The sequence below is a fragment of the Aplidium turbinatum genome, chromosome 13, assembly GCF_918807975.1.
Source record: "Aplidium turbinatum chromosome 13, kaAplTurb1.1, whole genome shotgun sequence".
Lineage (NCBI taxonomy): Eukaryota > Metazoa > Chordata > Ascidiacea > Aplousobranchia > Polyclinidae > Aplidium > Aplidium turbinatum.
The window spans coordinates 24,667,512-24,811,690 of NC_137484.1; the positions used below are offsets into that span (position 1 = coordinate 24,667,512).

General features: G+C 39.6%; 8 protein-coding genes and 1 pseudogene across 9 annotated transcripts in view; 3 read left to right on the top strand and 6 right to left on the bottom strand.

Annotated features, from left to right (window-relative positions):
- Window positions 1–526: 526 nt before the first annotated feature.
- On the bottom strand, window positions 527–6,949 carry LOC145781911 (origin recognition complex subunit 5-like). Its single transcript, XM_082593607.1, has 10 exons — window positions 4,702–6,949; window positions 3,475–3,633; window positions 3,221–3,295; window positions 2,934–3,045; window positions 2,730–2,860; window positions 2,521–2,660; window positions 2,315–2,447; window positions 2,081–2,242; window positions 1,209–1,321; window positions 527–1,142 (listed from the first exon to the last, which is right to left on the bottom strand). Exons 1-10 carry the CDS (start codon window positions 4,966–4,968, stop codon window positions 1,097–1,099), a joined length of 1,338 nt encoding a protein of 445 aa, XP_082449733.1. The 5' UTR covers window positions 4,969–6,949; the 3' UTR covers window positions 527–1,096.
- LOC145781912 (SNARE-associated protein Snapin-like) lies at window positions 4,892–10,682 on the bottom strand. The gene is made up of 3 exons (XM_082593608.1): window positions 9,135–10,682; window positions 8,454–8,560; window positions 4,892–7,263 (listed from the first exon to the last, which is right to left on the bottom strand). Exons 2-3 carry the CDS (start codon window positions 8,556–8,558, stop codon window positions 6,988–6,990), a joined length of 381 nt encoding a protein of 126 aa, XP_082449734.1. The 5' UTR covers window positions 8,559–8,560; window positions 9,135–10,682; the 3' UTR covers window positions 4,892–6,987.
- A 32,626-nt stretch (window positions 10,683–43,308) lies between these two features.
- Window positions 43,309–45,306, top strand: LOC145781861 (14-3-3 protein zeta pseudogene; annotated as a pseudogene).
- Window positions 45,307–57,311: 12,005 nt separating this feature from the next.
- On the bottom strand, window positions 57,312–64,378 carry LOC145781776 (uncharacterized). Its single transcript, XM_082593447.1, has 9 exons — window positions 64,128–64,378; window positions 63,377–63,491; window positions 62,709–62,804; window positions 62,576–62,633; window positions 59,993–61,360; window positions 59,550–59,720; window positions 58,873–59,043; window positions 58,565–58,717; window positions 57,312–58,406 (listed from the first exon to the last, which is right to left on the bottom strand). Exons 1-9 carry the CDS (start codon window positions 64,376–64,378, stop codon window positions 58,030–58,032), a joined length of 2,760 nt encoding a protein of 919 aa, XP_082449573.1. The 3' UTR covers window positions 57,312–58,029.
- Window positions 64,379–68,377: 3,999 nt separating this feature from the next.
- On the top strand, window positions 68,378–79,449 carry LOC145781853 (peptidyl-prolyl cis-trans isomerase-like 1). The gene is made up of 4 exons (XM_082593533.1): window positions 68,378–69,034; window positions 76,622–76,776; window positions 78,264–78,422; window positions 78,486–79,449. Exons 1-4 carry the CDS (start codon window positions 68,979–68,981, stop codon window positions 78,641–78,643), a joined length of 528 nt encoding a protein of 175 aa, XP_082449659.1. The 5' UTR covers window positions 68,378–68,978; the 3' UTR covers window positions 78,644–79,449.
- Window positions 79,450–83,034: 3,585 nt separating this feature from the next.
- Window positions 83,035–87,326, bottom strand: LOC145781991 (serine/threonine-protein phosphatase 4 regulatory subunit 3-like). Its single transcript, XM_082593712.1, has 3 exons — window positions 87,030–87,326; window positions 85,005–85,625; window positions 83,035–84,772 (listed from the first exon to the last, which is right to left on the bottom strand). Exons 1-3 carry the CDS (start codon window positions 87,324–87,326, stop codon window positions 83,318–83,320), a joined length of 2,373 nt encoding a protein of 790 aa, XP_082449838.1. The 3' UTR covers window positions 83,035–83,317.
- Window positions 87,313–93,516, bottom strand: LOC145781992 (ribonuclease P protein subunit p38-like). The gene is made up of 4 exons (XM_082593714.1): window positions 93,397–93,516; window positions 90,397–90,447; window positions 88,970–89,077; window positions 87,313–87,760 (listed from the first exon to the last, which is right to left on the bottom strand). Exons 1-4 carry the CDS (start codon window positions 93,483–93,485, stop codon window positions 87,313–87,315), a joined length of 696 nt encoding a protein of 231 aa, XP_082449840.1. The 5' UTR covers window positions 93,486–93,516.
- Window positions 93,517–112,480: 18,964 nt separating this feature from the next.
- LOC145782101 (uncharacterized) lies at window positions 112,481–120,196 on the top strand. Its single transcript, XM_082593847.1, has 6 exons — window positions 112,481–112,604; window positions 112,804–113,571; window positions 114,138–114,206; window positions 114,726–114,814; window positions 116,882–117,005; window positions 117,492–120,196. Exons 2-6 carry the CDS (start codon window positions 113,545–113,547, stop codon window positions 117,624–117,626), a joined length of 444 nt encoding a protein of 147 aa, XP_082449973.1. The 5' UTR covers window positions 112,481–112,604; window positions 112,804–113,544; the 3' UTR covers window positions 117,627–120,196.
- A 21,270-nt stretch (window positions 120,197–141,466) lies between these two features.
- LOC145782292 (uncharacterized) overlaps window positions 141,467–144,179 on the bottom strand; it is a 10,303-nt gene continuing 7,590 nt past the window's right edge. Inside the window, exons 3-5 of one of the 2 annotated variants that reach the window (XM_082594078.1) lie at window positions 143,844–143,930; window positions 142,232–142,293; window positions 141,467–142,155 (exon numbers count right to left, since the gene is read on the bottom strand). In XM_082594078.1, coding sequence (XP_082450204.1) covers window positions 141,711–142,155; window positions 142,232–142,293; window positions 143,844–143,930 — 594 coding nt within the window. In that variant the 3' untranslated portion in view covers window positions 141,467–141,710. The remainder of the gene's footprint in view (window positions 142,156–142,231; window positions 142,294–143,843; window positions 143,931–144,179) is intronic. The other variant, XM_082594079.1, reaches the window with a different exon arrangement.

Below are 144,179 nucleotides of genomic sequence, written 5' to 3' on the forward strand. Positions count from 1 at the left end.
GACCGCTTCGATGGCACCAAAAGGGGTCCGCCAAGACAAAAAGGTTGAGAACCACTGCACTAAACCTTGTCTTAAAGATATTTTTATTACAAATAATGGATTTCATTTGTTGGAAGCTTTTGCTTAGGCTGTTCTTATGTTGAGTTCTGTTTCGTCCCTTGCATCCTAATTCACCACAGTACCGAGTTATTTGAATTTTTGGAGCTGCTTAAAAATTGTTCCATTAACTGATAAATTACAAATAGGAGTTTCGAGTTTATTTGTCTTTGTTATGGCCCTTGTTTCTATTAGTTTCATGTTTCTGTAGTTCCAGAGGCGGCCTTTCAAACCAGGGCTCTCACTGCTCGACTATGCAGCAGACATTGGTCATAATGCTTTTGTGGCCAGAAAAAATCTCATTTCACAACGTATTTATTTTTATCTATTTGGCCATCTTCGCCAGTTTTTGAAATAAGCTATAGATCCCGATCTCGCATCGCAAACGATGAATGTGCAAGAAGCAAAATCAAGACGAAATTATGTGCGACTGTGTTCTGCAATCGAATGGTTGCAAAACTCTTCAAAGTTAAAGCACCGTAGCACAGTCAACAATGGTTGGTTGGACTAATTGTTCGATCATTCATACGCGGTTCCGTGATCTCTGTTTTATTGTCAATAACGTTTTGCGCCGTTAAGACGTAACAGGTCATGTGTTGCGCGGTGGGACGTCACTAACAACGCGATTGTACGTCATCATTGTTTTGAACTTTGGAAAAAATCGGAATATTTCACACGACTGTAGTTCAACCTTTAACAACCCGTGTCCTTCACCTTTGGAATGAAATCGAGAGACTGGAAGAAAGTTCACTCTTCACGGACCGTGCTGGGTTCCCATGGCAACGTGGATGATGGGCTGCTGCTTCAAGATCGACACTTTGTTGTGACGTCACAGTAATTTTGGACCGGCTTCGAATCTTCATTTCGCGTGTTCAGTGCAAACTCATCCAATCGTCTGCTCGGTGATTGACGCGTCATCGCACTAGATGAAGTCATACAGATATCGAATGACGTCATCACACTAGATGAAGTCGTACATATATCGAATGACGTCATCACACTAGATGAAGTCGTACAGATATCGGATGACGTCAAAATCAACAGTTCTGCGTGGAAAAGAAGCAGTCAACGCGATGAAGATTCGTCATAATGTTGAAGACAACGAAGCATACCTGGCAACGTCAGAGACGCGATCGAGCGATGCGAGACACTTGTACCTCGGTCCGTCTATCTCCTCCTCGTGGCTGACCTTGGCAAGGAGATGGAGGGCGACCAGTGACGTCACCTGCATCGAGGGAGTTTGATGACGTATAGAAACAGCATTGTACTCAGGGCTGTGGAGTCGGGGGAAAAATATTTGACTCCAGTTTATAACTGGTAACTACTCCGACTTCAGTGTTGCCAGATTTTTTTTTAAATGTTTGTGTTTTTTTATTTTTTATTTAATTCACCTAAGTTGTGATCGATATTGAAACGGCGACTTTCACAAACACTTCTATTATTTAGCAATGTTTTAGAGCGAAATACGAAGAACAAAATAAACAAACAATAGTTTTAAAAAAAAGACGGAGTCGCTTTTTTCTTTGTTGGCCCTTAACGCTCCGACTCAACAGCCCTGATTGTACTGAATTCGAAGTGGAGCGCACGACCCGATCACATATGTGCAAAGGAGTGTTGCCATGCGTACAACCAACAGGGGTTTACTTTCTCTTCCATATGTCCGAGATATTAGCTGGGCACAGTTTGAAATAATTCCATTTTGCAACAAACTACTATTAATGTTATTGTTGCAATACATGATGTAAATCTGCCACGTGCTTCATGAAACAAAATTTTAATTTTTTACAAACCAAAAACCGCATTTGTTGATGCCCAACGTACCACGAAATACACGAGTTACCTCATTCAAACACATAAAATTACAAAAGGAAATGATATACGAGTTTCAAAATCTCATTACAATCAACTAACAAAGAATATGAACGAAGCATTGTTCGGTCACAAACACAAGATGACAACCGAACATGAGGCAAACGATAATGACCTGTGCAAATAAACTGGCGCTAGGTGGCACTCGACCATCCACGATGGAGTAAAATATCGCCATCAAGCGATCAATTGGAAATGCGCGGGGACCACGCAGATGGAGATTCTTCCTTTCGTCTCGTTTCATCGACCGCACGCTCCTCTTCATTCGTCCAGCATTCTGACGTCATAATAACATTAAATTTATTCTAAAAAGGCGCGATGTCATAGCTGACGTTGGAAATGGGCTAACCTTGAGGAAGAACCTGCGGTCTGAGCTGGCTGGATTGAAGGAAGCGATGTAGGAGGAAATAAGAAGAAATTTGGAATAAAACGGGAGCTCGACAGTTGGTGGTTTAGGAGAAGCCCCAGATTGCGAGTCCTTGCTGAAAATTAATACACATCAGATTGCTGTCGTAAGGCAGTGTTGCCATCTCGATACAAAGCATCTTCAGAAACCTGTGCGTCTCACGAAGGTATAGTTGCTGGAGCGAGCGTTGAAGATGAGGCTCAATTTTCCTCCACAGCTTCCTTCTGTCATCCTTGGAAGCGGAGCCATCATCGATGGGAGCACAGTAGATGGGGAAGTTCACTTCGGCCTACAAAAATGTTTCAGACATTGAAGCGTCCACTTCATTGTTATAGAAGTTGATGACGAGAGCACTCACGAGATGACGCAGTTCCCGCAGGTCCTTACAGGCCGAAGCAAAGACATGGATAATGGAGGCCACGTACTCGCTGTAGAAGCGTTCATCGGTGTCCGGGGGACGGAGACGACACAGAATCTCGGAAAGCTGATCTGAAAGCGACGATAACAAGCAAGTTGACACGATATCGCTCGATTGTGACGTAAGCCGTGACGTGTGACTCACCTCTGGAGTAATCGGGGAAGTAGACGGTGTAGGGGGGTCGAAGGCCGATCCCATTGTTGAACTTCTCCCAGGGAAGGGTGCTGACGAGTACCAGGCAAAGATTGAGGGAGGCCTGTCATCGATTGATATCAACTTTTTTACGTGATTGATAAAAGATAAAGATTGTCGTACAAAGCTAAAGGGATGAACCATACATGAACGCACATTAATTGTCTCCCTAGTAGAAGGGAGCACCATAACTGTACTACATTTAAAGTTGTTAAAACATAGTTCAAAAAACAACTCACCAGTTCCTGTAGGTTAACTAACGCGGGAAGCAGTAAACCTTCCCTGTCCCTCAAAGCTTCGGCTTTGTCCAAGACCTGAACAAATATGAAGCGGCCATGGAACTGGAAGTGGATGCGCTACTTGTTATGTGACACAAACACTAAGTTGGTTAGCTGCAAGATCTACGCGGGCTCAGTAGCGGCTGGCCCTGTATTGGCAACACTGGCCTTTTTTTAACTGTTACCTTAAACAAGTTTTATCTTAACTTACTCACAATGTAGGCGGCTTTCTCCATCTTTAACTTTTGAATCCTTTTCACAAAGTCGTTCATACTTTCACACTTGGTGTCGCGCTCACCAAGCTTCTGCAAGATGACGTCAAAAAGCAGTGACGCTGAGTGACATTCAATGCAGTTTACGATCACGTGGTGGTGCTGCAACAATGGAAACGTTGTGTGGGTCATTCCATCATTAAGTTATTGTTGAGAACTCTGCTGAACTAACGTAATAACATCAAAGTTAGGGGTCCACGTCTTTTAGGCGTAGACAGTTAGGCGCCGGTCAAATAAGCGCGCACACTGTGGCGTCAGGATATTTAGGTGCGGAGCACGGTGGCGCCAGTTTATTTAGGTGCTATTCCTAGTAAAGTCTTCAGATTGTATCAGCTCAGCTTTGGCAAAACCTAGTTGGGGTTTTGACGGAAAACTAAGTTACTCTTCACTCAAGCCTACCACCCACTTGAATATAGGCTACAGTATATTTTTTTACTGATGTTTAGTGTAGTTATTATTTGACTTATATAACTAAAACTGAACTCAGTCATGTTCAGAAACTTGAAAAATTTATTGATAAAGCTTTCGCCGACGCAAACCTGGTTTAACAACAAATAAATGCCGGACACGCCCATTAAAAAAACAATATATTTTTCTGTTCAATATAACAATTTGTATGAAAAGCATTGCCGGTTTAAGCAGCTTCACTCACGGAAGCCATGACATATTGTTCTGTTCAATACAACATTTTGTGTGAAAAGCATTGCCGGATAAAGCAGCTTCACTCAGTAAAGCCATGACTAACAACAAATAAATGCACGCGCATTAACAAAACAACGTATTTTTCTGTTCAATATAACATTTTGTGTGAAAAGCATTGCCCTACCTGCCAAGCTGATACAATCTGCAGACTTTACTATGAATAGCAGCTAACCGACCGGGCGCCACAGTGCTCCACACCTAAATATCCTTACACCACAGTGTGCGCGCCTATTTGACCGGCGTCTAACTGTCTGCACCTAAAAGACTTGCTCCCAAAGTTAGCTCTTATCATGTCGAAGTGAAAGCACGATTTTTGTGGGAGATACACTGTAATTTGTTTGCTGCCAACCTCCACACTGTGTTGTCTGACCAAAGAAAGTATGCGAGGCCTTATCAGTGCAGCTTCGGCACGGGTAAATTGAAGGTGCAACTGTTGCATATCTCTTCCACAACAGATCGAAGATTCACCTTTTTACTTTCAAGCACGTGTGACAGGATAGTACTTTTCCCACATGATGAGTGACCGTAAATGAAGAGGCATGGTATCGGCCAATCTTCCGGGCGGCCCAGCAGGGAATCCAAAAGATCCACCTGGACATCGCGCGCCGACAAAACAAGTTCTTTCATTGCGTGCAAACTATAATCTACCAAAATGTACCTAAACAGCAAATTAGAACAGAAATAATAAGAATTGTAAATGCAACAAAACATAAAGTGGACACAGACATCATACATAACAACATAAATTCAATAATTCCAGGACAAAAACTTGAATTCACAAAAGGGCGCTAATGATGCAATTCATTAGAGATGTACCGATATATCGGTATCGGCATCGGTGATATCGGCCATTTTTTGAGTATCGGTATCGGCAAAATTTGGCCGATACTAAACATGTAAAAAAAGGCGTTTGCTGCGGATTTTCTGCGGAAACAAAAATATAGATTTTTTAAAGTAGTAACTAACGTCACATTGAAGTAGAAAAATAACAACCTGTTCAAATTTTTGATACCTCACAGTCCCATGACATCATGCGCGCACCTTTTGGCATTGTTTGCTTACAGTGATTCTTTCACTCAAACTAAACGTTTTGTTTCGGCAGTTTTGCGTTGTTCGATTCTTAAGTTGTGAAGGAGACTCAATTTCTCCAATATTTATCATTTGTATTTTTTTTTTACTCTCAGCAGAGGATAAAACCAGACCAAGACTACCTAGGTGGCGGGAATGTGTAGTTTTGCATCGTTTTTGCGTTGCTGGACGTTTGAGGGACCCGTGTGGCTTGGTTGTTTTTTGGTGGGCTGGTTCTGTCAGTTTGTGATTTGGTTTCCGCCTTTCGTTGTGATGGACTCACCAGGCTTGAACAATGTTGTGGCGGAGTGGGTGGGCTCGGGGTGGGGCGGTGGGACTGCAAATCCTTACTGAACTAATCAATAAGTAGTCTTGTTGCGCCTGGGATGGCGGCTTCATTGTGGGGGGGGAGTTTCCTTCCCTGCTGTCGGCACGGGGCTGGGCACTCACTGGTGCGGCGGGCTGTTGCGATTCACTGGCCATAACGGTGTAGCTTCCACGCTAGCCATTTAGACCATCCAATCAACTATATGTTTCTCGGCAGCCGTTTTGTAGCAAGAATTGACATCGACAAGAATTGAAATGGCTAGTGTGGAAGCTCCACCGTTGTGGTTGGGGGGTCGCGGCAGCTCGCTGTGCTGGTGAGTGCTCAGCCTTGTGCCAGGGGGGACGCTCCTTTCTTCGCAACAAGGTTGTCATCTTGGGCGCAACAAGACCATTTTGATTGGTTTGGTGAGGATTTGTGGTCCCATTGCTTTCTTTTTGGGCCTACTTATTCTGCCGTGACATTGTTTGGGCTTGGTGAGTTTGTTGCGGCTAAGGGTGGAAGTTGAATCGCCGACTGGTGGAGCCGGCTTGCTGGGGGCAGCCGAGTTACACGGGTTTTTTGAGCATTTGGCCGGGTGGGAGCGATGCAGAATTGTGCATTTTTGCTACCTGGGTAGTCTTGGCCTGGCAAAAGCTTTTCAACCAAACAACAAGCGCCCTTAGGTTGCACATTACTTGTCGAATAGTTTTTTGTACGACTACACAAATCACTTGGTTTACATTTTACATCTTATTATCAATTATGATAGCCTATTTGGAGAGTTTGCGCAAACACTTTATTAATTTTTCAGAAACCCCAATTATGATGTAATGTTTCTTCCCTTATACCCCAATCATCAATTACGGTAGCTTTTCATTACTAAAACCTACTATTATGACACAACAATGCGGTTGAGATTGGATTCTTGAATCTTTAATAAATTATGCCAATTTAAAGCTTTTTTTAATAGTTTTATGCAAATAAGGTAAAACTTAGCATTTGATATAATTCCTTGCAAATACCAAAATTGGTTCTTTTTTGTAACACCAAAGTATCGGCCAAAATATCGGTATCAGTATCGGTATTGGCCTAAAAAAGTGATATCGGTATCGGGATCGGCCAAAATATTGGTATCGGTACATCTCTACAATTCATAATATGATAAATGCCAACAATAAAGTTTACCGGCAAGAGTTTTTCATTCGTTTCTATCTCATAATTAAAAAGTGAAAAAATAAAGCGTTGAACGAGAAAGTGTGAAATAAATTGCAAAGTTTTGTCTAAAAAATTAACCAGCAGAACAAGTAAACGAATGCTAGTTGATGGACTGATTCGAGACAACCACTGCATGTAGATTGTTACACAGATGTTTACAATCCTCAAGAACCAGATGAGCTTGTTGGCTTAGCGATGTCAATTAGGGCACCCTGAGCCTGGACAAGTGCTTGCTTCCGTATTGTCTCCACCTCCACAGATCTGTGGAGGCGACTGAGCCGCTCCTGGACATTCTGGATGATGTTGCTGATTAGAACCACACGTCGTTTAGTGTTGATCAAGCGGCGAACATGTGAATCAAGATCGACATCAACTGGTTGAGCTTCACTAATCCTCTGCAGTTCATTAGCGACAGCATCAATCGTCTCCCGCAACGCCACCTTGCAACATGATTGACAATTATAAAAAGGTTGTTCGCATTGAACTAGATGCTTCTGGAAGCACTTTATGAATGTTTCCTTTGAATGAGAAAATCTATGAAGTTATTTTCAAATGAATGCTCTAAATCAGCCAAAGTGCCGCAATGCACACAAAAAATTCAAATAGGCTTAAATAAAATAACACAGTAAGAATGCATTAAAAGAGGTACCGGTAGCAAGAACACACCAAGAACGTGAGATCACAATAAAAGAAATAGTACTAAGAACAAAGAGAAGGCTCCACTTCCACAAAACAACTTGCAAAATAAAAATTTTGCAACCATTTTATAAAAAAGCGCAAGAAAAAAACTAAATCCTTGAATAACTGACTGTGCACCAACAGAGGTGAATATTGCGATACCTTCACAAGAAGTGAATAGGCAACGTGATGTACCGTACACTGTGAGTTTTTTGCACGTAATAAAATGCGGAATGGCTCGTTTCGGTGAGTCCGATTTGGTGAGATCCCTATTCGGTGATTTTTTTTTATTTTGGGTACCATAGCCTAATTATAATTGCCGTTATAGGGTTAGGGGTTGGGGTTAAGGGTTGGGGGGTTAGGGTTGGGAGGGTCTTATTTCAACGTTTAGCGACGTTAAAACGATGTAAAAGCGGCAATGATAATTAGGCTATGGTACCCGATAATTTTAACCCGATAAGATAACAGCTAATGTAAATTCACCTCACTGTAATAGCCTACAGTTTAAACAAAAACAAATCCTAAATGATTTCTCTAAATTAAACCAGCACCAAAACAGGATTTTTGATTAATGTCCACAACAAAACAGTCATATCTAAGATGGTAACACAAAAATCAGCCACACAAAAGCAGAAACATTCCCCACTGAAGGTGCAATAAAAAAAGGTGTGACAATTGCTGGATGGAATAAATCGACCACTTCTACTAGTGGGGTCCATCTAGAACATTGCAGAGCAATAATAAATGACTAATCATCTTTTAAATCTTTGTGACCTTTTCACATTTCATAATAACACACACATACCAATATAAAGACCCAAAACAAATAAAATAGTTAGGCTAATTCATAAGTCAGCCTTCATTTAACAATGCATGAAAATTGAAAACATTAATTTTTTTTACAGAAGTATCAAATTACCTTTTTATCTAAAACTAAGGAAAGTTACCGTACCTGAGAAACTCTAACTGATTTTACTTCTTCATTAATCTTAGTGGTAGCTGATTGCAGAATTTTGAACAAATCGTTTTCAATACTTTCAGTGTTAGATTGTTCCATATCTGCAAACAGAATCAACAAATCTTTCTGGGAAGGCTAATGGAGCAAGAATTGATAGCAATAGACATGTTTTTTTCGCCCATGATGCTGGCCTCATCGGTATTGCAACAACTAAAATTAGTACCGTACCTAAGGTCTTTGTCACAGAATTCTCAACTGTTGCCATACCACTGAAGAGCCCAGCCTAATGGGCAAAACACAAGCCTCTGTCCAGAAACATTTGTTGAGTGGGAAAGTCTTGAGGGCGAGCATGACTTGCTTTGAAGCAATGTCGTAACAACTTCCTTTGGGCATCACCACACCATAGATGTAATTATCAAAAATGACACCAATGCACGCTGAATAGGCTAGGCTATTCCTTGAAAACTATTCATAAGCTTCATCAGTGCTTTCACCTGAGCCACAACAAGCATTGCACATACAAAAGGTCTGAGTAAAACTTTGCAACAATTTGCCTGTCACATTAGAATCCGATAACACTAGTTGCTCAACAGTGTTTTTACTCTAATGTGACAGGCTACAGGACATGTTAGACCACTGCAAATGCAAAAACTCAAATTGAAATAACCCAAATACCGTAGTTATCTTCATAGATGGTAATGGTATCTATTTGAATAAGTTTCAGGGAATGCTGGAGTAGCAGAGTGTTGTATAGGTTCCTGTACCTTTCACTAATAATATCGTATTAAATAACCCAAAAATAATATCAAACTGCAACATGAATTCTGAGGACAGCAAGGCAAAGATGGATCAGATACTGACAGGCATGGAAGAGATTTTGAAAAGACAAGAAAGGTATGAACAAAAATACAATAATGACCTAACCACTGCTGCACCCCCTGCTGTTGCTGTGTCTTCATCTTTTGCAGATGGGCTGCAGCAGGCTCAACAAGTGGAGTTGTCGGAGCTATCCAAACAGGTCTATGCTCTCCAAGAGCAAGTTTGGCACCTCCAACAGTCTGCATACAGGACGGATCGCAAGCTGGATGACTTGGAGCAGTATGGGCGAAGCAATTGCCTCATACTGCATGGATGCAATGATACACCAAGCAAGGGAAGTAACATTGATTATTCTGAATATGTAGTAAAAAAGTTAAATAAAATTATTAAACCAACAAACTGTCTTACAGTGAGAGACATAGATGCATGCCACCCCTTGCCATCAAAAAATAAAAATAAACCAATAATTATTAAATTTGTTAGAAGGATGACAAGGGATGAAATTTTTTATTGCAAAAGTAAATTGAAAACTGATGATGGTCCTAAACTGTCAATCACAGAGTCCTTGACCAAGCGACGTCTTGCACTACTTCGTCAAGCAAGAGATGTTTTTGGCTTCAAGGATGTCTGGACATCTAAAGGAACTGTGTGGTGCTTCTGGGATAATAAAAGGCAAGTCATAGATGATTTTTCAGACATTCCTAAAATCTTTAACCATAAGTCATCTTAAACTATTTTGTTAATAACATAATGCTGTTTACAGTTATGCAGTTACATATTACCTGTTACCTGTTTACATATTACATGTTACCTGTTACCTTACATATTACATGTTAGCCTACCTGTTTACAGTTATATATTTAACTATATAGTTTACATTATGCTGTGAACAGTCTCTCTCTGTTTCTATTATGCTGTTTTTCAACTATTTTGAAGCTAAACAAACCATATGACATATTATTATAAATGACTGTAAAACCAAACTCAGGAACCTTTTACTTGGTGCATTCCCTAGAACAGGGGTGGGCAAACTTTTTGTACTGAGGGCCACATTTGAAAAAATGTTGCAGCCGGAGGGCCGCACACGCTCATTACAAAGTAGGAAAATTTACCCAGTGTGTAAATAAACGCATATTCATATTAAACACAATTTTTGTATTTCACACTCAGTTACGTTTAAAGCTATGCAATCATCATCACAAAAGTTAATGAGACTTGTGCAACTGTTCACAGTTTTTCACAATCTTCTGGTTTGGTTGTGTCCAGTGGCTTGGCCAGAAAAAAATTTTGGAGGGGGCCAAATATTTGATGAATTGAAGAGCACGACAAAATGTTTGATTTAAGACATCGCCACCTGATGTGCAGTGGCGCATCCTGGTGGGTTAAGCAAGGGAAGCAATAAAGCTGGTGGGGGTTAGAGCGTGCCGAAGGCACGCGTATTCTAGGGGGTCCGGGGCTCTCATGCTCCCCCGGAAAATTTTTGCAAAATTACACTTAAATAATGGATTATAACGCTTTCTGGAAACACTTTTAGGGTAATATTTGTATGAAACTTATTAGCAGATAAACAGCTATTAACTTATTAAAGGTAGCTCTTATCTACACACAAACGGGCAAACACTGCGGCTAAAATTAGAGAACACAAAAAACTCAGCTACACAAAAACCCTACAGAGTAAGCGATTCTGAAATTGCTTCCACAGATTAGTTAAAAGAAGCGTAAATCGCGTAAACTTTGCGCGATTTACGATTTGCAAAACTTATTGGTGTCTTTCTGTGTGTCTAAAACAAGTCCTGGGGGGTTTTAATACCCAGATGTCTTGGAAAACAATATAAATTTATACAAATTATATTATATTTTTAACAAAGGGTTCAACTTCGGAATCCAAACTTTGAAAATTTGGGGGGGCCATGGCCCCGTTCGCCCCCCCCCCCTGGCTACGCCTATGGTTGTGTCTTATTAAATTGTACTCCTTGAAAACAGCCACGGACTCACGGCACAACAAGCAAACTGCTTTATTCCCAATTTCGATAAAATGGTATTTAACAGTTCATTCCTTATTGAAAACACGACTTTCGTCTTCAATCTTTCGCTTCTTAACAGCACTCATTATTTTAACAAAGTAAAAATATAAATCTTTTATTTTTTAATAAAAATCATGTCGAAGTAGAAAACATTAAACTGTGCGTCTCAAATAACAATGAAAAGCTATTTGGAGGAAAGTAGAAGTACTGGCAAACAATCAACAATCTATTAGGTAAATCCCAGTCTAAGACTAACCATGGCATCAAAATAAATGATAGTATAGTCATTGACAGATTAACTATTGCAAATCACTTCAATGATCACTTTTCCTGTGCTGCCCATTCCCTTACAAAAAAAATTCCCAAATCAAATACAATATTTTCAACATATCTTGATTCTCCATGCTCTGAGACAATTTATATTTATCAAACTACTTTGAATGAAATTAACAATATTATTCATGCTATGCCAGCAAAAACTAGCAGTGGCATCGATGAAATACCATCCATAGTTGTAAAGTCAACCCCATGCTTTAACTCATATATTTAACTTATCTTTAATGAGTGGAAAATTTATAAATTCATTTAAATTAGGGAAGGTGATACCTATCTTTAAAAAGGGTAGCTGCAAAGATTCAAACAACTACAGGCCAGTCAGCCTACTACCTGTTTTTTCAAAGATATTAGAAAGAATCATGTACAACAGATTATACTCGTTTTTAATTAGACATAAATTTTTCTATAACAATCAATTTGGTTTCAGAAAAAATCATTCCACAAGCCATGCTGCTTCAATGCTAATAGAAAGTATTACCAGTATACTCAATGACAACCATCTTGCATTAGGAATCTTTCTTGATTTATCTAAAGCATTTGACACCATTGACCATAAAATATTGCTAGCTAAATTATATCATTTCGGAATAAGAGGCGTGGCCTATGACTGGTTCATGAGTTACCTGAGTAATAGAAAACAAAGAGTGATTTTCAATGGCACACTATCTTCTAATGTTAACAACATATCTTTGGGTGTCCCACAAGGGTCTATCTTAGGCCCTCTTCTATTCCTGATTTATGTAAATGACTTTCCTAACTGCCTTCAACACGGAACTGCAATTATGTTTGCAGATGACACCACCATTATATATAAAAATAAAACCGTTTCTACTGTATATGATATGGCAAATCAAGAGCTTGTATGCATAGATCAATGGCTATCAACAAATCGATTGTCTCTAAATGTCACCAAAACCAAACATATATTATTTTCAAGTCAAGGAAGCAAGACACTATCATGCAACCCACCCTTAAATATTCGAAAAAACAACATAGAACAAGTTGCCTCAATAAAGTTTCTGGGAATAATTGTAAACGAGCATTTGTCATGGAAATCTCATATGGAAATCTTACTTCAAAAAATAAGATCAACACTCTGCGTGACAAAAAAAATTAAGCCTTTCCTAAACAAACAAGCACTTCTCTCCATTTACCATTCTCTAGTTGAGAGTCAGATATTATGTTGTATCTCAACATGGTGTCATGAAAACAAAACTACATTGCAAAAGCTGCAACGTACATGCAATAACTTTCTTCGTATTGTATTTGACATTGACCGCAGAGAAAGCATAAAAGGAGTAATGGAACTCAATAATTTAAAATCAATTAACCACATGAAAAATACAGAGATTGCAACTTTCATGTTTAAATATTCAAAAAAGCTACTTCCCACAACATTCAATGATATAATTATGTGTAAACAATCAAGTAGCCTAACAACAAGAAGTAATTCTCTTTATATTCCGATATATTGCAGAATAAACACTTGCAAACAATCAATACGGTACATGGGGCCAACAGTTTGGAACAAGCTTTCCCCTACTATAAGAAATGAATGCAAAACTGTAAAAGGCTTTAAATCAAAAATGAACAAGCTAAATCTTCCTTGAAAAGTATTACATGCACCAAACTTACTAATATATATATATATATATTTTTTTGCCCAGAAATGATAGGCCAATGTGTGTAGATTTATTAGCAAAATAGTAAGGTTGTAAGTACTCCTACTGGCCTTCTGGTTCTTGTGTTTTTTTTGTCCACAGAAGTTCGACAGAGTCTGCAGCAGTTTTTCCATCCTCTTCGACCAATCGCCATCTTTCGGTGAAGTGGTGGCCATGTGCTCCAACCAGTTGTTTTATATCAATATCTTGGACTGGATCGCCATGCTATTGTCTGATTGTTTATCTATTTTTCTAACATGCCGAATTGGATTTTTTTTTCACTTTTGTTATGGTTTAACGTGTAAAACATACGGTAACCCAAATTTATCATATTACTGTGTCATGCCACTACTACATCCCAGCTGGCGATGCCTGTTGTTTTTGCATTGATTCAACGTTTGCTAACGTTGGATCAGTGTGGAGGTGACGAGTTTAGCTGACTGAGGTCTAAAATTATCGCTTTATCAACGCAACTTTTATCAAAGCACGCTTGATATCTTCAAGACATAACTTCCCTGGGTATAATTAAATTTCCGCAAGATGATGATGTTGTTTTTGCTAGTTTGTTTTACTTGTTTTTGTCATTGTTTTCATGTCGTCAAGTTATAGCCTATCTATTTTGTGAGTCGTGCAAGGCCTATGGTGCGTTGCGCTTGAAATGGCTTTGCCCGTGGTAGGATTTCTTTGTGGGGTTTTCTTTGCCTGCCTTGCTCTTCTTTGCTATGAGCTAAACGCATCAAGACGTGTTCCCCTTATGACCATCAGCACTCTTGATAACGCACCATGGCCGATCTTCATAGCAACTGTCCATACAAATCTTAAATATATCAGCTAAAGCTATGTGGGCTAATAAAGCTATAGCCTAAATATATGTTGTTTTCGTAACATTTTCTTCTTTTTTTTTTATTTTCCCTTTATATCTTAAATTTTTCTGAAGCTGTTGCGACCGTGCCAAATTTCTTTCAACTCAATAACTTACTTCGGTCTCAAGCACGTTTTAACGTTCGCGTTTTGTCGCTTCTACCTTTTTCTCGACCTTTGCTATGCTGACGTGTATTGTTTTGATATGATGGTCAGAAATAAAAACAACTGAACTGAACTGAATACCCCACTGTCAGGCTTTGTTGGACATTGTCAGTGTTGCCAAATGTTTTCAACTAAAAATAGTAGGCTATGTACCGGTATGTAGGTTTTTTGATATTTAGCTATAGTTTTACTTTTAGTGTAGATTTTTGCTTATGGAGAGACTCGAATATGATGAGCTAAATTCCGTGAGAGTGGCGTTTGTTAAAAGGAAGCGTGACCTAAATTCCCTGAGAGCAGAATTTAGGTTTTGAATTTGTACAATTATTATTCATTTGCGTCAGACAAAGCTGTCCATATCCAAAACAAAAAAACGAAATAATACACAAACTGCAAATGCACAAAGGTCACAGTTGTAACACATTGGCAAATCGCAATTCTCATAGGTTTCGGTTAAATGTTCTTATAAGGTGTTGCGACCGTGCCATATTTTAAACTAATTGTCCTGCTTTGGTATCAACTATCATGCACGCTATAACGTCCGCTTTATGTCGCTTCTACCTTTTTCTGGACCTCTGCTATGTTTGTCATATATTGTTTTTTTTCGTTGTGATGGTCAGAAATAAAAACAAACTGAACAGAACTGAACTGAATTTAAATTTGTTAATTAGAAACATGGTAGCCTACATGTTACCAGTACTTCTCAAACTGTGCGTCGCGACGCCCTGGTGCGTCGTTTCACTTTTCCAAGGGCATCACAGAATAGTTCAGTTTTGTGGCTGAACCCGGTTTATCTTATAAAAATTAAGTTAACCCTTTGAGGACTGCTGGAACACATGTGTCCCATGCACTTAGCCGATTACACCGCAATTAACTAAAAAAATGCCACTGCTGATACCCTAAGGTAGTATTGGATGTCTATCGTGGTCTATCCTTTAAAATAAATAATAAAAAAAACTGGAAACTCTGAATCATTTTTTTTTTTCGGTGTTATTTCAGTTTGAAAACGGTAGGCACTTTAACATTACCCACTCGTCGAAGAGGTACGCAATCATGCGTGACATGTTCACTCGCGATTCAGCTGATTTCAGTCATGTGACTCGACACGTGATATTCTGATCGAAAAATTTTGATACAAAGAAATCTAACTGAATGCTTTGCCACAACCACCGTTGCCTAATGGTTAGGGCAGAGGAGTAGTAATTTCGATTTCAGTTCAGTTCAGTTCAGTTGTTTTTATTTCTGACCATCATATCAAAAACAATACACGTCAACATAGCAAAGGTCGAGAAAAAGGTAGATTCGTGGGTTCGATTCCCACCTTCTGCTAATGCTATTTTTTCTTCTGCAACTGAACTGAGTGCAAGAAGGATCTTAATGACTGCAATCAATGGAGTTTATAAGGAAAATTGTGACTAAACAAATACAAAGCAATTTCACATTGAAAAGCAGGCGCTCTTCGACGAGTGGGTGATGTAAAAGTGCCCACCTTTGAAAACAGTGAAGAGTTGAAGTTGCAAGTACATTTTTTCCCTTCAAATTTGCAAAGCATATTTGGGCAACATTTGTCCAAGCTCCAATCAAAATTTGCAAAATACTTCACGGAAAATTTTTCAAACTACGAATGGATTCGTGATCTTTTCGTAGTAAGAAATCCGCAAATTTTTGGATTCAATGAATGACGATTATCCAGGTTTGGTGAAAGAAAGCACTGCGAATTATTATCCCATTCGCCACGTCGTATTTATGTGAAACAAGAGTTTCTGCCTTGGCGGTGATAAAAAGCAAATATCAATCACGAATAAACAGTGAAAGAGAAATGCGGGTGGCAATTTCAAAAATTCTCCCAAAATTCAATGAACTTTGTGAAAATAAAAAAGCCCACACGTCACATTATAAATAATATGCATTGATTTTTGTTGTTGTATCAATAAACAAAACTTTAATCATAAGTTTCTTTATTTACTTTTATTTGCTGGTGCGTCGCAAGTCCAAAAAATTTTTGCAGAGGCGTCGCAACAAAAAAAAGTTTGAGAACCACTGTGTTACACAATAAATATTATTAATAGCACAAAAAAGTGCTCAATGCCAAGCAAAAGGCCAAGCAGGGTGAATTAAATCAAACATAGTTATTATAGTCTCTAAACCCTTAACAGCATGTTTCACCTAAAAGGAGGATCATCAGAAGGCCCTTTCAAATAGAAATTTGTTCTATATGGAAGATCATCAGAAGGCCCTTTCAAATAGAAATTTATTCTATTTGAATAAAGACCTTCTGATGATCCTCCTTTTAGGTGAAACAGGCTGTTAATGGTTTAGAGGCTAATAACTATATTTGGTAGCCTACATGTTACATGTATTCTATTTTATTTATTTATTTGCATCAGACACAAAGTTCATAGACTTCAAATTTTTAACAGTCATCACACAAAATATCAGACTAAAACAGCACAATGCAGGCCAGAGTTGGAGGCTCTGGTTGGACAACTAGATAACTCTAGTTGTCTAATTCGATAAATTAGAGCAAAATGTCGGTAATTCTAATTCTAATCTTATTCGTTAAAAACTTGTTTGCTCTAATTGTTCTTCTTATCCAATCTCAAGTTTTGCTAAAAATTTTAGTTTGTCCAACAGTATTTTTTGGCAAATGGAAGGATACTGCGCTCTTATCAACGTTATAAGCTACAAAGAAAGTGCAATAAAACGATCAAGATCAAAGTGCCATTCCATCCCTTGAGCAGCAAAGTCATGAAAAACTCGATTAATTCATCAATTCACTGACGTTACAATGCAGTGGCGTAGCCAAGGGGGAGGTTTTGGGGGTTACAACCCCTCCTTTGGCACGCGTGTGACGTCACGATATTGAGAATGATGCTTTCGGTTTAAAAAAAAATTGCCTAATTTTATACAAAACTGCATTAAAAGAGCGAGTTTTGCCAATACTAAACATTCAAACATCTCAGCCAGGAATTAGCAACAAGAAAACATAGAGACTTAGCTTTATTCCCGAAAAATGCCGAAGAAAACATGATCTTATCCTTTTGCTATGCCACCGGACAGCACCATTTTACAGGAATATTCATACCCACATTTTTGTTGAAACTGCTCTCAGAATGCACCAAATTCAAACTAATTTTTAAAAAATTTCTGGGGGAGGCCCCCCAGACCTCCCGCTGCTGGGTCGTCAAAAACCCCCCTTTCAAAATTCCTGGCTACGCTACTGTTACAATGTATATTAGGTATGACGTAGGCTAAGTGGTTTTGGCGCTGTGATGGTGGAATCAGATAGTGGCTCTGGTGGAATAACACTTTGATCTCGAATTGCCACATTGGCGTTTTTATCCAACTAAAAAAACATATGTGCCAACTACGTCCAACTAATTCTAATCTAGTTTAAATTCTACTCTAATTTGTGAAAAGTTGGGTAGCTCTAATTGTAAACCTAGTCTAATTTGTAGCCTAAAAGCTTAAATTACTCTAATTATAATTCTAATCTAATTTCGAAAGACTACAAAAATTCTAGTTGTCCAAGTCTGATGCAGGCTACATCAAACAACATAGCCTACAAAATAAAGTTGTAACTTAGTGATTATAAAATATAGAATTGAAATAGTTTGTTTGTCGTATCCAGGCTTACACTTGTTGGTTGAAGATTTAGATTAATAAAGCTTTGGTAGAGACTAGAGAGTAGAGAGTTTGCTTTGTTGAACTATAGATAAACAAAATGGCAGCAATGGCCGCAATGGCCGAGTGGTTAGCGCGTTGGGCTCGCAGTCGAGAGCCTGCATGTTCGAATCCAGCCACCCGCACTTGCTGTTGTTTCTCTGGGCAAGAAACTTTACGATAATTGCTTCTACCCAGTGATCGATTTCGAGTAATGGGTAGTACCAAATTTAAGTCATAAATAGAGTAGACAACCGGAAACAGACATTGCCGTCGGCTGCAGCGTGGGTCAGGTGTACGTCGGAAGCCGTACACCGATGCATAGCGCTCAAGTCCGCTTTCTCGCAATGCAGGATAAAGATAAACAAACAAACAAACAAACAAAACAAAGTAAATTTAGCAGCTTTAACATGTTTTATTACAAAGAAATATAACATAATAAAAAAAATCAACTCAAACGTTTTCGACACGAAGGTGTGTCCTCATCAAGAATTAAATCTGTAACAGGCTCAGTGACGTTCGGTGGCTTAAACCGTTGGGAAAGCAACTTGCAAATATTCTGCAGCAAGGTAGTAGGCACGAAGGGCGTAACCGTCGGGCGAAGCACGAAGGCGTGTTGGCGAAGGCAACACTTCCAGCGGGGGGTCTGGGGAGCCTCCCCCAGAAATTTTTGAAAAACACTTCCAATTTGGTGCGCTCTGAGAGCATTTCCAAAACAAATCAAAAATAAAAATTTGTCAAATTGTGCTTCGCGTATGTCGTGATGTTTAGAAGTAATGAACAATCTTAATTTTAACGTTGCAGGACCAAAATCCAGTGTTAGACATGGAATAATAGTTGTCTAAATATTTAAATTGTCATGAATGTTTATTCTCAGATATTCATTACAAAAACTAACACTTAGACCTAAACATTACAACCGCAAGCAATTTGTACAAAAAGCTGGATAAGTTTGCCTCCTGCGTATAGAAGCTTAACGAACTAAATATTGCATCCGCACCTAAACGTTCATTGGCAAAGTAACGTTATATCAACGCTGTAAAAAGGGCAAAGGCATGACTATGAAAGCTATAGTAGGCTAAAGTACATGGCGAGAAGACATCAAAAAACAGCAACAATCTTTTCGCCATTATGATGCTGTGCTGTGTACCGTGACGAGAGATCATTCTGTGCGTATGACCAGTTAGTCTAGCGATTGAACACATTGACATCACAGGGAAAGCAACTCTAACCATAACACATCTGATTGGCTAAGCAGCTGGTGACGTTTTGCAAAACGAGTGAGGATTGGATAAAACGAAGGAGTTTTTTGACGTTTTTGGACGTGGGGAAAGCAACTTTGCAAGCTGATTTCCCTGAAGCCTCAGTGGTTGTTTCTGACAGGAGCGTTTGCATTAATTGGCATTTATAGGCAAGACATGCGGTTTGGTGAGGACTTAGACTACTCACAAGCGTTACGAGTAATTCTAGTCACGAACACAGTAATTTTCAACTTAAAATAGACGTGATAAAAATAATAAGAAGTTAAACCTAGAATTCAGTCATTATATTTTGCATAGTTTTCGCTCAGGTATGCACTGCTTTCTTTGCTTTCCCTCACCGATCGTCACTGAATTACAGGCTATATATAAAATGAAAATTGTAAGATAAATCTGACTATTGTTTGTCACATGCCTGTACTTTACACTTCATGCAATCTGTTTCCCGCCCTATAATTTACTCGTAATCATTCTTGTATCGTTTATTCAGTTTGTGCTTTTCAGTCCGGAGTGTCGTTACAGTTAGTGCATAGCTAAATTTATCTTACAATTTTCATTTTATGTATATTGGAAAACAAAAATATTATTGTTAGTATTATCAGAAACAATTTATTTTTTTTTTAAATAATACAAATTATTATCAACGCACCACGGCAGAAAGGTGCTTCGTCAACATTACGTCAAAACATTGCAATGTAGGCTACTCAACCGGAACGATAGAAATACCGAAAGCTTATAAATCGTTATTGTCTTGACACGCAGGCTTCATACTTAACGTTTTTACGTACTTAACGTGGAAAGTAACCGTTCACACATCTTTGACCAACATTTAAAATATCGTGATTTTCATTTTTTATTGCCTTCAAGTTCAACCGCACTGCAGTATATAACTTTGTAAATTTTATTTTGTATGTTATTCGCTCTGAGGATGCGCATTGCGCATTGTCATGCTTATAGTAACTTTCACTTTCATCAGACGAACTTTGCAACTAGTGCTAGAAATTTAATTTGTGCATTGTAAAGCCGCATGCATGGAGAAATCAAAATAAAGAAAAATTTTTTTGCGAGTCATCGAGAATCATGGTATCCTGTGACATCTAAATAGGTAGAGGTTGCTAAAGCTAATACTTTTAAAAATATCCACGGTGTCCCGTCCTGCCCCACGTCCCATCTTGCCCCACCTTCCTTACTACATCACAACGAACTTTTGATTGATTGATTGAATCTTTATCCTCGGACTGGGAAAGCTTCTCGCAGAGCTTAATCCTGGCAGTTTCACATACTTGTAGACAAAGATGGGCGTGATCTTGATCTTGATCTTCAAGATCACTTTTTTTTGGTGACCTTGATCTTGATCTAAGATCACTTTTTTTTTTGTGTGATCTTGATCTTGAAGAACAATAAGATCAAGATCACTCTAAAATTGAAGTTTACTTACTAAACAGAGAAATTTTTTTAGAACTTGTACTGTACAAAGTAGTTAGTGGCAACTATTAACATTACACCACTGTTAATATGATATGTGTCCAACAAAAGACGATTTAAAGTCTCCATCTAATCTGGTCAGTGTTGCCATTTCAAAATTGAAAAAGTTTTCTGTGTTGGTCATAATAAATAAATCAATTTCCGTGTACTTTATGTTGACGTATAGTAAAAAATTATTTAACTTTGTTCACAATTTCTATGTGTGAATTTTAAAGAAATGTTTGCTTTCTTTGACTCAATTTTAGATGTTTCAAAAGTCTGGGATGGCTGTGTTAAAAAATCTAGACTCTAGCAGACTTTGGTCATGCAAAGTGGTTTATTGCAGCAAATCAACGAGACCAAGACTTGTTTAAGGTCTGAGTATGGAGCGGTTTGTCTGACCGCAAACCTCTGAACTTTTTTGATAGCAGACAACAGTATCAAGGTTGCCAGATGGGTAAATGGTGCAATAAACATTGACATAATGCAGTGAAAGTTAAAACAACTTAGTAACACAAGTAAAAACTCCCACATAAACCAGACAAAAATTTGGTAAAAAATGATGCAGTTCAAAGTTTATTTTTATTTATTTATTATAAATAAAATGTATAAAACTAATTGCAAATTTTGCGACTTTTTCAGTACTATTGTAATTAACTTTGGCCTTGGGTGTGACGTTGCGGTTCTACGCAAACTACGTCAACAATTGATAGACCTAATAGCAACAGTCACTAACTTATTACAATTCTTAGGCCAGTGATCGAGTAGTTAAAAGTAAAAGTTAGCAATGCTAACTATATACCTTTACCCAGGTTGCTTATAGTACGGTAATTATTTTTTGCAACATCATTGATCAAAAACTTCATTTTTTTTTCAAGTACACAAAAAGTGATCTTGAAAGTGATCTTGATCTTCAAGATCACATAGTTTGGTGATCTTGATCTTGATCTTCAAGATCACATAGTTTGGTGATCTTGATCTTGATCTTCAAGATCACCTATTCTTGGTGATCTTGATCTTCAAGATCACCAATACTGGTGATCTGGTTCATCTCTGCTTGTAGAGGCTTTGAATCACTGACGCAGACCCGGTCACCAAGATTGACAGCTAGTGGAATTTCTGATTGTTGAAGTCTTGTTGCCGGGGAACTATTCCATCCATTAGATGCTGCTGAATGGAGAGCAGTCCTTAACGTGCGTTGCTCAAGCGCACACTCTGAGAGTCGAACCAGCGCCGCTTGATCTTGAAGCTTCTTCGTTCCAAAAGTGACGCGCTAACCAATTGAACTATCGGCGGCGGTTGATCGGGGCGGACAACTTGGTGAGTGCTGAGTGCTATTGGAGTATTGGTGAGTGTAGCCTATTGGTGAGTATGCTCACACTTTCATATCTAAGTAAACCAAACACACGTCTATATGCCTTGTTGTAGGCAACTTTAAACTTCCTTTTCCATTTAGCAGAGACATTGGTCCACAGGTGTGAATTATAATGAGGTACAGGGGTTCTAGGTTTTTTTATTGAATGTTTATAATCCCTCTGATGACAGCAGAACCGCTGTTGGCGTAACTACTTTCCGATGACACAGATCGAGGTAACCAAATGAGTCTCAAAGAATTTCTTTATTTGTGAGTTCGAATTGCAGAATTTAGAACACCAATTTTTGAATTGGCGTTTTTTAGAATGAATAATAGATTTTTAATTTAGAAATAATATAATGTGTGTACAAAACTTGTTTGTGTGGATAGGTAGGCTACCGGTATATAAAGCAGTTTTAGATTAAAAGAAAAAGGCAAGTAATTACGTAATTTAAAATTGGAAAATTTCAACAATATATTTACGATTGTAGAACAACGAGGGTGAACTCATGGTAAGATTTTGTCACAGAGGTGAACTGCGGAGATACTGAATAGTTGTTGCTGTAATGCTGAGAAAATCACCAATTTGACGTCATAATGTAACATTTTGCTAAAACGGAGAAAATTGAAAGCGATTAATCGCAATATTGAACAAAATCACTGGGGAAAGCTGCGGTTAAGTTATTGAGTGGAAAACGATTTATCAATTATTTTTGTTCACAACAAGTGAGTTTTTTAAAGAACGCAGATAGAATCACTGGTGAAGGCTGGGGGAGAACGATCAATCCACCACTCCTGCTCACAACAAGTGAGTTCCCCAAAGAATGCAAATATTATTGGAGAAAAACATTTTGCACAAGATGGAAAACAATGGATTGTTCATCATGGGTCCCTACAGAGACATACAATAAGCACGAAATACAGCTCGTTGTATATCCACATGGTCACAGCGGTAAACCATAATCTCTTCGTGGGAAAATTGTAACATAAAGTTCCCGGATCCGTTCGTCTGTATGTAATAACCGAAAAAGAAACACTCCTTCGAAACGTCTATTCAAATTTGTATTTCTGTAAAATTAGCCACCTGGCTGTCGAAATTGGATGTAACGCCGTACACCACTAAAACTTGTCACTACAGAACAGATTACTTAGATAAAAAACGGAAAATTTGTCCAGCTAGCAAGCACCAAGCAAACAGTTAAACTTGCGACTGACTTCCAACAAACAATTTTACGAATGACCAGAATAGATAGCAATATCTCAAATGCACGTACGCAGTACTGTGACGCAATAGTGAAAGATATTGTCACGCAATTCAAACCGGTGTTCAAAGGTAGTGATGCAATATTTCATCAGGTCTTACGACCGATGGTGCAATATTTGGACATTTTCTAGCAATTTCCATGACGTAAGATGCCAGCTAGGTTAAGTAGACCATAACGGTTTTTATATGACGTTTGATTTGGTGAACAAAATTGTCGGGAACATAGCGGCCCCTAGTTATGACAGTCTAGCATGGCATAACTGAAAAAGAATTGACGACAATTGTGAGCCAATGAATAAAAACACACGATACACAAATTGTTTGAATCACTCACTTTTAAGTTAATACGTAAATACAAAGGGCATGCAAAGAATGAACAACAATACGGGATGATGATGATGATGGCGTATGAGCGATCTTTCCAGGCTAGATTGGAGGGCAGGAAATCTTCAGCCACTCAGCAGTCTTGTCGTCCAGGACCCTCAGACCATGCGCACCGTGTGGAGGCCGGTGGATTAGGCAGTGATGGATGACATGGTCTGCAGTCTGTTCAGTGGCACCACACTCGCATTCTGATGAAGGAGCCAGGCCCCACTTGTGCATTTCCGAACGAAAGCGGCCAACGCCAGTTCGCAGGCGGTTAAGCCTGACCCACGCAAGCCTTGCGAGGGACATCCCTGGTGGACGGGGATCGGCGTCGGGTATGAAGTCACGGAGCGTGGAGGTGTGATTTTGCCACTCCGTGTTCCACATATGGTTCGTCCAGTGTGCCGCACTTAAACCAAGTTCTTCTGCGTTCTTAAGTAGTTGTTGTGCGGCAGGCACAAAGGGGCGTCTTGATTTCAGCCGCTGCTTTATAGGTGGTGGTCTCTTGAGTGCTGCATGGAGGAGATGGTCGGGGTCCAAAGCGCGGCGGGCGAGAGAAATCGTGGCTCCTTTACGGCGTAGCTCAGCGGGTTGGATGCCTGCTAGGATGGGTAGGCAGTCCGTTGGAGTGGGACGCAGGCATCCAGTCACAGTACGCAGTGCGTCGTTGATGGCGGTATCAATCTGGTGGGTGTGAGAACTACGACACCAGACCGGCGCGCAGTACTCAGCGGTGGAATGAACAAGGGCTAGGGTAGCTGTACGAAGAGTTTTAGCACCAGCTCCCCAGCCGGAACCCGCCAATCGCCTCAAAAGTGCGACGCGTGTAGATAGTTTTTTGCGCAGTGACTTCAAGTGCCGGCGGTACGTGAGTGACCTGTCCAGGGTTATGCCGAGGTATGTAGGTTCGGCACAGTAGGGCAGGCGTTCCCCATCAATGTTGATGTTTATCTCACGCTGTGCCTCCCGATTGTTAAGGTGGAAGGCCGCCGACACTGTCTTTGACTTGCTGAGCTGTAGCTTCCATTTCTGGAGGTATGCTGATAGTGTTTGCATGTCTTGGCTGAGGTTCCTCTCCACTGACTGCCAGTTTCCTGCTGAGTGCAGGAGTGCCAGGTCGTCTGCGTAAGCATACTTCCTGGAGATGGTGGGGGGCAAGTCGTAGGTGTATATGTTGAACAGGAGAGGAGCCAAGACTGAGCCCTGTGGGACGCCGTTTTTAAGTCGACGTAGTCTGCTTTGACGACCGCTACCGGTTGTGAGGGTAAAACTGCGGTTTTGCACAAGTTCCATCATCATATGGACCATGTGTCTGTCAGGGAGCAGACGGAGTAACTTGCAGGTAAGGCCGCTATGCCATACGGTATCATAGGCAGCCGTGAGATCAACAAACACGGCGCCAGCCTTCTTCTTAGCCGAGAAGCTGTCCTCAATGTCTTGGGTCATAAGTGTGACCTGATCTACGGTTGATCGTCCGTGTCGGAAACCAGCTTGTTCACGGGGGAGCTGCGGATCTATTATTGGTTCGACACGGGCGTAGATGAGTCTCTCGAGGATCTTGAAGGGGATGCAGAGCAGTGAGATTGGACGGTAGCTCTTCGGGTCCCCTGGGGGCTTCTTCGGCTTAGGAACTGCAACCACAAGGGCTCTTCTCCAGATTCTGGGAATTCTCAGGTGGCGCAAACAGCAGGAAAGGAAGTCTTTTAACCAGGACTTTAAGGAGGCAGCAGCATGGAGTATCAGCTCCGGGCAAAGGTGGTCAGGGCCCGGGGCTTTACCTGGCTTTATGTGCTGGAGGGCGGCGGAAAATTCTTCCGGGGTGAACTCACCCGAGATGTTGTCCCCGTCTGGGGTTGTTACCCTCCAGAGGTCCGTCATTTCTTGCAACACGGATCTATCTGATTCACGGTCTCTCGATTTGTATTTCCCGTTCTCCACAAGTTGTGAGGCGATGGAATTTGCTGAAACGGGACATTGTTGACGAGAGGCACGTGATCTGCCAGTTAGGTTGTTCAGTGTACTCCATGCTATGCGGCTGGAGTGCGTGAAGTCGATTGATTCAATGGCTTCTGTCCAGCGCTCCTTCCTCTTTGAGTCCAGCCTTGCCAGCAGAGCTGTGGCTGAGCTGTTGGTGTCATTGCCCTGAGGGGCGTGGATGAAGTCGGAGTAAAGGCTTTCACACTCCTTATCCCAGCACGGTATGTAGGTCTTTCGTCGGCCGCGGGGGATGGATTGTTTTGCCGCTGATGTTATTGCATCACAAAAGTCCTGGTAGGCTTTTTCCACGTTGTTGGTTTGAGGGGATGGGAGATACTGTGTGGCTTCATTTGTGAGGATGCTATAGTACTCCCAGTTAGCCATTCTGAAGTTCCATCGCTTAACAGGCTTGCTCGGGACAGGCATTATGAGCGTTGGAGCCGTGATAATCGAGGGTCGATGTTGGGACCTGGGGAACTTCTCTAGCACACGTCTGTCCGGTTGGCAATTATCGGGGTCATCACTTGCGAAAGCCAGATCGGGGTTTGTACCAGTGTTCCAGCGTCCGGAGAAGAAGCTCGCTGCACCCTTGGGATCGTGCAGTAGGGTGAGGTTATTATTGGCTGACCATGAGGCCAGGCTTTCTCCGTCGAAGTTGGTGGTGTTGTAGCCCCAGTCAACGTGGTGGCAATTAAAATCGCCAGCATAGAGGCTGGGTTGGGGGAACACTGGGATGGCTTTTGGTGTTAAGCGTGAGGGTGGTGGCTTATAGACATTGATGATGTGATAGCCTGATATGTCTATGCATAGCCACTCTATCTCCGATTGGGCACTGGACTGATCTATTGGCGTCCAGCTCAGTTGCTCATGGACAAACGTGGCGAGGCCGTGTTTCCTGCTGATGGTTGCGCCTGCGAGTGTGAAGTTGGGTAATACCAACTTATCCACTGATGTGCAGTGGGTCTCCTGGAGGAGAATGACGAGGGCCTGATGTTTTGTGGCCAGATACTCGATGATGCTGAGCTTGCTGGCCGTAATGCCCTCGGTGTTCAGCTGCAGTACGGTGGGTCGTCGGTACTTTTCGACAGAGGAGCTGCCGCGCCCTGAGAAGGGCGTTTCCCTATCCACCCTGCGCTGAACCTGGGCCTGGTTTGCTCGAGTATGACAAGCTTCGCTTCGCATATCTTTTTTCCTTTAAGATATGGTACTGACGGGAGGGACCACGAGAAGGTGCTTGTTCTTCCCCCCCCCGGGATAATACACGACGATACATGAAATTGGTACCATAGGTACATGCTAAAATGACGCTATATACAATGGTTGCGATAATAACCGACTGTTCCGGGCTCAGACAAGGGTCGGCCACCGCAGACAAAACCAGGCTCAAACCCTAACACTTAGGTGTTCTTTACGGGGGCGAGGCACGAAATATCCCTCAACACGTAGTCTACTTTCACTTTCCCCGTACTCTCATCATAGTTGCAGACGGCAACTTTAGCTCTACGAACCACAGGCTTCCCTTTCCTAATTTATGGGACCACCTCATGCACCCTCCCAAGTTGATACTTCCCACGTTTACCAATGTCTTGGAGAGAACCTACCACTACAAGTTGACCGGGCTCCAAATTGTCGGCCATTTTTAACCATTTTTTCCGGCCCTGAAGACCTGGCAAGTAAAAATCGATCCATTTGCTCAAAAACTGCTGAGAAAGTGACAAATTGAACCGATAATCCCTTCTTAGTTGGTCACGATCATGTGGTTGCCCAACAGCACAGTATGGGTCTAAGTATGGGGTCAAAAGTGAGGCAGGGGTGATGACAGTAAAATCCCTAAGGTCGTCACTCAAAGGTACCAAAGGGCGTTCGTTCACGATCCGAACGGCACTGCTGGTGTACGTAAGCAGTTCAATAAAATTGGGCTTACGTACTGAAGTGTCCAAAATGTGAAAAAAGTACTTGGTCATATCGGCCACGAAACCAAATCTACTCAGCCGAAATCTAGCAAAGAGATCTACCAGAGGGTTTAACAAATCAGGACCCGAAAACATTACATCATTAACACAAGTTCCTCGAAATTCAGACTTGCCATCGTAAATAATGCGCTTTTTTAATTGTGACGTCACAAAGTATGGTAAATACCACTGAAATCCTTTTACATTTTCTGCTTCACCAGCACGCTCAATATAGCCAGTAGATTTAAGATCTTTCATGGTGTCAGTAAGGAAATCACAAAGTTCAGGTTGTTTTAAAGCCTTCTTCCTTAAAGCAGCAGCTCTATCTGACGCCAACACAAAATTGTTAGGTAGATCAATATCTTTCTTCAACGGTACAGGTATCTTAAATCGACCATCTTTCAACTCAATATTCGGTTCAACAAGTTCTCTAGCCAAAATATCATTGCGAGACAATTCACAGGTTTCATTTTGCAAGGTCAAATCCTGAATGACTTTATTCAGGTCTGCTATTTCCATATCACGAGACTCAATTTTACGCTGAAAGCTAGAGATGACATCCGACTCTGAAGACGTTTGCACTCTGCACACGTTAGCAACGCTTTCATCTAAGGGTGACTTACCACCACAAGCCAACCAACCGAGAGGAGTGAGCAAAGCATGTGGTTCACTACGATTCTCACCAACACGCTCTTCTTTAGCACACATCAAATAAGCGTTGTCGTTTCCAATCAGTACATCTACAGTACTACAATCATTCAAATGAAACATATTCACGTCATGAAAATGATGGAAACTACTTAAATCTTGCTTATGTGGTAAAGTTTTAACATTGTCAGCCCAAGCTGGGTTAACCACCGAAGTTATATCACAAAACAGTCCATTCGTCTCTAACGACTGAATGTTGAGTTTAACAAGGCCAGCACAAGTAGGTTTCTGACCAGCCAGAGTATCCATTTTAAACGACGCTTTGTCATACGGTTTAACGTCAAGTTCGCAGACCAAATCACTCGAAACAAACGTCAACTGCGAACCAGGATCATGCTGACAATACACCAACTTCGATTTGCCAGTCATTGGATTCAAAACACGAGCAGCAGTAACGCGATTAAAGGCTGCTTTAACATTTCCAATCTTAACATTACGCACAGGAACTCTGGCACCAGCATCACCTTTGCCGATCGAATCCAGAGAATCACGTGACGTCACATAAAAATCATGCAGAAGAAAATAGTGTTTCCTATCGTTGTTAGGGCCACATTGACGACAGTTGTTTGCATGAACGCAATCCCTAACCATGTGCTGGCGCAAACAATTCAAGCATTTGCCAGCTTTCACAATGACATCTCTCCGATCTTTAGGTGTCAAGCGCAAAAATTCTTTACAATTAGACAAAAAATGATATTCAACTTGAACACGTGACGAACAATAAAAACATGCCGGTATGTCTCTACGTCTGGCCACACCACCGCGCGGTGCGCCAACAGCAGTCGAGTACTGCGAACTCCCTGAAATCACATTATCATGGGGTTTTACCGACGTCTGCCTAACCGGACATGAAGGCAATTTTCCTTTGCCAGACTTTTTAAAATGCTGCGACTCACCAGAATCGCCCATTAGCATAATGCTAAAATCAGTCGACTTGCGCGTTTCCTCCCGTACTACAAATTCAAACAAACTCTGAAAAGTAGGCTCATCAGTACCACCATACTGATCACCTAAAAAGTCAAGATAACGCTGCTTAGCGTCAAACGGGAGTCGCTTTAGCCAAATCCAAAACAAAACGTCCTTCCAATTTGTCACGCTGACCATAAGCTTGCGCGTAAAGCAGACACTGCGACAATTCATCTTTAAACTCTTTCAGATCACTGGAAGAGGTCGAAGTCAATTTGCTACCATAGCGATACTTCCTAATTTCTGGTTCTGCGAAAAGACCTCCACGAACTCCAAAACGTTGGTACAAGCGAGCTAATGACATTTCTATCCTGTCTTCCTCTGACAAGCCAGGAGTGTCGGAAACCAAATTAGCAATCGTTTGCGCAGCTGTTCTAACACAAGCTGCTTGTAACAAAGTCAAACGAGTTCCTTTAAAGGGCGAAGCTGCCATTAAGGCCGTAACACGATTTTTAAAGAAGATAAATGGCATATTATTACCATCGTAACCAATCAAGGCCGCCTTATCGAAAAACGTCCTACTATTTTGGTATTCAAAAAAGCAATCCTGTTGTTGAGAACTCGATTTAGCGGGAGAAGACAAGCTATATCCCTTAAGGGGCTGAGTGGGCTCAGTCACATGCACAGCCCGATCACGATCCTCACAAACGTTAAAATCAGGAGACGCGTTACGCCTCTCACAATCACCCAAATTACGTGTAGCTGGGCGATCAAAAACTAGCGGCGCAGAAAACTGTGAAGGGGGCAAGACATTACTTCTGATAGCGGCCCCGTGACCTGTACGCCCTGGGGGAGGAGTTAGGTTATAATTCACAGGCCTTGGCTCTACAGCCTTCGGAAGAACCTTAGCCGCGGCCCAGAGACCTCCTGAAACAGCTTGAAAACGTGTGGATTGCCCTGGTCCACTCACGGACTCAACAGGCGCCTGGAAAAGGTTATGTAAATTAAATTGCGATTGAGGTTCACTTCTGGAATGGCTAGAAGAGCCTTTCTTAGAACTACGCCGGGAGCCCAACTCCGATCTATATTCAGCTAAAACTACCTCTTTACGTTGTTCAGCCCTCAACTGTGCGTCTTTGAGTGCGAACTCAGCAGCTCTCGCTTCGGCTTTCGCGGCGGCCTCAGCAGCTATCGCTTCGGCCTCAGCTCTCGCGGCGGCCTCTGCTCGTACGGCCTCAGCAGCTCTCGCGGCGGCCTCAGCAGCTCTCGCGTCGGCCTCAGCTCTCGCGGCGGCCTCAGCTCGTATGGCCTCAGCTCTCGCGATGGCCTCAGCAGCTCTTGCTTCGGCCTCAGCTTGTATCTGGAGCTCCTCTCGTCTTAGCTGTAGGTTAATTTGTGCCACTATCCGAGACGAACTCCTAGACATCCTAGTGCTTATATTTGAGGCGCTATTCTCAAGATGTATGTCAGCATCCAACATTTCGGAGTACTCACTTTCTTTTTGTTCGAAGTTATTTTTTAACGAGTTAAATTCGGGATCTACCCTATCACGAAGTTCTGCCAAGATTGCAGAGTTAAAAATTTTAGTCAAAAGAGCATGGAAATGCCGTAAATCCTCTTCCAAAGTAGAGAACTTAGATCTAAAAATTAACAGTTCCTGCTTATCACTCAAAGAACCTAGGGCCACAGAAAGTTTCCCAATTTGAGTCAAAATATCCCTTCTAAGATGCCGGGCCTCTCGAACTGACTTAGCCTCATCGTTACTGGGTCCCTCCCCAGAATGGCCTGCCCGACCACAAAGAACATCATCAGGCTTAAACTCAGTCGAGTCGACGGCGGCCGAGTCCCTGTCGCCACCGAGTGTAGACATATTAAATGTTGGGGCTAAATTTAACAATTAAAAAATTAAGTTACACAAACACACAAAATTATTACACTAGTTATAAAAAACTTAACTGCAAAGACCGTAAAAATACAAAAAAGAATTTAAATGCACGATACCGTAGCTGTACGAGTATATGAAGTCCAAAGTCCACAAAACTTGCTTGGATTCGTTCACTTGAATCCTCAAGCACAGATCGATTGTCTTTAATCTTTTTTCTTCAAATGAATGTCAATGTTGTTTTTTTTCTTCAGAACCAACAAAGAAACGCCTTTAATTTTTAACTTGAAGTTCTTCAGTACCAACTGAAAAGAAATGTCTTTAATTTTCTTTGCTTCTGTAGACTACCAACCAACAAGATCTTCTTTTATTATTTCTTTGCTTCAGTACCAAACACTAGACAGAGCCACGTCTTTTATTTTTTTATGGTCACAGCGGTAAACCATAATCTCTTCGTGGGAAAATTGTAACATAAAGTTCCCGGATCCGTTCGTCTGTATGTAATGACCGAAAAAGAAACACTCCTTCGAAACGTCTATTCAAATTTGTATTTCTATAAAATTAGCCACCTGGCTGTCGAAATTGGATGCAACGCCGTACACCACTAAAACTTGTCACTACAGAACAGATTACTTAGATAAAAAACGGAAAATTTGTCCAGCTAGCAAGCACCAAGCAAACAGTTAAACTTGCGACTGACTTCCAACAAACAATTTTACGAATGACCAGAATAGATAGCAATATCTCAAATGCACGTACGCAGTACTGTGACGCAATAGTGAAAGACATTGTCACGCAATTCAAACCGGTGTTCAAAGGTAGTGATGCAATAGTTCATCAGGTCTTACGACCGATGGTGCAATATTTGGACATTTTCTAGCAATTTCCATGACGTAAGATGCCAGCTAGGTTAAGTAGACCATAACGGTTTTTATATGACGTTTGATTTGGTGAACAAAATTGTCGGGAACACCACACTACAATGTTTGACAAACAAAGGCACGTTATCAGTGACACAATACCAAGCTCTGATTTGTCTGTTCAGAAAGCTAGTGCAAACCGCTATTACCACAGCGGTCTCGCAACTTCAAGGTAAAATAGGTCGTTAGTATCTACATTGTAGGCTAAAGTAAGCAACGATCATGCTGCTAAAAGCTAAACTCTTTATTTTGAGAGAGAGAAACCTTTTATTTTGTCTGTTGAATATAATAGTTTTTGAATATATTTCTGCATTTTTAAACTGTGTTGAAACCACTGGAGAGTACAGTCTATGAACAATTTAAAATCAAATAATCAATATTTTACCTACTTTTTCGCAATTTGGACAAATCTGTCCAGAAAACTAAATCAAGGAAGATTGCTGAAGCAGCAGTTTTGGATAACTTTTATTTGATATAAAAATTCGGCAACTCTGAATCGAGGCGCGGTTGCAGTTGCTGTGCGGCTTTTTGATTATCCTAAATTTTTCGGTTATTTTGTTCTATTCTTTTTGAAAGACGTTAATTTTGGCAATGGTTGTTGTCGACATAGACAAGAAAATAGTTGAAACAACAAAAAAAGCTGTGAGTGTCAATGGAAGGTTTGTCTGGCTACATTTTAATGCGGTGCTTTTACGATTACGTGTGATACAAAGATAAGTTTTTGGAGTACAAAATTTTTTTTTGAATTTGAGATCCATAAACTCTTATTTTGGAAAAATTACGATTTTCGTTAAAACTTATCAAAATGTTTGACCATCTGCTTTGGGATGATTGTGGTATCTTTATATGAAATGTACCTAGGAATGGGTATTTTTGAATATTTGAGGATTTGAATCTATTCTAGAATAGCGTAGTTACATATGAAATCTAACTCGATATATTTTGAATACTGAAAAGTTTGGGTGTTCATCAAGACAATTATCGTTTCTACCACTAGTTGAAATGTTCATCTGATGAAAGTAAAAGCAATGACAAACAGGTTGATGTATTGCTTTACTGACGGCTCGCACACCATGACAAATGACAATGGGGTGCAACCTATTTCGTCCCCTGAACAGTTCGTACTTCATCAATCAATCAAGTTTATTTTCGGCATAGCTCCACATTCATTTTCAAAGTACACATCAGGAGATATAACAAATAGCTTTTTTTATATGGAAACTACACCATGGAGGTACCGAAAAAACCACGCGGTTATCTAAGTCAAGGTGCCCCCACATGGGATGTTTTACTGGATACAATATATAATTGGATTAATAGTACAGAAAAAACAAACAAACACAAAGAAAACAACAACAACAAAAAAGGAAAAAAAAAAAAAAGTTATCAACAACAGTAGCCTAAAGCAACAATATAATCACAAAATGACACTTAAATGGGTCAGTAACTAGTTGCCTAGGACAGTTTATCAATGCCAACAATGTAAATAATGCCAAAAATCAGCTTTAGTAATTTGAAATGAGTTGTTTTTTATATTCCTTTTTGAAAGAAGAAAACGACAACATTGTGATTTGCTTTGGGATATTATTCCACAAGGTTGCTCCAGCATATTTAATGCATTTTTTCCCAGAATTGGAATTTATTTGCTGAATATATATAGACTCTTTCTTAGCAGTTTCATAATGTTTAAAATAATGTGCGGTTCTTATTTTTCAATCGAAGTTGATAATGGACAAAATCTCTTGTGCTTGAGCTCCAAAGGTTGATAAAAATTTGGTGATTTGTGAGATGATTAATCAAAAAAATAAGCCAGTGGCTATTTGACCGGCTCCGGTCTTTTGTTCGCAAACACTATTTGACCAGTCATGACGTATTTTTTTGTTATGCCTCTTCCAAAGCAAAAGACGAGAGGAGAAAAAAGATAAAAGTGTTTATATAACTTCTAAATTCAATAGCCTAGCTTTATTCAACTGAATCAGCGGCGCGTATGATATTTCTCGGACTGGTATCCCGGATGCAACCTAGTTCGTACCCTGAAAAGATCGAGAGAAAAATTTTAAAATAGCGGAAGTCGCTGATCGCAGTTTTCGCAAACATTTTAAAATTTTTCCCCTGAAAAGATTGAGAGAAAGATAGCACAAAGTCGCTGATCGCAGTTTCCGCTAACCGTAACCCTTACCCTAACGCTAACCCTCGCTCATCGCAGTTTCCGCAAACATTTTTTCGCAGTTTCCGCTAACCGCAGTTTCCGCTTACCCTGACTCGGCCCTAACTCTAACAATCGAGTAATCTATGCTCTCTAACCCTCGCTGATCGCAGTTTTTGCAAACATTTTTTCGCAGTTTCCGCTAACCTTTACCCTAACCATAAAGTAATCTATGATGCTCTCTAACCCTCGCTGATCGCAGTTTCCGCAAATATTTTTCCGCAGTTTCCGCTAACCCTAACCCTCGAGTTTGTTTGCAGAAACTCCGATCAGCGAGTTCGGCTTTGTGCTATTAAACTGCGATCAGCGACTTCGGCTTTTTTAATTTTTTCTCTTGATATTTTCAAGGTACGAACTGAGGGTACGAACTGTTCAGGGTACGAACTAGGTTGCACCCGGTATCCCTAAGGGTATGAATTCGATACTACCCGGAAGTGGTTTATTTTAAACTAAATTGCCTGATAAAAAACACTACCGGTACCTAAAAGCAAACTAAACATTGATGAAACCATTTTTTTAAAAGAAATACGGTATTGTGACTTTTTACTGCCACCAAACTAACTTGTTGAAAGCAAAAATGTAATGCGTCATTTGGCAAACACAGTCACATCCTCTTATGACGAACGAAAACTTACCCAGAGAAATTCTCAAATTCCAGCAACTTAAAAATAACTCTGAAAATACATAAAACATTGGGCTGTAGGCTACTCAAATTAAAAGTTGACCACAAAAATGCAGCAGCCTAACGATTGAGTCACTTCCGGTCAAAATTTAGTTTAAAAAAAAGAACACTTCCGGGTAGTATCGAACTCATACCCTTAGGAACACCAGCTCGAGAAATATTGTATGCGCCGCTAATCCAGTTGAATAAAACTGCTGAGTTTAGAAGTTATATCGGCATTTTTTTCTCATTTTTTCTCTCATCTTTTGCTTTGGAAGAGAAGGTGAAAAGTATGTCATGACCGGTCAAAAAGTGTTTTAGATTAAAAGAACGGAGCCGGTCAAATAGCCACTGCCAAAAAATAATGTGGCAAAATTTTTTAATCTGACACTTTAACACCAGTTATTTAGACAAGCATTATAAACAAGGTTGTAATGATTTATATCATTGACCAGGCATTTGTAACCTTTTTCACTGGAGGGCTAAATACAAAATTTTGAATGATAACGCGGGCCACATGATTTTTTCAGAAAAAATTAGTGTCATAAAACTACTTTCCTATGAAAGTAGTTTATGTAGTTAAGAAATAGATTTAATGCAGTCCCCGACACACTTTTGCGACAGTATATTGAAAAACTGTGAATAATTGTCGATGGAAGATGAGGAAACTAAATTCAGTCAAGCGTATTTAATCACAGATTAATGTGATTTTTGCTGTTGCAGATCTTTGCAAACTTTTGGAATATATATTTGCTTTCACAGAACTACAAGCAACTCGATGTTGACTTTTTAAATGTTAGTCCGATAGTTGCCCTCTTTGCTTTCCTTTGCAATATTTCATCTTAAGAGAAAAATTGCTTGCAGCAATATGTGCTTCCACAAAGCGAAATGGTTTTTCAGGCATGGTTGACAAGATTCTGATGCTTCCCCCTAACATAGTTTTTATAAAAGTTCACCAAATTGTTTTCAACAGTAGACTATCTGTGTAACACCAACAACTCCATCAAGTATCAACTACAGCAGTGCTTCCCAACCTTTTTCAGTTCGCAACCCACTTTCAATGCAAGTTTTATTGTGCGACTCACCATGAGATATGACATCTTTAATGTGGCATCTTTCTTTACTACTGGCGTACGTAGGGATGGGCAAAATAGAATATCGAATATAGAATAACCGGTTGTAGAGTCTAACCGGTTTCAAAATGCATGTGAAATCGGATAATTGAAACCGCTTTAACGATTTACTTCGTACTAGTCCGTTTGATCGCAACGAATTCGCTGCAGCGAAAGTAGAATTGTTTATCGATTCAGTGCGATGCGGCGTCGGAAAAACGCACGAGTTTCATTGTTCGCATTAAAGAGATCTTTCTTGTCAAGCGCTTTGTAGTCCTCACAGTCTTGCGGAAGTGTGGCACGAAACAGCTTAATCCGCTTTCAGGATTTTTTTCTATTTCGGTACCACAAACCTAAGTTGTTTCTGGTAGAATACAAGGGTCGACTTGCCTTTGCTGAACCACCCAACATCGTGAGCTCCCACTCTCGTATGCAGGGCAACGTCGACCACAGGGTGTGCGAATTAGCGATCCTCCCCGCAGAAGTACGTACGGGTAGTTGGCTTTGTCCTTTTACTGTACTACCGCAAAGCAAGGGGGGGGGAGTAACTTTTTTTAGGGGGGGCCAAAAAATTTAAATGGGCAAAATCATTATAATTATAGTTGTTGCTCGAGAATGTTGGGATTTTGCCAGGGGGGCAAATTTTTTTTAGGGGGGGCGAGGCCCCCCTGACCCCCGGCTGGTTACGGGCCTGTACTACCGATATGCCAGTACAGTGACATGGATGACTTGTTGAGCTGTGGGATTGAAGATGCTGCTTGCACTAGTGAAGATGAATCAGCAAATTTGGCTTCTCCTGCTTCAAAAATAGATAGGATCTCACGTTGTTGAAAGCAACCACTACATCTCTTCAAAACGCCCTTGTTTGATGGAAAGCAAAACAAAAACCAATTTTATTGTTTCTATCAGTTAGTTTCAAAATATTTTTGTGTACCTGCTACATCTGCTTCTTCAGAGAGATGTTTTTCAAGTGCAGGTTTAACTGCCACCAACTTGAGATCTCGTTTGACTGGTGAAAATTTAGAAAGCCTAAATTTTTATGATGTTCATTGTTTTTGTAAAGTCATAAAAATCATTAAAATGTGTCGATGGTAAAAACTGTCAATTATTCTAGAATAGATATCTGTATTCTATATTCGGTTTCAGTATTCTAGAATATTCTAGAATAGCTAATTATTCTATTTTGCCCATCCCTAGGCGTACGTACGTACTGAAATAGTTAATGCGACACAACACATCTAATTGTTGCATAGTTGTTACATTGTTGCATAATTGTTACGTAATGATTATGCAATAATTTGCTGATTGAATAGAAAACAGGGTCCACAATTCATGAAAATGGAAAGTCAACAAATGAAGTGAAGATAAAAGTAGCGATGGCCAAGGCGCAGTACTGTTCAAGACCAAACTGCGGCTTGTGAGATCCATAGTAATGTCTGTATTTTTAGAAAATTTTAACATTTAGAAATGCTTCGCGACCCACCGGTTGGGAAGCACTGAACTACAGTGACTGTACAATGCCATTGCGAAAGTATGCAACGCAGCATTCTTGCATCACAAAGCGCAATATTTTTGTACGGAATGGCCCGTTTCGGTGAGTTCGATCCCTTAACGCAGTGGTTCCCAAAGTGGGCGCCAGCGCCCCCCTGGGGGCGTTGGCGACCATGAAGGGGGCGCTGGCTATAAAGTGGGCGATTGGGGGGCGCTGGGAGTAAATCAGGGCAGTTACAAGAAAAAGTTTGCAAAGGATTTTTTGTCATGCAATCATGTTGGCAACGTCGCTTTGCAGTGCCTTACAAGTTTGTTGAGGTCGTAACGCATGACTTAGCCTACTTTGAAGCACTGCGAATATGCAAACCCGATCTTTTGAGCGCTTCCTGCTCCACACCGAAGTACGATGGCTTTCCAAGGGAAATTGCCTTGCACGATTTTAATCGCTGTTTGAAACTGTCGTGGAATTTCCATAGAGTTGTGACCCTGGCCTTGCGAATGACGTCTTGGTTGTGAGAAATGATATCGCCTACTTGTCAGACATATTTTCCAAATTTAATGAGTCTATCCCTTCACGGTAACGAAGTAAATCTAATCAAGGTGAAATCGGCACTGTCTGGGTTCAGTGATAAGCTCGCGTTCTATCAGCGAAATTTAGCTAGACGAGAATTTTTCCAAATCTCAAGCTTGCATCAACTTGATACCAGTGATAGAGGCATATCTGATGTTGATGGAGACGTACAGCAATCATCTTCAAGAAGTACACAAAGACATGGGAGTTCGATTCCATGATGTATTTCAGTTGTTTGTTTGATCTTTATCCTGCATTGCGGGAAAGCGGACTTGAGCGCTATGCATCGGTGTACGCCTTCCGACGTACACCTGACCCACGCTGCAGCCGACGGCAATGTCTGTTTCCGGTTGTCTACTCTACTTATGACTTAAATTTGGTACTACCCATTACTCGAAATCGATCACTGGGTAGAGGCAATTATCGTAAAGTTTCTTGCCCAGAGAAACAACAGCAAGTGCGGGTGGCTGGAGTCGAACATGCAGGCTCTCGACTGCGAGCCCAACACGCTAACCACTCGGCCACTGCTGGCGAGTCTGACTGGATAATCGACCCATTCTGTGATATTTCCGAACATGGAATTCTTGAGAAGGAACGGATAACATTGCAAGGCGATTTTGCACTCAAACCGAAGTTCAATATCTCGCACCAATCGTTCTGGTTACAGAACCAAATCAAAGAGAAATACCCTCACGTGTGAAATCGGGTCAAATTTTTTATCATAGTCTTTCCCGGCTCATACTTGGTGGAGCGTGCTTTCAGTGCCGTGACAACGCTTCTGGATAATAAAAGAAACCGTCTTGACATACTTAGATAGAGGGAGACTTAAGATTGTTCCTATCCAAACTGGAGCCCGATGTCAAGAGGCTGATGACATTGCACCAACCTCATCTGTCTCATTAGAGTTGGACTTGAATGGAAAATAACTTTGGTTTTACTTTTTTGTCGAGGGGGCGTTTGATACTCTGTTTGTTGTCCAGGGGGGCGCTATTAAAAAAAAGTTTGGGAAACACTGCCTTAACGGGAGATTTTTTCAATTTTTTTTTATTATGGGGTACCGTAGCCTAATTATCATTGCCGTTTTAGGGTTAGAGGTTAGGAACTCACCGAATCGGACTCACCGAATAGTAGCAGACCCATTTTTGTACATAACCCAAAAAAAAAAAAAAAAAAAACCCTAACCCAAAGTACTACTGGTTAGTGGTTAGGCTTGTGATGATTCTTTGGTAGCTTACTTCCTTTTTAAATCTGATTTTAATACATTTGAGATAATTAGCTTCGCAAGAAGGATTTAAATCACAAATAGGTCCAAAAATTTAGTAAATAGTAGTATCTATGTTGTAATTAAAAACTAAATAACTTCTGCCCAAATGCTAATCCTAACACACTTATTGTTGTCTTAATATATCTGCCTTGATAGCCATTTTTTTGAAATCATTTTCAAACCTTGAACAAATCTATTCAGGTTCATGCATTGTGTTGCTATAGAAAGGGCTACTGGCTAGGCCAGGGCTGTGGAGTCGGACTGATTTTGGCATGTCGGAACCGGGCAGGGTTGAGAAAAACCCGGGTTTTTTTAAAAAGCCCAACCCGCATGAAAAAAACCCGGGTTTTTTTTAGTTTTATTCAAAAAAGATGCAAAAAAGGTAGATTCATGCTGATTTTACCTCACATAGGGGAAACTCGTGTAATTTGGACCCCTTAAGCAAAATCTGTGATAATAACGAAAGTCCTTGATCGATTTCTTCCAAACTTCACTTGTTTATTTACATACATGAAAGGTACGACATAACGAAGTATCGGGCTTAAATCATTTAAACTGCAGGTAGCACTGCCAAATTTAATTTTTTCATGTGAGGGTCCAATTTACACAACAGTTGGGTAAAATGGACCTCTTTCATACCTGGCCAAAACATACAACTTAATATACAATTTTATTCAGATAGCACCTAACATCACTCTATAAGTTTCTAATTCAATGGCACTTGCAGGTAAATAGTCAATTTCATCTTTTTCAAATAAGGGGTCCAATTTACACAGTGTGATTGTGCAAACTGGACCCATCGATAACTCACAAAAATAGAACATCCCATGCACAAGTTTTTGTTACAGAAACAGAGATTTATGAACAGTTGTCGCAGTAATATAATACTTGGAATCTCGAATATCAGCACACGCTTCATGGGCCCATTCCTTGCATTTTTTACATTGAATCCAGTCTTCATCTGTGGAATCTCCACACACCAGGCGGATGGAATTTTGTTTGTTGTCTGTTTTTCTTCTGTTCAGTTTTTTGCGCACCGCCTCTTTTCATTTTAGGTGTTGCAATTGTCATATCATTATCTCTTATTTTCAGAGTGTTTTTATGAGAACTTGTCAAAATTGTGGCTTTTGATGATTTTCTCCGATTATACTAATCATTCGCTATGTCCGCTTGCAGCAGATTGCGCATCAACATGGGTTACTTGACAGGGTTCCATGTGATTTTATGAGCCGTAGGCCTACTGCTTCCATGCTGGCTCAAGGCAGATTGGAAGAGGGTGATATGTCACTAGATTATTACCCGATTTATCCTCACTGCGTTATGCAAGAATCAATCGGTACCTTTTTTAAAGTCTTTGGTATGACCCGACCTGGAAGCGAACCCAGGGCTTTTAGTATCAGGATTTATACATCGGAATCGCTTTGGTAGAGGGCTGATATCTGTTACAGATATATATCTGCTAACATATCTAAAGTTTAATACCCCAAGAAAATAGTTTATGTTATCTGCCTCCACGTGTAATTTGGACCCCTGGGTCCAAATTACACATTTTATCGGGGTCCATTTTACACAACCCTAAGCTAAAATTTCTTTCAGGCTCGTCACTAACATCTAAAACTGAGAGTCTAATACTGTCATGGTAGCCTATCTGTGAATGTTGTAGTTGTCTCGAAACTTTAAAATTATTTTCCTACCTGCCTCTGGCCTCCGGTTATATCGAAATAACGCATGAACCAAAATAAGATCAAGCACCCCTAATAGTTTACTTGCGTTTTCGTAACTACGCCACAAAAGAAATGAGATCAAATGCAACTGCTACCACGTGGTCTTGCTAACCTCTTCCATCTCACGTGGTCTTCGTGACGTCACCTACCGCTATTAGTCTCAAATCAGCCGGGGTCCATTTTACACGAGGATCCAATTTACACCACTTTCCCCTACTACTTTTTACCAATCAAGTGCCTCTCACTCACAGTACATGCTGGTATAACTCAATAAAATAATGCACTGGGGCTGTTTAACTATAAGGCCTTCTTGCATAAATGAGTTTTAGTGTAGTACAAAGTGGCATTACTTAATTTTTGTGTACAGAAATATCCACTGTGTTTTCAATATATCCTTGGAAATTTACTTCAGAATCCCATCCTTAAGTCCAAATTTGAAGTTTGTTTTAAGTACCTTGTGGTACTTTGGTTCATTTTTTCAATTTTCTGATAGAAATTGGACAAATATGATGCTCTGGGTTTTTTTTAAGTGGGTTTTTTAAAAAAAAACACCCGGGTTTTTTGGGTTGGGTAAAATACCGACAACCCTGGAACCGGGTCATTACAAAAGAGTCGATTTTTACTTGATACAAACTATAGCAATCGATATACACAGGTCTTGACAATGTGCAAACTGGAGCAATAACCGGGGCCGATGTAATTAATTTTAAATATTAAGCTACATTTATTATACTTTATATATATATATCCCTTTAGAATGAAAGTTTTGAGAGCTCAATTTGCCAAAGTGTGATACCAATCACTGAATCTCAAATCACTGCAAAAGTCTCAATTTTTCGTTAAAAAGACAACAATTCTTTCCCAATTACCAGTGTTGCCAGACTTATTTTAAATTTCCAGAACAATTGCCAAAATCGACTTCGTTGTTTAAATGGTAATAATAGCACAAAAATAACTTAAAATTACACAAAATGTACACAAAGATTATGAACTGTTACTCAAACTATCAGCAATTTTGGTTAATAACAGATCATTCTCTAGTCAAATTTTAAGCTGCACTTTGTCATGACCTGTGTATAAAGATCGACATGTACAAAACGATGCATAACAAAATTGTGTTTGCAATCTTTTTTCAAAATATTGTTTCTTGTTCTTCGTATTGTGCTCTAAAACTTGACCAGAAAATAAAAGTGTTAGTTCTTGTCAGTCATTGTGAGTATCGCCATTTCCACCACGACTCCGTCCTCGAACATAGCTTTGGTGATTGCCGACGCAGATACATGAATGGCGCATTAGCGTCGGCAAGAAAATGCCGAGGCCACATGAGCGATTGTAAGGTTAGAGTTGGTGTTAGACATTCCTCCCAGTCGTTATGCCGCAGCCATAGATTTAATCCTTAGTCAACACCCTGATGGAGCTCTGCGAAAAAAGCGTGTGGATGGGTGTCAAAGCATGAAAGCAGCAAAACGTGGTCGCTTCATTGCTAACGGCGAAGACAGTGTACTGTAGATGTACAGCTAAGCGATGAGCCTCTTGGTGCTGCTTGCAGTATCCCGATTGTGCCGAAATTATGTTAGTGTACTGCATACGTAAATCGAGGCAATCTTCTCGCAGGGAGCTATTAATTTGTTACCGGTACCTGGTTGAGCAATTAACATTATTTTATGATAATTTAACGTCGCTAGATGTCGAATTAATGTAAAACAAACGTAAATTTCTTATTAGGCATTGTTGTTACGCAATATAACCTTCCGGGAAATTAAATTGATTTGTGCTGACTCGAATGTTGAATCAACCCAAAATTAACTTTCTTTTCCCTCGAGTTATTTAACGTCAATTACCGTAACAGCGTGCGTAATCGCGTTGCTCGCTTTATCGCTACTTTTGTTATTATTACATCACAACAAATCAAACAATGTGGTCATGCTAGACTACTCGAGTACATTTTTTGCTTCTCGTTTTACATGTTTTGGTACAATTTTTTTGTAATAAACGTTCACAGCAATTGCCAAGGCAATTTCAACTTTTGCCGTTTGGCCTCGGCAACGTTTTTGCCAAGTAAAAATATTTTAAAGACTGCGACTTGAATGAGGTTAGATTTTAGAAAATGAAAAATAAAATGAAAAAAATGTGGCAACACTGAAGTTAGAGTCGTATATTTTTCATCGGACTACACAGGTCTTGTTACCACACTACCTTGTTCGGTCTTTCTAAATTGTCAGTTTTAATGTCATGCAGATTTGTAATATTATTTCTTGTTAATACTACAGTAGCAAGTTGGTGATACAAAATGGCTGACCAACCAGATCTTGTTCAAAAAGCAAAATTAGCTGAACAAGCTGAACGATACGATGATATGTCAGATGCGATGAAAAAGTATGTTCTTGCTTTGGAACGTGACCTAAGCATTGATGAGAGAAATTTGCTCTCAGTTGCTTACAAGAATGTGGTGGGAGCCCGACGATCATCCTGGCGCGTTGTGTCGTCAATTGAAGCTAAAGTGGAAGGCTCAGAAGCTAAGCTTGCTTCAGCAAAATTGTATAAAGAAAAAATTGAGGGTGAACTCAATAAAATCTGTGAAGATGTTTTATCGTTGCTGAATGATCACCTGATCCCAAGATCCGAAAAATCTGATCCAGATGCATCAAAATCTGAAGACAAAAAAACAGCTCATGAAAGCCAAGTTTTCTACTTGAAAATGAAAGGTGACTACAGACGCTACATTGCTGAAGTTGCAACAGCAGAGAAAAAGGACAAAAATATTGAAGATTCCGAGGCGGCTTATTCGAAAGCGATGGAAATCAGCGAAAAATATATGCAGCCAACTCACCCGATCAGACTCGGGTTGGCTCTCAATTTCTCAGTATTTTATTATGAAATCCAGAACGATCCTTCCAAGGCTTGTGATCTGGCTAAACGGGCATTTGATGATGCTATTTCCCAACTTGATCAGTTAAGTGAAGATAGTTACAAGGACAGCACGTTGATTATGCAGCTACTTCGTGACAACCTCACGTTGTGGACCGTCGATCAACCAGCTGATGAAGAACCAACGGATGATTAAACTTTAGAAATTTTTGTCAAGATCCACTTTTCAATAATTCTCTTAGATTAGATGGCATATCTAAAGTTAGTGTGTTGATGCAAGGAAAATGGACAGAAATTCTATTCTTTGCAGTTTTAAAACAATGCTTCATAAATGTACTAATAATAATTACAGTGGATGTCATATTGTCATAACCACTTAAAAGGATTCTGTTGTTTTAGATAAATGGTGTGAAGTTTTTTTTTTATTCCATCAAATTTCTGGGAACATCCCTCCATGAATCAATTGTCTCACCAGATATATTTCACGGATGAATAACGCTTTTTCGTCGGAAAACCATGTTTTTTTTAAATCACTGGTTGGTTTGTCGCAAATGTAAAAAGTATTTCTTGGTCCGCATAAAGCTAAGATTTGTCTTTTGTGTTATTCGTTTTGTGGCGTCTGTTTCGAAAACTGTAGAACTTTTTTTAATGCGTTTTCAAACATATTTTAAATCCAATTGATTGCAACCAACGTTGGAGATCTTTTCATTATTTGCAATTTGTGTGGCATCTGGACATATGGAAGATCATCAATTGCGCTAAAAACCCGGATGGTAGTGATGGCATTTCTATCCTGTTCATTTATTGCTTGCTCATTCAGTTCTTTTGAGCCTACCGTGTATTCTGCATTAATCTTTTTTCATTTTCTCCTCTCAAAGGACATACATTTCCAAAATATCTTTCCTGACCATCAAGGCACAGTTAGCGAAAAGCTGCTGTTTATTGATCTGGTTGATGGATGTTTGTTAATGCCAAGATGGTTATTCGGTTTCTTAAAGCAAAGTTCTGTAATGGTCACGTCTGCATTCACCTCATTTTTGTCCTTGCATGAACAGTTTGTATGGATCAATTGTGCATGTACCAATTTCTTACGATAATTGTATCAACTTTCAGTTTTGTGTTCAAAAGCTTTCTGCTGTTCATGTCTGACTAGACGTCATCTGGAAAACAGGTTTTCACTGCACCGCTGTATAAAATCTTTCAAAGTTTGGCTTTCCTAATTTGAACAATTCTAAACAAAATCAATTTAAAATTTCACGTCGACCCTTGCTTGTGCTATGATGTTATTTAGCAAATAATTCTGTATTTGTAATTTTGGTAACATGCCTGCATGTCCTATATCGCTGTAAATACAGGTATTGTATTAATCCTGGCTATTGGTTTAGAACAGGGTTACTCAACCCGTTTGTGTGTGTGAACTCTAGAGTTGCTAGACCATTTAAGAGATTATCTCGACCTCAAGTGGTCAATAATATTTTAAAAAGGCTTAAAATCATGTACACAATCCATCAATGCAGTTTGTTTGCTATACACAATCCATCAATATCATACAGTTTGTTTGCTGTACACAATCCATCAATACAGTTTGTTTGCTGTACACAATCCATCAATACAGTTTGTTTGCTGTAGGTCAGTTTGCAGAGTGTGGATTCCTTTGTAGGAATCTCCGTTTGTTTCAAAGAAGCGTGGTCTTCATCCCGAAACATCTGTGTTGATCAGTTGTCTGGAGCGACTTCCCCATTTCTCTCTATCGTTGACAACTTCAATTTTCAAATTCATTTTTGTCGGTTCATCCTTCACGGTGTCTTCCCATGTTTTTTTGGTCTTCTCTTGCTTTTCCTGTCACTACCTTATTCCAAACTCGCTTTGTCAAACTGTTTTCGTTCAAAATCTCGGACCGATGTCCACGCAATTACTCTTCAATACCAGTCCACTCAATGTGAGGAATGCTATTCTGGCTTTGGAGGCCCAGTCTATGATGAAAAAGACGTGGGCAAAAGTCACATTAAATTGGGGGTCTGGGGGACATGGTACTTTTAGCTTTTCTTTTCTAGTGTTTCGGTTTTCTTGGACTTTTTGTACCTTTTTTTTTTAAAAGTGCGTGCCCTTCTAGTTATTTTTCTCCAGAGAGATTTGTCACTAGCAAGTTGTTCCCATGATCCAGATCAATGTTTGCATGGTTGAGGGAGACTTTCAGTTGATCTTTTTCTTTGTATCTCATTTTTGGTCTTCCCAGGTTTTTTTCCCCCTGTCTCCAGTTCACCATACAGAGCATTAATCGAGGAAGCCTCGTTGGGTCCATCCGCACGACACGTTCTGTCCAGCGAAGGCGGTGTTGCAACCTAGCGTGATCAAGGATTGCATCGTTGGTGAGACGATCTTCCCAACGAGTGCCTAGGATTTACCTCAGTTTCCTCTTCTGGAAGTTTTCACGACGTTTGATGTCACGGCGGTATAATGTCCAGGTTTCACAAGCATGGAGAATTGTGGAGAGAACGACTGCCCGGAAGACCATGATTTTTTTGCGGATAGGTATAGCATGGTTGTTGAAAACACGATAGTTAAGTTTTTAAGGAAGAATGTACTGCTCACGTGCTCAGTGGTGCCGAAGGATGGGGGGATATATCCCCCCCAATAATTCAGAAAAAATTAGTTGCTATGAAGTTGTAGCCTACTTCGATTTAGTTGTTTGCAAGCATCTTGAATTGCTGTTGTTTTTCTTTTATTGATGTTTGATCACAGTTCTAAATTGTCTTGGATTTGTCGCTAGACAATGAAGGACCTTCATTGAAGGTATTAAGGACGAGTTGGACCAGGCCACTGGCCACGGCACTGCAGTAATGAAGAAACTGCAGAAGTGTATTTGGGACTTGGGCTGATTTTGAAGCCTTTGGCACTTATAGAGCAACTTAGTATCACGTTGCGAGGAGAAAAGCTTGACATTGACTATGGGAACGTTCAAATATTACGTAACGCCTTCGAGGGGGAGGGGGGGGTTTATGCAAAGCGTTACGTTAGCGTCACATTGGGGGGAGGGGGTTCAAGCAAAACGTTACGTAACGCTTTCGAGTACGGAATGGTAGTTTTTTGTGCTGAATTCGAACTGAAAAAGCGTTACATGGGGGAGGGGGGGATTGAAAAAAGCGTTACGTTGGCGTTACATGGGGGAGGGGGGGGGTCAAAAATTCGGAAAAAAAGCGTTACGTAATATTTGAACGTTCCCTATTGTGAAGAGCTGTTTCAGACCCTGAAAATTACTCTAGAGAAATATCGTGATTTGGAGTTTCGAGAACAATTACAAAAATGCAGTTTCACTTCCGGAAAAATTTGCTGCTAATTTTATCACGCCTTTGCAAGCACCATGGCAAAGAAGAGTCCCTGAAAGATTGGGTGCAGGCTCGATGGCAGCTACTGCAGACACTCAACTGCATTAAGTTATAAAATACTTTACAATCAGTTCATGGACAGAGTTATCTCTGAACTGACCGAACGGTTTGAAAGCAGCCTGAATTCCGATTATGCAAAGTATAAAGAACTTTCACGAATTTTCAAGACCGGCTTAGTTCCTGAAATGGTCAAAAATTATTCAAAGCTGAATAGACAATCGATGAGTTATCAAATTGATTCATTCAGCAAGGCAACAGGAGCAAAATCTCTGTACGATGCTAAAAGAGCTTACCAGGCATTGTCCGAGTTGGAAAAACTTCTCTATTCTCAAATACTCCAGCTGATTAAGATCCTCCTCTTAGTTTGCCCGGTAAGCTCTGCTGCTTGTGAGAGGTCGTTTTCCAATCTTAGTATTTTTTTTTTGTTTGTTTATCTTTATCCTGCATTGCGGGAAAGCGGACTTGAGCGCTATGCATCGGTGTACGCCTTCCGACATACACCTGACCCACGCTGCAGCCGACGGCAATGTCTGTTTCCGGTTGTCTACTTTACTTATGACTTAAATTTGGTACTACCCATTACTCGAAATCGATCACTAGGCAGAGGCAATTATCGTTAAGTTTCTTGCCCAGAGAAACAACAGCAAGTGCGGGTGGCTGGAGTCGAACATGCAGGCTCTCGACTGCAAGCCCAACGCGCTAACCACTCGGCCACGGCTGCCGACTTAGTAGATTGAAAACCTGGCTGAGAAATACTTTGGGACAGGAAAGGTTAAATGCTAGCATTGTTTGCAACATTCACCAAAATATTCTTAATGACAGTGCTAATGTATTTTCAATGCGCACTACCGTAAGACGCAATATGTTCGGTTGTAACAAGTTCTTGTGATGTGTTTGAAAGTTATTATTATTGTCATAAATTTGAAGATGTTCTTCTGTAGCTTCGATTGTTTTCAGTCTCCTGACTATTGACTTTGTCCTATAGTGCACTAAGTGTAGTGATTCTAGTTAAGGAGAGGGCAAGAAGAATTATCCAGCTTTGTTATCGAATAATGGCTTCAGCACAAGAACGTGACTATACAATTTAACAATAACATGGATATGGGGCAGAAGCGACGACTACAGATTGGGATAGGTGCCGTCCACAGGCAGGTTACGTCATTGAAAATAAAGTTGTAGGTCTATCTGCCCCGTTAGCTCAGTGGTTACGCACTCGACTCGAAATCAAGCAGCGCTGGTTCGGCTCTCTGGGTGTGCCCTTGAGCAACATATTCCAGGACTGCTCTCCGTTCACCGGCACCTAGTTGTCCACTTGTCCTAGTCCTAGGGGATGGAATAATTTTCCGGCAATAGCATTTTAACAATCGGAAACTTCACTCCATCAATTTCAATAACCTGCCCTGCGTCAAAAGCCTCTCCAAGTATGCGAAACTACCAGGAATAACCTATCAAGGCTTTGTTAGTCCGAGGATAAAGCAGAGCCACTATTATTATAGTGACTGTGGATAAAGATTCAAACCAACCGGCAATCCTGCAAAATCTAAAGCAATGTTCTAACTAGTTTTTCGAAACAATCTGGTGTCCACTTCGGACTATTAGTTAGTGGGCCACAGTCAGGGTTGCATTTCGGGGGAGCTCAGACCGCCGAAATATGAAAAAGCTTGATGTAAAGGGGGCTCGTTCAAGCTTCCACTTTTCAACTCTTCTGGCTGCACAATAAACAAGTAACACTTTTAACAGCTTTCTCACAACAGAACTGCAAGAATACACGAACATAAGTTGGTAGCAATCGCCGTTTTCCGTGGTTAGTTCCCATATAGTTAGCTTAATTATTCTATCATGCAATCTACATGTATGGTACCTTATATCAAACTTTTTGCAAATAGGGCAATAAAGAACGACATAAAAATTTTGTGGCTCTTTTGACAATCTAGATGTCTGCGTGTGATGTGACTCTTGCATTGAATAGCCTTTCCCACCCATGTGCCTTAAAATTTAGGAAAGTGGGTAAAATTTTCAGTGTGCGTTGTGTTGCGTCCTCACATCGTGGTATCAACGCTCTGTGGAATAGTTTCCCAGCGTTGTATAAACACTTCACAGCCCTCGCAGAAAGGAAGAATATTAGAGAAACAGATCGGGCCATGTTCAGAGCCTCAGAGGTCTCTGCATCAAAATGACCACCAAGGAATTCGTAGAAGATCTGGCGCTTTTAAAGATTGTCTTCGGCAATTATCGCTTTTGTCAGAAACTCTCCAGATTGAGAATATCAACTTCGCAGTAGCCAATCGTCACGTCAAATGGACTGCTACTTCTTTTTCAAATAAATGAAAAAAACTGTTCAAGAAGGAAAGTATTCGTTTGATAAAGTTATCAACTTGAGTCCTGGAAGTACAAAAACTACTCCTTTAAAGGCGTAACGTTGGACCAGTTCAAAGCTGGACGTAGAGACTATCCTTTTTTTGGTCGTAATCGGTTTATTCAAGCTTCAGTTGACAACATTGGAAGCAGAACCAACAATGAAAATTCTGTGAAGAGCTTGGAAATTATTGTAGGCTACCGTGCAAAAACTGTTTGCTGGCTAAAATAAAAGACTGTAGTGGTGCTTAGGCTATAACTTAGCCCATAAAACCAAAGACCTCTAATCTCGTTTGCACCAACTTGGAATATGCTTTTGCTGTATTTGGAGATGTTTTTGCAAGTTTTCTTTAAAATTAGCTCATTCAAATAAGTAGCCTACGATTGAGTTAAAAGATTGGAATTACCTGTAGCTCATGCAAAGCGAGTTTTAAGTGTAAGCCTACGCAGTAAAGAAAAAGCAAAGAAGATTGCAGTGTAGCAACCAAGTCAAATTTCAAAATTATAATTTTATTTCGAATTCAGCTACGTTTTCACGTTTTGCTGCTTCTACCCTTTTCTGTAGCCTACTTCAAGCTATGTTTTAGCGTGGGTTGTTTTTCGATATGATGTTCAGCAATAAAAACAAACTGAGCAGTGTTTCTTTTTTAAAAAGGTAAAAATTGTTGGCTTACCTACACAGATTAGGCTACTATAGGCTACCTTGTCTATTGGTCACAGCGGTAAACCATAATCTCTTCGTGGGAAAATTGTAACATAAGATTCCCGGATCCGTTCGTCTGTATGTAATGACCGAAAGAAACACTCTTTTGAAACCGTCTATTCAAAATTGTATTTCTGTAAAATTAGCCCGCGGCTATCGAAAATGGAATGCAACGCGATACACCACTAAAAACTTGTCACTACAATCCAAACTACTTAGATAAAGACGGAAATTTTGTCCAGCTGGTAAGCACTAAGCAAACAGTTAAATATGCGACTGACTTTCAATCAACAATTTTACGAATGACCAGTACATTGCAATATCTCAAACTCACGTACGCAGTTACTGTGACGTCATAATGAAACATTGTGAAGTAATTCTCAACAGGTGTGATACAAGTCTTACGAACGATGGTGCAATCTTGGCTCATTTTTAGGAAAAATTCCATGACGTAATACACTAAGATTCAGTAGACCTGAACGGTTTTTATATGACGTTTGATTTGGTCAGGGATATCTAGACCAATATCCCTGGATTTGGTAAACAATTGTCAGGAACATTTATAACAACACAGCTAGGTGTTAAGAGAGCCCCCCCCCCCCAATAAAATGCTAGGAATACACCTCTGGCCACAGTGATCATTTTATCAAACTTTTCAAAGTCGTATTCAAGTTATTTGACTGTGTTTGCCAGTGCTGATCTGTGAATGAAACAGTGAACTTCAGTTGTCAATGGAGCATGCTGAAACAACGCTTGATAGCAGGCTAAGCATTGCAGACGCAACATCAGTGGTCGTAATTACAAATAAAAACTCCTGTCCAAGCATGGCATATATTATTCTAATATATTCTTACAATTATAGGGCCTATAGCCTACAGTAGGCCCACACAAATTATCCCGTGGACACATTTTATACTTTGCAGCAGATTGTGATGCTATGAATGGGAAATTTACCTTTCGTTTCTTGTTCAAGCTATTGCAATTATTCATCTGTCTCACATTTTGACTTTCATGGCTAATAACGGGAAAACGAACGAGTTGCCCAGCATTATCGCTACCGTATATTTCACCCTAAAATCGTTCCGGCGCCCCTCTATCTCAGGTTTGTAAACTGCCTACAACAAGCTTTAATGAGTCACTGGAAATAAGCTTAAATGGTAGTTCCAACGATCATGAAACAGAAGTTGCATAACCTACGTGAAGAAAGATTATTGTCTTGATTTTTCATAGTAGGCTATTCTGTGAAAACTTGAAATATACGCCAAACAAAATATTCCAAAGGAGCTCAAAAGCCACCACTCGCCAAGCCCAAACCGTACAATAATAGCCTACCATAGATACGCTGACCAAGCTGGCAACCTTGATTGTTGATTGTGTCCATAAAGTCAGTCGAGCGTGACGATAATTCCACGATTGCTGAGTTGCATATCTATATATATTATAAGATATCTATGGTTTAAGCAACGAGATATAACACCTATAAATATGTTATATCCATATGTTATATCTCGTTGGTTTAAGCATGTTTAAGCCTGATGATTAGGGTTGCCAGATTGGGCGCTTTTACGCCCAATTGGGCTAGTTTTGAAGTCTCTAGGCTAGGGACGGTAGATACCGGGACGCGCAACTCCGTTGTTCCGCCATCCTCCAACATTAGAAGGGTCAATTGCCAATTTGACATTATTTTCACGCTTTGTTGCTCGCTTGTTTTCAACTAAAAACCTTAAATTACTTTAAAACCAACTTCATTCTTCTTATATAACCTATAAAATGTACATTATTTTGTAAATCAGAAAAAATCGTAACCCTTCTAGTGTTGCGGATATGCCAAAAGCGGATGTAGTTGCGCATCCCGATATTTTACTGACCCTACTCTAGGCGCACAAAAATTCGCGTTGGGCGCGTTTTTTTGGCTGGCGCCCAATTGGGCTACTTTTTTTAAAAATATAATATAACTTTTTATGTAAAAATTGTATCATGTTTAAGATTTTTACCTAATTGGTAGTGATTTCATTGAAGAGCAGCGTTTTTGGAGGACTCGGCAGGCAGGGTTAATTTGGTATAAATATGTCAATTTTCAAAAATATGCATGTTTAGGCTTTAATATCTGGCAATCCTGGCAACTTAAGTGATCCGGGTTTTCATAAAAATACAGTGGACGTCAGTTCAGTTTGTTTTTATTTCTGACGATCACAACGAAAAACAATATTATGTCAAACATAGTCAGGGATCTAAAAAAAGGTAGAAGCAACAAAACACGGACGCTGTAACGTGCATGATGTCACAGCACCTAGTTTAAACAGCTTCAAAGCAAGACTGGATCACCACTGGCGAAATAGAGAAGTTAAATTTGACCCAATTGGGTAGTCATATTTTGCAAGCACTGGCCGCCTCCACTAATGTTGACATTCAGTACATCTTGTAACTTGTACAGTATATAACGTATGTAGCCCATTATTGTATGATGTATTGTATACCTATCTCTACTGACAGTTATATTCTATCTTATATGGTGTCTCCAGCCCCAGGTGTTTTTGTTTGATTTTAGTGTTATGCTGTGCCTTAAATAAGATATGTATCATCTAGGTAGTATTGACTCGTTTTTCTTGGTGTTTTTCCTCTTGTTTATGACTTCCTTGTTGGTATTCTATTTCGTTTTTTTTTTTTTTATTTAATATTGATACGTAAGTTATGAAGGTGAAAAAGCACTGCTGTGCTTGCAACACCATTATTATTATTATTATGATGCCAAAGCAGGACAATCAGTTATGGCATGGTCGCCACTCCTTAATAAAGTTTTCACAAATGTAGAAAGATTAGAAAAAAGGCTGTGGCTATTCTTACAACATATTGTAAAAATAGCCTCAGAGGCTATTCTTACAAGCACCACTCAAGCATTACGTTTGACATCAATATGCGCTCATGCGTGATCTGGAGCTGGTATACAAGTCGCCAACCTGGTTAAAAAGGCGATGACGTCACAGAGGAGGAATCCACCAAAAAATGGTGTAAAAGTGGGGTGAAATCAGTCAACTATGACAAAAAAAAGCATGCAGGTGTCCGCCTTTACTTAGAAAAGAGTTAAACTTGACCAAGTTTAACTATTTATCCGAAGAATACTTCTAAAGATACCAGCATTTAATCAAGAACATATCTCTGTCGTTTCTGCTTCGATTTTTACAATTGAACCATTGCTGGAAAGCACAAGCTATCGTTTATCCAAATGAAGGTCAGCCAGACTCTAAAAGTTAAAAATATTTCCTAGGTAAAGAGTTAAACTTGACCGAGTTTAACCATTTATCCCAAAAATACATTTAGAGATACCAGCATTTAATAAACGCTAATCTAAAGAACATATCTCTGTCTATTTACAAGCAAAAGTTGAGGTTGATAGCTTTTTCACAAAGCGAGCAACCGGGCTTCAAACACAAGCAAATAGCGCCCGATGACTCGTTGCATTTCCGAATCGAAGCAAGTATACAAGTCTCCCCGGTCTGCAATCATTATATGTCTTTATTAAATTAGTTGTAAGTTGCTTGTTTCTGCTTCGATTTTAACAATTGAACCGTTGCTGGAAAGCACAAGCTATCGTCTACCCAGATAAAGGTAAGCCAGACTCTAAAAGTTAAAAATATTTCTTAGGTAAAGAGTTGAACTTGACCGACTTTAACCATTTATTCCAAAAATACCTTTTAAATATACCAGCATTTAATAAACGCTAATCTAAAGAACACATCTCTGTCTATTGACAAGTAAAAGTTGAGGTTGATAGCTTTTTCACAAAGCGAGCAACCGGGCTTCAAACACAAGCAAATAGCGCCCGATGACTCGTTGCATTTCCGAATCGAAGCAAGTATACAAGTCTCCCCGGTCTGCGATGATTATATGTCTTTATTAAATTAGTTGTAAGTTGCTTGTTTCATCTTCGATTTTAACAATTGAACCATTGCTGGAAAGCACAAGCTATCGTCTACCCAGATAAAGGTAAGCCAGACTCTTAAATAACCAATGCACTATGGTATTTCCACTATAATAGTGGAAGTACCATAGTGCATTGACTATTTACAAAAAGTGAATACCGCACATGTTAAACAAAAACTGTACATATTTTGAGCACAGCACAGTAATTGTTAGGCCAGATCATCACCCATGTGTCCCTCCTCTCCTTGCCTAGATGAGACCTGCCATTTGTCCTCGCAACCCTTTTTGTTTCCCGACCAAACTGAGAAGTTTAGAGTTTCGTTATTTGTTGGATGCAAATAGACGCATGCTTACATTTTTGACCACCTTAAAACACTAAACCAGTTTCTGCTCGACATAGCCTACAGTGTTCAATTTTTGTCCCAGGAATCAACTTTTCAAGCAATACTTTCCCTACTTTGTGTGCACTAACATCCTAATTTATATGCCATTGTTAACAATTGCGATATTCGTGAATTCATTTGAGGCTTTGGGTACCGGAATCAATATATTTGAACTAGCAAATTCAATCCACAACACTTTCCACAAGGCTGTTACTTAACACTAAGCACGCATATGCGCTGCGATTTGTGGTCGTGTTAGAAACTGAAAAAAACCTTGGTGTGAAGATCACAGAATTGTTCAAAATGTGAGCTCAGTAGCCTATTAGGGCAAAGTGGGGCGTGTTGTCACAATTTTTACAAATCAGCATATATCTCGTTCTGTAGGCTACCAATAGTATCGAGATGCTAGATAGTGCAATTGAGAGAGGTATCATTCGACTTCTTTTTGCTACAGCTAAAGTTTTTCTGGATTATTTCGTTTTTACGTAAATGCATGTTTAATGCAAGTGAATGGGCTGTGACAACACGCCCCACCCCGGGGCGTGTTGTCACAGAGCATGGGGCGTGTTGTCACAAAATTTCTGCACATGCTTTATGACTAAAATATGACAGAAACCAACAAAAAATGGTTTTAATACAGGCTGAACGAATAAAAAAATATACGAAATGCAAAAAAATTTAATTTCAACATATTGGTAAAAATTTTATGCCCATTGTCAAAAACAATAAAAATGTCATCTTGAGAATTATTTGTCACTATCGAATATATGTGTGTATCATTATCTAATATTAATTTTTATTACCTAAAAAAGCGTTGTATTTTAACAAATACGCATATTACCTCGTTGTATAAGCATAAATAATTTTTATGTTTCTTAATATTAAAAATGCACACCACGGGGCGTGTAGTCACAGCTGTGACAACACGCCCCGTGGTATGAAATCACGTGGTTTCAACAACCATGTGTACATCTCTACTTGCATGTCTTATCTGTTTGGTATGATGAAAAGAACAGGCTTAAAGCTAACGAATGGTACCTTTTCTGATCAGTTATGATCATAGCCCTTAGTTTGCCAGACCATTTTTTAGTTTAGTTATAAAACCTGATTTTGCCCAAAATTCAATGGTACTCCTCATAATTTCTGCTGTGGTGACAAATTTATTAACCTTCACTGCTTGTACGAAAGAGAACTGAAAACTATGCCTTCCATTGAAAACTTGTGGTTATACGCTTAGCTTATCACATGGAAATCGTGCTGTGACAACACGCCCCTGTGACAACACGCCCCACTTTGCTTGCAACTGCATGGTGCTATCAACGTGCAAAACAACTCGGCTCCAGGTCCCCTGCGGTCACAGACACGCATATTATCCCTGAATAGGGGGGTATCGCGTTTGCCAATCGCTCATTGTCGCCTGGTTTGATTGCAAACAAGTCTGTTCTATGTAGTTGCTTTATCATCGCGAACGCCATTGTCACTTTTCCTCATCCACCTTTCCCAGGCTTGTTCGCGATGAAAGGCACAGAGTAACACGTAGCAATCTGCGGAACAAGAAGTCGTGGGCACTGAGTGGTAAAGTACAGTAGCAACTTAACAGTGACGACACAAATGCATGAGCAATGGAGACAGCACACAAGCAACGAAAATGTTAATGCAATTCACTAACTTGAAAAAACGCTTTCGATGGCCTTGATTTCCGCCTCACATTTATCGGTCATGAAAAACGAAGAGTTCCAGTTTTCTGACCACCCTTTTACAACAGAAAGTGCTTCTGCTATGTCCGAAGCTTGTTCATTTTGGATAATAAACGTAGCAACAACCTGGTAACCAACATTCGTTCTGACGCAAAGAAAAAATAGAGGAAGGGAATACTTGGACGTCTTGTAAGTTGCATCCAAGAGGCAAATGCCTTGGCCGTAACGATGCAACAATCGTATTCTCTTCATCTAAGATGAGTTACAATCAACTAAATTTTCATCTTATGATAGTAGCCTACAGAAATAATATACGGTACTGTAGGCTACGTAACATTGAAAACCACCAAGCCTACTACGTGAATATGGTAAAAAATAAATTGTCTCAAAACAAACATTGGTTGTGACCCAAACCCTGCCTTTGGTTACTGCTGGACATGTCACTTGGTCCAATCAATAACACCACATAGGCGTATGGATTTGGCAAACTAGATGGAAAAAATACAAAAGAGGTCAGTGAAGTAGGCTAGGCTAACTTTGAATCAACAAAGCTTTTACACCTGAAAACTGCGTGTCTTTAAGAAACGAGATGAAAAGTTGATGAAACAGAACACATTTACATATGTTTATAGCATTTTTTGCAGTTAGTAAACCGTTTCCTCTTTTATGATGCCTAACCTCTACTTTGGTGAAAACACTGTGCTTTGCAGAAACCTTTTCAGAATCTTTGTCAACAAAGAAAAGGCTTATTATTGTAGTATGAATATCAACACTTATTACACTAGTGAATTACAATGACAGGATGTTAAAAATCAACATTAACAGCGTATGCTCGTTTCTGAACAACAAGCTTCGTTCCTGCTTTTGCTTCGTACTCTTCAATGGATCTCATGGCATCTTCAACTGAAGCCAACCACTTCAACAATAAACAATTGATTTTTTATTGTTATAAACTTATGGATCTTCATCACCCATTTTTTGCCATAAGAAATCAAAGCATTTATGCCATAGCCTAAGATTACAGTGAAGAAATGTAAATACTACACACATGCAACAAATCTGGATTTAGCGAGTATAAGGTAGCTGATAGTTTGAAGCTCCAGTTTTTCTTCTTTCCTTCTACTATAAATAGACTATTTCACCACATTTAGGTTTGTTTTATTCTGATGACAGCTCCTGGTGAGTCAGTCAAAAAAAAAAACTGCAGCTTCGAGCTACCTTTTACTTGCTATTTTCAAGTTCTGTATCACCATTTGCTATGAAAGAGTTCAACATATACTAATTGTGTGAAGTTGGAAACAGTAAAATAGTTGAATATTGGTGAACTGTTGAAGGTCTTGTTGGACCGTAGTATATTGCAGCAACTACATTACAAACCTGTACTAGTCCATGACTTTCAGCCAGCTCTCCCAAAGAATGTTAAATGTCCTAATGAATCAGAACTTTTAATGCCAGGATTGGACTCATTAGTCATTCAAGAACACATCGTTAGCGTTTTATGTGAGGACCATTGAAGAAACGATTTTTATCAAATGTTACAAGTTTCAAGCATAACGCGTCAAGGCCAATAAGTCTTTTCGTAGGTCACGGTTTACATATCCTTGGTTTGATTGACAAACCGAGATTGCAGTATCACCTGAACATTCAATGTCACTTCTCCATAAGGTTGCATTTCCTGCAGAACCAAGACTTCGTTTTTGGCGGCATTGTTCTACCAAGACATCTCAGATGGTGCCAATCCAGACACGAGTCGCACATGCTGCTGTCGCCTGCATCAAGATCTAAAAAACAGGAGGTGCACAACCAGCGGCCTTTATTTCGCAAAGTGGTCAGTAGGTTCTCCATCAACTTCCAACCGTCAAAAGAAAAATGTCTTCGCACAGAAGCAATGGCAATGTTTTCATCTAAACACTTCATTGGAATTCTTTCGGGCAATGTTTCAATTTCATTTTCTTCGATCAGTCGATCGCTGAATGGACGCAAGACCTCTTCTATTACCTCAGAATCGACAAACCAACTGAGTATTGCTGAAAAATATGACCATGGGTGACTTTGTTTGATGTAGCCTACGTACGCTTTGACGTAGCCTATCGGCTAGGCAGGCCCACAGAAGTCAAAGTGTAGTTTTTTAAACTAACGTAGGCTATAACAAAAATGAAGTCACACAAACATAAATGCAACAAACCTGCTTCTTTCTGAAAAGACGACTTCAGTCTGAATGGAATTGGTCCGCTCTTTTTTTGTCTCTTGCGTGGTAACCCAATGACTGTCAATCCAGCTCCTTTTGGCCTGCCACGTTTCGTCATCTTTGGTGGAAATTTAATTGATCCTGCATCATCTGTTAATAAACACAACGAGAATCGAATATAAGCTACAACGTAGAAAACATCACTATTTCAACGTTTTTATTAAAAAATTAATAAACATAGTGCATTATGCAATGCAAGAAAAAAACAACTAATCAGAAATGAATGTTTCAGAAACAGCACATACTTGTAAAAGACTGAATAGAACTGGACGGTGTCTGCATCATAATCGCACTGGTATCAACGGTCGACAAGACGTCACCGGGTGTGTGCTGTGAACTACTACTTGAGACTGTAGGAAGTGCAATTCCAGGATCATTGCTGGAAGATGTTGCAGCAGCACTTCCAGTATCAGTGCCTGAAAAGGATCACCTCTGAGCAATGAAGAAACAATAGAAGCGTTGCACGAGTCTTTACTGGACAATTATTGGATATGTTGCACTGTTGCAATGGGGACCAAACTGACGAGGTTACGGTCCTGGGCGGAACATAATGTCGTATAATCGTAAATACGTGCACTGGCAGTAGATATTGTGGTATACCGTATTTTGAGTTGGAAGCGAGCACTTGAGGTGTCAACAAATCTACATTAACCTTTTGAAAACAAGATTTTGTTGCAGCCAAAACATGCTTCTGGCGTGGTTACCGAATGCCAACCAATCCAGTATCTATCAAAATCTGCTAGGTGTTTCTCGATGATTATTTGCAGAATGCTGCATCACCTGTCAATAAACTTATTAGTTATCAAATAATGCAGACCGTGCTATAATCTTAAGAAACATGAAACGTAGTGTAAGCGCAGCATGCAATGCAAGAAAAAAAAGACAACTAATCAGAAATGAAGCTTTCAGAAACAGCACATACTTGTAAAAGACTGAACAGAACTGGACGGAGTCTGCATCATAATCGCACTGGTATCAACGGTCGACAAGACGTCACCGGGTGTGTGCTGTAAAGTACTGTTTGAGACCGTAGGAAATGCAATTCCAGGATCATTGCTGGAAGATGTTGCAGCAGCACTTCCAGTATCAGTGCCTGAAAAGGATCATGCAGTTGTTCACAAAAGCAGAATTACTGAGCATCTGCAACCTTGTATAATCGTAAATTAGTGCGCATGCAGTACATATTAGCCCACCTATTGGATAGCTCAACGCCATAAAAATCATTGCTCAAAAAAGAATTGACTGCAAAAGTGCAAAATCACGACGCAAGTTGCAGTAACTAACCCATATCTCTTCAGATATTTGAAAAAGTAGTCTAGCTTTTCTGATTTAGTAAATAGTGCTAGCATATAATTATAGGCCTACCTTTCTGAGTTTGACCCAAAAAGTTCACAACTTGGAATTTCTTTCCTTCCTGCAAGAACTCTGCAATTTGTCGTAAATTATCCAGGTTGTATTGGAATTCATCCATTCCTTGTTCAGATATCATTAACGCAATCTTCTGGGAAATATCTTGAACCCGGCGATACTTTTGCTGTTCTGATAAAACACATCTTCTTTGAGGCTTGTTAAGAATCTCAACAGCTGGTAATGTGGATGCAGGACCGTTGTCCAGTGAGTTTCTTGTCAGGCGATGGGATTTAAGAAAATATTGCATTGTCCACCGTTCTGAACAAAGATTGGGATTGTACTCTGACATATGGAGCTGCCTTCTAACTGCCAAGACATGCCTACAAGGTAGCAGCATTGATGATGTGAATCCACAAGGACATGCTGTTGTTGTGACTGCCAATTCCCCATGGACACGAGATTTTACTATGGCAGAATCATTCAAAATCTCTGACATGACAACCTTTTCCGCTAACTTGAATTGTTGTTGCACATGAATATATGCAAATGGTGTCAGTAGCTGTTGGTATTGTCTCTCTGCCACACTTGAAATCGCATCCATTGGAACCTTAAGGAAAGCATTTGACGCTTTGTGGTCACGTTCGGTGGAAAGAGATTGGATACATGCCATCAGATCTTTAAAAAACATGGTCATTCCTGAGTATCTTGTTATGACACTTTTCAACTTTCCATTGATGGATTCCAGTCGATTATTAGTTATGTTCAAAAAATTAGCTTTCAAGTTGCTCAGTCCATCCACCCATTGATGTCGAATAGCATGCCAGTTATCGTTATAATATGTTGTGACAGCAATTGGGACTGTTTCAACGAATTGGTTATACATTAACTTATAAGCTGACTCATTTTTGGCATTTGCCAGTTTTCCTAAAATTTCAAGTGATACCTGCCTTTGGGCTGAAGAAATGCCTAATTTTTCCATGGAAACTTCTGTACGAAAAGTGCAAAGGGTATGAAAATAGCAAATTAAAATTTTTGCAGTAGGTAGCATTTTCATCATGGCATCCCGCTCTGTCATGTCTTTGTCAGCCATTACAACCTCCACTTTATCCCAAGCTGGATTGTGGAGTTTAAACTGAGTTAACAGCTTGCTGATAGTCAGTTTGTCTTCAGTGGCTACAAGCCACAGACACACAATTTCCCTCTGACCTAAGCCATCAACATTCAGCATAACATATAATGGCATTCTCAAGTCATTAAGTTTGTAGGTTGCATCAATCAGCAGCATTTCGGGATATGCCGCAAAGGTTTCCCGCATGTCTTTCGTTTGAAAGTATATCGCCTGCAATTGTTTGTCATCATCTGCAAACACATCTACTGCGACACCTAAAATGAAAATAAACTGAGGATTAGTATACCCTACAAAGCAAGAATCTTGGCAATCCTGGGCCAGACTACATCAGATTTAAAAGCAAAAACATCAACTTTTAGTGAAATTTGTTTTCTATTCTATGTTATTCTAATTATTGGCCAGAGGAAGGATGTTTATGCCTTTGGTAATATTTACATCATATAATCAATGTTCCAACTGAGCGGTTGTATACCACTCTCACCCAATTCTCTAAAAGATGCGGCAGATGCCACATGGCAATGCTTAGGGTCCGTTAAAAGGATCCATTAGGAGTAAACTTTTACGTAGATTTCAAATTTAGCAATGTTTTCTATTTCTATCCACTCAATGTAGAATTGTTTCAAGATATTGAAGACCTTTGATTGAATTCCTTGATCCCGCTTTCAATCTTACAATCCCCATAGCGCCTTATGTTGCAACAAAAATTTTTGGAGCATGAGGTTGGGAAAGTAGAATGAATTCTTGTGAAGAAAATGAAGCAAAAAATACTCTCAATTGACCCTTTATAGCTCAATGTTGCAAATTTTCCACACGTTGTAGGGTTCTGTGTTGGTTATACTAGACAAACGTTTTCTGAATAGAAAAACGTCTGAAAATTAGATATTTTTCTTGTGTAGCCTACTATGATGTGCGTACTGGTAATCTGCAGTTCGCTGCAGTAGACGAAGTCTATTGACCGGTAAACCAGGCGGTCAACACTTTAAATTGAACTAGCAATGGGGGGAATTGAACCCACGTCATCGAAATAATTCATCTGCAGTCTAAACCATTACAGCGAGAGGTCAATCGCGAATTGCTTAATTGACATTATATCTGAAATGGTTCAAGAAGAATGCTCACACACAATATCATGTGACAATCAATCTGCAGCAGCGACCTATAGATTGCAAATACGCCTGCGGTGTTGACCAATGTTACAGGCAACCTGGTAGCCTATTCTTGCATTGCTGCAGTACTACAATGATGCAAAAAAAAAAGATTTATCCAAGGTCATGACCCTGACCACAGCTTGCACACACACCTCCGGCTCTAGGCCGGAGTCACATCACCTCCAGCACGGAGCCAGAATTTGACCGGAACCGGAGCTCATTCTATCACTACTTATCATACTGCACATGGAAAGTCATCTCTACTATTTAGCATGAACATATCTTGTATAACAGACAAAAAAGTTTTGTCTGTCGACTAACCTTTTTCTTTCTTCATTTCATTAATAAGTTCATCATAGGTGTTTTCATACAAAGGTCTCTGTTTTGCGGCAATATTATGCAGATCTTTAAGAATAACTGTTTTTCCTGTAGAAGCTGCAATGTGCTTTTGTACCAACTTTTTATTTGCTTTGGTGGCAAGCATTTCTCCGATCACACTGCTTTCTGTTTCATTTAATCTTCGTTGTTTAGGCATCAAATTAAATGCATTCTGAAAAATAATTTATATGCACATAATCAAGAAAACGACATATCATTTGACAGGTGTCCAACCCACAGAGATGGGCAAGATCACCAGGTTCGGTGAATCGACGGCTTGAATATGACCAGTTTCGCACAAACTGGTCATATTCAGCATGTGCGTAGTAATGCGCGCAAAGTGAAATGACCACTTTACCGTGTCTTACGATGAAGTCAAGATCAGAAAATCTGTCTTGCAACATTTTTAACGTGTTTTAGTACAGTAGCAAACAATATTTGAACTTCAAGTGTCATAATCAAAATGCAATTGTACACGGAAAGTAATTTTTTGGATAGAGGGGGGTTTTGGACGGAAATTTCAAATTTTTTTTACTAGAGTTCTTAGAATGTACTGTTGTATCCTAAAACCTCGGTTAAAATTGAATTTGAAAAAAAAAGCCGATTAACCCCCCCCCCCCTAATGTTATTGCTCTTTTTTATCCTTCACATAATTTCTGATGAAAGCCTCATCATATACAGAGCTAGTGTGACCATAGCTCAAAGGCTATGACTACTACCGTACAAAGGGTTATTTCCACTTACTTCATTGAAATCATGATTATGATCATTGACATTACTAATCTCAGTGATGCATAGCGCTTTTCCATCTGACGTCGCATTTACTTTGATTCCAAATGGACAACCTTTTATAAAAGTACTGAAAAACAACAAAGATGAGGTGACATAGGCCGTGTTGAATCACCCATAAGTACACTTGAATTAGCCATAACTCACGTTGAAGTAGCCTACCTGCAAGTCATGTCGAATTGCCCATAAGTTGCATCCAATTACCTATAAGCCCACCTGAATTACCCATAAGTCCGGCTGGATTACCCATAAAGTCACGTTGAATTACCACAAGTTCAGCCAAGCATTCTCATAAATCTAGTCGATTTACCCACAAGTCACGTCAAATTGCCAAAAAGCTGCGTTGAAGACCCATAAGACATGTCTTTATGGATAATTCCATGAGACTTACGGGTAATTCGACAAATTGTGCTGATGAGAAATTCGACGTAACTTATGGGGAAATTGACAAAACTAATGGGTAGCCTACGGTAATTCAATGCAACTTAGGAATAATTCTGGGCATGACAATTCAATGGAAATTACAATAGACAGCATGCGGGAATGGTTCAGCAGAATATATGCATTTTGCTAAGTTCTCAGCATTCATAAGGAATGTAGGCAATTTGCACTTATGCAAAACTCAATCTATTAGCAAAACTTATGCATATAGGCTACATGAGTAGCTCAACCTATGGGCACCAAGGACAAAACCATCATTACTTACCTTTGATTTGGTCTTTTTCCTTGACTACATGATTTGGGTGTTCTTCCTCCATGCACACAAGCATACTGTATTGTACGATACTTCAACTGTTCATTCCAGGTTTTTGTGGATGTAAGTGCTAGACGTCGTTTTGCGCGTTCAATTGTTATGGAATTTCTCACATAAACATTGACAAAGTTTTCTTTTTCCCATTGCTTAATAGCCGAAGAAAGTGTCTCAAAACTGTAATATAATGCTCCCTTCGTAATCATGATGACGATGGATTCAGTTCAGTTCAGTTCAGTTCAGTTGTTTTTTTATTTCTGACCATCATATCAGCAACTACCGCGGTCCACTCTGCGATCAAGTGTGCAGCACAAGCCAATACGCATGCGCGCGAAATTACGTATGAGCGTCGTCGGATGAAACGCCTGAGCGCATTAAGGTCTTGCTCGAGTAAACAACGTCTTGCTTGAGTGGTGCTTGTAAGAATAGCTTCAGAGGCTAGTTTTACAATATGTTGTAAGAATAGCCACTTCGTAGAAAAAAAAGGCTAGTGAATTTTTTTTAAACAGTTTATATGAGTAAAAAAATAATCTTGACAAAAAAGATAGTTTCTACATTGATCAACCTTGGTGGGTTATCAAAACTGTTGATGGTCTTGAGGGGAACACTCTTGATGCGTTAGCTCATCACGAAAAGCAATTAAACCATTTTTTGTGTTACTTGGTGTGGTACCGGTGCTTGTTTGTAGTTATTTTAACAAATAGTTGAGTGAATGCATGGTTGCCAATCTGTCTGAAAGATTCAATTTAATTTATTTTTCTTTGTCAGAATGCAAAAGAAATAATATTGTGAAAAAGAAATACAGTAACAAATCCAACAAAAGGAAAAGGTGGCAAAACCTTAATGGTTTAAGACGTGCATGAAAGGATCTAATATTGCGGTATACGGCATACGCATCAATAAATATAGTTAAGCACGGCCACCAAACCTGATACTTTAAAACAGATGTGAAGAACTGGAAAAACACTTATAATTTGGGACTGATGATCAAGCGCTTTAGAAGAATTTTGTATGATAGCCTATCTCTTCGCTTGGGCTCCAATTTGGGCTCCATTTTAGAACCCCCAAAAAAATTGGGCTACTTTTTGCATAAGCTTGGGCTCTTTTTTATATTAACCTCTGGCAACCCTACTGATGATGTTCTTTACGGTCGGGCAGGCCATTCAGGGGGGGACCCAGTAACGATGAGGCTAAGTCAGTTCGAGAGGTCTGGCATCTTAAAAGGGATATTTTAACTCAAATTGGGGAACTTTCTGTAGCCCTAGGTTCTTTGAGTGATAAGCAGGCACTTTTAATTTTTAGATCTAAGTTATCTACTTTAGAAGAGGAATTACGGCATTTCCATGCTCTTTTGACTAAAATTTTTAACTCTGCAATTTTGGCAGAACTTCGTGATAGGGTAGGCTAGATCCCGATTTTAACTTGTTAAAAAATAGCTTCAAACAAAAAAAAAGTGAGTTTTCAGATAGGTTGGATGCTGACATACATCCTGAGGATAGCGCCTCAAATGTAAGCACTAGGATGTCTGAGAGCTCGTCACGGATAGTTGCACAAATTAACCTACAGCTCAGAAGAGAAGAGCTCCAGATACAAGCCGAGGCCGAAGCGAGAGCTGCTGAGGCCGCCGCGAGAGCTGAGGCAAAAGCGGCAAAAAGACTGGGCGATCAAAACCTAGCGGCGCAGAAAACTGTGAAGGGGGCAAGACATTAGGCTACTGCTGATGGCGGCCCCGTGACCTGTACGCTCTGGGGGAGGAGTTCGGTTATTATTCGCAGGCCTTGGCTTTAGATCCTTAGCCGCGGCCCCGAAACCTCCTGAAACGGCTTGAAAACGTGTGGATTGTACTGGACCACTTACGGATTGAACAGGTGTCTGGAAAAGGTTATCTAAATTTAACCGAGATTGATGTTCATTTCTGGAATGCCTAGAAGATCCCTTCTTAGAGCTACGCCTGGAGCCCGCCTCTGATCGATATTCAGCTAAAGCTACCTCCTGCTCAGGCTCAGGGAGACTGTTGACATTGACATCATACAAGCCATGCAAGTATTTAAATGTTTCAATGAGGTCACCTCGGAGTTTTCTGTGTTGTATAGTAGGCAGACCAAGTTTTTGCAGCCTTTCTGGATAGGTTAGTGCTCGAAATCCAAACACAAGTTTTGTGGCTGTTTGTTGAACTGCTTCTACTATAACAATTTGATGTTTGGAATTTGGCCACCAGGTGATGTTGTTATATTCCAATATTGTTCTGACTAGTGTTTTGTAAAGAAGGAGAAACATATTTACATCAAGAAAAGTGAAAGTAAAGTGGAAAGTTGTCTTGAAGTTTTGAGATGATGGTTTCTGAGAGTAATTTTAAGGCAATGGCTATTTGACCGGCTTCGGTCTTTTAATCTGAAACACTATTTGACCGGTCATCACGTATTCTTTTTCTCTTTCAAAGCAAAGACGAGAGAAGAAAAAAGTGCGTATGTATATAACTTCTAAATTCAATTGTTGTATTCAACTGAGTCCTTGGCGCGTGCGATGTTTCTGGGGCTGGTATCCCCAAGAGTATGAGTTCAATACTACCCAGAAGCGTTTCATTTTAAACTAAAATTGCCTGCAAAAAACATTGCCTAGCCCTAGCTAAAAGTTAACTGAACGTTTAAGTTATTTTGGCAGCCGATTGTAGCATCGAATAGACAGCGATAGACACGTGTTTCGCCCATGAGGCTGGGCTCATCAGTATCGCACCGTATTCTTGCCACTTGAGTAATCGACCGCCGCTTTACCAGTCAGTTTAACTCTTATCTTTGTGGAAAGAAAGAGCCAACAAAACCAGCAGGTGCCAGGGGTAGGTCAATGTGAAGAAAGGCGTTCTTCCCGGCTATCAGCACAAGGCTGATTACTCACTAGCACAGCGAGCTGCAGTGACGCTTCGCTAACCAGAACGGTGTAGCTTCCACGCCAGCCATTGAGACCTCCAATTAAACGTTTAAGTTATTTTGGCAGCCGATTGTAGCATCGAATAGACAGCGATAGACACGTGTTTCGCCCATGAGGCTGGGCTCATCAGTATCGCACCGTATTCTTGCCACTTGAGTAATCGACCGCCGCTTTACCAGTCAGTTTAACTCTTATCTTTGTGGAAAGAAAGAGCCAACAAAACCAGCAGGTGCCAGGGGTAGGTCAATGTGAAGAAAGGCGTTCTTCCCGGCTATCAGCACAAGGCTGATTACTCACTAGCACAGCGAGCTGCAGTGACGCTTCGCTAACCAGAACGGTGTAGCTTCCACGCCAGCCATTGAGACCTCCAATTAAACGTTTAAGTTATTTTGGCAGCCGATTGTAGCATCGAATAGACAGCGATAGACACGTGTTTCGCCCATGAGGCTGGGCTGTGCGATACTGATGAGCCCAGCCGGTGCGATACTGATGAGCCCAGCCTCATGGGCGAAACACGTGTCTATCGCTGTCTATTCGATGCTACAATCGGCTGCCAAAATAACTTAAACGTTTAATTGGAGGTCTCAATGGCTGGCGTGGAAGCTACACCGTTCTGGTTAGCGAAGCGTCACTGCAGCTCGCTGTGCTAGTGAGTAATCAGCCTTGTGCTGATAGCCGGGAAGAACGCCTTTCTTCACATTGACCTACCCCTGGCACCTGCTGGTTTTGTTGGCTCTTTCTTTCCACAAAGATAAGAGTTAAACTGACTGGTAAAGCGGCGGTCGATTACTCAAGTGGCAAGAATACGGTGCGATACTGATGAGCCCAGCCTCATGGGCGAAACACGTGTCTATCGCTGTCTATTCGATGCTACAATCGGCTGCCAAAATAACTTAAACGTTTAATTGGAGGTCTCAATGGCTGGCGTGGAAGCTACACCGTTCTGGTTAGCGAAGCGTCACTGCAGCTCGCTGTGCTAGTGAGTAATCAGCCTTGTGCTGATAGCCGGGAAGAACGCCTTTCTTCACAGTTAACTGAACGTTGATCAAACCATTTTTTTTAAAGAAGTATTGTAACTTTTTGCAGCCACTAAACTAACTTGTCGAAAGCAAAAATGTAATGCGTCGTTCGGCAAACACAGTCGCATCCTCTTATGACGAACGGAAACTTACCCAGAGAAATTCTCAAATTCCAGCAAATTAAAAATACTCTTAACTTTATTACTTATATAGGAAAAGACATAAAAAATTAACCACAAAAATGCAGCAGCCTAACGATTGAGTTCACTTTGGGTCAAAATTTAGTTAAAAAAAAAAAGCACTTTCTAAGGGTAGTATCGAACTCATACCCTTGCGGATACCAGCCCGAAAAACATCACACGGGCTCAGTTGAATAAAATTGTTGAATAAGAAGTTAGGCTATATAGGCACTTTTTTCTTTCGTTTTTTGCTTTGAAAGAGACAAGAATGCAGCAGCCTAACGACAAAAGCCTAACCACAAAAATGCAGCAGCCTAACGATTGAGTTCACTTTGGATCAAAATTTAGTTTAAAAAAAAAGCGCTTTGGTGTAGTATCGAACTCATTCACTCGGTACACCGTCCTAAGAAAGATCGCACGCGCCACAGACTCAGTTGAATAAAATTGTCGAATTTAGAAATTAGGCTATGTTTGCACTTTTTTCTTCTCCTCTCGTCTTTTGCTGTGAAAGAAAAAAGAATACGTCATGACCGGTCAAATAGTGTTTCAGATCCACTGCCTTTAATTTTTGATTTCAGACTCCAGCAAAACGTAATTTTAATGCAAAGCTGTTTCTTTAGCACCTCTGGTTGTCAATTGTTTTGATTGTGCTGCATATTGACTAAGTGAAGTTTCATCATAAAATGGCGGGAATTCCCCCTTCAACCTGGCGACCACCCAACGTTATTATACAAACTTCGTAAGTTTTCTGTGTTTATTGCATTGCTTCATAATTGCTCTGACAAAGTTTTGTGCTTAACAGCTTAATATTATAAACCAAAAAACTTGGCTAATTTACTGGAATGGCCGTTTCGAAGAATCTGATTTAGAGAGACCGATTCGGAGAAATCCCATTTTGGAGACAGCCTTTTTTGGTGAAAACCAATTTGGTGATTTAAAACCAGTGACGGCTTTTCAGGCCTCAAAATTCGTTTTTGTTGACGGCGGACAAACGTGTCCGATATGAGCAGCTATCTTGGCGGACAAATTAAGTCTCACGGCGGACACACCAGTTTTTGCATCGATCGTCAATTCGTCATGCTTAATCACTTAATCTTGAAAATTCTTCGCCATTTGAGAACAATAGCTACGGCTTAGAAGGCTTTTTAAAATTTCAGCGAAGTCACTCTGAAAGACGTGCGCTTGAAGAGTCAAAGCGCCATGTAGCTGCTCAAAACTCCGCATAACTAATTAACTTCTACCGAACGAGGTCGTGTGGCTTCTTGCATCACAATGCTCTGGACACGAGTCGGAAAAACTTCTACACTAATGCTACTATTTTCTGCTGTGCAAAGTTTCACTAGGCTTTTTTCTTTAAGTTTATTTTTGCGTTTCATGTGAGCATTCTGGTTAAACTTTAAAGAGTTTACTAGTTCTGTGTTACAGAACACTATGCTGTATGTTCCAGCCAGCAAAACTGGTCTTTTTTACATTGATTTATCATCTGCAGACGTTGAAACAATGTAAAAAAGACCAGCTTTGCTGACTTGGCTGAGCAGGTATGATCAAAGCATTTTTCTGCAAACTGCGGCAATCGGACTTCTTTTAATCTCACCGATCTCTGTGATGTCACAACGCGAACTTTGACGTTGACATTTTTGATTCAAGCGTGCTATTTTTAACTCGTACCAGCTGTGTAGTTTTGAGTATGGAACGTGGCCTACGAAAATAGTGGTGTGGTAGAAAAACACGGCTCACACTCATTGTTTTGAAATCGCAAAGTTTTTTTTTCAAGTCTTTTGCGCTGTCTGGTAAAATAATTAATTTGCAATGTTCTTCAACTGAACGAAACTGCACAAATGAAATTATGCACTGCATTTCACAACAGTAGGCTACTTTTTTTTAGCAATTTGAAAAATATTCTCCAAAGTTTTCTGGTAAAAACTTTGGACATGCTTTCCAACACTTCCCTCTTAAGCCGAAATAATTTGTCCATGTCCATTCCTTGGAAGGCCAGTCGCCGACGGATGACATCAAAAGCATTTAAACTTCTTTAGTGTGATTATTCCTTTTGTGTGCTCTTCTGTTTTAATGAAGCCCAGCTGTGCGAAAATCAGTTCTTTGTAGTGCGATGTCTAGCACATAAGATTATGGCCTGGGATTACAGACACTTGTCTTTGTTTTGAGCGCATGCATCTGTCTCACCTTTGCTTCATTTCGCCTTTGAACATTGCAGACAATAATGCGAAGCAAAAAAGAGACATTTTTTTTTCGTTAAAGGGTATAACTATACGATTAAATGAATGAAGTATGCAAACTAGAAGCAAATCCTGATGCTTTTATCCAACTTATTCTTTTAAGCGGTATGCGCTTAACCGATGTTTTTACTTAACATCAGATTGGATTTGGTTTGGGATTTCAGGTTTTGATTCAAATAAACGATTGATACGTTTAAGCAGTATACTATTAACCGATTTTGTCTGTATTATCATATATAGTCAAACTGGCAAATGCACGGACGGACAGTTTTTACGATAATGCGCGGTCCATCAATTTAGAGTATTAACCGGCGATTCAATTGGATAATATCAAACCTCCATGTTTACACTCTGACTACAAAAAAAAAATCTTTGCAAGGCAAGTTGATACAGTTACTTTGCGCTTTAGTCCAACGTAGAGTGGTTTCACTTTAACCTGAATAAAAAAAGTTATACTTTCTGGCTTTCTTTTCCAATTAAAATCATTAATCAACGCATTCGAAAAGGTTTTCCAGAATTTCGTTATTGCGCGGTGACACACATTTCTATGGTAAACAACTTTACCTCGCTTCCCACTTTTTTCTCCGCTATTCTCTTTTAAATACCGGTCTTTTAAATTATGCAATTCATTATGACGCAACCGAAGGCTTTAACTTATTACATGGCTCACCCAGACAGTAAAATCCGCCATTTTTACATTGATTTAACGTCTGCAGACGTTGAATCAATGTAAAAATGATGGATTTTGCCGTCTGGGAAGGCACTCAAAAGTAAACACTGGATAAAATGCAAGAATGCAAAAGAAACGGTATTGTGGAATAAAATACAAAATTCTCTAAATAAACAGAAGAATTGGACATGCATCTATCTCTCTGTTATCATTTTTAATGTAAAAATTCCTTTTGTGGTGCCTTTGTCTGGAACAAATTCAAACTGTGCTGTTGAAATTTCCGATTTTAGTTTTGGTCTTAATCTCGTCGTCATGATTCGGAGTAAGATCTTTGTTAAATGATTCACAAGGCTAATTGTTCTGTGGAGTGAGCATTCTGTTGCTCCGGTTTTCTTTGGTAAAGTTATGAATATGGAACGTACCATATCACTAGGGATGTTTCCGGTGTCATAAATATGATTTAAGATCTCAGTGGTTAGGTCTAAACTCCACTCATCTAAAGCTTCGATAATTTCAACTATAAAAGAATCGATATTGTGGAGTAAAATACAAAATTCTCTAAATAAACAAAAGGCGTCGTTGGATTTAGAATTTTGTAATAGTTGAGGATTCTAATATACTCTAAGTTTGCATGCAGGCGGCGATGCAGGATACATGTCAATTTTATCTGAGCAAACATTAATACCGGTAGTTCAAAAATAAATTTAATTCGCTTTTTAGTTTTAAGATCTCAGTGGTTAGGTCTAAATCCCACTCATCTAAAGCTTCGATAATTTCAACTATAAAAGAAACGATATCGTGGAATAAAATACAACATTCTCTAAATAAACAGAAGGCGTCGTTGGATTTGGAATTTTGTAATAGTTGAGGATTCTAATATATTCTAAGTTTGCATACAGACGGTGACGTAGGATACATGTCGATTTTATGTGAGCAAACATTTCAATTTAATAGTTCAAACATTTTGCACTAAATTTCATTTCAATTTATTTTTCTTTGTCGCAATGCAAAAGAAACGATATTGTGGAATAAAATACAAAATACAATTCAAAACTGTAGCCGAATCGGACTAGCCAAATCGGACTAGCCAAATCGGACTAGCCGAATCGGACTGTAGCCGAAAAGGGAAGTAGCCGAATCGGACTAGCCGAATTGGACTAGCCAAATCGGACTAGCCAAATCGGACTAGCCAAATCGGACTAGCCGAAACGGACCATTCCGGCGATATCTAGCAACTTTAGTTGAGACATTTTCGCTGAGACTTCATTTGATTGACCACTTTTGTTAATCGCAAACCGCTATTATTGTTAATTCGTTTTGCAACTATTTTTTTTTTTGCTGGGACTTTATGTGATAACCTGTATTTAAGCTAATTCCTAAACAGATGCCGCTGTGAGATTTTAAAAATCTTCAAAAAAGGCGGTCTCCGAATTGGAATATCTCCTTCTGAATAGTAGCAGACCATAATTAACAGCCATAAAGTGATGTATGTCAGTCTGGAAAAAGTTCAGAGAACTCCTCCCTATCCTCACAAGGAAGCAACTCTCTGCTGCAATCAGAGGTAAAGTTTACTACAACGGTGTGAGGAGTGTCATGCTCTATGGCTCTGAAATGTGAGCAACATTAACAAGCGCCCACCCTACAATGTAATGACAAAGCGATGGTAAGATGGACCTGCCTAGTCAAGCCTGAAGACAACATTCAGTTTGAGACTCTTTTATCCAGGCTTAAAATGAGAGAGATTGGTGATGTTCTCTAATTAGGCAGACTGAGATGGCTTGGACACTTTGAGCCCATCTCTAGCTGGATCACTCAGGTCAGATGTGTCAACATAGCTGCACAGCAGGGTTAAGGTAGCCCAAAACTTTCTCGGGAAGAATTTGTTGAGCATGACCTTTTAGCCCTGGCCATGGACTCTACCAACCCAACGAATCGTGGGGTGTGGAGAAGAAATATTCGCTCTTGACAGATAGACAGACTACGCCCTCAACAGTCAACATGATGATTTAATTCATGGCCTGTAATTATCATCCAAATTCGGTTTTGTCCCCACTAGTGAAGGTGGTCGATTCTTTCCTTGCAGCCATTGCCTTTATTCCTATTCTCCATCTCGTTCTGTCCATCGCATCGTCTTCCTTTAGTCCGACCGTGTCTGCCTCATTCTTCACCTGTTTCTTGTTTTTTCTGGAAGTCTCCGTTTCCTATTCGCATTGACCTTCAAAGTCAATGTCATTTGAAGAAAACTTCCTTCCTCCATCCTTAGTACATGACCATACAATCTTACTCCGTTTTCTCTGACAAGTTGTTCATTGTTCAATAGTCTCCCTCATCTCAAGCATATCGATCTGTTCTTCGGTCTTTTTTTTCCTTCTGGTTTTTACTCCACATATTGCTCTCACCTTTGTTCTTTCCGTTCTTCTCAGAATAGCCAATTCACTTTCTCTTAATATTCGTGTTTCGCTGCCATACAATATTACAGGCCTCACACAACTCCACTAGACTTTCCCTTTTATTTTTGATGAAAACTTTTTGTCCATATAACATTACCCAACATTCCCTGAACTTTGCCCAACTCAGCCTTGCCCTTCTTGACACAGCTGCTTTAGATCCACAGCTTCCATTCATTTGAAACTTTTTTCCAGTCCTTGCATACTATCATTGGTCAAAACCAGGTCATCCGCATACAAAATTTCGCTCAGCAACCTCTCCCTTACCCCTTCAGTCACAACATTAACCACAATAGCAAATATAAGGGGTGACAGCACTGATATTTGATCCACCACGACTTTCACAAATATTCATCTGAGTACTAACTTGAACCAACTTTTACTTTTGTTCTCGCACCTTCGTACAACTGACCTTACTAGCACCTCCGGTATCCATCGTCTCATTGCCCAATCGATCACTTTTTTCGGGACTCTGTCAATTGCCTTCTCCAAGTCAAAAAAGCTTCTCTCTTTTTCCTTGTAAGCTTCTTGCATTCTTCTTAAAATGAACAAAGCGTCTGTTGTTCCCCATTGAATCCAAGTTGCATGTAATTCAATTCCACACTACAGTTTATATGCCTCTAGGGATGCACAATACAGAATACCTGGCTATTCTAGAATTTCGAATCTATTCTGAAATTACGCGGCAATTTTTTCCAAATAATATCGAACAAAAAGCAAAAATATTTGTACTTTATTTTGAATTGTATTAGTATCACATGTCAAATAGAGTACAACATATGATAAATCAAGCATCATACGATGCATCATCAAGCATCATCATACGGTCACACGGAAACGCACTGCGTGTCTGCAGTTCTGATAACTGCGCAAACCCTATGAAGGAAGAAAAAAGTCGCCTGGAACAAACAGTCCATGAAGAAAAAACTCAGCGTGCAAGACGGAATATATCAACTTTACATTTGTTTAACGTCGCACACTGTTCATTTAACAGATTTATTTTCGAATCCTGATATCCGAAAAGAAACTGCAAATGCGATTCGAATACATTGAGATTCGACTAAGATTCGATATTCTGTATTGTGCATCCCTATATGCCTCCCTCTTTTCCAAACTAGCATACTTCACCTTTTCATCCCATCATCACGTATCTCCACGAACTATCCTTGCTTTCTTTTTCCCACACACTTTGTCACAAGCTGTTCTTAAATAAAATGCACAGGTCCTGAGCACTCATGTCTACCAAATAATTGGCCTGTTCATAAGTTTCATGTTATTGTCTTTTTTTGTCTCTCTTTATTGTCTCTCTTCAAAGTTTTTTGCATCGTAAAATTCAAGTAATATTGTTCCTTCCCAGTTTCTTTCCCCAAATCCAAATCCCCCATGAATACCTTCAAACCTATCTACTCGTCTTCCAACATGTCCATTGAAATCCCCTAACCCAATCACCAACTCGTTCGAATCCTGTAAATCCCACTCCTCTGCCATATCATAATAAAACCTCTCTTTTTCTACATACTCTCTACCACTTTGCGGTGCATAAGCACAGATTACTCTTACAACAGCCTCTTCAAAAGCAAGTACCATTGTCATCACTCTGTCACTATTTCTTTGAACTTCTGCAACTTTCTCACATAATTCCTCGTTCAGCAAGATACCTACACCACCATTCCCTGCACTATTTCCTGACCACCATAAATCTCCTAACGTGGGAGACCTGAAAGCCACGAGGATTGCCCTCTCCATGTTACTTCTTCTAGGTAACATACATTCATCCCCCTTTTTCTTAGTTCTTTACATACTTCGGTTCCTTTCCCACACAAACTTCCCATATTCCAACATCCAATCCGCACTCCAAGTTTTTTTTATACAGGGTTAACAATAATAATTAACGTTATAACTTCAAACAACTGTATTTAACAAATGGTAGACAATTTTTGAGTAATAAATATATAATATTATTGTCAAAATGTCAAATTATTGTCAAATTAATAAATATTTAGGAAAAGCAAGTTTATAACAAGTCGGAGACGCTTCGAAAAGGACCTGCAAGAGTAACGAATAACTCTTTGGTGTATTTTGGCTCATTCTTTTTTCAGATTAGCCTTCAACGCTTCCAAACTTTGGTGGTGTTTAGTCGAAACCTTGCTCTCCAGGTAAGACCAGATGCCAAAGTCTAGGAGGTTCAGGTCTGGGGATGAAGGAGGCCATTCTTCCTTGGAAATGAAGAACGGCTCATTGGCTGAAAGCCAGTTTTGCGTTCTCTTAGCTCCATGTGAAGGGGCAGAATCTTGTTGGAATGACCAATTACGTTTTTTGAAGTGTTTCTTTGCCCAAGGCAGCAATGAAACCTAAAGAATATCATTTCGGTAATTTTCTTGGTTCAATTTCACTCCTTGGTCCACAAAAATCAATGGACTCCTTCCTGATTCGTTGACTGCGGCCCACACCATCACTGATGCCGCCCCTTGTCTCCGAGTGACTACTCGGGGTTCCACATCACCATTTCTTGACCAAACACGACCATTCTGATTGTTAAAATGATGCTGAACATCAAATTTCTTCTCATCGCTGAACACAAGTTTGGCAGCGTGCCTCCTTCAATGCGATTGCGTGAGAGCAGAATTCTGGCTCTGGACGTTTCTCAATGGTATTGGCACTTAGCAACTGTTTCTTCATGTGTTTGAATGGGTTTATCTTCAAATCCTTCTTGAGAACTGTGAACATGGTTCCATAGGCTACGTTCGCTTTCTTTGTTAGTTTTTAAATTGGATCTCTTTTTACATTAATTAATTATTGATGACCCTGTATAAATTTAATCAAAATCGGTTGATGATGATGCTTGATTTGCATCCATCTCAACAAGTGCAGGCCATGAGAAAAACAAACTGACAGATTATACAAAGTCGCAGCCATCCTCTTGTCAGTATTTTTTTCCACTTATACTTTGTACTCTTCAATTTTACACATAGGATGGGAACAGTTGAAGTGGAGTTATACTGGGACCACGCTCCAAGGACCTGCTCCAACTTTGCTGAGCTGTGTCGTCGTGGATATTACAACAAGACCAAGTTTCATCGGATCATCAAAGACTTCATGATCCAAGGAGGCGATCCAACCGCGACAGGTTTGATAATTTCAATGCATTCTGTAGAGACAGTTGTGATGTAATATCATTGAGGTACGTCTCGATAGTTCACTTGGTTAAGTACCGACTTTGTATGCAAAGAAACCTCAAGATCTAACAGCACTGGTTCGACTCTCGGAGTGTATACTTGAGCAATCCATTTTAATGGCTGATTGCATTCAGTTGCACTTCAGAGTGGATGCAGCAATTCGTAGACAACATCACTTCAATAGATAATAATTCATTGGAAACTTCAATTTGCTAATCTCGATGACCAGGCCTGCGTCTGAAGATAAAGACTCAAATCAACACCCATATATGGAAGTTAAGAAATGGAGGTTCAAAGCCTCCATAAGTTTGTAAAACATGTTAAGCGCGTTATATTGGTCAGTGTTGTCAGATGCTAAAGGAGGAATTTCCAAACAACTGTAATGCAATCCCGAATGCAGCCTCTTGTTTATCAACATTTTAGTTTTTCCGTCGACGTCAATATCATCTACTTCAGCGGTAGGTCTGGAACCTCGATCCGGGTTTCCAGACCAGAAAAATATTCCAATTTTTGTTCCAACGTCTTGGAAATATCCCCAAATTGAGGACAAAATTTCCTATCTGGCAACACTGACATTCGTAACAATTGAGAAGGTTTATAAAATAACTCTAAAATAGATTACGTTAAGACTACAGCAATCTATATACACAGGCCTTGACAACGTGCAAGCTAGAGGCCTGGCTGAAAGCCGATGTAATTTTGATTTTGAACTTTAAGCTAAAGTTACTTTCTATCCCTTTGAAATGATAGTTTTGAGAATCCAAAGTGTGATCACTGAATCTCAAATCACTGCAAAACTCTTAATATTATGATAAAAAAATGACAAAATTTTCCCAATTACCAGTGTTACCAGACGTTTTTTAGATTTCCATCACAAGTGCCAAAATCTACTTCGTTATTTGAATGGTAACAATAGTACAGAAGTATCAAAATCACGCAGAGACTGCATTTATTAATTTATACTGAACTTACCAACTTATTCTAGCGATTTTGGCTACTAACAGATCAGCCTCGTCAAATTTTAAGCTGCACGCTGTCATGACCTATGTATAAAGGTCGCCATGGTTACGGCTTTTCAGTGCTTTTGTCTTGCTCGCATGTAGACATCAATGAAGAACATCTGAAGATTAGTGATCGACTAGCAGTAATAAATTACACGTGTACCGGAATACCATCACTCATTTGCCCGTTTGGCAATATCCCGTCGTTTATTCATGAACATTCACCCCCAAACCAAGAAAAAATTTAACCCTGGTGGTTACAGATGGCTATAGACTATAGAAGCTTTGAACCCCCCACATCGGATCGACGGTGAGAGGAGTTCCCGTTTGTTGATCATGTTCTTCTGCACCAAGTGAGGAAAGCTGCTCCAGCATCCATTGCTTCAGCTTTCCATTTCTTGCCGCGTAAAATCGTTGTTTTGTTACATTGTTGGTAGGCCGAGGTGGCGCTTCGATTTACGGGGCTCAGTTTGACGACGAGATTCATCGGGAGCTAAAGCACACAGGGGCGGGCATATTGTCGATGGCTAACTCGGGTCCACATACGAACGGGAGCCAGTTTTTCATCACCCTCGCTCCCACCCAGTGGCTGGATGGTAAGCACAGTTTGTTGCAATCTTCGCTCCATCGCTTCCTTGAATAACATCAGCGCGTTGCAGGGAAGCACTCGGTGTTTGGCCGCATCAGCAAAGGAATGAAAATCGTCAAGATGATGGGAATGGTGGAAACTTCCTCTCAGGACAGACCCACACAAGATGTCGCCATTTACAATGCCTACGCCGTCGATGAAACCGGTACCAGGACTGATCATTACTGACACCTAGCTGTTGAGGTCTCGCACCGCGGATGGATTTCCACCGACGATTGACGTCACGAAGCTGGGTTACGTCATCCGACTAAATTATTGTAACTGAAACTGACAACGATTTTTGCATCAAAGTCCACAAACCGTACGTCTAGTAGGCCTCCTGCAATATATCGATCCCAATGAAGTGAAGGCCTACCACAGTCGCCCATGGCTGCAGAGCTGCTTTTATTCCATCGTGAAATTCAATGACTGTATTCTGATCAGCCCCTGACAGCAAAATTCATCGTTTTTACATCATCACAATGTAAAAACGACGGATTTAACTGTCTGGGGCGTTGAACAATTCGCTCAAATGTTTCCAACAACCACTCACGACCTCTACAAACACTCACGACTTCTACAAACACTCACGACCTCTACAAACACTCACGACCACTACAAACATTCACGACCTTTACAAACACTCACGACCTCTACAAACACTCACGACCTTTACAAACACTCACGACCTTTACAAACACTCACGACCTTTACAAACACTCACGACCTTTACAAACACTCACGACCTTTACAAACACTCACGACCTCTACAAACACTCACGACCTTTACAAACACTCACGACCTCTACAAACACTCACGACCTTTACAAACACTCACGACCTCTACAAACACTCACGACCTCTACAAACACTCACGACCTTTACAAACACTCACGACCTCTACAAACACTCACGACCTCTACAAACACTCACGACCTCTACAAACACTCACGACCTCTACAAACACTCACGACCTCTACAAACACGACCTCTACAAACACTCACGACCTCTACAAACACTCACGACCTTTACAAACACTCACGACCTCTACAAACACTCACGACCTCTACAAACACTCACGACCGCTACAACTTCCGTGGTTTTGTACAAATTTGTTCGTATTTTTGGCGAGTGTTGCAGATCGAAAGATAATTTCAAAGTGGAAGATGCATCTTGTGCTGACGTCATTCATAGTTGGCTTGTTTTAAATTCCGTCATGTGAACGGCGATTGAACTCAGATGCGAGGAATGTCTGTTACAATACAAATTCCGCACTGAATATGAAAAGTTTTGCTTTCAAACCGAGACCGTTAGCATTGTTCAATGACGTAGCCAGCTCAAAAATTTGAAGGGTTAACCCTGCACCAATCTTTTGTTTAGTGCATCGTCTATCCGAGCATATGACGAAAAATGCTGAATTTCAAACTAATTTGTAAAGATAATTCGCTAGCTTTTAACGATGTATAATTCACTTTTCCAAACCCTTTTTATCCAAAATATAGTAAACGTTTACAGCACTATTAGGTATTAGCAAATACCACCACAATCAAAAGTCCATTTCCGCCAACTAGGCCAGTAGCGTAACCACTCGATTTATCTCATTGACCTTTCTCGATGGCAATGAAGCACATACGAGTCTGAGAGGAGGTGAGAAGTCATCGCTGACCTTACACGTGAAATAAATATTACCACACCAATAGGCTATGTCGAAGACTCCGCACAAAAATATAGGCCTATAACTTCAAGCATAGAACATAGAATATGTTTTTGTTTTCTTTCACTTGCAGTAGCGTATTTTGCCTCCGAGTTTGCGCACACAGTTTGCGTGGGAGGGACCACCCTTCTAAATCTTGGACGTTATGGAATGAAAAGCATTCTGATCTTGTTCTAAATGTGTAAAAACTAGACAGGCAAACAGCACTAGGGGTGCAGCCTATCTCAAAAACTAGAACACGACGAGAAAACTTCCCGCAGGTTTAGAATCAGTTCAGCAGGCCATAGCCCTAAGAAAGGTCGCGCGTTTCTCTCCAGAGCAACATGCTGTTCATAATCAAGAGCTATAGCCAAGTCGAGGGCGCCACTTACGCAATCGTCGGTTAGTGATCAAAGTTTCCTTCGTTTAACCTCATAAGGCATGACCTACAAATGGTTGAGCAAAGAAGCACAACGTTGTTCATGTGCTGCAGCTCGATTGAATTGATGTGTTTAGATGACATTTCTTCCATCAAAAGTAACTGTCCCCAGCGCTCAGTGGCGTAACCAGGGAAGGCAATTGCCCCCTTGTAAAAATGCAGCTAATAAAACGTTAATCAGGGAAAACAGTTTTTGGTTGGAATTCCGTATCTCATAGTGCAGCACATCAGCTCGCTTGGTTTGACCAGATTCGGACACATCCTATTTCTTTGACCAGCTGAAAGCAGTAACCTATATCTCACAATTGATGATGTTATTTTGATCCAGCGTGTTCGTTCTTCAGAAGCTGTTATTAATTTCTTTTATCCTTCGATTAAAACCAAACAAGAAAGTGCAATCCGTATAACCAGGGGCATAGTCATGGGGCAATTGCCCCCCCCAAATATTTTTTATGCGCAATGAAACAAGCTTGTAAGCTATTGGAAAGCTGTCGAGAAGTTTGTTAAAAAAGAGGTATTTTTTGATCAAATTTATGCGGCATTTAATCAGTTCATTTTTTTTTATTTCTGACCATCACAACGAAAAATGTAACACTTTCGCTGCTAACAGTAGTCAGAGGTAGTAGTACCGTATACAATTTTGTTGTTTAACGTTTTGCTTTCCGGTAACCAACTGTAATGTCGAATGTTTGTTTCTACGTGCGACCCACACCTCGCATTAAATAAGTTAGCTACTGCGTTGTATTTTGTAAGGCATCTGCAGCTAATAAGGCCCGGCCGGTAATAAGGCCCACCCCCGAGATCTCCGTTGTTACAAATCTTTTAAACAAAAGTGAAATCTCTGGTTGCTGCCATGGTGAATTGAGACTTACTGGTAAAGTTTCACAGCCTAAAGTTTACAACTTTTTGAGTTACGGAAAGTTGAAGTTTGGGGGGACTGAAATTGAGTGGTTTTCTTAATTTTCACATATTTTAGACTGCTCTGGAGTTAACAAACTGCTTTGACTTCGGTTTTTTTGCATTTTATGTGAAAGATATGTGCATGCTGATGCAGTAAAACCAATAAATTTGAACTTTTTTTTTAATTAAAGCAAGACTGATAATGATGATCACGACTAGGCTAATGTTGGTAATAAGGCTCATGGGCACGAGGTAGGAAAATTGTACCGTTGTGCACCCCTAGTTAAGAAAGTGACGGTTAAAGACTTGAGTAACCCAAAAAATTCTTGTTACACCATTAATCCAATGTTTTATTGCAATGGAAATATCATAATTTCATTATCAAAATACTTTAGTATCCCTAACACATCTAAAAACACCATGTCGCTTTGAAAAAAATGGAGCATGGGAAAGGAGGGAATAGTTGTCTCTGTGTATTTACTTATTAGTTCTGTGCCTGTGTTGCCGATTAGAAGTTGTTTTGTGGTGTTGTTATTGTGAAAATATACCTTTTCTATCACTTTTGGTGCAAATTCAAACCGGGCCTTATTCACAACGCATGCATCTAATAAGGCCCGCTTGAGAGTTTTTTTAATATTTTACAACCCCTTTTACTTAGAAGCTTGTTTCACAGATATGTTGTTTAGATAGACCCAAAGTATCCTCATTCCAAGTTTCGTTCAAAATTATGCAGTATTTAGAAAAATATTGAGGTTTGAAAATTAGCGGGCCTTATTAGCTGCAGGTGCCTTACGAAAAGTATTTATTGACATGCTGAAGCCTACCATTGAACCAACCATTTATAGGCCCAGTCCAGTCTATTTATTCTTACTGCTGTTTTGGTTTTATGTAACTTGGATAAACTTTTCACCCTTTGTAAAAGCATTATTTGACAAAGTGTTCTATTGGTTTAGGTTGAAATTTTGATGACCACATCATCAATGACTGTTCCATCTTCAAGCCACCTAACGGAGTGGAAGGTCTGCGTGTCATGGATGATGAAACCAAAGACTGGCTGCTCTCTAGCAGCCTTCGTGTAGTCCGGGAACATCGTGAATCTGGGGTGGTAAAAGGATAGACCCTCGGCCCCAGAGGCTCACACGACGACGAGGTTGAAATTACCCTTACAATGCGCATTTTTAAGGCATTCTTTAAAAAAAATCTTGAGGAAAGCTCCCCCTTGTTTGCAACTCTGGCGATTTTGTGCTGGCCACCTAGCGCATGACCAGTCCAAAAAAACCTTCCCGAGCTAATCTTTCATCGCCAAATAACATTTAACGTGAACTTTAATTTTGAAGCAATTTACGTCGTCTTCGTTTATGACGTCACTGAAAATGTTGCCCCTCCTGGAAGAAGCCTTATCCCCCTTGCAAAATTGATCTGGTTACGTCACTGCAAGCGCTCAGAAGCCGGTGGCATTTCTGGAAACATCGCTTATACCGCCGTGTTTGGAATCACCGCCACAATGTTGCACTGCACTTCTGTAATCTACCTGGATGAGGCAAGGCTACAAATACCCTGCCCAAGCATGCCATCGTGCGGTGGCAACCATGGGCCGATACTTGGTCAGTTGATTTTATTAGAAACGGCGCAAATGCAGCAAATTGCGGTAAAATCCAATAAAAATACTTGGCGGCCAAGAGCCATTGAGGCTGCAGTACATGGGGGAATGCGACTGCCATTGAGGCTGCATAATCGAACTTTAATGTGAGGCAGTGGTATTGCAATGGCGCAACTGTTGCCCTGGTGACGTGGTCTGTGCAAATCTGAAATGCTGTGACGCAACGTGGGTCAGTCATCCGTGACTTGTAACAACTTTGGTTTTTTGAGAGCTGGTTCTTCGCTTGCGTCAATTTCTCCGCCACAACGCTCAATCGTCACACTTTCCTTTGTTACGTCATCCTTCACGGCTGGTTCTTTGTCAGCTGCGTCATCATCTTCCGAATCGTCATCAGGATAATCCACCAATCCGACGAGTCCATTCTTCACAGTAACATTCGACGCGGGTGGATCCTCATGAACTCCGTTGCTCGGCAACGGGTCAGGTTTCTTCTCGTCCGCTTTATTTTCACCAAGAACAGAGTCGATGTTGATCTTGGGAGCATCAAACGCATCAGCAACATCCAGCTCATCATCCTTCTCGAACCACAGCTCCTCCTCTTCCTCAGGTTCGCGATCATCGCGTCGAAATCGGTGGTTGCCATGCGACGCTTTGATGACACTTCGGTTCTGCTCCTGATCGTAACATCGCTTTAATCCTTGGAAGATTGTCGTGTAGTTGATGCTCTCGAGCTGTTTGTAATGTTGCTCCACGACGTGGCTGACTAGGATCTTGATATCTTCCGATCGGATGTACTCGAATATCTCCAGGATGGCGGAGTTAAGAAGATTGTATCGCTTCCCGCATTGAAAGAGTTTTTCCACCACAGGAGCAAACAAGTCTCCCTTGATGAGATAGCGACGATAGAACTCATCTGGTCTTCCTACAATCTTCCGCATGAAACGCAACGCGGACAAAGGAAGGAAAGAATGTTTGGAGTTCAATAGAACAAGAACCCGACGAAGCAAATCCTTGTTGAGAACGTAGTTCTTGATGTTATAAGCGTGATGCTCCACGGAGAAGGTGAGGAGATCCAGTATAAGGCTGAGGAGGTGAGCAGTTCTATAGTCATCCTTGCCGGGTCGTTTCTCATCAGCAGTGTTGGCCAGCAGAGGCGCCATGAGCACGTGCATGCAATTCCGATAATAGAAAGCTAGGAACTCAGTTTTCTCATTCTTGTTGGCGAGCATACTCTCAGGATCGAGCAAGACACGGAGCAACCCGATGAGCTGGATGGCGCGTCCAAGCTCCGGATCGGGATCATAGATAATTTGTTCAATGACAAGGTTGAGGAGGAAGAGATCATCATCTCCATCACCTTCGTTTGTCTCCTTCCTAGCAAAGTCACGTACCATGGATGGACTGTGCTCGACGACGTGAGCAAACACATCGATGGCGACACGGTGAGACTGCAAGTCGTCGCCGGACAACAGAACCTCGATCGCCTGCAGCACTCCAAGATCGCCGAGTTGACGAAAAAAGTCATCACGCGATGTTGGCTGCAAAGTCTGTGATAAGGAACAAAGCTCCCTGATGAAGCCGGCGAGATCTTGTCTCCTCTTGTCATCCGTCGTCTCATCTCGAAGTTGCTCAAATACAGACGAAAGGAAGGATTCATCACCGCGGACCAAATTCACGATTTCCACCTGAAAGAAAATCGTAGATCGGTCACCATCACTGACAATCCAGCAACGTTATTGCAAGATTTGACTTAGCAATGCTTCTATGCAACGTTAATTGACATGCTGCACCAAAGAAGCTACTGTACTGAACAACAACTAAACTATGAAACAAGCTTTCGCTACAAACTTGATATTGCATGAAAGGATAGTTATAGGTCGAATTGTTGGCGGGGACAAAAGGGAAATGAAAACTTGCCTTGTTAAAGAATATGAGAGAGCTGAGGGTGGAGAGCATGTTCTCTTCAAACACGGAAGGAGTGGGAAGAACCACATCCTGGATGTACTGCAGCCGGAAGGTCAGGTGAATCTTCCTCTTCAAGTCATCATTTTCAATTGGCAACACTTCTTTGAAATTGACTTCTTGCAGCAAATAGTCTCTGTGCTTTTGTGGAGCAGAGAGCGATGGGTCATACTCAAGACAACCAACCACGTCTATGATGTGGCTTTCCTGCAACATCACGTCAAACAAACTGCTTCGGTTCAGCAAAAATATACTTCTCATGATCTCATAGAGTCGATGAAGACCTTCAATATTCTCCAAGTCCTCACATGTATGGAATAAAGTTAATAGTTTCTGAATGTAATCGGATTCCTCGATGCCCCGAGCCAGCTGCTCGCGACGCACAAGCGACGATAACGACGAGGTGAAAAGTTCAGCGATTTCCTCAAGTTGTCCGAGCTCACAAGGTGGAAGGACATAAGGCGAAGCGGATTGCTGCAGGGAGTCTGTGCTGTCGTCCAATCGATCGCCGCCAATGTCGTCATCGTCGTCAGCGATGTCTTGAGTGATGTACACCGATGGATCCTTGCCCTGAACCTGTGACAATCAAGCGTGAAACAAAATCAGGTACAAATTTTCTTATTTGGTCTAGGCCAAATTATTACCTTGGCATAGCTTCCAAGGCTGCAATGGAACCCAAACATTACCAAACTTGACCTTCGACCTTAAGCACAAAGGTTGAACAAAACAATGGGGTCGGCTTAAATTTATCGCTGATATTTCAAAACAATTGATGAAGTGAAATCAATAGATATCTGAATATGAAGTAGAATTCGCCTAACTTGATACTTGTTGGTCCTGGCAGATCGCCCATGGCAATGTACATACCCAGCCCAGATAACTCGACACTATTTTAACGGTCTCCAAAACAGAAATGTCGCTCAAGTCGACGATTTAATGGCTGATTGAACTTTGCACTTCAAGATGGTAATTGGTAATGGATTTGTGACAGTTCTTCACAGTTTGTCTACTTTTAAGCAGTTTGGCTGTGCAGTCCGACTTTAGCGTTGCCAGATTTTTCAATTTGTTTTAAAACAGTAATCAGTAGTTCTATGAAACGTAATTAATACATTAACGTTGTGGTGTTGTAAGTGATACAGCTTTGGTCTTATCGATCATATTGCAAGGAGTTAAAATTTCAATTAATTTTTTACAGCGCAATGCAGAGAACAAGAAACAATATTATTATCCTAAAAAAAGATTGCAAACATAAATTTTATGATTCATTATTTTGAATCAAGCCGAAATCGCACATTCTTTAACCACTCCAGGCACGCCAAAATCCCACTTCACAACTCTGTTTTTAAAGCTTCAATTCGCTCATTTATGAAAGCCGGTTTACGTTGACATGACATACAAGGTCATTGCAAATTAAGTTCAGATAAATCATGGAGAATTATGAGGATGCACAGAACAGCCACTTTTGAAAAACAATATTTTGTCTAATTGATTGTGTTTACTGGAAGTCAATTGGGTGAGTGCAGTAAATTGTTTCTTTTGGCTATTGATCGAGTTACATCGTCTTGTCTTCAGTAACAGAAGATAATCTAAGAACTAAACAACAGTGACCAATTTCGAGACGCAATGTTCCAGATTTTGACGCGATGTTCCAGATTTTGACGCCTTCAATGAAGCGGATTGCTACCTATCTGTTGGTAGACTGAGGCATCTTGGCGCTGTACAAGCAAAGTGGTACATGGGGAAACCAACATAATTACTTTTGAAAACCAGAAGCTAAATTTAAGAGACACGATACATAAGAACCTCCCATACTTAATGTGATACTGCGTGTTGATAATATTGCAGGTGTACAAAGGGCCACATTAGCTTAAAGTCATTAAAGATTAGCAATTGTCTTGTATTAGCAATTGCCCTTGTCTTGTATCAATCTTACACTGCACAGAATAATGCACATCATTGGTGACAAAGAAGCGTGCTAACCTCACAAATCTTCTCCCAGATTTCGTCGCATCCGGCCTTCTCCTGGAAGCTGAGAGCAAGATCGGTGTTCTCTCCCTCTGACCAAACAATCAAGGTCTCTTGCTGCTTCTGATAGGCCGTATCCAGCAAGATCTTCGACTCGAGAAGCAGGGATCCATCGTGCTCTGCTCGCACGATCAACGTCATTCCCTTCAGACGATCAACAAATCCGGACGAGACGTGGCCCGTCCCCCTGTCGTCCCATTGTCTCTCTTCGTTCAGTGTGTAAACCTTAACACGCCTCCTAGTGTCGGCCATCGTCAGGGCATGGAGGCTTCCTTTTGCTTCTGTTGATGCAAACTGAAGTGGGAGCTAAAACTGGAGTTTCACTGGACTTGTGCTCCACCACAGTAGACTCTGACTCTAATAGAGGTGGAGGAGTTGGATGCAGGGACCAGGGCACAATGATCTCTTCAACCTTTTCTTTGATATTATCCACAACTTGTAACAAATCAGAAGATGTAGCTTGCTTCAGGAAGCCCAGTGCAAGCACTGATTTTAGTCCGAGATGAGACGACAGTGAAGAGCTGAGGTCAGAGACACGGGCAGCTGGAATACTCCTGGAAGCGGAAAGGATGATCAGATGCTCGGTGAGAAGCGATGGCCTTGCTGAGTCACAAACGAGGACCAACGAAGCGATTCCCTTCTCGAGCGCTCTTGTCACTTCACGGATTCCGACAACAAATGAAGAACTGAAACAAACATTTCAAGATTAGGCTGATCCAAACGAAGTTCATTGACTCTTGAGTTGCTGAGACCAAAGAGTAGTTTCCACAAACGAGTAAACACAAAAGCGTGGCATGTGAACAAAACTGAAAATACAAAATTGCAATAGTTCGGCTGGGTCAAACGCAACAACCACAGATGAAGAAATATAATCCAGTCAATCAGGCATTTTTCAGCTAACATTTAATTGGACTACTCGCTTTATAGGGTCTGCTACTATTCGGTGAGTCCGATTCGGTGAGTTCCTAACCTCTAACCCCTAACCCTAAAACGGCAATGATAATTAGGCTACGGTACCCGATAATTTAAAAAAAAATTGAAAAAATCCCCGTTAAGGGATCGGACTCACCGAATCGGACTCACCGAAACGGGCCATTTCGCGCTTTATAGAACCATTTTGATGGTCCCAAATCTGTATTAATTACCAGCAGCCTGATTAAACGGACCAGACCTTCCTCTAGAAAGTTTTTATGGTTAATAGTTTTGCTTTTGTGCATCGTCATCTTGTCGGTGTCATCCCGAGATTTTTACAACCCTGGTTAGTTCCCAAATTTGAATTTTAACATCTTTTGGAATAAACAGCTATCGGGGAGCAAGAAGAGTTATATCAATACATAGTTAAGATGAAAGTAAACGACCAACTTGTGTTTTAAAAACCTCAGTTTTGGTGGATACTTCATGTTACGTCATGCGGAAATATTGCAAGGATGGGAACCTCATCCATGTAAATGAGCCATTTGAATGATAAAATCAAAACAACACTCAAAAAATGGATTCCATTCGCAACAAGTTAGTTTGTCCTTGAACAAAAATGGTTGACTGGTAACACATTTCAATTGCAAGGCGTGGTCTTAGGCTCTACAAGCAGTTTTTTCGTGCAAAGACAATTCTTTCAGTCAATAATTTGATTCAATTAATTAAGTTCTTTCTACTTCTTTTGAGTGAGATGCAATGAATGTCCATACCTCCAGCATGTGCTGCATTTCTGTTGATTTTTATTAGTTGGAAACTCATAGAAGTTAGAAGCACAGAATCTTGAGTACAAACAACAGCCAAAGCTTTTCTTGTGTACCGAACAAGACATTTATAATTCGATTGGAAAGACCTCCATGCACTGGATCTGTTCCTAAATCTATGCAATGATGTGGGCGCTTAGATTAGCAAAGATTACAAACCTTATTTCTTCAATTTGTAGAACTTTTTTCTTTCTGATGTACTTGGATTTTGGAGACTTTGCTTTTACAGATTTTGCTCTTTCCACAGTCGGATGAGATTTGAACAACCTGCACCAAATATACGAACAATCAGATACGTCAGAATCTGCTGACGAACTAGTGATGCACCGAAGGCAACATCTTGGGTTAGGGTTAGGACTGAAAAGCACCTTTTCAGTCCACAGTGTCGTCACAGTTACAGACAGTGCAAAGTCAAATTTATCTTACAGTTTTTGGGAAAAACAAAATGGGGTCGCATGTAAATGTTGAAAATCATTTTCATTTAAATTGGGGTCGCTTCTTAAAAAGGTTGGAGACCACTGATTTAGATAGCAAAATTTATTGATATTCAAACTAACTCTAGTCATGGGTGTAAATGTTAACAGAAGAGGCAGGACAGATCCTTGAGGGAGTTCATTTTTAAGAGCTTAATCTGCTTATTTTATCTTAGATAAAACATCCGATTGTAAATGAGCTTCAGGCCTCAAAACTCGTGTTTTTTTTCCGGCAGCCATCGTGGTCTACCGAGAGCTCCTTTTCGGCGGCCAAATCTGCGTGCTTGGAGGCCAAATACAATAACGATAGCACAAGTTAATAGCATTAAACTTGCAACAATGTTAAAATGATCACTTGGCGTTGTTGAAGTCTGGGCGACGTCCTGCAATAGAATCATTGTACCACGCATTAAATGCTTTATCGGGATTGTAATCTGGTATTGCGGGACCATCTAACGACCCTAAATTGTTTTAACTGCTCGCAGCTCAGTACATTGTTTCAACTGCATACCGCCTTTCATAAAACCTGACCATTTATTCCGTTATGATATCACCATTGAGGGTGTGAAGTCACTAACCCACAGCGTTCTCAACTATGAAGACACGTGTTTTACTCACGGATGTCAACTAACCTAGTTCTCCTATTTAACAATATTGCCAGCCGATATAAAAACGACAATATTGCCAGCCGATGTAAATTACCGCTTCGTTAAAATAAACATCGGGAATTGCAAACAAGACTTACAGCGCTGGTGATCGCAGCTGGATATATTCAATTCAACAGTAGTGACTATGATGCCCTGACCTAATTCTGCGTCACTCTTTGATACTACATATTTTCGACATTTAATCCACGATCATTCTATTGCGAAATTAAATAATTGGCTAGAAGAAACCGGCGGCCAAACTTGGCCGACGAAGGAGGTAGCGCAGGCGGTCATTCAAGCACTACTTAGCGGCCATGGCCGCCGGCTGCTTTAACGCTTGAGCTTTACGGTCACGCAGATCATGTGCCTGGCCAGAAACATGTCGAGCAATTGGTAAGCGAACACTGAGTGTTACAATTGTTGGCAAATGGTCAAAAATATGTTTTCTGACAAAACAGCCACTTACTGCTGAAGTTGACTGATGATAAAAGGTGAATCTCCTCTGTCCAACTGTGGCCTGAGAAAATAACATAAAAAAAATTGTGACTTAGCAAACAATTTTGAAGGTGACTTAGCAAACAATTTTGAAAGACTGCAACAGGCCCTTTGTAGGGGTAAGCTGACTTGCCTACAAGACAATGCAATGTTTCTTGGTCAATTACCTAAAAAGCGCACAAAAATTGTTATACCAGAACTAGTGGAGTATAAGTTACACATATCTACAAATGTGAGTCTTTTGATGTGGCCATTTTTTTGAAATAAAACAAAAGCAGAACATCACAAAAAACATACAAAACACAACAAACACAAATAATTTGCACATCAAGGATGGCAGAAGAAAATGAAAGGTCACCAAAATTAACTGCCACCTAAACATTTAACCATTCTGCGGCAAGCAATGTTTTATTGCAATAAATCTAAGCACAACTTGAATGCTAAAATTTGCTTTCGTAATCAATATAAACTTGCCATTAACTGTTCAGGGATAACACAATCAACCACTAATTCATAATCTCTATATTTCACTCAACTTCACTCCACAAACACCATTTTTTTATTTGAGCATTGACTGTAGCCACACTCTGTCTTGAATGGACATTGGTGAAATGTAGTATAGTTCGGGAAGGCAACATGTCTTGAAGCAAACATCCAAATAGAATCTTGGTGATTACTTTGAAAAAAGTTTCCGGTGATTAGCAGTAAAAATTAATTATTGCATCATATTGAGACAAGATCACAGATGACCACAAGTCTCTCTCAGGGAACTCTGACTCAACCACTAAAATGTGACTCAGACAACATTGTCATGCATTTGCATGAACAAGATTTGTAGACACCAGCTTCTACAGTGGCAAGAGTTGTTTACTAACAGGTTTGGGATCCACGTCTTTCAAGTGCAGACAGTTAGGTGCCTGACAAATAGGTGCATACATTGTGGCGTCAAGATATTTAGGTGCGGCGCCTGGTCAATGGTCATAGGAGCTATTCTGAGTGCCAAATTCCACTCATAATCATTTATCAGAAATGCTTGATTATGCAATTGTTATACGGTATCATATTTCACAATGTAGATGTTAACGATCTGTTTTAGCATAATGCTGCGAGTTCACTGTGGTAATAGTGGATTGCACTAGCTTTTAGAACACAGTTTCCTAGTCAGTAGCTGGGTTTTTTTTTCGCTGAGACTTTTCGGTCATTCGTCCGAAATTACTTGAAAAAATTTGGTAATTTTTTATTTATTTTGGTCGTTTTTTCTGATGAAAATATTTCCTTTGTAGTAGCTGATACAAACCAAAATTTGCACTTCCTGACTAGCTATAACATTAAGTTTTGCTGAGAAACATTTTGACCAAATTGACTATATATTTTTTCGGACATTTTGACCAAATTGACCATATTTTTTCGGACATTTTGCTAAAAAATTGGTCAATGACCGATAAATGACCGAAAAAAACCCCAGGTCAGTAGTCCTGTGCAATGACGAACGGTGTTGAAGTCAGTGTGTTGTTGTTTTATGCGGTTCTTTTGTTTGGCTTGAGGCTGCCGTCTGTTGAGTTTATGTGTTGTCAGTTTGTAAAATTTTTTCAAATCAGTCGATTAATAGATTAGGTGATGTAGTTCTGTTTACTTATGAAAATGGCTTTTTTGAAGCGCAATTGTACCGCATTGTTCTTTCTGGGAATGGTTGTAAATTCCAAGTTGGCAAGGCACTGTTGTTGATGATTAAAGACAAAACTTTTATCTGAGCTAAGAATGAGTGGATCATGCTGGCTATGTAGCTTTCCCTGCATCTTTTGCATATTGTCTTGTAGACGAGAACTGGTTTTCAAAAGCTAGCACAAATCACTATTACCACAATGTACTCACAGCATCAGGCTAAACCAGGTCGTTAATATCTACATTGTGAAGTACAATCATGCTGTCAAAAGCGAAACTCAATCTATTGCATCATATGGTTTGTTATAAATACAAAATCTATCCAAATGAGTAGGCCCTTGTTGTTGAAACTAACAAAATATTGTCAATGCAAGCTGAGTATGGTAGGCTAATCCTATACAATATAACTTTCTGATTATAATTAGCAAATGGGTGTATTTTTTTTAATTCTCCTAAGCTTTGCATATTGCTCAACAAGTTATAAAGTTTAGAATTGACAAGAAATCATTAAATTTGAAAATTAAGTTTGAATCACTGCAAATAAACGTATTCAAAACTTTTACTTCAGCCGATGCCATTTCACAATCTGTAATCCACGTCGACAAAGATTTTGCCGGAGCAAAAATGTGTTATATTTGAAGGCTGCCGAGCTGGAGACAACAGCTTGTCCTGTGTATAAGTCAAACCTGTCTTTTTCAAGATAAAAATCACTTGCGAAAATCTCGACCTATACTCGAGTAGGCTAAGGTTAATAAGAATAGGGGAGTAGTGTTGCTAGGTTTTGTCTGCATTATTAATTATTAAGTATTATCTATATTTGATGTTCCTAATTTTTGGTGTCATTGTCTGCATTGGCACTTGCCCTGATGTCATCATGATGCGTATCGGCTTTGTCATGAGCTTATAAACTCTTAACAACTGTAAATGGTCAAATTATTTCTGATGGATAACAGAAGCTTTACGGAAGACTTTAAGCAACAAAACATTTGCAGTGACACCCGCTTGCTGAGACTGGGCAAGGAAACAAGCAACGGCCATAACTGCTTGCCGCAGAATGGTTAAATGTTTGGGTGGCAGCTTATTTTGGTGACCTTTGATTTTCTTCTGCCACCCTTGATGTGCAAATTATTCGTGTTTGTTGTGTTTTGTATATTTTTGTTTATTCACCAACAAATTAACAAAGTTTTTAAGCACATAGCGAGTAGCTGATTATTTTTTGCTCTCTCAATGTCAGATCAATAAAGTTCATGAATGTCTTTAATCAAATCAGACAAACACAAAAACACAATAAAAAAACAGAAATGCTCACCAACTAAGAAGGTACGGCTTTAGCAAAGATTTTTTCAGGATTGTTTTCTCCCCTGCGTGGTCGCTTATGCAACTTGATCTTTTCGGCATTGTTGAACCATAATCAATTGAACCTGGACTATGATCTAAAATTTTATATTTTCTATTAATGTCTTATCCCTGAATTATTATTCCACCAACTAGAGAAAACTGAACAAAGGGCCAGTGTTTTTACCCTTTTTTGAGCCAAGGAACACTTTATGCATTAAAATAATCTTGCAAAACACCAAACAAATTTTATTATTATGCAATAAAATTAACAACACAACAATATATCCACTTTCAGTGTTTCTAAGGTCGTATGACAGACCTCCAAGGTCCCTTATTTATCTGGCGACTAGGCAAGGACTACCAGACCTTCCTCCCAGCATTTAAAATAAACATCTGTTATAAATTCATGCTTTTAAAAGCATGGTTTTAAATTTATTATTGGTTTCAAAACGAGCACTTAAGAATAATTAAGTCCCATGCCTTAGTTTGCTGCAGTTAGTCAGATTGATTCAGTGTCTTTTATTACCGGTATTTTGTTTGTTTTCCAGAAAATAGCCTATGTGTTTAGTTTTCACAGCACTTAGCAAGTCATTATTCTAGGCAGTGGCTATTTGACCGGTTCCAGTCTTTCAATCATCATCATCATAATCCATCGTCGGTTTGTTCCCCACTAGTGGGGGTGGCCGATTGTTTCCGCGCAGCAATTGTCTTAATCCCTTTTCTCCATTTCACCCTGTCCCTTGCATCTTCCTCCTTCAGTCCGACTTTTTTAAACTCATCCTTCACTTGTTGTTTCCACGTTCTTCTTGGACGACCGCGTTTCCTCTTCCCATCCACCTTTAGATCTAGTGCCTTTCTAAGAAAACTTCCTTCCTCCCTCCTTATCACATGTCCATACCATCTTACTCCATTTGCCCTTGCCAGTTGGTCTATGGTCTCTCTTATCTCTAGCATATCCAACAATTCTTCAGTCCTTTTTTCCCTTCTCGTTTTCACCCCACACATTGCTCTCACCATTGACCTTTCCGTTCTTCTCAGGATTGCCAGTTCACTCTCTCTCAATACCCATGTATTTGATGGCTGCAAAAAGTTACTTGCTGAGAGAAAAAACCAAACTAACTTGTTGAGAGCAAAAATGTAATGCATTGTTTGGCAAACACGGTCACATCCTCTTACGACGAACGGAAACTTACCCAGCAAAATTCTCAAATTCCAGCAAATTAAAAATACTCTAACTTCATTACTTATATTTGAAAAGACGTAAAAAAGCTACTCGAATTAAATATTGACCGCAAAAATGCAGCAGCCTCACGATTGAGTCCACTTTGGGTCAAAATTTAGTTAAAAAAAAAGCGCTTCCGGATAGTATCGAACTCATTCACTCGCGAACACCAGCCCGAAAAAAATCGCACGCACTACGGACTCAGTTGAATAAAATTGTTGAATTTAGAACTTATATAGGCACTTTTTCTTCTCTCGTCTTTTGAAAGAGAAAAAGAAAAAAGAATACGTCATGGCCGGTCAAATAGTGTTTCAGATTCAAAGACCGGAGCAGGTCAAATAGCCACTGCCTTTTTTTTAATTTGCTGAAATTTGAGAATTTCTCTGGGTAACTTTTTATTTGTCATAAGAGGATGTGACCGTGTTTGCCGAACGACGCATTACATTTTTGCTCTCAACAAGTTAGTTTGGTGGTTGTAAAAAGTTACAATACTTCTTTAAAAAAATGATTTTATCAATGTCAAGTTTACTTTTAGGCAGTGTTTATTAGCAGGCAATTTAGTTTGAAATAAAACGCTTCCATGTAGTATTAGGGTGTTCCATTACGAAAAAGTTTTTTTGTAATAGTGATTATGAGATGGGATTTTTGGTCAAACGAAATATCCTTTTTAAATTTTTGACCAACTCCAATTTTTTGAGGTCCCATACCTCCCGTATAGAGACCTCACCGTATAGAGTACCTCCCGTATAGAGAAATACCCCCTCGCAAAGTCCAATGTTTGAATGGTCATAACTTCTGGCTAGAATGTAATAAAACCATCATCTTTTGATTAATTCTGCATGATTTTTCATGCTAAACAAGATTACATGGTTTTTAAAGTCCTAAAATAAAAGGAAAAAAAAGTAATTTTTTAAAAATTGCAAAAAAGTAGATTTTTTTTTTGAAACAAAACTTGATAATGGCATTCACTACTTAGAAAGTAATACAAAGAATTTCAATACGCTCCATAGGCAACTTAGAAAATACAAGATAAGACAACACAAAAGACTAATCAAAGTTAATGTAAAACATTCACGATAACATACTAAATTTTCATATTAAACTTGTAACATGCTAAACTAGAGATGTACCGATATATCGGTATCGGCATCGGTGATATCGGCCATTTTTTGAGTATCGGTATCGGCATCGGTATCGGCAAAATTTGGCCGATACTGTGGCCGATACTTAACATGTAAAAAAAAGGTGTTTGCTGTGGATTTTCTGCAGAAGAAAAGATATGGATTTTTTAAAGTAGTAACTAACGTCACATTGATGGAGAAAAATAACAACCTATTCAAATTTTTGATACCTCACACTCCCATGACTTTATGCGCGCACCTTTTGGCATTGTTTGCTTACAGTGATTCTTTCACTCAAACAAAACGTTTTGTTTCAGCAGTTTTGCATTGTTCGATTCTTAAGTTGTGAAGGAGACTCAATTTCTCCAATATTTATCATTTGTATTACTTTTTTACTCTCAGCAGAGTATAACACCAGGCCAAGACTACCCACTGGGTAGTCGAGCTAGCCATTTAGACCATCCAGTCAACTATATGTTTCTCGGCAGCCGTTTTGTTGCAAGAATTGACATCGACAAGAATTGAAATGGCTAGTGTGGAAGCTACACCGTTGTGGTTAGCGAATCGCAACAGCTTGGCTCGCTGTACTAGTGAGTGCTCATTGCTCAACCTTGTGCTGATAGCCGGAAAGAAGCTCCTTTTTTCACAATGAGGTTGTCATCTTAGGCGCAACAAGACCATTTTGATTAGTTTAGTGAGGATTCGTAGTCCCATTGCTTTCATTTTGAGCCTACTTATTCTGCCATGACATTGTTTAAGCTTGGTGAGTTTATTAAAACAAAAGGTGGAAAGTAAATCACAAACTGATAGAACCAGCTTACTAAAAACAACCAAGTTACACTGGTTTTTTAAACGTTTAGCAACGTAAAAACGATGCAAAATTATACATTTTTGCTACCTGGGTAGTCTTGGCGTGGCAAAGGCTTTTCAACCAAACGACAAGTGCCCTTAGGTTGCACATTACTTGTCGAATAGTTTTTGTACGACTACACAAATCACTTGGTTTACATTTTACATCTTATTACACTGGCTGACACAATTTTTGGTGCCGGCGGTTTTTGAACTGATTTAGACTAACTTTGGGGCGCTAAATCCGAAAATGCAATCAGTTTTTCTCCATCAGGTCAACTTTTTAAGTTACAGTGATTCCACTGCATGAGTGAACTTGTGCATAAGGGCCATTCCGTGTCGATTCACACAGTCAAGAAATTCAACCTTTCGATTTTCTTTAAATTTTACACACCTTTTTACTATTCTATATGATGAACACTTGCAAAATTTGAGTGAAATATATTAAGAAACACGAGAGTTATGAACCATTTAGTTTGGGGGGGTCTGCTGAGGGGGCACAATTTTTTTTATTTTTGGCCATGTTTGAGGCCCTATTACTGCTAAACTAAATTAGGTAACGACCCAATTATTTTACAGGTGATAGTAGGCCTACTTCTGCCAAATATTGAAAAAACAACATCGTTCACTTTGTACTCTAAAAGGTCAAAGGTCATAGACTCCCAAAGTTGGCCGTTTCCAGCTCTCAGCTAAAATTTTTCAAAATTTGAAAAGCTCACCAAGACCCCATTTTTGATTGATTTTGGCTAAAATTTGGTGGAAGTGTTGTTTACAGGATTCTCTATGAACTGAAAAAGTTTTAGTACAAAATATTAAATACATTGGGAGATATTTTATATGAAACATGGGTCAAAATGGACAAAAAGCTAAAAATGGGGTCCTTTTAATATCCTGGTTACCCATGACCCCAGAGAAAATTTGCACTGAAATTTTATCCACATATTCACTAAGATATGACAAGTCCACCATGTAAAATTGATCCATGGTTTTCAATGTTTTATAGAAAGTATGCGTCAAAGTAAATCCAATTGTGGCAACCCTTCAAAAACAGGAACAGGAAGTTCTTCACTGTGTACAAGTGTGTAGCACTGGCCTGATTGCTGAAGCTAGGTTTGGATATTGCAAGAAAGTCCTATTTCTCCTGTTTATGCCTTTTGTGTTTACTGCACAAAAACAGCAGTCGCTATTATGATATTTTGGCTCATGCTACACCATTAGACTTCTTTTGTTTCATCCATTGACGTAAATGTTCTTTCAAAGTTTTGCAAACAATGTGGGGAGCCCAAGACTTATCTTGATCTCCAACTTCACTTTACAGCAAAGTAAGCAAGAAAACTTTAAAGTAAACAGTAGTAAAGGCGTGGACACACAACACCTCCAGACTCCACACCTTTACTTTCCTACTGTAAAGTGAAGTTGGGGATCAAGATAAGTCTTGGGCTCCCCACATTGTTTGCAAAACTTTGAAAGAACATTTACGTCAATGGATGAAACAAAAGAAGTCTAATGGTGTGGCATGAGCCAAAATATCATAATAGCGACTGCTGTTTTTGTGCAGTAAACACAAAAGGCATAAACAGGAAAAATAGGACTTTTTTGCAATATCCAAACCTAGCTTCAGCAATCAGGCCAGTGCTACACACTTGTACACAGTGCAGAACTTCCTGTTCCTGTTTTTGAAGGGTTGTCACAATTGGATTTACTTTGACGCATACTTTCTATAAAACATTGAAAACCATGGATCAATTTTACATGGTGGACTTGTCATATCTTAGTGAATATGTGGATAAAATTTCAGTGCAAATTTTCTCTGGGGTCATGGGTAACCGGGATATTAAAAGGACCCCACTTTTATTTTTTTTCCATTTTGACACATGTTTCATATAAAATATCTCCCAACCTATTTAATATTTTGTACTAAAATTTTTTCAGTTCATAGAGAATCCTGTAAACAACACTTCCACCAAATTTCAGCCAAAATCAATCAAACATGGGGTCTTGGTGAGCTTTTCAAATTTTGGAAAATTTTAACCGAGAGCTGGAAACGGCCAACTTTGGGAGTCTATGACCTTTGACCTTTTAGAGTGACAAAGTGAACGATGTTGTTTTTTTAATATTTGGCAGAAGTACTATCACCTATAAAAAAATTGGGTTGTTACCTAATTTAGTTTAGCAGTAATAGGGCCTCAAACATGGCCAAAAATAAAAAAATTGTGCCCCCTCAGCAGACCCCCCCAAAATAAATGGTTCATAACTCTCGTGTTTCTTAATATATTTCACTCAAATTTTGCAAGTGTTCATCATATAGAATAGTAAAAAGGTGTGTAAAATTTAAAGAAAATCGAAAGGTTGAATTTCTTGACTGTGTGAATCGACACGGAATAGCCCTTATGCACAAGTTCACTCATGCAGTGAAATCACCGTAACTAGAAAACTAGATCTGTTTTTTGTCGGCTAGTGTTATCAATTATGATAGCTTATTTGGAGAGTTTGCCCAAACACTTTTCAGAAACCCAAATTATGATGTAATGTTTCTTCCCTCATACCCCAGTCCTCAATTGCGGCGGACTTTAATTACAAAAACCTACTAAAACCTTGATATAATTCCTTGCAAATACCAAAATTGCTTCTTTTTATAACACCAAAGTATCGGCCAAAATATCGGTATCAGTATCGGTATCGGCCTAAAAAAGTGATATCGGTATCGGGATCGGTATCGGCCAAAATATTGGTATCGGTACATCTCTATGCTAAACCATAACTAAACATGTGACATCTTATTGTATCATTGCAACCACATATTGGCGAATGTCATTGTCAGTCTTTTCTAATTTATCATCATCATTGGCATCTGTGCTATCCTTGACTCGTTTTTCGATGACACATCGTTTCAGCAGTCCAACGACTCTTTTATTGTTCATCTGATTGTTTTTGAACGATCACCATGCATCCGGTGTGCCCAATGAAAGACATGGAGAACACTGACTGGTGACATCATAAAATGAAATGAGTGTCTTTTTACTTGATAGCGCAAGCATTGACTCAGTTTTTTGGCCTCTATTGGCTTTCTTGCAATCTTGCTGACGTTTTCTGGCAAATTGGTGGTTCATCGGAATGAGATGCCAGGGTGACATTTTTTGGGGAAACCCACAAGCTTCCAACCTTCCATGCCTGATAAAACTTTGCATCGCATACTTTACAATAGCATGATCAGACACTGCTATCAAATCTCTATTGAGAAGTGTGATGGCTGGTCCGTTTACAGCACTGGGGTGCAAAATATTGAAATAAACATGGGAGCATACACATCAACTATAAATTGGCTGATAGACCTTTATCCAGTAAGTTGAGTGGCATTGAGTGCAAATGGCCTAAAAAGTAGAATACGAAGATAGCCATTGGCCTTGGTCAACCAGCGAGCATAATGGACACTGGACAGCTTCCTGTGCAACGAACAAGTATTGTTTCATCTCATCAGGAATGTCCTGGAATGTTGCACAGCTTTAGACTAGGAGTGAAGCTTGGTCAGCTCTTATGGATTAGGGTGGAGTGAAAAATTTTTTTTCTAAAAAATCAAAAAAGTACTCCTCCAAAAACCTGGCAAATGGCCTAAAACTGGCGGAAAATTTGGTTTTGGGGTGTTGCCCCCTAAACTGGCCGAGCCCGGGGCCGATAAACGTCAAATTTCATAAAATCGTCATAACTTTTGAACCAATTATGATAGAAAGATGAAACTGGTCTTAAAAGATTCAGAAGGGCCAAGTTTCTATCTGTTGTAAGAGAAAAGTTTTATCTATCTTCTTTAGAAATAGAAATATTTTCAAAAAACTGCTTTTCAGAGGTCCGAGATCTGATGAAATATGGAACAAAACTTGTAATTTAGTGAAATTGAACAAAATAGATGCATAACAAAATGTAAGCATTAAGCTGCCAACATTATTGTAACATTGAAGATAGGGAATGTACAATATGGGAAAAATCTAGAGGAAATCTAGTAACCACCTATGTTTACCCCCAACCTTGAAAATATCTACGAATCCATCTCAACCGTGGATCTCAACCTATACAGTATACAAGTATACAACATACATTTATTAAAGCTCAAGTAGATCTTTTTTCTTTGATATTTAACCTAATAAGAGTCCTTCAAATGTAATGAACAAATTGTGAACAGCGACTGTTATGCTAGCCTAGCCTATGTATTACAGTACAAAAAGAGTGATAAACTTTTACTAGCTCAGTAGCTCACTCCATGATAACTACTATACTTTGAATAAATATAGGCTATTCAATATGCACGTGAACTGAACACGGTGTTCACTACTGGAATTTCTTTTAAAGATACACTTGATGTAGTAGTGATTAAAGAACACATTTGCTGCTTAGAAGCAGGCTTCAATTCACACTTCTTCTAAGCAGCAATGTGTTCTTTAATCACTACTACATCAAGTATATCTTTAAAAAAGCAGGCTTCAATTCGCACTTCTTCATGCAATAAAATCGTCATCTGTCGTCATAGTCAAGTATAAAACAAGTATTATATTGCTTTAGTCACAGTCAAGCATAAAAGCATCGTTGGATCAAACACTGGGGTATAAAAATAAATCAAGTGATAATGAGGACTGAGGAGTCATTGTGGCTCATCTTTAGGAATGAGCTCATGAACTAAATTGCTTTTTAGTGTTGAACTGTTTTATCAACTGCCTTGATTTAATTTTCTGCCTTATCAAACCATCACGTTTGTCAAATCCAGCAACTGATGTTGAAGCTTCTGTAACCAGCTTTACATGCCTTTCCACTGCCTGGTTATGACAAGGATGCAAAAGTTCCAAAGGCTGAGATCTTATGCTTTCAATTTCAGAATTGTTTAGAATTAGAAGTGCTGGTGGCTGATTCATATCTTGTGCATTCAGATTCACTAATTTATGAAAGGACTTCGCTCTGAAATTCAACTTGGGAAGAAGAAATTTGCGAACGGTTGCGCTAGAATTGTGCAATGTTTGCATTACAGACTCATCTTCATCATTCTGTTTAATATACCCTCTACTGAAACCATCATCATCAATTGCAAAGTCTTTTAAACTTCCTCTTATGGTCAGCACTTTGTTAACGGCAATTCTTCGTACATCCTCATCATTGTCATCAAGCATACCAAGCAAGACTCAGGATGTGCAAAAAATTAATTTCTTTGGACGACTTTTTTTGCAATATCTTTAACTTTTTGATTAGGAAACTGAACTATTCTTCTGACAAGATTGTAGAAATTTTTCGGACCATTGGTTAGTTTACGTGTTTCTTTAATTTTAAACCATGTAGGGTTTATAGTATTTGGTTTTTAATATTCTACAGGCAAAGGTCATCCATCTGGAATGAACGAGCGGTCCAACTTCCAAGAGTTGCAGATCCATGTCCACATCACCAAGCATTACCGCCATGCATATTCTAAAGCCGTAATATTGATCAGAACTAAGATCATCAATAACTTCATTGCTCAAAATTGGAAAATTTTGATTAGGAATTTTCTTAAACTGTTCCACTGGCCAATCTGAGACACTGGTGTTTAATTCTTTCCCTATTTGTCCACAAAAGCTATCTGGGCTTCTAGTTGTACCATCTATTCTAAGCTGATGAAGGCATGGCGCAAAGGAAGTTCATTGCAGTGTAGCAGGCAAATTGCCCATTGCAAAGACCGCTGAAGTAGTTCTTCCAAGCTTCTGATAAATCCATTATGTGCACCAGTCATCGATGCAGCACCATCTGTACCAACCACTGAAAGTTTTTCTTTCAGTTCCGTTGCTGCAATTGCATTGAAAACGTCTAATGCAATAGGCCTAGTTCTCCCTTTGCCATTTTCTGGAAGGTGAGTTAAATAGATCTCACCTGGCTCCCCCACTACAACGTAATGCTCCTCTAGGTGAATCGTCCTATACCATTTTCCTTCAGCTTGAAGCATCATTTGTGTTGCATCATGTCTTCCATCAATGTATATATTTCATTCACTAATGCAAAATGCCTTGTTTCCTCTTCTCGTATCTCTTCACGATATTTGTTTCTTTCCCGTCTTAACTTACTTCTGTCTATCACCAATCTCTTATCTTCATCATCTATTAGTCCAACATCCTATAATGCAGCATTGGCAAGTGCTGAACCAGCTCTATCAGAAACTTGTTACCGCTCACACATTCTTCTATAGCATTATATAATTTCACATTTGCACAGTGTAGCTACCTGTCTTGTTCAACTTCACTGAATTACAAGTTTTGTTCCATATTTTAGTGCCTCAGACCTCAAAAAATCAGTTTTTTGGAAATATTTCTATTTCTGAAGAAGATAGATAAAAATTTTCTCTTACAACAGATAGAAACTTGACCCTTCTGCATCTTTTAAGACCAGTTTCATCTTTCTATCATAATTGGTTCAAAAGTTATGGCGATTTTATTAAACTTAACCTTTCCGTGACCTTTATCGGCCCGGGCTCGGCCAGTTTGGGGGGCAACACCCCAAAACCAAATTTTACGCCAGTTTTAGGCCATCTGCCAGGTTTTTGGAGGGGTACTTTTTTGATTTTTTAGAAAAAAATTTTTTCACTCCACCCTATTATGGATATGTTGCCTGGAGTTGATGTTGCTATTTTTCCCAAAGATTGGATAAGAATTTTTTTGCTTTTCTCTGATGGCTTAATTAAAGTATCTCTGTAATTTTGTAGTTTATTAACCATTAAGTTGGCTAATGAAATTAAACACAGCTCCATCACATAAAAGATCCGATGATTTTGTATTGCCATCAATAGCTGTTATGACATCTAACAGCAGCTCAATGCAATGATATAAACATTCAAGCGACATTACATCATGGCCGTATTTCAGATTGCAATATTTCACTCGATTGCAATAACTCAGCTGGGCAGATAATGGAAGTAGTAAGCGGCTGTTCACAGCCGGAAGAACCTATTTAACGAAGGGATTAACCGAATTTTCATGCGATAAATAGAAGTTGCGCGTCCAACAGTGTAATGCCAGGATTTCGGTGTTATGCAATTGAAACGTTATAAATTACGTGAAATAAAGCAAACAAGCGATAAACTTAAAGCAGTATCACTAGTATATGCAATGACTTGCAGTGTCACCTATGGTATAACAACAGATGGAAGTGAAGGGTCATCTTATCTGGCGAACATACCTTAAATCACAGATTTTTGCTTGTAAAGTCAGGAGTCAAACCTTAAAAACCATGTAATCTTATTCAGCATGAAAAACCATGCAGAATTAATGAAAAGATGATGGTTCTACTACATTCTAACCAGAAGTTATGATCATTCAAACATTTGAATTTTATGTCTACCAAGGGGGTATTTCTCTAAATTTCAAGGGGGTTGTGGGACCTCAAAACGTTGGAGTTGGTCAAAAATTTAAAAAGGATACTTCATTTAACTAAAAATCCCATCTCATAATCACTATTACAAGTGCAAGTTCAAAAATTTTTGTCAAAATGGATGTCACGATTTCTTTCTATCTCTTACCAGGAAAAAGACTTGGAAAGGTTCAATGACGTAGTTTAATGGGTTAAACCGAAAAGCAGTCAATTAAATGTCGAAAGGTTCCACTAGTAAAATGATAATCTAACTTCTTGAAGGACTTTAACGAACGGCTTCTCAAATAACTCTAATTTCGAACACAATTTATATCAGCACCAATTCTCATCTACTTGTATTCAATTTCTTCAACTCTCAATCAACAATAATTTCTGCACCAACTACCAATCCACAACTCCTAACACAACTCTCATTATCAACTCGTCATAATACAATTCCCATAATCACATAATCAACTCAATAATAATTACACCACTATTTATAGAAGGTTGTTTCGGTCTAGTAACTTCGAGAAGGTTACGTAATGTCACATTATTCTGTCAAGTTGCAATAAATGTCAACAAGCAGAAGCTTAAAGAAGTCTAAAGAATGTCACGTAGGGTAAAATATTCTTACATAATAACGATTTCGCAATCGGACATCTACTGATAAACATATGACGTCATGACAAACGACGCTCAGAAATTATGAAAAATAACAGAACATTCCAGATTTGCATGCTTACAGACGATTCTGGAAATGCGTTATATGGGTCAGATGCATCAATTTTGTACCCTGTAGTCTCCAGAACGCATTTTTGCAGTTTTGGTATTTCTTGAGGTTTCAGTCTACTTTTTTAGGCTCTAAGTTATAGTTTAGATATGTGCCCCCCCTATGTAATGCTAATTTTCAATGGAAATTGTTAACTTCTTAGCAAAAATTTTGGATTTATCACAAAATTGCCCACTTTTTTTGGATTTTTCACGTTTTTAGTTCTGTAATTCCCTTGTGATTTTTCACAGGCAAATACTGCAGTGCTAAACTGACCTTTATTTAACACTGTGCAGCTTTAGCTAGATTTTAATGTTGAAATGACACTGGCTTTACAATTTTGGCCTTGTATTTTTCTCAATTCTATGAATCTGCAATTTTGGCTCCACTATGTTGTAGTCTCCAGAACGACCCATGGTACTACTCTACCAATGCCTACTCTGTGCTCCTGTTTGGGTGTAAAATGATGCAAATTTATATATAAACAAACCTTCAAAACAAAAAAACAGATTTACTAAAAAAGTGTGATAATAGTTCACTCTTCTATGGAAGCTATTTAGCCTGGCTCCAAAATTGTGTAGTCTCCAGAACAAACTTTAACAAAAAATTTATGCTTCCCTGTTTAAAATGGCAAACATTCTTCCAGTATGTGATGGACTAGTATGCTCACTTGGCAGGATTTCATAGAGAAGACTCGCAATAAATAAAAGATTAGGAATTTATTTGTTATTGAATTTGTCTGTAGTCTCCAGAACACTGTAGTCTCCAGAACTTTTTTTTTTTGTAAAACCAGTAAGCACTCCTTTGTACAGTTATTTTTACATGTAATGTTACAATAAAAGTTGCTCATAAGAAATGATACCTGTTGAAGCATTCTGTAACCTATTTTTGATCTTAGAGAACATAGATACAGTTAAAGTTGTTAAATTTTAATTTAGCTGTGATTGTGAGGTGCTTTTTACGCATATTTGATTGGCAATGGCTCCATATGAAAAAAGTACTTTAAGAACAAGGAAATTGAGCATCTTCGCAAAAATGTAAAAGAACATTCACAGTTTAAAGACAGAGATTCACAAAAGAAGCGATTGGCTTATGCAGAAAAAATGAAGGCATCGCCTCATGATCTTGCATAGCTTATCATAGAAACATGAAAAGAGAAAAAATAATAGCATACAGAGAGAAGAAGATGCAGCAGTTAAAAAATACGACTATGAACACCTCTGATGTGAGTGCAAGTACTAGCAGTGGTCCAGCTCCACAACTGCACTCAACACCAAAGACTGACGAGCATCGAAGGCAGATAAAAAATGTGGCACGAAAAGTACGGCGCCATGAAGACAAGGAAACATCCCTTTTAAAAGTATGAGTAACCAATTTAAAGGAGAAAAACCAATCTTTAAAGAAAAGATTTCGAAAGGTAGTTGAAGCATTCATAACTGACAGTGATGATGAAATAGAAAATACCTCGTCCTTACCTACCTGTGCTAATTCACCAAATGTCAGTGCAAATTTAAGCAAAGTTTTGTGGGATACAATGAGCCCGAATGGGAAACGCAACGTTAAACGAAAGTTGCTGGTAAACAGTGAGCCAGGGGTAAAACAAAAAATTAAGACCACCTTAGGAATCAACCTTTGCAACAAATTAAACGATTACAGTCGAATTTCACCCCTTCAAGAGGCTATAAAAATTTTTTTGGTCGTGACGATGTTACTTGTGTCACACCAGATGTTAAACGCCAAAGAAAAGGTTCTGGGAAAAATATCGACAATGTAACAAAGTACAGATTTGGATTTTTGAAGGTACTTCATCAAAAATTTGAAGCGGAACTGGCAATAATTGTGATCTATCTACGTTTAGCCGTAATGTTCCAAAATATGTTATAAAACCTAAACCATCAGATTGGGGTACATGCCTCTGCCAAAAGTGCTTAAACCCACTATTGAAATTTGAGGCAGTTCAAAATCAAATATCTATCATAAAATCAAATAGACTATCATACTGCATAGGTATCTGGAAAATTTAGCTGTCTTTTCCCAAAAATTTTTTGGTATTAAAACTTATCAGTAGCCAAAATTTAATTTGTAGTCTCCAGAACAGAAAAATCTTCCTTTCTCATGGTACTTACCAAACACATTATAACTATTGCTAGCATATGATTTATTACTACCTTGAGGTCAAACAATACATGACTTTGGCTGAAGTATCAGAATATTTAGGTACATTATCGCACAACTGCAGTAAACCTGCTAGAAACTGATAAAATGGGTATACTCACACTGATATTTAATTTTCAGTATAAAAACATGATATTTTTTGGGGGCAGTCTTTTGATTTAGTTGGTAGAGAAGTATCTCAAGACTTTTAAATCAAAATTTTATGGCAACAAGCATTCTGAATTTTTTCTCCGTTCTGGAGACTACAGGTACAAAATTGATGCATCTGACCCATATACATAATACAGATTTCTCATTTAAAGGTTACTTCAGTCAATACCCGATAATAACACATTGCTCAAAATTCCATAATGAAAACAGCACATTCTGTCAAGACACAAAGCAGCCCGACGCGACGCCTTGCACATTGATTGTGACAATGGAACACCCTAATGTAGTATCGAACTCATACCCTTGAGGACACCAGTCCGAGAAACATCGTAAGCGCCGCTGATTCAGTTGAATAAAACTATCGAATTTAGAAGTTATATAGGCACGTTTTTCTTCTCTCGTCTTTTGCTTTGAAAGAGAAAAAGAAAAAAAATACGTCATGACCGGTCAAATAGTGTTTCAGATTAAAAGACCGGAGCCGGTCAAATAGCCACTACTATTATTCTAAGCAGTTCTATGATATCTTTTGCATTACATCTGATGAATATTTACAACTGTTAAGAAGTGGTTGTTTTAAATGGTTTTTAGTACAGTAGATTTCTATGGTTAGCCTAATTAATTTTTGTGTTTTCACTTGCTTGTGCTTTGCCAGATACTGAAGCCACCTTTACGGTGGCGAAAGCTTTATCAATAAATTATACAAATTTCCAAACCTAACTGATTGTTATTAACTTATAGAGTGGGAAAATGTTGGCTTATGGAAGCCAGCGAGCAAACATGGCTTACTAGCGTAATAGTTTTGGAGGCAACCTAATATCTGGGCCTGTTTGGATGAACAAAAAGTTGATATTTGGGCAGGAATTGCAGAAAGACAAATAAAAAGCTCTTTCTATTTTCCATCAATGTTCCATGGGACACTAGTCAAACTAATAAATTCTTTGCAAAACACCTGACAACCTTTCACTGAACACTAGTGTGCTATGAACAACGATTGAATCTCACTTGCGTGTCACAGCAAGCGGGTATATACAACCTAGTTCGTACCCTGAACAGTTCGTACCCTGAAAAGATCGAGAGAAAAAATTAAAAAAAGCCGAAGTCGCTGATCGCAGTTTCCGCAAACATTTTAAAATTTTCCCCCTGAAAAGATCGAGAGAAAAAATAGCACAAAGCCAAGTTGTTGATCGCAGTTTCCGTAAACAAAGAAACTAAAAAGATCGAGAGAAAAAATAAAACAAAGCCGAAGTCGCTGATCGCAGTTTCCGTAAACATTTTTAAATTTCCGGTAATGATTCTAAGAGTTTGCCGAAGTCGCTGATCGCAGTTTCAGCAAACATTTTAAAAGGGTTAGGGTTTAGGGTTAGGAAAAGATCGAGAAGAAAAAATTAAAAATAGCCAAAGTCGCTGATCGGAGTTTCCGCAAACAAACAAACTGAAAAGATCGAGAGAAAAAAAAATAGAACAAAGCCAAAGTCGCTGATCGCAGTTTCCGTTTTTCCGCAAACAATTTAAAATTTCTGGTAATGATCCTAAGACTTTGCCGAAGTCGCTGATCGCAGTTTCCGCAAACACTTTAAAAGGGGTTAGGGTTAGGAAATGATTGAGAGAAAAAAATTAGAAAAAGCCGAAGTCGCTGATCAGAGTTTCCGCAAACAAACAAACTGAAAAGATCGAGAGAAAAAAATAGAACCGTTTTTCCGTAGTTTCCGCAAACATTTTAAAATTTCCAGTATTTTAAAAGGATTAGGGTTGATAGGAATTTCCGCAAACATTTTAAAATTTCCGGTAATGATCCTAAGAGTTTTTGTTTGTTTGCGGAAACTGCGATCAGCGACTTCGTCTTTTTTTAATTTTTTCTCTCGATCTTTTCAGGGTACGAACTGAGGGTACGAACTGTTCAGGGTACGAACTAGGTTGTTTTGTTTTTGTTTTATTATCTTTATCCTGCATTGCGGGAAAGCGGACTTGAGCGCTATGCATCGGTGTACGCCTTCCGACGTACACTTGACCCACGCTGCAGCCGACTGCAATGTCTGTTTTCGGTTGTCTACTCTACTTATGACTTAAATTTGGTACTATCCATTACTCGAAATCGATCACTGGGTAGAGGCAATTATCGTAAAGTTTCTTGCCCAGAGAAACAACAGCAAGTGCGGGTGACTGGAGTCGAACATGCAGGCTTTCGACTGCGAGCCCAACGCGCTAACCACTCGGCCACTGCATCCACAGCAAGCTACGGTATTATGAGAGTCACTTGATCTTGCTGTTTCTTTGTTTTAAAAGCAGAGAGCTTAATTAGCTAAGCTTTCAGAGTGGGTTTTTGCAGTAGATAGCCTACTTGTCTACAGTAGTTTAGTTTCATGCTTTATTAGCAAAGCAAAAAATAGTACCGTACATCACCGTACTTGCTATAACCAAGGGTCTGGAAAAATAGTAGAAGCTAAAAAACATGAATATTAAAGCATGCTTGACACTGAAATGATTTGGCACAGATGGGCTAGCACAACCAATAGGGGTTGTGACAAATTTGTGGCAGTGGCACCTGCTGCGGCACCTGCCACTAGTTTGCGTGGCACCTGCCACAACTTTGCGCGGCACCTGCCACCAGTTTGCGTGGCACCTGCCACAATTTGCGTGGCACCTGCCACAATTTGCGCGGCACCTGCCACCAGTTTGCGTGGCACCTGCCACAATTTGCGCGGCACCTGCCACAGTTTGCGCGGCACCTGCCACAGTTTGCGCGGCACCTGCCACCAGTTTGCGTGGCATCTGCCACAATTTATGCGACACCTGCCACCAGTTTGGGCGACACCTGCCACTAGTTCGTGCGACACCTGCCACCCATTTGCCCAACTGCCACCACCACTTTGCGCGACTGCCGGCCACCAGAGATGTACATGGATTCAAGGCCAATGAGAGAAGGTATGGCGTACGGTACCGTACCCTTGAGGGCCCAGGCCTGTGATTGTTGGGGGGACAAAATTGTGATTTTTCAGTCTACGCGCAGAAATGTTTGGTTAAGACCATCATTAACGACTAAATTCAAGCATAAAAGTTGCTATTCTTTAGTCCCTGGGGGGGGGGGGGGACGTACCGTAATGCAGCAAAAGGATCCGGAAAGGTAATTGAGTGCATTGTGCACAAATTATGGGCCCAAAGTGGTGATTTAATGCTTTACGTGCAAAAATGTTCTGTTAAAAGCACCCTAAATTAAATCATAAAAGTTGGTTATGCTCCTGTCCAGGGGGGGGCATAATGTAGCAAGGCTCAGCCTCAGCATAGAATCAAAGTTAGCTAGACAAGTTCTCTTTGACAAAGTTATTAAAGTTTTTGCAGGAAAAAAGGCAAGAAAAATCTGTTTTGCTCAATAGCTTAAATAGATTCAGTGATGTACAAAATACGGTGTTCTTGTAGAATCCGGAATCCGCCACCCTGGTCAATATGACGTCACAAAACGGACGCAACTATTATTGGGAGAGTGAAAAAAGGAAAGTAAAAAGCGGCTAAATGGAGGTGATAAGGCGGAATGGATATGACTTTTTTGACAATTTTACTATGTTTTCACAATAAAAACATTACACCAACGTCGAGAGTTCGATACAAGGCCCTAGGATGGCATAAAACTTATCAATTTGCATAAATTCAACTAAAAATTTATCTATATAATTAAAGTTTAACATCAAAAATATGAAACCTTTGCCACTATGTGTTGTAGCTTTCTCATACTGCTCGGATTTTAATAATTTTACCATCGTTGGAAAGCACGATCATACATCTACCTGAATCAATTGGCTACAAATCCAAAACAAGTACTATTTTTATCTTGTGATGACTTAAACTTCACCAACTTGTACTAATTCTCATAAGCCACCCCCTGTTTGCTGTGATCGACAAATAGTCCTTCCACTAAAAGTGCTGTGGCTTTCTCATTTGTGGTCGGATTTTAACAATTTTGCCATCGTTGGAAAGTACAATTATATATCTACCCGAATCAATTAAACACAAACACAAAGTAAGTACTAGCTTTATCTTGTGATAAGTTAAACTTCACCAACTTGTACCGATTCTCTGCAATTTAATTTTTACAATAAAATTGTAGGGACCCGCGATGTAATTTCCATTGTTTTAGTTTCCAGTATGATTTTACCAAAACAGCATGATGACGTGATGTGTTCCAACTTCTATGTGGTTCTCAGCCATTTGATGGTATTTCAGCTCAGTTTTTTAACCAGATTTTGGAAATATCATCAAGATCTAAAAGGATTTTTTTGTATTATTGTCATTTTTTGAAAAGTTTTTTTTTCTGAAGAGTACGGTATCGTACTCTCAAGAATGAAGATACTAGGTTGTGCAATAGCAGCAAGTGTAGGCTGAGTTTTGTGGCAGTTTTATCCATCTTTTACCGAATCCATTACTTATTAAGGAAGAAACCTTCGATCTTGCAGCGTTTTGCCTATTTGGCATTTTTTTAGTTCATTTGGCATTTTTTGACCAGTTGTTTGGCATTTTCTCCATAAGTGGACCTGGCAACCTTGATCTGCAGCAGTTACCGGTAACTCAATATCCGTGGCAGTCTTAATATTCGTGGCAGGTAAACTCAATATCCGTGGCAGTTTACTCAATATATCCATAACAGGCAGCTTATATATGCGGAAGTTAACAAAGGCAACATATATCAATGCCAGGATTGATACCTAGGTACATTGCTCCGTCAAGTTCACGTCTGTAGCAATTAACTAACTATCCGTGGCAGTTAACTAACTATTCGTGGCAGTTTACTCAATATATCAATCAGGCAACTTATATATGCGGTAGTTAACTAAGGCAACATACATCTATGTCAGGATTGATACCTTAATACATTGCTCTGTCAAGTTCACATCTGCAGCAGTCAACTAACTATCCGTGGCAGTTAATTAGCTATCCGTGGCAGTTAGCTAACTATCCGTGGCAGTTTACTCAATATATCCATAACAGGCAACTTATGTATGCGGAAGTTAATTAAGGCAACATATATCCATATCAGGATTGATACCTTGATTCATTGCTCCGTCAAGTTCACGTCTGTAGCAATTAACTAACTATCCGTGGCAGTTAACTAACTATCCGTGGCAGTTTACTCAATAAATCAATAACAGGAAACTTATATATGCGGCAGTTAACTAAGGCAACATATATCTATGTCAGGATTGATACATTGCTCCGTCAAGTTCACATCTGCAGTAGTCAACTAACTATCCGTGGCAGTTAATTAACTACCGGTAGTACTGTACCGGTATCCGCGGCAGTTAGCTAACTATCCGTGGCAGTTTACTCAATACACCGTTTTTGGTATGTTGGATTTTTCTACGTTATACGGTAGATAAAATAAAGTCAAATGAACTATTCCATATTAATCGGTCACTTCTTTCTTTCAGTTTTTGACAGTAATTCTCTTCCCCATAGAATATTAGCAGTAACTGTATATAAAATATTAAATAATACTATTTCGACAAAACTCTGCACATTGAAAACTTCCGTGAAGCACGAAGATAAGAAATGTGAGTTTGTTATTGATTTTGCATATAATGTTAGTTTACCCTATTGTTAGCATAAATATAGCTTTTGGAGTAGGCTGGTAATATATTTCTGGCAAAAATATATGTTTTACATTCATAAGTCATAATTAAATGTTTATGGGGTTACTTTGCACAGTATATTTTATTACACAGTTACTAACAAAAATATTATTTATCTTAGACTGACAATGCCTAGAAAGCATAAAAGATCACTTGGATCAAGGAGCTACAAGGACTATGATGAAGAGAATTTACAGAAGGCAGTAGACTCTGGTCTGTCTCTAAGAAAAGCTGCAGAGGAGTGTGGAATCCCAATGCGACCTATCAAACATAAGCGACAAGCGTGATAAACGTCATTTACAGATGTTGGAAGACCAACAGCATTTTCAGATGCTGAATAGCATTGCCTTAGTCCACATCATTCAAACATGTGGTTATTGGGGCCAGCCCCTTGATATATTGGACGTCAGAATGATTGGTCACAGAATACTAACACAACAAGGAAAGACTGTTGCTGCCTTTCGTAACAATATTCCAGGTTCTGACTGGAGTTACTCTTTGCTCAAACGAAATGAAGCTGAAATTACCCAACGCCACTGCCAAAATATAAAGCGTGGTCAAGCAGAAGTAAGTGCTGAAACTGTGAGTGTGTACTTTAACAATCTAGAAGAAAGTCTTCTGAATGTGGATGTGGAACCACAGGCAATAATAAACTATGACGAAACAAACTCATCAGACGACCCAGGCAAGAAGCGATGCATATTCAAATGTGGAATCAAATACCCTGAGATAATTATGAATCGTTCAAAAGGATCAACATCTATTATGTTTGCTGGCACTGCATCGGGACAAATGTTGCCAATGTACACTGTGTACAATGCAGAGCACCTTTGGGATACATGGATGGAAGGAGGCCTAACGCATGCACGATATAACAGATCAAAGTCAGGTTGGTTCGACCATGCTTGTTGTAACGATTGGCTTCACACTATAATTTTGCCATATATCAGAAACATCGATGGTCCAAAAGTATTGATTGGTGACAACCTGAGTTTCCATCTCATCTCATTTCGCAAACCGCAATTACCATTAATTGAAATGGCAATTAGGTCTAGGTACACTAAAAATTACAATGATTTAAATTAGGATTATTTAAAATGATCACTTATTCAAGCTATATAATTAAATAACATAAGCACGAAGTTCGCAAATCTGAATGGATTGCTCTGATTACATTTAGTGATGGAAAAGCGAATGGGCCGCTTGAAATGCTCAACATAGCGGACGGGCAGAAAGCTTTGTGGCATTTCAAAATATTGTATTTTACTGTAAATGGTTAGGCGTAAAGTTTCGTCTCATAATTTCATTTGTGGACTGTTGTTTTATAAATAAACTTTCCAAGGAATCAGGTTTTTTCTGGAAGCTCCTACGTTCTTTTCTATGTCAATTCATGTTCATTTCATGTTTTTAAGTTTGAAGTAGATTAGCCTGTCTGATGCATTCACTTTGTTTCAGGTAAATTTTAGCAGGATAGAAGTATTCATGGGAGCTTACAACAAAAGTGGTACCCATTGGAATCTACTGGTATGTATACTTGTGTGGGCTACTCTGTTCTTACCGTATGACTTTGCTTTGCGGTGGTATAATGTAACTTTGCCCATGCGCATGCCCAATGTTTCAGATAGCCTTTATATAAGTGTTATTTTGTACTGCAATAGAAAAACTTTGCTATGTTATCATCACATTTGCAGATTGCAACTTGACCAGGTAAACTTACCGTATTTTACGGACCATAAGACGCACCCGACTATAAGGCGCACTGTCAATAAATTGCTTTGATCAGTTTTTTGTTCATACATAAGGCGCACCGGACCATATATAATAGTAGTATCGGTACTGGTTTTGAGTGTAGGCAATACAGCACTACCGCACTTGATCCATACATTAGGCGCACCGGACCGTAAGGTGCACGATCAATTTATGAGGAAAAAAAAGGATTTAAAGTGCGCCTTATGGTCCGTAAAATACGGTAACTTGTAGGCCTAAAAAGGCTGTTCCTCTCTCTTCATCGTGTGTGTCCAATGCAACTAATTTTGTTCACAGTATGTTCACATACCTTCTTCCACGGTTTATCTGGTTGAACCATATGGGACGACAAAAGAAGGAAGTTCTAAAGCATGTGACAGTTTAAAGTGAGAGTAGGCTATGATTTTTAAAAAGTTTAGCTTCGCATAACTCACATTGTTTTGCATTGCAATGTGTATATGTTCATGTGTAATGTTTTCGCGGATTATGGTACATGTAGGGCGTGAGACCAGAGGGGGGGGTACCCAAAAAATAGTATATCCAATTTTATTTTATAGATATACTAAATCTAGGCTGTATACCAAATTTTAGGTCAAAATATTGAAAAACCATTCATTAGGGGCAAAAAGTGTGATTTTTGACCCCAGCGAGGGAATTTTTTTCATAAAAATTAATTTTGGTTATAAAATCTGACACAGTTGAGAGAATCAGTTGATTTAAAAGACAGTGTATTCCTACTCATTTTTCAGCAATGAATCCATTTTTGGTGGTTAAAATCATCTATCTCATGTAGAAAGTGGCCAAAACTTGATTTTTCTTCCAAAAATACTGAAAAAATACCCCTCGAAAAATAAATTATTGTAAAAATCTTCTTGCTGTGCCCCCCATATCCCAATTCCAGTATTTCAAGCCCTCTTGTGAGATGGTCAGAATAAATCCAAACATTTTGGTGCAAGAAAAAGTGAAAAAGCTCTTGAAATGGCCAAATGGTACCATTTTTAGTACTAGCGAAAAAAATGGTACCATTTTTACTGCAGGCAAAAGTTTTGAGAAAATTACCAAAATTATTTACCATTCTCATTTATTTTGACAGATTGTTAATATTCTAAGTTTTTGAGTAGTATGGCACCTACATCTACTGATTATGTATTTTGTTTCAATGATAAGCTGCCACTGAAGTATGAAATTGTGTTTGGAGTTATTGACAAATCCAAGAATGGGCCTCCATCTGGGCCGCAAGAAACCAAACTACGGAAGGAAGTTATGATATGTATGACCAAGTCCTTATTGGATATTTGGAAGAAGGCATTTGAAGATGGTGACTTGCTTCTGCCCTATGCACTGGTTAGAAAAGAGCTTGTTAGCCTCTTGACAGACTTTCATAATTCAGTAACTTTCTTACAAGTTGCGCGTGATTGCTGTAGAAAAACCGTACTCCCATCGATTCTTAGCGAAGACTTCACCTTTGTTACGCTGATTCGATGTCATCGATCGTTGAAGCAACGTAAAAATCAAAAGTTTTCCTGCTTGAATGGAAGCTAATGATATCATACAGTATTTTCATTTTCTAGATGCGCGCTAGAATGCGCGGGAAATTATATTCTTGCAGCAATTGTTCGTGCTATGCAATGACGATTTGTATTGCTAGTTTCTGTGTTATTTCTTGGCGGACATGACCGCCGTGTCCGCCGTGAATTTCGAGGCCTGCATTCACCATCAATATTGTTTCTTTGAGTAGTATCATACAACAGAGATGTTTAAGTGTTTGTTCAAATCTTTCAATCTTTTCAACTCTGTTTTATGATACTACTCAAAGAAACAATATTGATGGTGAATGCAGGCCTCGAAATTCACGGCGGTCATATCCGCCGTCACAGCTGTCCGCGGGAAGTACCATCTAGGTCGGTCATATTTGTTCGACGAGAAATAACACAGGAACTAGCAATACAAATCGTCATTGCATGGCACGAACAATTGTTGATGTGGATGTGGAATTGGGATGTGGGGGGCACAGCAAGAAGATTTTTACAATGATTTATTTTTCGAGGGGTATTTTTTCAGTATTTTTGGAAGAAAAATCAAGTTTTGGCCACTTTCTACATGAGATAGATGATTTTAACCACCATAAATGGATTCATTGCTGAAAAATGAGTAGGAATACACTTTTAAATCAACTGATTCTCTCAACTGTGTCAGATTTTATAACCAAAATTAATTTTTATAAAAAAAATTCCCTCGCTAGGGTCAAAAATCACATTTTTTGCCCCTAATGAATGGTTTTTCAATATTTTGACCTAAAATTTGGTATACAGCCTAGATTTAGTATATCTATCAAAATAAAATTGAATATACTATTTTTTGGGTACCCCCCTCTGGTCTCACGCCCCTAGTACTTGTTTAAGCAAAGCCTGGTTGCCATTTCTGTGTTTTAGGCTACACAGTGTTTGCTTTAGAATATTCTTTACCACACGAGTGAGCAAAACGGACATGGCGTTGAGAGAGGTGTGCTGGGTACCAGGGGAATTGTTTCATCCGAAACAATACGGCGCCAACAATTGTGGCATTTTTGTGATCAAGGTAAGAATCCAGCTTGCTTAAACAACACAATCATACTTCTAAATTCTTATATTTTCGACAGCCCATAAGGTGATGCTACTAAACAAAAATATGTCAAAAATCCATTTCTTGAAACAACATTTTCTTTTGAGATGCAAGAGAAATTGGTTTGTTATAGTCTAGGAAACATCCGTGGCGACTGACGATGGTACACTATTGGCAACTATTTTGCGTGTTTATCACATACGTAGTCTTTGCTGTAGCCTACATTACTATAGTATATAAACTTATTGGTTAAATGTAGCCCATTCCATACAGATGGTATTGGGCTTGATATTGTTTTGCACTACAGATTGCCGAACTTTCATTGCAGACTTGCAGTGAAAATAGGCCTACTACCCTACATTAGAACAGTTAGTTTCTGGAAAGAGGCGCGCTTTACATCAGAACGCGCCTCAACCCTGGCATGCAGCCTTCATTTTCATCGATGTTTATTGCCCATCACAGATTAACCAACATCTAAACAGACCCATGGCGAAGATGAAGCTACTTGTACAGCTTTTATGCAAATCCGGTTCTTTTCAAAACTTTAGTGCCCTCATCATTGTTGATGTGTTGAAGCCTAATGGACTATCAAAGTGAAATTCATCAAACATGGAGTCAAAGACTGAATTGTTGTTCACTCTACTTCCAACGGTTCTAGGCCTTCGAAAGAATCTTCCTTTGTTTGTTTGTTATCTTTATCCTGCATTGCGGGAAAGCGGACTTGAGCGCTATGCATCGGTGTATGCCTTCCGACGCGGACGTACACCTGACCCACGCTGCAGCCGACGACAATGTCTGTTTCCGGTTGTCTACTTTACTTATGACTTAAATTTGGTACTACCCATTACTCGAAATTGATCCCTGGGTAGAGGCAATTATTTCCAATTCCTTATTTCCTCAGATAACGGCAACAGCGAAACGGCAATAAATTTCCTAGTAGCCGAATATATTGATTTTGTGTGTGTTTTCATGGATTGACATTTTTGTTTGAAATGTTTTGATTTAACGTTTTGTTTTAATTTTTATCTTAAATTCATGCTCTATGCGGAAATCTTGCATTACGGTATGCAAAGACAACTTTGGTCCTCAAAAGATTGCAAATAGGATTGTTCTATTCCCTACGATCGTTTGATGAAGGTCCCAAATTTTTGTGTAATTTTTACAGGTCCCCGGTGTAAAAAGGTTGGGAATCGCTGCTTTATAATTTTGGAGTCGATGTCGTGTTTAATAAGATATTGTGTTTCTTTTAGCGTACCGTAGTAGCCTGATGTGAACCTTCTGGCTTAACATGAAATATAATACAAATAAACCAATAGCCTACATACGGTACTACATAGGCTAAAGAAGTTAAGTATTTATTTTCGGACTAACACATTATCTTGGTAGTGACGAAATTTATAATTAGCAATATGATTTTCAATCCAGTACATCATGAGCTAAGCCTGAAGGTGAAGGCTGACAAATTTTTTTAAGGGCATATCAGTCTGATGTATGTAGGGCCGTTGAGAGGATAATTGTCCAGTTATTTGGTCAAATTGTAAATTAGGCCTACTACGTTTTTATAAATATATTTGCATTGACAAAATTTTGTTTGCACCACCAAAATGGTTAATGCAAAACTGTTTGAACGTTTTATTTTGAATCATCTATTGCCTTTCTTGAATACCAGTGACAATCAATTTGGGTTTAAGTCTGGTCATAGTACTGACATGAGTGTTTTTTCATTAAAACAAGCAGTATCTTCTCATATCAGTCATGACACTCCTGTATATTCTGTCTTTTTGGATGCTTCAAAAGCCTTCGACAAAGTCAATCATCATTTATTGTTTGAAACGCTTATCACACATAACGTGCTTATGTATTTTGTTCGCTAAGGGAACGTTCAAATATTACGTAACGCTTTTTTCCGAATTTTTGACCCCCCTCCCCCATGTAACGCTTTTTCACTACGAATTCAGCACAAAATACTACTATTTTGTACTCCAAAGCGTTATGTAACGTTTTGCTTGAACCCCCCGATGTGACGCTAACGTAACGCCTTGCATAACCCCCCCCCCTCCCCCTCGAAGGCGTTACGTAATATTTGAACGTTCCCTAATGGGAATACTGTTATAGTAAACAAACCATGCAAGTGATGTGGGGAGGTCACTTGTCCCAATCATGTACTGTGTCCAACGGAGTCAGACAAGGTGGGGTGTTAAGCCCCTATCTTTTTGCCGTATATTATATTGATTAGCTTTCTTATGAGCTTTATAAAACAAAAGTTGGTTGCTATGTTGGCAACTCTTGTATAGATCATAGCCTGTTATGTTTGCTGATGACATTTGCTGCATCTCGCCTAGTTTGTGTGGCTTACAAAATTTGTTAGATGTTTGCCACAAGTATGCTGTTGAACATGAAATTACTTTCAATTCTAAAAAGTCATTTGGTATGTTATTCTCCCCAAAAAAATTTTATCTTTCACGTGCTCATTTGCTACATCTAGGTAAATCTGAAATTGTGTTCACAGACTCTGTAAAATACCTCGGTGTATTTATTGAGTGTTCTCTCTCAGATGAAAATGATATTTCAAGGCAAGTACGCTATCAGTACTGTGCTGCAAATAATGCAAAATCTCATTTTTCGAAATGCTCACCCGCTGTAAAAAACATTGTAACTTATTTAAATCTTATTGTATGTCGTTTTACTCATCCCAGTTGTGGAACAAGTTTAGATCTTCTATAATATAATATATTCTATATTCTTCTATAATAAGTATGAAACGATTGCTTGTTGCTTATAATGACTCTTTCAGAATATTGCACAATTTGCCTCGTTATGTCAGTGCCCGTGAACATTAAAGTAATGAATAATGTAGCAACGTTTGATGCTTCATTGAGGAAAAACATATTTTCGTGTATTAACCGTTGCATACACTCCTCAAATCGCTTTATATCAGACATGATGTCATCTGATTGTTTTTATCGTTCTGAATACTTTCAATTCTTCCAACGCTCATTGTATGTAAATTTATAACAGTAGATAGCCTATTTAGTGAGCTTTTAAACCGGCGGCATCCAAAGTGGCTCTCTGTGCCCTTTGTGCATTTGCAGTTTGTGTATTATTTCGTTGTTTTGTTTTGGATATGGACAGCTTTGTCTGACGCAAATAAATAATAAATGAAATAAATATTCTTCTATGATAAATTGTTTTATTCTATGTTTAGCCTAATTCTACGGCTATGATGAAAGGGATTAAACGTGTTTGAAGTTCGCAGTAAGCTAGTAGGCCTATACTATAGCTGCGTTAACTCGATCTAGGTTAAACTTTGTTTCAAATAGGCCGATGCCTTTACATAAGATAGGGACAGTGAAAGATCGGGACGACTTGCTTTACTAATTTTTCTTGCAATATGGACAACTGGAGTCTGGAGGGTTACTGCGAAATATTTTGCTATATTTTGCGTGAGATTTTGGGTGGTAGAACATTGGCAGAACCTTACTACAGCAGTGTGAGGCTAACTGTTGTGACCACTGTAGCATGAAATTTATCGCTGCATTATTATGACTAGAATAATATTCAACAAACATGATATGACGTATTTTCATGCATACATTTTGGCAAAACACACGCAGCCAAGTCACATACGCTGCACCTTGGTATGCGACATATGGCGGTAGACCTCAAGCTGTATTTGCACCAAAATGTTTCATAGGACTATAACCCTCCAGTTGTCCACCTTCTTTTTGAGTGAACAATCCCCTACTTCTACCATCCCTAACATAACATTATCACCTCTCCCGTTACATTCTCATGTTCTAATTGAATATGAGCAATCATTCAATCAAGCTTATTTCGGTACAGCTCCACATTCACTTGAATGAACGAAAACATAACATAGCCTGCTGTTAGAATACTTTTACTGTATTCAATTAGTGGAAGCTATAGCCTACATAGGCTATGAAACATACATGCGCTTATCTAAGTCAGCCAAAACAAAGCGAAATATTCTTGTTTGAAATGAATTGTGATGGACATGCCTAGGCCTGCAAGAATGGAGGCGTCTTTTGTGACATGACCGAGGTTTTGGTCGTAATTGACCAAAAAAGTTCGGCAGTCCACAACCTGTTTGTTCGCTTCTGAAATAGAAGAAAAGTTCTACCAGGCTGTCACTGCAAGAGTAAGCCTAAATAAGTAGGCTACTACTCATCGACACAGGCTACCAGCAAACATTTGCTTTAACAATGTTCAATCAATGACGCCAATCCAATGCTCCACTGCACAGGTAGCCTATAGGATGGTCGACTGCTTTAATACAAAGCTCACTGTAAACAGATGATAGACAACAATTTAATATGATTGAACATTATTCAAAAAACAAAGCACCAGTGCATTATACTTAGGCCTATCTGTTTATGGTATTCTGCAGTACTAACTTAATTGTTAATCTTATCTAAGCCAAAAGCTCACTAATTCGTGGAAGTAGGCTATCGGTACAATTAAAACAACTGTTATAAACTTGGATGACACCTGTCACAACCATGGGTGACACCTGTCACAAACTTGGGCGACACATGTCACGAATTTGGGTGACACCCGTAACAAAATCGGTGACACCTGCGACCAAAATCGGTGACATCTGCCACAAAATCGAGGACACCTGCCACCAAAATCGGTGACACCTGCCACCAAAATCGGTGACACTTGCCACTAAAACAGTGGCACCTGCCACCAAAATCGGTGGCACCTGCCACAAAAGCAGTGGCACCTGCCACCAAAATCGGTGGCACCTGCCACAAAAACAGTGGCACCTGCCACCAAAATCGGTGGCACCTGCCACAAAAACAGTGGCACCTGCCACCAAAATCGGTGGCACCTGCCACAAAAACAGTGGCACCTGCCACCAAAATCGGTGGCACCTGCCACAAAAACAGTGGCACCTGCCACCAAAATTGGTGGCACCTGCCACAAAATCGGTGGCACCTGCCACAAAAACAGTGGCAGGTGCCGCGGCAGTGGCACCTGCCACCAATTTGTCACAACCTCGACTCAGCACAACAGTAATGCTGAACACAAACAACAATTTCAGTAAACAACAAGTTTCACTTTTTAGTGAATAACTAATTAACTAAATGGAAAGGGGGTCTTGAATTGAAGTGTTGCCAGATGAATTTCTCTGCAAGCTCCGCAAATATTGATTGAAATCTTTATCTTCAGACTGACAACAGAGTAGCCACTCACAACATTTTTGTGAAAGTTCAGTGAAACTTTTTCAATTCAATTTATTTTTCTTTGTCAGAATGCAAAAGAAATGATATTGTGAAAAAGAAATACAGTAACAAAACCAACAAAAGGAAAAGGTGGCAAAACCATAATGGTTTAAGACGTGCATGAAAGGATCTAATATTGCGGTATATGCATCAATAAATATAGTTAAGCACGGCCACCAAACCTGATACTTTAAAATAAGTTGATGAATTAGCTAAAAATCAGTCGCTTCCTCGTTCCTGGAACAACTGGAGCGCCAATTCTTAAAGCAATGAGAACACGACTGAACCCAACATCACAAAAACAAACTAATATACACAGTTACACACACATATTGAAATTACGTAACGGACTATCAAAACAAAGACTATTTACAGATTTCATACAGAAATAAAGTGTTTGCAGCAACGATATTAGGTAGCCTATATATTGCAGAACAAATACATAATATGGCAGCTCATTATCAAGATAAAATAGTTAAAAAAGCTTTGTTTTTTTTAATTAATTTCCTGCGCCTGCGCATGTAAGAACTTCGAATCAATCAATCAACCTATCAGAGGTTAGGACAGGCAGAACCAACGAGATATAACACAATGAGTGGAAACTCACTCTTCTCTTAGTGTTTCTCTTTTATCTCTCTCGTTTCTCTACGTCGTACGTTTCATGGTTCACTGCTTGCACATGGAAGGCGCCAAGTTATCAAGTGAACCGTTCACTTGATAACTTCACTGATGCAGCTCTTCAATATTACATTCGTGCATTCGAATCCACCACAAATGGGAGCGAACTTTTTAACAAATTTAGCTGTGATGCAATTGAAGTGATCCCAGGTTTATTTCACGGAAAACTTCAACGTATGGAAGCAGTGGAGCAAACAAGAAAATTGTTTGATGTGTTTCTGAGGTAAAAACCAAACATATAGTGGCATTTTCATTCTATACCGATGCTATAGCTTGTTTAACCAATGTAGCTTATCAACAGTGATTTACATTTATTTCAATCATGTCTGGTACGACGAACGACAGTTCTGCCAGATTTCAGAAACTGCCTTCAATGATTAATATGCTTATCCAGTGATCTCGTGGGATTGCTGTTGACTGAGCCAATCCCAATCTCTCCGTTTTATCTTCAAGTACGAAACTTGTCTTAATTCAGTCTGTATTTATTGGTCGATATCCAAAAACTGCATATAAAGTCGCCAAATAGATAACGCAATTGTCTATATCAGCCAGTAAATGAGACATACTCAAGATGCGTAAAACGGGGCAAGATGCATATTTTAACTTTGCCTACATTACCGTAAAAAATAGCACGAATTTACGATTTGTATACCATTAAATACTCTTGCCAGCATCTATGTTCAATACACAAACATTAACGTTTTCAACTTTACATTTCAGAGATGAAAATAGCAAAGTTTCACAACAACAACAAACGACTAATACGGTGCTTACAACTGATGAAATACACATAATAGAATATATTGGGGGATACGTGTTACGAAAATTGAAGCGCAGTGCCACAGATGAACAACAAGGCATTTTGTCTAAACTAGAAAGTGACAGCAGTTGCACAGCGGGTTCGTCTATGATTGACACACTACAAAACGACAAATACGGAACATTACTGAAGCCAAGTCCTACTCTGATGAAAATTTTGCTGAGGCTGGAAGTGGATTTTCGAAAACATTTCAGCTTTTGTAATACAATGCAGACTGTGTTTAAGGAGATATAAATGCTATCATTATTATTATAATTTCACGATTCAACTAGCAACAGTGCAAGACTATAGCCTAAGCCTAAGGTTTTAAAAACATTGTAAGACTTACGACGCTAGTCTAGACGGCTTATTAGAAATTCAGGTCCTTCAAAATTGATTAAGTTGCTGACAGGCTAACAGTAGCCTGGCTGGGTTAACTTTAGGGCTGCACTAGAGTTTAATTTTAGGGTTCTGACAATAACATAATGTTAAATAATAGGTTGAAAATAGCCTAACATGTGGATAGCACCTTACCCATGGAACAAAACTATATTACTAATTAGCCAAGCACCTTAGGCGGTAAGATAGCTCAGTGGTAGAGCTCAACGCACATAAAATCGAAGGAACATCCCATCTAAAACTCTTGTGATGTCCGTTTAATCTACTGCGCAAGTGTCTGTAGTGAAGCGTGACGGCCGACCCGTAAAACGGAGCAAAAAAGGGAGTTTCCACTCATTGTGTTATATCTCGTTGGGCAGAACAGAGAAAATATCGTAATAATGGATTGATACAGTCTAGTAGTCTACATCTATCTGACCTCGCAAATTCACCGTGAATAAAGTTACTTTTCTGTGTCTCAGAGGAAGCGATCGCCCTCTATCCACTAGGTCTAGATCCTTCACTGACTCAAAAAGTGTTTTTGAGAGTTAAATTCTGGCAATTTCGTATACTTGTGTAAACTTTGAACTAATGATACAGATCCGGACATAATGACCTCAAAATTGACAGCATGAAAATTCCGATTGTTGAGGTGCTGTAGCCTATTAGCCAGTGACGTTCGGTGGCTTAAACCGGTGGGAACGCAACTTGGAAATATTCTGCAGCAAGGTAGTAGGCACGAATTAGGGCGTAACCGTCGGGCGAAGCCCGAAGGCGTGTTGGCGAAGGCAACACTTCCAGCGGGGGGTCTGGGGGGCCTCCCCCAGAAATTTTTGAAAAACACTTCCAATTTGGTGCGCTCTGAGAGCATTTCCAAAACAAATCAAAAATAAAAATCTGTTAAATTGTGCTTCGCCTATGTCGTGATCATACATCCATTTAATGTTTAGAAGTCATGAACAATCTTAATTTTAACGTTGCAGGACCAAAATCCAGTGTTAGACATGGAATAATAGTTGTCTAAATATTTAAATCGTCATGAATGTTTATTCTCAGATATTCAGATATTCATTACAAAAACTAACACGTAGACCTAAACATTACAACCGCAAGCAATTTGTACAAAAAGCTGGATAAGTTTGCCTCCTGCGTATAGAAGCTTAACGAACTAAGCATCCACACCTTAACGTTCATTGGCGAAGTAACGTTATATCAACGCTGTAAAAAGGGCAAAGGCATGACTATAAAAGCTAGTAGGCTAAAGTTCATGGCGAGGAGACATCAAAAAACAGCAACAATCTTTTCGCCATTATGATGCTGTGCTGTGTACCGTGACGAGAGATCATTCTGTGCGTATGACCAGTTAGTCTAGCGATTGAACACATTGACATCACAGGGAAAGCAACTCTAACCATAACACATCTGATTGGCTAAGCAGCTGGTGACGTTTTGCAAAACGAGTGAGGATTGGATAAAACGAAGGAGTTTTTTGACGTTTTTGGACGTGGGGAAAGCAACTTTGCAAGCTGATTTCCCTGAAGCCTCAGTGGTTGTTTCTGACAGGAACGTTTGCGTTAATTGGCATTTATAGGCAAGACATGCGGTTTGGTGAGGACTGAGACTACTCACAAGCGTTACGAGTAATTCTAGTCACAAACACAGTAATTTTCAAGTTAAAATAGACGTGATAAAAATAATAAGAAGTTAAACCTAGAATTCAGTCATTATATTTTGCATAGTTTTCGCTCAGGTAAGCACTGCTTTCCTTGCTTTCCCTCACCGATCGTCACTGCTATTAGTCTAGGGCCTAGCTGTTCAGTTCAGTTGTTATTATTTCAGACCAACACAGCAAAAACAATACACGTCAACATAGCAAAGGTCCAGGAAAAGGTAAAAGCGACAAAACGTGCTTGTGACCGAAATCAGTTATTAAGTTGAAAAAATTTGGCACGATCGCAACACCTTCAGATAAATTAAAGCTAGAAAGAGAAACAAAAAAAGAAAATGTTACAAACAAAAATAAAAACGACTGTTCCAGACAATGGTTCACCTATTCAAACGTCATATAAAAACCGTTCAAGTCTACTGAATGTTACGTCATGGAAGTTGCTAGAAAATGTGCCAAAATTGCACCAGCGTTCATAAGAATTGTGTCAAACCTGTTTGGGCCTGTTTGGGCCTGTTTAAACAGGAAATATTACATCAGCTTTAAACACCTGTTAGAATGACTTCATAATTGTCTTTCATTATTGCGTCACAGTACTGCATACGTGAATTTGAGATATTGCTATCTATTCTGGTCATTCGTAAAATGATTGTTTGAAAGTTGGCCGCACATTTAACTGTTGGCTTAGTGCTTGCTAGCTGGACAAAGGTTCCGTCTTTTATCCAAGTAATCTGTTCTGTAGTGACAGTTTTTCAGTGGTGTACGGCGTTGCACCCCCCTCGTTTTCGATAGCCTCGGGCTAATTTTACAGAAATACACTGTTTGAAAAGAAGTTCAAGTGTGTGTTTCTTCAGTCATTATATACAGACGAACGGATTCGGGAACTTTATGTTAAAATTTTCCCAAGAAGAGATTATGGTTTACCGCTGTGACCATAAAAAATAAAAGACGAAGTTTGTAGTTGGTAGGCTAAGAAGCACTTAGAAGCAAAGAAATAATAAAAAAAGATCTTTGTTTCTCGGCAGCCGATTTGTAGCAAGAATTGACAGCGATAGACACGTGTTTCGCCCATGAGGCTGGGCTGATGAGCCCAGCCTCATGGGCGAAACACGTGTCTATCGCTGTCAATTCTTGCTACAAATCGGCTGCCGAGAAACATATTGTTGATTGGAAAGTCTGAATGGCTAGCGTGGAAGCTACACCGTTATGGTTGGCGAATCGCAGTTGCTCGCTGTACTAGTGAGTGCTCAGCCTTGTGCTGATAGCCGGGAAGAACGCCCCTTTCTTCACAAAAGAAGATCTTATTGGTTGGTAGTCTAAAGAAGCAAAGAAAATTAAAGACATTTCTTCTCGGTAGGCAACTGAAGAACTTTAAGCTAAAAAGTAAAGACAATTCTTCTCAGTTTGGTACAGAAGAAAAATAACTTTGACATTTATTGGCAAGAAAGAAGATTAAAGGCAATCCATCTGTGCTTGAAGATTCAAGTGGAAGAATCCAAGCAAGTTTTGTGGACGTTTGGACTTCACATACTCGTACAGCTACGGTATCGTGCATTTAAATTCTTTTTTGTATTTTTACGGTCTTTGCAGTTAAGTTTTTTATAACTACTGTAATTTTGTGTGTTTGTGTAACTTAATTTTTTAATTATTAAATTTAGCCCTAACATTTAATATGTCTACACTCGGTGGTGACAGGGACTCGACCGCCGTCGACTCGACTGAGTTTAAGCCTGATGATGTTCTTTGCGGTCGGGCAGGCCATTCTGGGGAGGGGCCCATTAACGATGAGACTAAGTCAGTTCGAGAGGCCCGGCATCTTAGACGGGATATTTTGACTCAAATTGGGGAACTTTCTGTGGCCCTAGGTTCTTTGAGTGATAAGCAGGAACTGTTAATTTTTCGATCTAACTTATCTACTTTAGAAGAGGAATTACGGCATTTCCATGCTCTCTTGAGTAAAATTTTTAACTCTGCAATCTTAGCAGAACTTCGTGATAGGGTAGATCCCGAATTTAACTCGTTAAAAAATAACTTCGAACAAAAAGAAAGTGATTTCTCAGATAGGTTGGATGCTGACATACATCCTGAGGATAGCGCCTCAAATGTAAGCACTAGGATGTCTGAGAGCTCGTCACGGATAGTTGCACAAATTAACCTACAGCTAAGACGAGAGGAGCTCCAGATCCAAGCCGAGGCCATAGCGAGAGCTGAGACCATACGAGTTGAGGCCGCCGCGAGAGCTGAGGCCGTACGAGCTGAGGCTGCCGCGAAAGCCGAAGCGAGAGCTGCTGAGTTCGCACTCAAAGACGCACAGTTGAGGGCTGAACAACGTAAGGAGGTAGCTTTAGCTGAATATCGTTCTGAGTTGGGCTCCCGGCGTAGCTCTAGGAAGGGCTCTTCTAGGCATTCCAGAAGTGAACATCAATCGCAGTTTAATTTACCTAACCTTTTCCAGACGCCTGTTCAATCTGTAAGTGGACCTGTACAATCCACATGTTTTCCAGCTGTTTCAGGAGGTCTCGGGGCCGCGGCTAAGGGTCTTCCGAAGGCTGTAGAGCCAAGGTCTGCAAATTACAACCGAACTCCTCCCCCAGAGCGTACAGGTCACGGGGCCGCCATTAGCAGTAATGCTTTGCCCCCTTCAAAGTTTTCTGCGCCGCTAGTTGCTGATCGCCCAGCTACACGTAATTTAGGTGGTTGTGAGAGGCGTATCGCGTCTCCTGATTTTAACGTGTTTGAGGATCGTGATCAGGCTGTGCATGTGACTGAGCCCACTCAGCCCCTTAAGGGATATAGCTTGTCTTCTCCCGCTAAATCGAGTTCTCAACAGCAGGATTGCTTTTTTGAATACCAAAATAGTAGGACGTTCTTCGATAAGGCGGCCTTGATTGGTTACGATGGTAATAATATGCCATTTGTCTTCTTTAAAAATCGTGTTATGGCCTTGATGGCAGCTTCGCCCTTTAAGGGAACTCGTTTGACTTTGTTGCAAGCAGCTTGTGTTAGAACAGCTGCACAAACGATTGCTAATTTGGTTTCGGACACTCCTGGCTTGTCAGAGGAAGACAGGATAGAAATGTCGTTAGCTCGCTTGTCCCAACGTTTTGGAGTTCGTGGAGGTCTTTTCGCAGAACCAGAAATTAGAAAGTATCGCTATGGTAGCAAATTGACTTCTATCTCTTCCAGTGATTTGAAAGAGTTTAAAGATGAATTGTCGCAGTGTTTGCTTTACGCGAAAGCTTATGGTCAGCGTGATAAATTAGAAGGACGTTTTGTTTTGGATTTGGCTAAGCGACTCCCGTTTGACGCTAAGCAGCGTTATCTTGACTTTTTAGGTGATCAGTATGGTAGCACTGAGGAACCTACCTTTCAGAGTTTGTTTGATTTTGTAGTAGCCTACGGGAGGAAACGCGCAAGTCGACTGATTTTAGCATTATGCTAATGGGCGATTCTGGTGAGTCGCAGCAATTTAAAAAGTTTGGCAAAGGAAAATTGCCTTCATGTCCGGTTAGGCAGACGTCGGTAAAACCCCATGATAATGTGATTGAAAAAACGTGACAGAAAAAACGTGACATGCCCTTGAAGCCTTATCAATGAACTGTCAAATGAGTTAGGTTTCATCTTTCAGGAACTTTTCTTTAATTTTCCAGACGAAAATAATCATGAGTTAAACATTTTACAAAAATACTCAAAAAACACACTTTTACAATTTTATGCCATAAAAGCACGAGTTAGCTGCATGGTGCAATTTTTGTAGGCATTATTTTCACAGATCTTCCACCTAATGACAATATTTTTGACTAATATTTTTTGTACATTTCTGTAGGGGGGGTGTATCAAATTACCTTCCGTATCAAATTACCTTCCCTTCCCCTAAGTCACCCTTAGTTGAAAGCGTTGCTAAAGTGTGCAGAGTGCAGACGTCTTCAGAGTCGGATGTCATCTCTGGCTTTCAGCGTAAAATTGAGTCTCGCGATATGGAAATAGCAGACCTGAATAAAGTCATTCAGGATTTGACTTTGCAAAATGAAACCTGTGAATTGTCTCGCAATGATATTTTGGCTAGAGAACTTGTCGAACCGAATATTGAGTTGAGAGATGGTCGATTTGAGATACCTGTTCCGTTGAAGGAAGATATTGATCTACCTAACAATTTTGTGTTGGCGTCAGATAGAGCTGCTGCTTTAAGAAAGAAAGCTTTAAAACAACCTGAACTTCGTGATTTCCTTACTGACACCATGAAAGATCTTAAATCTAATGGCTATATTGAGCGTGCTGGTGAAGCAGGAAATGTCAAGGTATTTGAATGGTATTTACCATACTTTGTGACGTCACAATTAAAAAAGCGCATTGTTTACGATGGCAAGTCTGAATTTCGAGGAACTTGTGTTAATGATTTAATGTCTTCTTGTCTTGACTTGTCTGACTTGTTAAACCCTCTGGCAGATGTCTTGGCTAGATTTCGGCTTGAAAGATTTGGTTTCGTGGCCGATATGACCAAATACTTCTTTCACATTTTGGACTCTTCATTACGTAAGCCCAATTTCATTGAACTGCTTACGTATACAGGCAGTGCCGTTCAGATCGTGAACGAACGCCCTTTGGTACCTTTGAGTGACGACCCTAGGGATTTTACTGTCATCACCCCTGCCTCACTTTTGACCCCATACTTAGACCCATACTGTGATGTTGGGCAACCACATGATCGTGACCAACTAAGAAGGGATTATCGGTTCAATTTGTCACTTTCTCAGCAGTTTTGGAGTAAACGGATCGATTTTTACTTGCCAGGTCTTCAGGGCCGGAAAAAATGGCTAAAAATGGCCGAGAATTTGGAGCCTGGTCAACTTGTAGTGGTAGGTTCTCTCCAAGACATTGGTAAACGTGGGAAGTATCAACTTGGGAGGGTGCATGAGGTAGTTCCACAAATTAGGAAAGGGAAGCCTGTGGTTCGTAGAGCCAAAGTTGCCGTCTGCAACTATGATGAGAGTACGGGGAAAGTAAAAGTAGACTACGTGTTGAGGGATATTTCGTGCCTCGCCCCCGTAAAGAACACCTAAGTGTTAGGGTTTGAGCCTGGTTTTGTCTGCGGTGGTCGACCTTTGTCTGAGCCCGGAACAGTCGGTTATTAGCGCAACCATTGTATATAGCGTCATTTTAGCGTGTAGCCTACCTATGGTACCAATTTCATGTATCGTCGTGTTTATTCTTATTGCTGTTCATTCCTTGCATGCCCTTTGTATTTGCCTATTAACTTAAACGTGAGTGATTCAAACAATTTGTGTATCATGTGTTTTTATTCATTGGCTCACAATTGTCTTCAATTCTTTTTTAGTTATGCCATGTCAGACTGTCATAACTAGGGGCCGCTATGTTCCAGACAATGGTTCACCTATTCAAACGTCATATAAAAACATTTCAAGTCTACTGAATATTACGTCATGGAAGTTGCTAGAAAATGTGCCAAAATTGCACCATCGTTCATAAGAATTGTGTCAAACCTGTTTGGGCCTGTTTAAACAGGAAATATTACATCAGCTTTAAACACCTGTTAGAATGACTTCATAATTGTCTTTCATTATTGCGTCACAGTACTGCATACGTGAATTTGAGATATTGCTATCTATTCTGGTCATTCGTAAAATGATTGTTTGAAAGTTGGCCGCACATTTAACTGTTGGCTTAGTGCTTGCTAGCTGGACAAAGGTTCCGTCTTTTATCCAAGTAATCTGTTCTGTAGTGACAGTTTTTCAGTGGTGTACGGCGTTGCACCCCCCTCGTTTTCGATAGCCTCGGGCTAATTTTACAGAAATACACTGTTTGAAAAGAAGTTCAAGTGTGTGTTTCTTCGGTCATTATATACAGACGAACGGATTCGGGAACTTTATGTTAAAATTTTCCCAAGAAGAGATTATGGTTTACCGCTGTGACCAACGACAACATATATTCAGGCAATAGCTTTTTAGTCCATATGGCTTTAGCTGATATTTTTAAAATTTGTGTAAATATACCATTGTTGTGAAGATCGGCCACGTTTTAGCTCATAGCAAAAAAGAGCAAGGCAGGCAAAGCAACCTCCACAAAGAAATCCTACTACTGGCAAAGCCATTTTAAGCGCAACGCACCAGGCCGTGCACGACTCACAACATAGTTACAACTTGACGATACGAAACAATTGAATTTCGGCAAGATGATGATGTTGTTTTTTGCTAGTTTGTTTTATTTGTTTTCGTCATTGATTCGTATCGCCAAGTTGTAGGCTATCTATTTTGTGAGTCGTGCAAGGCCTGGTGCGTTGCGCTTGAAATGGCTTTGCCCTTGGTAGGATTTCTTTGTGGGGTATTCTTTGCCTACCTTGCTCTTCTTTACTATGAGCTAAACGCATCAAGACGTGTTCCCCTTACGACCATCAGCACTCTTGATAACGCACCATGGCCGATCTTCATAGCAACTGTCCATACAAATCTTAAATATATCACCTAATGCTATTTGGGCTAATAAAACTAGGCTATAGCCTAAATATAGTTTGTTTTTTTTGTAACAGTTTCTTTTTTTTATATTTTCCCTTTATATCTTAAATTTTTCTGAAGGTGTTGCAACCGTGCCAGATTTCTCAACTCAATAACTTAATTCGGTCACAAGCACGTTTTAACGTTCGCGATTTGTCGCTTCTACCTTTTTCTCGACCTTTGCTATGTTGACGTGTATTATTTTTGATATGATGGTCAGAAATAAAAACAACTGAACTGAATGACAAAAACAAATAAAAACAAAAACAAGCAAAAACAACCTTATCATCTTGCGGAAATCCAATTATAGGCTACGCAGGGAAGTTATGTCTTGCAGATATCAAACGTGCTTTGATACGGTGTACGATCGATTGGTCGACAGGACGTTTGGTCGACAAGACATTTGGTCGACAGGACGTTAGGTCGACAGAACGATTCATTTTAGGGTTAGAGTTAAGGTTAGTTAACTAACATAGGCTACCCTAACCCTAAAATGAATTGTTCTATCGACCTAACGTCCTGTCGACCAAATGACCGGATACCCTTTGATACCTACAAAGTTAAGTCGATAGAGTGAAATATCTTGCGATTTTTCATTTTATGCATAGGCTATTGCAGATTTAATTCCTGATGAGGACACACGTAGGCTACATGTCGAAAATGTTTGAGTTTAGTGTAATTATGTTATATTTTTGTAAGTAAAAAAAGTATGTTAAACCCACTAAAAGGTTACTCTGTTTATTTATCTATTTCTTATACCGTAGTAGCCTACATGTACATGAAAGCTTATTCCAAACTGCTGGCCCCATGTAGCCAACCGTATTGATTGTTTGCAAGTGTTAAGTCTGCAGTAGCCTATATAGGAATATAAGAAGAGTTAGGCTACTTCTTGTTGTTATACTAGCCTACTCGATTGTTTACATATAATTATATCATTGAATGTTGTGGGGAGCGGCTTTTTTGAATATTTAAACATGAAAGTTGCAATCTCTGTAGTTTTCATGTGGTTAATCGATTTTAAATTGAGTTCCATTACACCTTTTATGCTTTCTCTACGGTCAATGCCAAATACAGAAGCTACGAAGAAAGTTATTGCTTGCACGTTGTAGCTTTTGCAATGTAGGCTAGTCTTGTTTTCATGACACCATGTTGTGATACAATAGGCCTACAGTATTTGACTCTCAACTAGAAAATGATAAATGACGAAGAGTGCTTGGTTGTTTAGGAAAGGCTTAGCCTAATTTTTTTTGTCACGCAGAGATTTGGTATTATTTCGTGATTTAGGCTATTCCATCCACTAGAGTTAAGTGTTGTGTGGAGTAGGAGTTTCATTTTTACAAAACTTTTGGAGTGGATTTGGAGTTTGGTTCAGCAACTTTGCATTTTAGTTTAATCAAATAAGTCAGTAAGTCAAGTATTGTTCTGTTGGGTGAAAAAACTTGTTCCCACGATTTTCGACCTGGTGGTAATGCTTGTGCAGAGGTTCTAGTTTTTATTTAAGTGTTTCTGATCTCCTGATGACAGCAGAACTGGTGGTGGCGTAACTGTGTTCCGATGACACAGATGTAACGAAATGAGTCTCAAAAATCACACTCTACTCAACACTGCCATCCACTGGGTGCCGAATGGAGAACAGTCATTGAAACATGTTGCTCTTGCTCAAGCGCACACATCGCAAGTCGATTGATTAATTGAATCTTTATCCTGGGACTGGGAAAGCTTCTTGCAGAGCTTAATCCTGGCAGTTTCGCATACTTGTAGAGGCTTTGAATCACTGACGCAGGCCCGGTCACCCAGATTGACAGAGTGAAGTTTCCGATTGTTGAAGTCTTGTTGCTGGGGAACTATTCCATCCATTAGATGCCGCTGAATGGAGAGCAGCCCTTAACGTGCGTTGCTCAAGCGCACACTCCGAGAGTCGAACCAGCGCCGCTTGATCTTGAAGCTTCTTCGTTCCAGAAGTGACGCGCTAACCAATTGAGCTATCTAGTCGAACTATAAAGCTGCTTCATCTTGAAATTTCTTCGCTCGTAAAGTGAAGCGCTCAAACAACTGAGCTATCATTGCGAATTCTCCAATTTCTCTTATTTCACAGAAAGGAAGGTTACTGTATTTTCTGCCTATCTCTAGTTGGTTTTTGTAAAAGTCGGCGGCGTAGCCGAGTGGTGAGAACGTCTGCGCGACGTTCGTAAGGACGTGGGTTCGACACCGCTCCAGAGCACGCGGCTGTGTCTCGGCAAAGACACTTAAGGGCAAGCCAAAATAAGGGGAGCAGCTGACTCGAAGACTATATGTCACTTCGCTGCTTCCTGTCGTCTGTTGTATCGCATCTGTGATCGCAGTGCACTGTATGTTATCGCAATGGGCGCAAATAAAAACACGATTATTGTTATTATTATAAAACTACTTTTGTTGTGTTTTGAACAGCTTGGTTGTGATGCAAAATTAAATAAAAACAGTTGACATGTGTCGTTGAATATTTTTGCATTTACCGAGTCATATGTAAAACAAATCTCAAGAAATATTAGAATTTCAGACTGACAACTCAATTTGAACAATCTTCATCACAGAGGTGTAGGCCTATACAGGAGCCTGAGTTTTGGAGTATTTAGGAGCCGGAGTCTCGAGTTTCGGCAAAAGTTGGAGTGGAGCCGAAGTCTGAAATTCTTGGCTGAGCAGGCGTAGAATTGGAGTAGGAGTCTGATTTTTTTGCCAGCTGGTACTTTTAGCATAAGACCTACAAATATTTACTCTGTTCTTCGCACAGTTGTTAGTTGTTACTTTTGTGTAGCTACTCTTATGGTTATATTTTCCAAGTAGTAATTTTTTCATTTGAAAATATGCTTTTTGTTCATGACAAGGGATAGGGAAGGTATAGTGTTATATATGTAGGCTAATATAGGATTATAAAAAATCTGGATTATGGTGTAGGCGTTTGAAGTCGGATTGGAGTTTGGAGCCAATATTTCCAAAGTAGGCTATTTGGAATCGGAATGGAGCAGGAGTCCAGAAAACCTCACTCCGCACACCTCTGCTTCACTAGCCTGCGAATTAATTCTTTTTGTATTGAATTGAACATCTGAAGACGTCAAAAACATCAACATTCCCTTCTTGGCTTCTTCTTTCCTTTTCGACATGGCCCAATGCTCCCCTCCATTCAAAAATGTTGATATAAGGGTGTTGTGATTGTGTGGTGCAAACATGTTGTTGTTTGGCTGTTCTGCATTCAACCCAGTGTCTATCTGTTTCTTTTAGGACAAAGGTTGCGTCATTTTTTCCCTAGTCTTTGTGGAATGTAGCCTAGAATAACCAGGGATATCTAAAGAAGGGGATACGAAGGCTTTTAATACGTCTGACAATAGAAGGGCTTTTGTTTATCGTAAATAATATCTGTTTACCATAAAATGACAATTGGCACCGGGATTAGTTTAAAAAATCTTATGGTAACCTGCATTGCGCTATTAGCATCAGGCCTAGATACTCACTGCATGCTCATGGTTACTTGTTAATTCAACTATCCGTATACTTGATTTACATCTAGCCTACTGTAAAAGCTTTAAGAAAAACGGCTTACTGGTAACTTATCAACTGTCTTTCCGAACAAGTATTCGTTAAAAATGCTTTATGTAACATTTACTAACTGTCTTCTGTAGCTGACTGTACCAGCTGCACAACAAAACTTTCTGCAATTGTGAAAAAACGCATGTTTCACGCGCTACAAACTACCGCCCTGGTAGTGTCATAAGAATAAGGCAATCGCCGTGAGCCTTCGCATCCCCTTCTCTAGATATCCCTGAGAATAACAAACTGGTCTAAACAAACGATCGACCAGATTGGCAAGAAAGTGGGAAGGGCTTCGCTCAGCAGTGGACCAGCCAACCACAGGCTGAAAACGATGATGAAAATCTTTTAGTTGAACTCCATAGCCCTTTGCGTTGTTATGTATTCAAAAATGGCGTCCCAACAGATTGTGGAGTCAATCTGATGTTTTTGATCCGAATTCACTACATATGGTTTGAAAAACGAGATGTTGCGACCGTGCTATATTTTAAACTGATTGTCCTGCTTTGGCATCATGCACGTTATAATGTCCGCGTGTCACAATCAAGGTGCAATGCCTCGCGATGGCTTGCTTTGTATCTTCAACGAGCGTGTTGTTTTGGTTGTAGAATTCTGGTGCGATGTGTTATTATCGGTTATGACCTGAAGTAACCTCTGATTACGAAATCTGTATTATGTAAAATGTGTTTTCTGGAATCATTTTCCCTACGTGACATTCTAGAGACTTCTGTTGTTTACATTTAAATGCTGCTTGATAGAACAATGGTTCTTTATGACGTAACCTTACGTAACCTTCTCGAAGTTACTGGACTGAACAACCAGAGGTGGGCAGTAGCGCGCTACTTTTGTAGCGCGCTACTAGCGGCGCTACTTTTTCGGTAAAAGTAGCGGTAGCGGCGCTACTTTTTAGTTGGAGTAGCGGCTGCAGTAGCGGCGCTATTTTTTTTCCAATGTAGCGGTAGCGGGAGAGGCGCTACTTTTTTTCAGTCGCACTCGCACTCCCGCTACCCGCTACTTTTTAATTTAAAGTGAAAATAATACTCGTTTTTTTGTTCGTAATAATAATACTCGTAGTCTTGCTTCCAACCATCATAATTTGCGCGAAGAAGTTGACCGAGATCAGTGATCTTGTGACCTGTGAGGAATTGCGAGTGAAAGTCCTTGAAGGAGTGAAGAAACGTTTCAGCAAGTGCTTCAACGACATGAAGTGCGTTATGGCATCATGTCTTCATCCCTCCTTCAAGACGTCGTGACTACAATTTCTGCACTACGTTTCCACGGATGATGCTGACGCACTGCGAGAAAAAGTCAAGACGGATTTAATTCGACTGTTGCGAGAGACATCAAGCCAGGTTGGAACCGAGAAGAGTGACACCAACACCAGTCACGAATCCGAAGATGAATTTTTTGGTGTGTTGGCGCTATCCCGTGAAACGTCGTTGCAGAAGGAAACAGTAATCGTTGACACCTTTTTTTCGGACAGGAGCAAGTCCATGAACTTCTCGAATACCGATTAGAAACGTCTCTTCATTAAGTACAACACCCCCATTCCTTCCAGTGCTGCGGTGGAGAGACTTTTCTCTGTTGGAAAGGATGTGCTCAAGCCAAAGCGGGCAGGACTTAGTGACACCCATTTTGAAATGCTCGTGTTTATGAAAGATGTGTTATTGCTTTGAAATGCTCCTGTTTCTGAAAGACAATAAATTTCCCTTATGTGTTTTCTATAACGACGTTAAAATGACAGTATAAACGATTGATAGCATTCGTTGTAAACGACTAATAGCATTCGTTTACACTGTCATTTTTTCGTCACTAGGGACTTAAACAGTGTTTCCTAGTGTCATTTTAGACAAAAGTAGCGGTAGAAGTAGCGGTAGCGCGCGCTACTTTGGTCCGAGTAGCGGTAGCGGGTAGCGCGCTACTTTTGTAAATTGGTAGCGGGTAGCGGTAGCGCGCGCTATTTTGGTCCAAGTAGCGGTAGCGGGTAGCGCGCTACTTTAAAAGTAGCGGGTGCCCACCTCTGTGAACAACCAACTATAAATAGTGGTGTAGTTTGTGTAATATTTATTATTATTATTGAGTTGGTTATGAGAGTTGTGTTATGAGTTGTGGATTGGTAGTTGATGCAGAAATTATTGTTGATTGAGAGTTGAAGTAATCGAATACAAGTAGATGAGAATTGATGCTGATATAATTTCTGATCAAAATTAGAGTTATTTGAGAAGCCGTTCGTTAAAGTCCTTCAAGAAGTTAGATTATCATTCCACTAGTAGAATTATTCGACATTTAATTGACTGCTTTTCGGTTTGACCCATTAAACTACGTCATTGAACCTTTCCAAGTCTTTTTCCCGGTAAGAGATAGAAAGAAATCGTGACACTCTGGGGGCTCGTCCGGGATGATAACCGAAAAACCAAAGAATACCGAAAGATTTATTGAAAGAATAATAAATTAACAACAAGCTGTCAAAATGGCGGATACGGTCAAACATGAGATGATTGAAGACTTAGGGAGCATGGCTGAACGAATGGGGCTGACTGGTAATGAGAAGTCTCAGTTTGTGATGGAACAGTATCACAAGATAATGGACCAAAAAGCTCAGCGAGAAGCTGACGAAAGAGAAGATAGAAGAGCTGCTCGTGAAATAAGGAAAGCAGAACTTGAAGCTGAGGAGAAGCGAACACAACTTGAAGCTGAGGAGAAGCGAGCACAACTAGAAGTTGAAGAGAAGCGGGCGCAACTTGAAGCTGAAGAGAAGTGGGCGCAGCGCGAAGCAGAAGAGAAGCGAGCACAATGCGAAGCAGAAGCTGAAGAAAGAAAAGCGCAATATGAATTGGAAAAGTTAAAACTTGATTTAGAAAGACAAAAGCTGGACATTGGTGAGCGATCTAATTCTACTAATGATAATGTTCGAGATGTTATTGTGGCGCAAGTTAGACGTCCAGATTTGCCATCATTTGTTGATAAAAAAGATGAGTTGGATAGTTATTTGTTAAGATTTGAAAGATATGCTACAATAGCCAAATTAGAGAAGTCGACGTGGGCTACCCAGCTAAGCATGTTATTATCGGGACAAGCTCTTGATGTATATTCAAGACTTTCGCAAGAAGAAGCCATGAATTACGACAGATTGAAGTTAGCTCTGTTAAAGCGATACAATTTTACCAAGCATGGATACCGTCAAAGATTCCGTGAGGCAAAGCCTGAACGACACGAAAGCCCAGGTCAATTTATTGAACGTTTAAGAAACCTTTTGTTAAAATGGTTTGAACTTTCGGGGGCCGATCAATTATTGGACGGATTGGCAAACCTTATAGTTAAGGAACAATTCACAGATTCATGTTCAAAAGATCTGTCTGTTTATTTAATGGAGAGAAGTCCAAAGACTCTAGAAGAAATAGCCAGTGTGGCGGAACAATACTTAGTTGCCCATGATGAGAAATTGTCGACCGAAGAAATGTTGTCATTCGATGATGACGAGGAGCAAACAAATAATTTTAAAGGAGGTGCGGTTCCAAGAGTAGTACGTTGTTTTAATTGTAATGGCTTAGGCCATAAGGCTGTTAACTGCCGGAAGAAGACTAACAGAAATCATCAGGAATCGAGGAAGTGGTGCAATCGTTGCAATAGGCAAGGACACGAAGCGAAAGAATGCAAGGACAAGTCGTTTTCCTTACCCAATCAGTCTGGAAAAAATAAAGACACGGACGTTTATCGAGGTGGTTGTGCGATAATGATTCATGAACCAGCGTTTGACGAGGAGAGACCGGATGAAGATGTTTGCGAAGAAGTAATACCTGAAGATTACCTGCCAGTAGTGGATGGAAAAGTTGGAAACAAAAAGGTAAAAGTTTTACGTGATTCTGGTTCTACGGGTATAATGGTGAGGAGAGATTTGGTTAAAGATAGTCAATTAACGGGAAAAACTGGAATTGTGATGTCAATAAATAACACTTCAATCCAAGGACCGTTAGCAAGGATATATATCGAAACTCCGTATTGTAGTGGGACTGTGAAAGCGTTATGTTTACAAAACCCTTTAGTTGATCTTATAATCGGAAATGTTATTGAGAGAAATTCTGAAGTTACTTGTTATTCTTGTGGCAAGAATGGTCACTTTGCTCGAGATTGTTCTGCAGATAATCAGCGACGATCTCACGGTCATGGATACAATGAGCGCGAAGAACCGAGGGGAAGAGGCAGGCGACGACCATTTGGAGTTTGCTATAGAGCGGTAGACGCGGACACTTCGCCAGGGAATGCGTTGCTGACGGCGGACATTCGGAAAACAGACGTTGCCGTGACAACCACTGCTACCGATGTGGAGAGATTGGACACATAGCCAGGAACTGCTCTTTTGATGAAAAGGCTTGCTACAACTGCCACAGAGAAGGTCATCTGGCCAAGGACTGTCCGGAGAGGAAGTGTTTCCGATGTAAGAAGATGGGTCATCTTGCTCGCCGGTGCACTGAAGATATTGAGGACGTTGGAAACTTTCACAGTAAACGTGATTATTGTTTTGAGAAACGCTGTCGTTGGTAGATCATGCAACGATGGACTAATGAGAACTGTTTTATTGAGTAATTAATTGTTTTGTGGTGTGTTTTGTATTGATTGTGTTGTTATATTGTTTGCAACAATATTCTAAGGGGGGGCGTATGTCACAATCAAGGTGCAATGCCTCGCGATGGCTTGCTTTGTATCTTCAACGAGCGTGTTGTTTTGGTTGTAGAATTCTGGTGCGATGTGTTATTATCGGTTATGACCTGAAGTAACCTCTGATTACGAAATCTGTGTTATGTAAAATGTGTTTTCTGGAATCATTTTCCCTACGTGACATTCTAGAGACTTCTGTTGTTTACATTTAAATGCTGCTTGATAGAACAATGGTTCTTTATGACGTAACCTTACGTAACCTTCTCGAAGTTACTGGACTGAACAACCAACTATAAATAGTGGTGTAGTTTGTGTAATGTTTATTATTATTATTGAGTTGGTTATGAGAGTTGTGTTATGAGTTGTGGATTGGTAGTTGATGCAGAAATTATTGTTGATTGAGAGTTGAAGTAATCGAATACAAGTAGATGAGAATTGATGCTGATATAATTTCTGATCAAAATTAGAGTTATTTGAGAAGCCGTTCGTTAAAGTCCTTCAAGAAGTTAGATTATCATTCTACTAGTAGAATTATTCGACATTTAATTGACTGCCTTTCGGTTTGACCCATTAAACTACGTCATTGAACCTTTCCAAGTCTTTTTCCTGGTAAGAGATAGAAAGAAATCGTGACACCGCGTTTTGTCGTTTCTACCTTTTTCTAGACTTCTGCTATGTTTGTCATGTATTGTTTTTTTGTTGTGATGGTCAGAAATAAAAACAAACTGAACTGAAAAACATATTAGGCACCTTTACTAAAAAGTAGAGGCTCACTAGTGAATTTCGGAGGGAGGGGGCGCGAGATGGTGGTCACACTGCTTTGTTAATCGAACTATTACAATTTTTACTCATCCGCTTAGGCCTTCTATCATGCTTTTCATATTCACATACCTAATAATTCAAGCCAGTGAATAACAAAGTCTACACAGAGAAAGATTTTATTGGTCTTCGCAAACACCGACTGGCAACATAGAAACACCATTCAAAGGTACCACGACAAATCGACCATCTATCGTTGAACCTTCATTCTATGGTCCTGTGCTAGAAAGGCAGAAGACTAAACTTATCTAACCTCATCGCACATAGCAGCGAAGTCTTCCTGATGCATGGTGACGTCAATACCGAATTTATACGTCACAGAGCTGAAGAGTTCTACAAAGTGATGCAGCAATTCCTGGAGTGATGTCACTGATATTGTATTGATGGTTGAGATTGTGGAACGTACAACTGCGGCTGGTTGTGGGGTCGACATGGCGGGGGCGGCGGGGGCTGAGATTCATCTTGGATTGGTACAGTGATGAGGTTACTACTTGGACGGGGTTGGGCTTCAGATGATGGAACGACCGGAGGAGTCGATGTCGGTACAAGCATGAATGGGTCGTTCAGTGGATTATGGATCAAAGTAGGGGGAGGAACAGTGATGGGAGGAGGGGGAACATTAGGGGGCGGAACACTGACAGGAGGCAACACAATGGGATGAGGAATCACAGGAAGAGGTTTATGTCGGTGATCAATGTGAGCTTGAAGATCCCGCTGAGAGAGATATGTCCGTTTGCAAGTGTTAGTGAGGGGGCACAACCATACTGTCCCAAGAGGGCACTGCTCGATCCGCTGAACATTGTTCTTGCACCTGCAATAAACATAAAATATTAAACACATAAAAATGTCACTGAAACTAAATGCACGTCAAACAACAAGTCACTGACCTGGGACAGTTGTGGCCGGTTTCTTTAGCGCAGGAAAAGCAGAAGACATGTTTGCAAGGAAGCTGCAATGGAGGGATGTTTGTTACACAACAAAACTATTTATTAAACAACAAACGATTTTATCAATGCTCAAGGTACCATCCTATTGACTACCACAGATGGGTATCGGTACTTTAAAAGTCATCTGATACTGGTACTTATTTAAAAAGTACCAGTACCGGTTACCGGATTACTTTAGCACGTAGCCTATGCGGTAGCAGTATTCGGTACTTTTCAAATTTTATCAAAAGGTGAAATTTCAGGGTCCACGTCTTTTAGGCGCAGACAGTTAGGCGCCGGTCAAATAGGCGCGCACACTGTGGCGTCTGGATATTTAGGTGCGGAGCACTGTGGCGCCCGTTCATTTAGGTGCCATTCCTAGTAAAGTCTGCAGATTGTATCAGCTTGGCAGGTAGGGCAATGCTTTTCACAAAAAATGTTACATTGAACAGAAAAATATGTTGTTTTGTTAATGCGCGTGTGGAGATGAGGTGCGAGACAACGCTCTACTACTCTTGATAGTAGCGCATCTCCACAGGACATTTGCTATGCATCCTGAACACAGGTTGCCGCCAGATGGAACTTTACTTAATCTGTTATCTTTCGCAATTGCTTCTACTCGGGATAGATTGGTCGTACGGCGAGTTCGTATGAGACAACGCTCTACAACATGAATACATTTCTATCGGGCATATGAACCCTAGCTATAAGTTGCAAGCATAATGGTGCGACTTTGCTCGTTATTACACCTAGTCGGGGTTTTGACGAAAAACTAAGTTACTTTTCACTCAAGCCTACCACCCGCTTGAATATAGGCTACGGTATATTTTTTACTGATGTTTAGTGTATCATAGTTATTATTTTACTCACTAAAAGTGAACTCAGTCATGTTCGGAAACTTGAATAATTTATTGATAAAACTTTCGCCGACGCAAACCTGGACTAACAACAAATAAATGCCGAACACACGCATTCAAATACAGTATATTTTTCTGTTCAATGTAACATTTTGTGGGAAAAGAATTATCCTACCTGCCACGCTGATACAATCTGCAGACTTTATTAGAAATAGCACCTAAATGAACGGGCGCCACAGTGCTTCGCACCTAAATATCCAGACGCCACAGTGTGCGCGCCTATTTGACCGGCGCCTAACTGTCTGCGCCTAAAAGACTTGCTCCCAAATTTCAAGGGCTGCAAACGAAATGTTTTTGGACACAAGCACAACACGAGATTAAAGGCTGTGTTAACTGGTGAAACTTGTCTAATCCATCTTGAGTAATCTGCTTGAACACTTGCACACAAGTAATCTGCTTGGATACAAGATAAAGCAGATCTCAAATGTTTAGATTAGATTTTGTTGTAATACTGAATGTTTCTCTAGTATTTCTTACGCAATGTAAAATTAGTTTTCTTTTGAAGGTTTGATAAGGGCTAGATGCAAGCCGAAAACGTTCGTTATTGTGCTTTTTGTTTTTATAACGTTAAATGCTGTGTTGTTGCTCAGTTATGTCTGTTTAAGGTTAAAAAAGTAACCTCTCTACCCAAATGCACAGTCAAGGTCACAACTCACCATCCTGCCATAGCTCCGTATGGGGAGAGAGCATGTCTCACAAACGTGGAACATCGGATCTTTCATCTTCCTCCCAATCAAGTTAATCTGCAAATGCATTGTTGGGTTAAAGCCAGGGTTGTAGTGGGTAGCTGCCGGGGTGGGCTGGATTATTTATTAAACAAAATTGGTTTTTTAAAAGGATATGGCTCGATCTACAAAACTAGTATGAGGAGTTCTGTTTCAACTTCGAAGTTGTTAGAGAAAAAAACTAGTGGCACCACCTGTGATGGAATAAAAATTTCTCTCAAAAGTTTTATTTTCAACAACTAATCACATAAATAATACAAAGCTTGG

Bases quoted from the DNA above. Each gene is read 5' to 3' on its own strand.
- LOC145781911 (XM_082593607.1), bottom strand. From the start codon at position 4,968: ATGTATGATGTCTGTGTCCACTTTATGTTTTGTTGCATTTACAATTCT. The intron at 2,243-2,314 runs GTTAGCCCATTT...TTATGACGTCAG, and splicing joins ACCGCAGGTTCTTCCTCAAG to AATGCTGGACGAATGAAGAG. The intron at 1,322-2,080 runs GTCATTATCGTT...CCCTCGATGCAG, and splicing joins GCGCCAGTTTATTTGCACAG to GTGACGTCACTGGTCGCCCT.
- LOC145781912 (XM_082593608.1), bottom strand. From the start codon at position 8,558: ATGGAACAATCTAACACTGAAAGTATTGAAAACGATTTGTTCAAAATT. The intron at 7,264-8,453 runs GTACGGTAACTT...TCATGTTGCAAG, and splicing joins AATCAGTTAGAGTTTCTCAG to GTGGCGTTGCGGGAGACGAT.
- LOC145781776 (XM_082593447.1), bottom strand. From the start codon at position 64,378: ATGATTACGAAGGGAGCATTATATTACAGTTTTGAGACACTTTCTTCG. The intron at 61,361-62,575 runs GTTAGTCGACAG...TTTTCATTTTAG, and splicing joins TGAAATGAAGAAAGAAAAAG to GTGTCGCAGTAGATGTGTTT. The intron at 58,718-58,872 runs GTATGTGCTGTT...GTTTATTAACAG, and splicing joins TTCTATTCAGTCTTTTACAA to ATGATGCAGGATCAATTAAA.
- LOC145781853 (XM_082593533.1), top strand. From the start codon at position 68,979: ATGGCGGGAATTCCCCCTTCAACCTGGCGACCACCCAACGTTATTATA. The intron at 69,035-76,621 runs GTAAGTTTTCTG...TTTTACACATAG, and splicing joins AACGTTATTATACAAACTTC to GATGGGAACAGTTGAAGTGG. The intron at 76,777-78,263 runs GTTTGATAATTT...CATTGTTGGTAG, and splicing joins AGGCGATCCAACCGCGACAG to GCCGAGGTGGCGCTTCGATT.
- LOC145781991 (XM_082593712.1), bottom strand. From the start codon at position 87,326: ATGGCCGACACTAGGAGGCGTGTTAAGGTTTACACACTGAACGAAGAG. The intron at 85,626-87,029 runs GTTAGCACGCTT...TGATTGTCACAG, and splicing joins TCTGGGAGAAGATTTGTGAG to GTTCAGGGCAAGGATCCATC. The intron at 84,773-85,004 runs GCAAGTTTTCAT...ATTTTCTTTCAG, and splicing joins CTCTCATATTCTTTAACAAG to GTGGAAATCGTGAATTTGGT.
- LOC145781992 (XM_082593714.1), bottom strand. From the start codon at position 93,485: ATGCCGAAAAGATCAAGTTGCATAAGCGACCACGCAGGGGAGAAAACA. The intron at 89,078-90,396 runs GTAAGTGGCTGT...TATTTGGTGCAG, and splicing joins ATCATCAGTCAACTTCAGCA to GTTGTTCAAATCTCATCCGA. The intron at 87,761-88,969 runs GTTTGTAATCTT...TGTTTGTTTCAG, and splicing joins CTACAAATTGAAGAAATAAG to TTCTTCATTTGTTGTCGGAA.
- LOC145782101 (XM_082593847.1), top strand. From the start codon at position 113,545: ATGCACGATATAACAGATCAAAGTCAG. The intron at 114,815-116,881 runs GTGAGAGTAGGC...TGTTTGCTTTAG, and splicing joins AAAGCATGTGACAGTTTAAA to AATATTCTTTACCACACGAG. The intron at 117,006-117,491 runs GTAAGAATCCAG...TGCCCATCACAG, and splicing joins GTGGCATTTTTGTGATCAAG to ATTAACCAACATCTAAACAG.